Source organism: Rhinichthys klamathensis, unplaced genomic scaffold (assembly GCF_029890125.1).
Source record: "Rhinichthys klamathensis goyatoka isolate OS25496 unplaced genomic scaffold, OSU_Roscu_1.1 h1tg000040l_1, whole genome shotgun sequence".
NCBI classification, from domain to species: Eukaryota; Metazoa; Chordata; class Actinopteri; order Cypriniformes; family Leuciscidae; genus Rhinichthys; species Rhinichthys klamathensis.
In genome coordinates, this window is record NW_026606587.1 from 10567273 (window position 1) to 10689168 (window position 121896).

Below are 121896 nucleotides of genomic sequence, written 5' to 3' on the forward strand. Positions count from 1 at the left end.
AACGCTAGTATATTGGGCATAGTGTAATGACAAATAAAAATCGCTTGTTAATACCACTAACAAGGCTGAAAATAGACCCACACTAACACGGTAGCATAATGAGGGTCCCTACCTTCAAACCGAAGCATTGAGAACTTTGTAAGTGTACAGACAGTTTAATAAGAAGATATTTTAAACATACAGTCAACTTCGCGTATACAGGCAGAAGCCATCTTTGAAATACAGTCTTTACCAGTCGATCCACGAACGCCGATCCAAGTGCGCTGGTGAGATGTGAACGAGCTATAAGTTGTGATAAGGTGAGCGCGAACAGCAGGCTTGGATCGGCGTTCGTGTTCAGACCATACGAAATGTTCTGACCGCATTTGTGCTGGACAAAGCTCTGAGGACATCAGAAGTTACAGGGACTGATGGCAGCTGTACAAAGTACACCGGCTACATCGTAATTTCAATTTTAATGGAGAGCAAAACAAAGGCAGAACACCGTACAATCTGAAAGGTAGCATTATTTGATAGAACGCCAGCACCGTAACTTCATATTGACGCGCGGCTAAACAAAGGCAGAGTGCCGTAACTCAATATGAGCGTTCCAAAACAAAGCCAAAGAGCGGTAACTGGTGTTACGGTGTTCTGCCTTGGTTTCTCACGGGCTTTTGGAAGTTACTGTTAAGACAACCCATTATTTTCTCGAAAAAACGACGGAATTGACTCAAGATACTTATCCACATGATAAAGGGGGTCTTGAATGTGCCAAAAATATAAAAAACTAATTTTCGACCAAACACGAAGTTACGGTCTTTTGCCTTTGCACGGCAGAGGTGACGTCATGATCAGGAAAGGATAAAAGCACATCCGGTCTGACTGGCGTTAGCTTCGATTTAGCCGAAGCAAGTCGATCACAAGGATGCAGGAAGTATGTCAGGGCAACACAGCGTCTCGTTCCCTTCTCAGGGAACTAGGGTTACAGTCGTAACCTGAGACGTTCCCTTTCGAGGGAACTCGCACTGCTTCGATGACGCTAGTAGAATGAGCTCTGACCACCAAAGGTGACGGCTGGCCAGAGAACTTATAAGCAAGAGAAATAGCCTCGACTATCCACTTGCTGATCGTCTGCTTAGAAGCTGGAAGCTGGATCCAAAACAGGAGGGGGGCAGCTCTCCGTGGGGCAGCTCTGTGGACATAAGTATTCAGTGCTCGCACTGGACAGGGAAGATTCAGCTTTTCCTCGTCCGGAGTCGTAAAAGGAGGAGGACAGAAAGCTTGCAACACAATGGGCCTCAGTATATTGGTCGGCACTTTAATGATGTAGCCCTGTTTAGGACATATAAATGCCTTGACCATCCCTGGTACAAACTCAAGGCAGGTGGGAGAAACTGAAAGGGCCTGAAGGTCTCTGACTCTCTTAAGGGACGAAATAGCCAGAAGGAAAATGGTCTTGAAGGTCAGAAACTTTTCTGAAACCTATTCAAGGGGCTTAAAGGTAGCCACAGATAGCCGGAACCCAGGTTCGAGTTGCAGGCCTCAGCCTTTAGGGTGGATGGAGATAACCCTGCTGAAAAGCGATCTTGTAAGAACTCAAGCACTGTACCAACTCTGCAGTTAATCGGATCCCACTAATGCTGATGACACCAAGAAGTGAAAACTTTCCACTTCAGGGCGTAAAGTTTCCTCGTAGCTGGAGCTCTGAAATGTAAGATAGTCTCTACAACCTCAGTTGAGAGACCAGCATCTATGAGTTGGGCCCCCTCAGAGGCCAAACCCATAGGTTCCAAATCTCTGGGCGGGGGTGAAGGATTGTTCCCCCCGCTTGAGACAGAAGGTCTCTCTTGACCAGAGTTTCCAATGGAGAGCCATCGAGGAGATATATAAGGTCCGCAAACCAAATCCGGCTCGGCCAGCGTGGTGCTCCTAGCAGTAGACTTATTCCATCCGGCGGACTCTCTCCAGAACTCCTGGGAACAGAGCAACGGGGGGAAATGCGTAGAGACGTAGCCTCGGCCATAGCGTACCAGGGGGGCTGGATGTGAAAGGGAAAACCAAAGTGGACAGTGCGTCGTGTGCTAAGACGCAAACATATCCACTTCTGCTTGGTCGTAAAATTCCCATATACTGTATACTCCACCACCTCGGGGTGAAGTCTCCAATCCCCTGGCCTCAGCCCCTGCCTCGCCAGGATGTCTGCTCCTATATTCTGGCAACCTTGGATATACACTGCCCTTAGGGAGAGTATCTTCCCTAGGGACCACAGGAGGATCTGGTGCGCCAGTTTGCAAAGTGGATGCGACCGCAGACCCCCCTGATGATTTATATAAGAGACCACCGACAAGCACATGATAGCCCCTCAGGGCTGGGAGGAAATGTCTCAATGCATTGAAGACCGCCATCATCTCCAGGCAATTTATGTGAGATGAAAGATGATGACTCCTTCAGAGAGCCTGAGCTGAGCGCCCTTCCATTACCGCTCCCCAGCCAGTGAGGGAAGCATCTGTCGAGAGTGCAACTCGATGGCAAAAAGCTCCTAACACTGGACCCTGGGATAGGAACCAAGGTTTCCTCCAAATAACCAAGGCTTAGAGACACCTCCGCGTGATCTTGATCATACGAAGTGGGTTTCCCCTCGGAGAAAACCCTCTGGTCCTGAGCCACCACTGCATAGGTCTCAAATACAGCAGGCCAAAGAGTATCACATTGGACGCCACTGCCATGAGTCCTAACAGTCTCTCGAACTGTTTCACAGTGCGTGACTGGCCTAGCTTTAACTCTATCATGGTTGTGAGGATAGCAGCTACATGAGCGGGCGATAGGACGGCTTGATCGTGACTGAATCCCAGACCACACCAAGGAAAGTGGTTCTCTGTAGTGGAGAAAGCACACTCTTCTTGGCATTGAGTCTCAACCCCAATTTCTGCATGTGTGCGAGGATGACATCTCGATGCCGAACCGCCAACTGCTCTGATTCCACTAGAATCAGCCAGTCGTCGATATAGTTCAGAATGCTTATGCCCTGCAGCCTGAGGGGGACCAGAGCTGCATCTACGCACTTCGTGAACGTGCTAGCTAGATAGAGCTAGACTGAATAGAACCACTCGATATTGGTATTCTTTGCCCCCAAAAGAAAACCGCAGGAAATTCCTGTGCTGAGGGAGGATGGAGATATTTTGTGTCACGATTTGTGTCACAATCTGTTTGAGTTTCAGCATCTTGAACTTGAGTTTCTTGACTGTATGATTCAACTGACGAAGATCTTGTATATCCTCGCCTCTCTTGTAGCGTGGCGGACGAGAACCGAATTGGATTCTGTATCCTCTTTCTACTATCTGCAGGACCCACTGAGATATGTTTGGCAGATTCTTCCATTCTGTCCGATAATCTACCAAGGGTACCAGCCTCTCGAGACTGGCCTATGGTATAACTGGAACAGCCACTTCAGTGGCCTGAAGCATACTGGCAGGAACAGAGGGTGCTTTTGTATATTACAAATATTGTAGAACAGCCCCCTGAGGGCACAGAGGTGGAACGGGCACCGTATACTGAGGTATTCTCCACCCCGATCTGACACCAGTGGCATCAGGACCTCTTTTGAGCTGAAGCCTTCTTAGCTTGAAGAACGGTCCTCAGATCCGGCTTCTGCTTCGAAGGTTTCGGCTGAGAGTGTCGCCCCTGCCCCCATGACTTTTGATGAGGAGCACAGGACGCGACACTCTCTTTTTGCTGTGCTCTATATGAGGAGCTGGACGGCTGGGGCTGCTCACGTCCAGCAGCCCCAGGGGGTTGGGTACGTTGAGGGAGATATTTTTTAGCCTTTTGGCCACTTGAAACCTCTCGACGACCGTATTCACAGAGTCGCCGAAGAGGCCAGGAGGCGTTAACGGGGCATCTAATAAAAAGGCTTTGTCTTTGTCCTTTATTTAAGCAAGGTTTAGCCAGAGGTGCCTCTCAGTGGCCACCAGGGCTGCCACAGACCCCCCTATTGCTATAGCGGTCTCCTTGGAGGCCCTTAGAGACAGATCTGTGGCCCGACGCAGTTCAAGAACCCCCTACCCCCTCGCTCTTATTCAAATCCCCCAGCAGATCAGCCTGATATGCCTGTAATACTGCCATTGTATGTAGGCATGCTCCGGCCTGACCTGCTGCCATATACAGTATGCTTTACCCACTAAATTAGATGTAGTTTTGAGTGGCTTAGTGGGTAGCACTGGGGCCTTCAGGGACGATGCTGAACCAGGGGACAGATAGCTAGCTAGCGTCTGTTCAGCCCTGGGCCATGCCCATAGCCATATTCTTTCAGCCCCCTTATATCGGAATATACATGGATTTGGGGCTGAAAAGACGGGACGAATATGGCTTGTTCCACAATCTAGACAGCTCACTGTGTAGATCGGGAAAAAATGGAAGGCCCCGTGATTGAGGTGATCCATTTGATGACAGGAAGTGCTCGTCTAGTTTACTTTTAGGACGAGCACCCCTTTTCTCTGTCGGCCACTCAATATTTAATTTAGCCACGGTACGAGTAATCACCTCCACCAGCTCCTCATATGCTGGGGAAAGAGGTGGCGAATCCTCTTCCCCCTTCTTGTCACCTTCAACACTCAATACATCTAGTTCCTCAGAACTAGAGCATTGAAGCATTGAGCTCTCTTCCCAGGCGGAAGTAGCCGCTGGGCGGGCTTCCGACACCGGTGAGAGAGCGCTGGATCCCTCGGGTAATAATAATAATAATAATTCATTACATTTATATAGGTCTTTTCTAGGCACTCAAAGCGCTTCACATGGAAGGGGGAATCTCCTCAACCACCACCAATGTGCAGCATCCACTTGGATGATGCGACGGCAGCCATAGTGGGCCAGAACGCCCACCACACACCAGCTTATTGGTGGAGAGGAGATAGAGTGATGAAGCTAATCAGTGTATATATATATATATATGGGGATGATTAGGAGGCCATGATGGACAGAGGCCACTGGGCAAATTTGGCCAGGATGCCGGGGTTACACCCCTACTCTTTCGAAAGACATCCTGGGATTTTTAATGACCGAGTCAGGACCTCGGTTTAACGTCTCATCTGAAGGACGGTGCTCTTTTTTATAGTATAGTGTCCCCGTCACTATACTGGGGCGTTAGGACCCACACAAACCACAAGGTGAGCACCCCCTGCTGGCCTCACTAACACCTCTTCCAGCAGCAACCTGGTTTTCTCAGGAGGTCTCCCATCCAGGTACTAACCAGGCTCAGCCCTGCTTAGCTTCAGTGGGCAACCAGTCTTGGGCTACAGGGTGATATGGCTGCTGGCTGGAAAGAGGGTAAGGAAAGAGAAAGGGCGGGGACACTTTAAGAACACTTGGTCTTAACTTTCACTTTTCTGCAGATGACACTCAGATCTATATAGATTCAATCAAAACCTGATGTCAATATGCATGTGTCTTTTCTTTCTCAATGTTTTACTGAGATTAAGAAATGGTTGTCTGAAAATTTTCTCTGTCTAAACAGTGACAAGACTGAAGTGATGCTTATTGGTTCACCTCATCAGTTGCGTGAAGCAGAGTCCATAACCTTAAGTGTGGATGGCTCTGCTTTGCAATTCCAAACTAAACAAAAAAAATCTGGGGGTGATATTTGATGCCAATTTAACCTTTGACCATCATGTCTGTAACACAGTAAGCACCATTTTTTCATATCAGAAATATTGCCAAATTGCGTTCTGTTGACTTTCTCTGTGGCTGAAAAGTTAATCAATACTTTTGTTTTTTCACGTATTGATTATTGTAATGCTTTGCTGGCTGGAGTTTCTAAAGCTTCCCTACGTAAATTACATTGGTACAAAATTCAGCTGCTAGAATTCTGACTAGGACCAGTGCAAGGGAGCACATCACACCTATCCTGGAAAAATTGCACTGGCTTCCTGTTAGTTTCTGTATTGATTTTAAAATTCTTATGCTCACTTATAAGGCCTTGCATAATTTGGCCCCTCAGTATTTGTGTGAACTTTTAATCCCATACACCCCTACACATGCTCTACGCTCTTCTGAAGCTGGTCTTTTAACTGTCCAAACAACACGCCTAAAAACTATGGGTGATCGGGCTTTTTCTTCTTTGGCTCCTAAATTGTGGAATTCCCTGCCCTCTGAGATTAGGAATGGAGAATCCCTTGGTGCTTTTAAATCGTCCCTTAAAGGGGTCATATAATGGTACATGCACTTTTACAAGTTGATTGTACTGAAATGTGTGTTGGCAGTGCCTGTACACAACCATCATATAATGATAAAAATTCATCCAGTGTTTTTGTTTTAATCTCCTTATATGTTTTCCCCTGCCTCAAATTGAGCTGTTCGTTTTTGTGACGTCAATAAAACGGACGCCCCTCCCGCGATTGTTGATTGACAGCAGTGATTCAACACAGACCCGCCCTCGCTCGTCCTGTCAATCATAGTCTGCGCGGATCGGCGCGGTCATTGTTGATATGCTGGAGCACTGTCTATGAGCAGAATGGCGTCTAAGCGATTGTGGTGTTCTGTTCTTGGGTGTAATAACGAACACAGCAGTCATTTTAATGTTCCTAAATCCGAACCGCTGAAGACGCAGTGGCTGAGTTTGTTTTCGAAGGGAATATTCCCCACGAGCAACGTCAATGCTCTCATGTTTGCCAAATAATTTCTCAGTGGACTGCTTTATAAACGAGGATCAGTGTAAAGCTGGTTTTGCTGAGAAGCTGCACCTGAATAAAGGATCGGAACCTATTCGTGTTCCTGCTGAACCTTCAGAAGAACTAAAGTGAGTGTAACGTTTTATTAATCTTTATATTAATATTTATATTAATCTTTGCAAATCGCCAGCTGCACGCTTCACGATGAATGCGTCGGTTTACACTCAGTCAGGGTACATTACAGCATGTTTTCTATGTACAACGTTCTCAATATAATTCATAATCCCACGTTTATAATGAACAACGCGTTATGGTTATTGTGTTATTGAGTTACAAATGGTGTATGCACAGAACAGAGAGGCGGAGTGAGCAAAGCTCATTATCATTTAAAGTCATATGCACTGAAACGGCGTGCTGAAAACAGAGCTGTTTTTGACCAGGTAAAATAAGTGTTTTCTTACAATACTAATGAGAATTTTTAATTACAGTATATTACAAACTTTTAATTTAGACCCTAAAGAATCATATTAGCTTGTACAAAAATGGCATTATATGACCCCTTTAAAACTTACTTTTTTAGGGCAGCTTTTATGTGATCCATGTGATTATTTTGTTTGTTATTATATTGGCTTTTCATTTTTTATTGCTTGTTTAGTGTTTACTGCCTGGACTGTTATGTGTGTCTTTTAACCTTATTATTTTTATGTAAAGTGCTTTGAGATGCTACTTATAAAGGCACTATATAAAATAAAGATTATTATTATTATCCATTTGCGATCCCCAAGAATGCCTTCTCCGTGCTGAGGATCCCTGAGGATCGCGAGCCTGACCACTTTCCTCGAAAAGTGACAGGCGAGAGAGCGAAGCCTGCAAAGCGGAAGCCTCTTGCAATGCTGACAGTCAGCCCCCTCGAAGGCTGACATAGCATGCTCCGCTCCCAAACACATTACACATAGATCGTGTGTATCCCCACCCGTTAAATAGCGCGGGCAGTGAGAAGCACACAACTTGTAAAATTATTTCGCCATGATATAGATAGAAATGCTTGTGACAAGACCACAATAAATAGACAGACAGTTTCGACATAGAGCGCTTGCTGAGGCACAGAAGCTGACGCTGGTCAGACCGGATGTCCTTTTATCCTTTTTCTGGTCATGACGTCACCCGCCCGTGACGCTCACTCTCACCATTGGACTAGTTGACATGCGTGCTTCAGACGCAATCACGCAGGGGCGTTCCCAAATCGTCATCGACGCAGCGCTAGTTCCTTCGAAAAGGAACTGAATTTATTTGAAATATAAATCTTTTCCAACATTATAAATGTCCTTAATGACACTTTTGATTAATTTAATGCATCCCTGCTCAAATAAAGGTATCCATTTTGTAAAAAAAACTAAGCGTGATCACCTCAAACCTGAACGATAGCGAACATTTGTATTCTACAGGATTCTTAACTCAATCCCTTCCAAAACAAAATCCCATTAAACACAATAGATCATTTGATATTGTGGAAATAACACTATGAGTGTAATTTTCATTACTTTTAAGGTCCGTTTACATGACAATGATGCACAAAAAATTGAAAAGTTTTCCTTCGCGTTTTTCACGTACAAATGACAATGTTGTCAAAAAGATCCCGTTCACATGCACGGATCCACGAAAACGATTAAAAACGCCGTATTATGCTGCCAGACCAGAAGTTGGCGATGTCACTTTGTAAATAAACACTATGCGCCAATAGACTGAACACGAAATACGCATGCGAATGACGTCACCGTTTTCACAAATTGACGTTTTTGTAATTTACACGGAGACATTAACGGTAACGCTTTCAAAAACTTGCACTTAGTTTGAAACCTGTTTTCAAAAGCCCTCAAAACGTCATTGTTGTGTAAATGAACGGCAAATGAATAAAGGTTTTCTGTTTTTGTTTCAAAATAGTGGCAAACGGCCCCTAAGAAAAAGAATGACAATCCACCTGTGATGCATGTCCATGTTAAAAAAGTGAAAGTGTGTGTGTGTTTTAAAAGTGTGAGACCTTCTAAAAAGACAAAACACAACAAAATGACTGAAACTAACATATTTACTAGCATATTGCTGACTAAGGGTTTCTAGGTGTTTCAGGAACTGCAAGATGCAGCTATATTTAGGTATAATAAACTTTTATTTACAAATTGACTATTGCATAATGTGTAAACATTTCTTTGCACAGTGCATTCCAAATCTTAATCATGATAATAGCCAGTATTATGATCTTTATTGCAATCATATTTACAGAATTTACACAATATATCACAGAAATTAAAGAGAAATTAAACCCCAAAATGAAAATTGTCAACATTTACTCCCTTTCATGTCGTTCCAAAAAGTATGACTGTCTTTCAGTTTTTCTTGTGTATATCATTAACATCAAATTGGCACAGTGTCTTGTTGCGGCACAGGAGAAGACTTTCAGTGAATAATATCTTTAAGGGTGAGTAAATGATTACAGAACTCTAAAATTTGGATGAACTGTCCCTTTAACAGAAAGGCCGAACAGGAAACAAGAAAAGCTAAACCTGGCCATGAAACGTTTTTGTTTAAACATGATATCATTACAGCAGTGGAGACATTTAGAGAAATATATACGCTTGTCCCAGAAACTGTTGATCAATACTGTGAGAGATAAATGATTTTGGGAGCAGATTAGCCATCCAGATGGAATGAGTGATGGGTTAAGGCTATGTTCAGGGACAGGCTTAGTCTTTTGTAAATCTGCCCTCTGAGTAAAGATGACTCCACACATAGTGCCAGTGTGACATTAGTCAGAAATGAAAGCTCACAGCCTGAAAATACACAGGTTTTAAAATCAAGGGGCAAAATTCAGTGCAACTGCTGAAGGAGGATTTTCACAGATCCCTCGGGCCGTAGCTGTTTTAAACCGGAACTCAGGCTAAGGATTAGTCCATACTGAAATAAACAAGGAGTCATTTCGGATACACGGCAAGGTCACTCACATTTTCCCAGATACCCTCCAAGCTTGAGGGAATCACATGGGGGAATGAAATCTCATGAAATCGGTCACGTTTCCAGGTCATGTTTCACCCAAAAATCAAGTGAATTAATTAATAAATTACATTTTGTTTAAAAAAAAAAATTAATGTGACAAGCAGGGCGAGGCCAAGAGCTGTGGGAACGGAGCGAGTTCATGTTAAATTTATCATTAAAGTTGTTTAACGTTCGCCGTTTCCCTGCCTCTCTTCCCTTATCAACAAACCTTGATACAATGAACAGTAAAACATTGATATATATTCTAACCCTGTACTGCAATAAAAAAAGGATATTATTAAATTAAGTATTTATACATATTTTAGTATCTAATCACCTAAATTCATGCAATCACCATTGCAAAAACAATTGCAAACTCTAAAGTAATGACAAGGTAGGGAAAGAAAGTTGGAAGAATCTGTTATGAAACTAATGTCACAAGCTCCTAAATTTAGCTTCATTTTCTTCAGGTCAAAAATAGTTTCTTTTTTTGGCATTTAAACACACGCATATATAATTTTGGTGTGAAATGAGATCTAGATGGCTTATTGTGAGAAATCTATTTACCATTTTATGTCATTTTATCATATGATTGTCTTATTGTCACACAGTGTCTTTCTATAAATAAGAAGGAATACATTATTACTGTATAATATGAATACTATACTGCTGTGGGCATTAACAGTAGATACGCAAAGTATGGGACTTGGATTATTTTAGGTTTTAGTGCAACCTCATGCTTCTTCCATTTTCTCAATAAATGTGTTTTTCACAACACCATCAGATATATAATGTAAACTATTTACAAATCTTAAATATAAATAACAAATCAAGCATTCAACTTTAAGAATAAAATTTGAAATGCTTTTTAAACGCTGTCAGCTTGATAGTGTTGACAAATTAATTAATCACATATTTTGCATTACATAAAGAAGTCAATTTGTTTGATGTAGCTTATTACTAATAGGACATTCTCTAAATGAGAGATATTTCTTGAAAAAAAAGTTTTGTAATTTTTTTTTTTTTTTACAATTTATGGAAATGAACCTCTCCAGTTTGCCAGATCATGTACACATTTTTCTAATGATATATATTTAGCCTATTTTTGTTGTTATCTAATATATATGTGTGTGTGTGTTTGTTTGTGTGTGTTTCGCGCGTCCTTAGAGCCTTCCTCATTCATACATATATTAATCTGCATAGCGTTAACTATATTGAGTAATGCTCTAAGGACACAGCGTTTTTTGAGTAGTAATATAATTTAATTTTTTGATAAAATAAAGAGAAAATCAAATGAAATAGAAATTCATGAGAACATTCTATTGATCATCTCTGATTAATTTTACTTGTTCTTTTTTCAAAACTAATGGCAGATTAGAATCAGTCAGTTGTCTCGCTGTAGTATTTCATAGCTCACTGTGGTTTACTGATATGAAAACAGCAATAAATGCTGCATTGTTACAGAATGTCATGTGATATCATATTCCCACATCCAGAAATGTCTTTTAGTTCATGTAATGATCATCTGATTTTTTTTTTATTGCAGCTGCTTTAAAAATAAAAATAAAAAAAACTATACTGCATGCAAGATTTAATAATGTTTTTTTTTTGCATAACTGTTAGTGGTGTTTAACAACAATATACATAGAGTATATATATAAAAAACAGTGAATTTTGGAACTCACAGATACTTTTATAGAATGCAAAGACCATTTTATGAGGATGTTAGTACAGCGTATAGACGGTCTGCTGAAACACATGTCCTCCCCAGAGCTTTACTCCTCTAGCTGACCTTTGTCCTGCTTTTCTGCTCTTTCTTTCTCCATAGAGAAGTTGGTGTTCTGTAAAATGTTATAAAGAATCTCCTCTTCTTCTTTGTCACTGTTTCATTGAAAGATTACTGATTCACCTTCCTCTAATGTCACAAGATCTGATCAGGCAACAGCTGTGCTAGTTAAACAAAGTCAGTCACTGTTTCTTGTTATGTTGGTGATTGTGGCAAAGCCATGGTTCAACACAATGAGCTATGGAGAGATTTTCACACAAAATGTGAATGTGGATAGTAAAATGGAGTAGTTGTTTTTTTTTACAGATTTTCCAGTTCCCGTAGGCTACTTCTCTGAAAATACTCGTATGAACTTCAGAATCTACTGAATTGACCCTTCACTAAGCTCCGCCCCCTTTGTTACTGTCGCTCTATCAGACCAAAGAGGTTGAATATCTGGAGAAAGCTAATCATTAGCTTTCCCATTCATCTCAATGACAGTTGCTCAGCTGCGCAAGTATGCGATTTCAAATCAGCCAACACTGCTTATAGGCACTCAGCTGTGGGTACCTGAGCCATAAAAGCCATGTGACTAAACACTCTGGAGCAGCAGGAAGATGATATCATGATAACGCTGGTTGACTGATGACTTCACAAAATTTCATGGTAGGGCCAATGTAGGCATGATATGGGCTTGAGGTATAGTCCCAACATTGGGCTAATTCAGAGACCCGACATGAAACCCTTGGGTAAACCCAGGGCTCATACCTTAAGCCCATATCGTGCCTAAATTAGCCCCACAATGAAATGTTGGTTGGGAACGTGCACTGTCCTAAACCCTTTAAGCTGTAACATCAAAGGCAGCAGTCCTGGGAATGTTTTTTTTCCCTCTAAAAATCAATTTCAAGCTATTAGCCTTAAATAAAAAAAAATGAAAAAAATCTGGTACTGGTAAAACATTTACTATAACGCTTTTAAACATGTACAATGGTGCTTGCAAAAAATTTGTTTGGTTAGAATACATGGATACTTTTTGTCAACGGTACATGCTGTTAGTGGTTCTCGCATCAAATGAAAGTTGTGGGTACAGAACGTCACTAAAGGTGAAGTATGTAAGATTTTCTATGTAAAAATACATTCTCTGAACCCAGTTTTGTTGTTCATTGACTACTATGTTTATCTCCTTAAAAAGTGTAAATGATGGTCTCCTTGGCACCATAAAAATTTTGAGAGTGGTCTGCTCAGATTCATAATTTTCTTTCCAGCTCAACCTATAGCTAGAGTTTGGGGCGTGGCTACTGTAGTAGGCGGAGCCAAAGGTTTAGCCAGTGTGGGACCATGGTTAATGCCTTAAGCCCGGTATAGATTGCATGATTTTAGCAATCCTATAAGATCATTATAAATCACACTGTGCAACATGGATCTAACAAACTTGGGGACGACATGCATGTAGACTGTACGATGATGACACCTATTGAATCGTAGACTACAACGCAAGTTTCTATAGAAGAATAAAATGTCATAGGCATGCACTAGTGGGGAACAAAATGCAAGATGAATCACTTTTGCAGTTGTAGGTATTATGTGTACTGAAAAAAAGGAAGCGGTGGAAGAGGAAGGGAAAAGAGCTTGAGGTAAGCAGTTTTAAGTTAATGTCGCGTTGATTTCATGTTGCATTTTTATTGGCTAGTCAGTCGACGTAGGTCGTAGCAGAAACCACAATGTAAGATGATCATGCTGAATTTCTGACATTGTCAAAAAAATATCGTAGGCTAACTTTGGTCACAAGACCGTGACAAAGACCGTCTTTAAACCTCTCTCACTACATAACGTAGGATCGTTTAGGAGCCACGACCATGGAAATCGTCACGATTGTTTCACAATGGCAATCTTTAGTCTGGGACAGCCCAAAATCATGCAATGCGTCCTGGGCATTACATGGGTAAAGAATTTCAGGAGTGCAGCCCAAAATTCACTGCATTTAGATCTTAAAGGGGTGGTATAATGCCCTTTTCACAAGATGTAAAATAAATCTCTGATGTCCCCAGAGTGTGTATGTGAAGTTTTAGCTCAAAATACCCCACAGATATTTTTATATAGCATGTTAAAGTTGTCACTTTTTGAGGGTTAGCAAAAACGCACCGTTCCCTTTCAAGGGAACTTCGAGCTGCGTTTGAGACGCGGTGGGAACGCTCTGCGTGATTGCGTCATGAAGCACGTGTAAAATCAGTCCAATGGAAGCCCGATACGTCATGGGTGACGTCATAGACCAGGAAACTATAAAGCACCCTTGAAAACAGACCGCGAAAGCTTCTGTTGTCTTCAGCAAGCGCTCTCTGTGATTCTGTCCTTGTCTATTTATTGTTGTTTGTCAAGCCCAATATATATATCACTATCTATCATTATGGCGAGCAAAGCAATATTATAGACGTTGTGTTGTTCCCTGCCCTCGTTACATCACGGGTGGGGACACACATCAGCTTTTTGTTGCTGTTTGGGAGTGGAGCATGCAACAGTCATTTCTCGAGGGATCTGACTGTGCATTGCGAGAAGCTGTCCGTGAGGACGCTCCGCTCCCGCCGGGCGTTCTTCGAGGAGGACGGTACGGTTCGCGTTCCCCGAGCGGGTCTCTCTGTTGCCGAGGCTCGGAGACGGCTCGTATTTCGGGGTTCGAAAACGGATCTGACAGCGGGGGTTGGGACGGGCTCCGCCCTTTCTCAGCTTTCACATGCCAGATCTAGTGTGCTGCGATTTCCAGTTCCGAGGAATTGGTATCGTTAGTGTTTTGTTTAAAAAGAAAGAGAACAAAACAAATACAAATCTTTATAAAAAGGCAGATGTTTGAGTTTTCAATGAATACATTTTCCAGCTCATAACTCTGTTGAATAAAGAGGAGCTTTTTTAAAGAAAAAAAAAGGAGGTTTTATCTAGTGCTGTTGCCAGTTAAATATTTACTGGCCAGCTAAACATTATGAGATTGAAAATAAAGAAGAGTTTGTTAGATGAACTGTATCTTAAAACAGGAAAACTCTGTATCTCAGCCTCCTCGTCGGGGACTGTGGTTTTTCCCTATCTCCACACTGAGGTGTCGAGATCGTGGAATAAACCGGTTTGTATTTTATGTGTTTAATCCCCAGATGTCTGACTATAGTAATGTTTGGGTATTAAGTATCATAGTATGACATTGCCTCGGGTTAAAGAGACGCTTGCGAGCTTTCTCTCTCCCGAGTCGGCGTTATCGTTATTAACCCCGACGTTACCCACCAGCCATCTTAATAATGAATAGATTTTTATTAGGCAGCGCTGGTGGGTAGAGTATATAAGGACATGGATGAATGTGAGGGGCGACTCTCTGAGGAGGGTCGCAGCGCTGCCAGTTCGGTTGTTTCCTGCTGGTGGCCGCAGAGTGATATTTATGTATATATATATAAGTTTTTTCTGATATAAAGATAAAGGAAAATAAAGATATAATTATGTCTGTTCTTCTGGACGCTCCGCTTTCAAAAAAACTAAGAAATAAACCATTCAGCGGCGTTCCAGAGGTTTCTTCCTCACCAATCTAATGTTCCTGAGACGGCCTATTAAGCTCCTCTCAGCACAAAGTGCAAAACAGAGCGTCGCCATTCGGGCTCCTCCGCAATTGAGGGGTACCTGGGTGGCGGTCGCAGTCTAGCCAGTTAGAGACATGCAAGATCTGAGGACTGTTTTATCTCTAAAATAGCTTTGACAAAGAAGAAGCCCTGACGCAGAGGCGATCAGGCTTCTAAGGGTGGTCCCCTCTGGGGTAGGGACGGTTTTGAGAAATCGTTTCTCCTCAGCGCCCTTTGGGGTGCGACTCTCTGAGGAGGGTCGCAGTACTGCCAGTTCGGTTTCCCTGGCGGTTCGCCGTTTCAGGGCACCAAGGTGTCAGTGTCCCCAAACGAGCCTTCAAATAAGAAAAAAGAAGAGCAGTCAGTTCGGTTTCCCTGCCGGTTCGCCGTTTCAGGGCGCCGAAGTGCCTGCTTTTTTCAACGATCCTCCGAGGAGGGTCGTAGGAACTAAGCTAGTTAGAGGTAGGCAAGATCTGAGGACTGTCATCATCTCTATAAAGCTTAGTCAAGAAGTCCTGTCGCAAGAAAACGAGGCTATCAGGCTTCTGAGGGCTCCTCCGGGGCAGGGACGGTTTTGAGAAATCGTTTCTCCTCGGCGACCTCTGGGGTGCGACTCTCTGAGGAGGGTCGCAGCGCTGCCAGTTCGGTTGTTCCCTGCCGGTTCGCCGTTCAGGGCACCGAGGTGTCAGCGTCCCCATACGATCCTCCGAGGAGGATCGTAGAGCGGTCAGTTCGGTTGTTCCCTGCCGCTTCGCCGCTTCAGGGCACCGTAGTGACTGTTCAACCAAGGGACGGTTTTGAGAAATCGTTTTTCCTCTGGGGTGCAACTCTCTGAGGAGGGTTGCAGCGCTGCCAGTTCGGTTGTTCCCTGCCGGTTCGCCGTTCAGGGCACCGAGGTGTCAGCATCCCCATACGATCCTCCGAGGAGGGTCGTAGAATGGTCAGTTCGGTTGTTCCCTGCCCGGTTCGCCGCTTCAGGGCACCGTAGTGACTGTTCAAACAAATCCAGAGGCCAGTCTTGAGAGACTGGTTCCCCTAGTAAATTTCTGGCAGCGTGGAAACTACTGCCACATATTTCTCAGTAGGTCCTGCACACTATAGAAAAGGGTTTCAGAATTCAGTTCGGTTCTCGTTCGCCCAGATTTCTAGGGGGGGTTCCTCCTCCCAGCAGACAGCCATTACTTCATTGTTTCCGAAAGAGGATGAGGGGGGTTCCCGAGGTTTGCTTTCGGGGGCGAAGCATACCATTATCGGGTTCTTCCATTCGGCCTAGGTTTATTACCCCACACCTTTACAGTATGCGTGGATGCAGCTCTGGCTCTTCTGAGACTCCAGGGCATTCGCGTATTATACTACATCAATGATTGGTTGTTCCTAGCTCAATCTGAGTTTATGGCAGTTCGGCATCGAGATGTCGTTCTGTCTCATTAAGGATGTTGGGGTTGCCTCTCAACGCCAAGAAGAGTGTGCTCTGAGGACCACTTTTCTAGGTGTAGCAATTCTTACAGCCGTAATGGGGTATATCTAGGCCAGTCACTCACTGTGAAACAGTTTCAGACGGGTGGGTCTCATGGCAGTTGCGTCCAACGTATTACTTTTGGCCTTCTGTTCATGAGACCCCTGCAGTGGTGGCTCAGGACCAAGGGGTTTTCTCCGAGGGGAAATACGTTTTCGCATGATCAAGGTCACGCGGCTATGCCTTCGTGCTTCGGTCATGTGAAAGAACCTTGGTTCCTCGCCCAGGCCCAGTGTTGGGGGCTTCTTGTCGACGCATATTGCTATCGACGGATGCTTCCCTCACAAGTGGGGGCGATCATGAGTGGTTGCTCGGCGAATGGCGGACAACACACTGATGGTCTCGTATATCAGAGCAGATATCCTGTTGAGGCAGGGGCTGAGGCCCAGGGGATTGGAGGCTTCACCCCGAGGTGGTGGAGCTTCTTAGGGAGAACTTTGGTCTAACTAAAGTCAAGTCGACCTTTCACATCGTTTGTACAACGCATTGCTCTATATGGTTCCCCCTCACGCAGCCAGCTCTTCTCGGACTGGATGCGATGGTGCAGGTGTGGCCGAGGCTGCACCTGTAGGCATTTCCCCCGATATCTATGCTCCCGGAGGTTCTGGAGAGGATTCGCCGGGAAGGGGCTCATCTGCTACTAGTAGCCCCATACTGGCCGACTCGAGTTTGGTTCTCGGACTTTGTCTCTTCTGGACGGCTCTCCCATGGAGATTCCGTTCAGGAGGGACCTGCTGTCCCAGGCAGGGGGCACGATATTTCACCCTCGACCGGAGTTGTGGAAACTGTGGGCCTGGCCTCTGAGGGGGCCAGGCTCATAGAATCCAGTCTCTCGACTGAGGTCGTTGAGACATTCTCCATTCCAGAGCTCCTTCCACGAGAAGACTGTATGCACTGAAATGGAAATTATTCTCCACCTGGTGTGGTGAGCGTCAGTTAGATCCTGTTAACTGCCCTGTTGGTTCAGTTCTCGATTTTCTGCAAGACCGTTTCTCTGCTGGATTATCTCCTTCCACCTTAAAAGTTTATGTGGCGGCTATTTCGGCCTATCATACCCCTCTGGGGGGTACTTCTATTGGGAGAGATCCTCTGATTACTCGTTTTCTCCGTGGTACATTGAGGTTGAGACCTGCACTGCACTCTAGAGCACCGGCTTGGGATTTAGCCATTGTACTTGAGGGTCTGGCTCTGGCTCCCTTCGAGCTTATTGAAGAGGTTTCAGAAAAATTCCTCACTTTGAAAGCTTTATTTCTCCTTGCTATTTCATCTATCAAGAGAATTGGAGATTTGCATGCCCTGTCGGTTGCTCCGTCATGTCTGGAATTTGCACCTGGTATGGTGAAAGCATTTCTATACCCTAGACCGGGTTATATTCCTAAGGTCCCAGTTAATGTTGGGGGCCCAATAGTGTTGCAGGCCTTTTATCCTCCACCTTTTAATACCCCAGATCAGGAACAACTGAACCTGTTATGTCCAGTTCGGGCATTGGATGCCTACGTTCACAGAGCTGCCCTGTGGCGTAAGTCAGAGCAGTTATTTGTATGTTTTGGGTCAGTCAGAAGAGGGTGCCCTGCATCTAAACAGGTTATGAGCAAATGGATAGTCGAGGCTATATCATTGGCTTATGAAGCGGCCGGTCAGCCTTCACCTATGGCTGTACGGGCCCATTCTACAAGGAGTATGGCGGCCTCTACGGCCTTAATTTCGGGTGTTTCCCTTCTTGACATTTGTAATGCGGCAGGTTGGTCCTCTCCACATACATTTGTCAGGTTTTATGACCTTGACCTCTCCACTCCTGGGGCGAGGTTGCTTGCTTCTTAGTGTGCGCAAGGACTTCACACAGAACGGGCATTTGTCACTATGGCGTAGTGGGTATGGGGTTCCCACCGCGTCTCAAACGCAGCTCGAAGTTCCCTTGAAAGGGAACGTCTCAGGTTACGTATGTAACCCTGGTTCCCTGAGAGGGAACGAGACGCTGCGTTTGCCTGCCATACTTCCTGCATGCCCTGATCGACTTGCTTCAGACTTTTTCAGAAGCTTTCGCGGTCTGTTTTCAAGGGTGCTTTATAGTTTCCTGGTCTATGACGTCACCCATGACGTATCGGGCTTCCATTGGACTGATTTTACACGTGCTTCATGACGCAATCACGCAGAGCGTTCCCACCGCGTCTCAAACGCAGCGTCTCGTTCCCTCTCAGGGAACCAGGGTTACATACGTAACCTGAGACGTTTTGTCTGGCCCTTTAAATGCAAATGAGCTGCAGCTCCCGACACAGTGGGCGGAGCTTCAAGAGTGTGTGTGTGTTAGCAGCTCCGATTACCTCACGCACACGCTAAAATGTCAGAAACTGTTCTGCCTTTTATGTTTAAACCAGAGTCAGACAAAGATGGAGAGACTAAGAAGAAGTGACAACATGTAGAATGCAACAGGACATCTCTGAATGGTTAGTTGATGAATTTATGTTGCTGATGTGGAGTTAACTATCTTCAATTAGCAAATTCTGTCAGGATAATCTATAAATCGCTTGTATTCATGGGTTTCAGTCACTGTTGTGAGATGCACACAGAGTGACTTTCTATTGCATGTGAAAAGACCGATGCTACAGTTTGAGCTGACTCACAAATGTGCTTGACTACAACAGCTCTTCCTCTTCTCAACATGGACTGTGTGTTCCCCATAGACTGTAAAAAAGGGTGTTCCCCGGGGTTTATGTAAATTTTAGGGTTAGTGATGTCACTAACTCGGGAGGAAGCTCGTGTAGTTCCTACCAGCCGTTTGTTGTAGTCCTTAAAAATGATTTCTTTAAAAGCAAATATCTCCCTTTGCTTTGAACTTTGAGCGTTGTAACTTTGCAGATGTTGTTTATGCTCAAACAGCAACATTACACACTAACTAAAGTTAGAAAAGTGAAATCATAATCAACCACCCATTTAAAAAAAACGAAACAGGTTATGAACATGTCAAAGCTAACGGGGCATTGTAATACTACGTGCTACAAAGAACGCTTCAATACCATACAGCATCATCATGCACCTGTTCAGAAAGTCAAATGTCACGTCATGTCAAAAACAGCTCAAACAAGCATTTTAGTCAGGGACTTGGCTTAAGCATTGTCTGTGAAATCGGGGAATATTTTTATATATCATATTTAATGTATTTATTGATTTTTTATGCTGTTTGTTTTATGGAAGGCTTGTCTATAGAAGGCTAATCTGTCCAATAATAGACTATACAGGTCCTTCTCAAAAAATTAGCATATTGTGATAAAGTTCATTATTTTCCAAAATGTAATGATACAAATTAAAATTTCATATATTTTAGATTCATTGCACACCAACTGAAATATTTCAGGTCTTTTATTGTTTTAATACTGATGATTTTGGCATACAGCTCATGAAAACCCAAAATTCCTGTCTCAAAAAATTAGCATATTTCATCCGACCAATAAAAGAAGTGTTTTTAATACAAAAAAAAAAGTCAACCTTCAAATAATTATGTTCAGTTATGCACTCAATAGTCAATACTTGGTCGGGAATCCTTTTGCAGAAATGACTGCTTCAATGCGGCGTGGCATGGAGGCAATCAGCCTGTGGCACTGCTGAGGTGTTATGGAGGCCCAGGATGCTTCGATTGCGGCCTTAAGCTCATCCAGAGTGTTGGGTCTTGCGTCTCTCAACTTTCTCTTCACAATATCCCACAGATTCTCTATAGGGTTCAGGTCAGGAGAGCTGGCAGGCCAATTGAGCACAGTAATACCATGGTCAGTAAACCATTTACCAGTGGTTTTGGCACTGTGAGCAGGTGCCAGGTCGTGCTGAAAAATGAAATCTTCATCTCCATAAAGCTTTTCAGCAGATGGAAGCATGAAGTGCTCCAAAATCTCCTGATAGATAGCTGCATTGCCCCTGCCCTTGATAAAACACAGTGCACCAACACCAGCAATGAATCTAAAATATATGAAAGTTTAATTTTTATCATTTGGCAATTTTTATCATTACATTATGGAAAATAATGAACTTTATCACAATATGCAAATTTTTTTAGAAGGACCTGTATAACTCTTCCTTTTTATTATACAAATTTGTAAATTTATACAACTAATCCGAGATCAGATAAAAAAATCATATAGAAAAATTCATGTGTTCCAGAGATTGCTCCCTAGTGACAGACCATTGAAATTTCTAAACGTTTACTGAAATCATGTGACTCTGGCAGTTTGATTACAGCTCAAAATCCCCATTCTAAACAAATGATTCACAAAGGTATGAGGTTTCACGAAGCAGTGTTTCGAAATCACTTGTCCGGCATAGTCTGTTGTTTTACTGGAAGATCAAGTTAGGATATTTTAAATAAAAATTAAAGGTAAAAAAAAAAAAACGTTTAAAAAAGTGAAACGTATGAATTATTCACAATAACATGCATTTAGAATATATAAAATAAATAAATGTATTTTTATTTCATATCAACTTTAAAGTTAGACTAATAGTTTATTCAACCCCATACTTAACTTTTAAACATATTCTTATTAATTACTAGTAATTGCTATTCAGTACAGTTGATTTAACTTAAAATATAATTTTGAGTCTATCTTTCAAAAATTTGTTGGCTCAACTAACTTCAGAAGTTGAGAAAACTAAAAAATGCTTTGCAGCTGGTTACCTTTTTTAACTTATCTTTTATTTATTTATTTATTTATTTTTTACAGTGAATGAATTGCAGATTTCTGTGAACAGATATTCAGTGAAAGAGCACAAGCTAGCCTGACAAAATGGCAGACGGCAACAGCTGCTACGCTAGGATTGGTCAGTAACCTTTTCAAGGCGGGACTTCGTGTAGGGTCAATTGTTTTGCTGTTCTTATACATGACATCAGTATCTGAAGTGTTTCTTGACCACAGATTGTCTGACAAACTTATCTCTAGTGGCCAGAAGTTTCATTTTGAGGCTACCCATCCATCTTTTCCTCACATTCGTCCTCATGCTGGCATGAGGAGAGCCTGCAGGGCCTTCACAGAAGGTCAGCTTGCATCTTCTCCGGCATCTGACTCACAGTCACCTCGCTGTAGGATGTACCAATCAGCACACAGGCAGTCCTTTGAGGCGTGGTCTGTTGACATCGAGGGTCCGCCTCGGTGCAATGAAGACAAGCCCCATGGCTGTCTGCCAGGCCATTGGAGAGGCGAGTGGAGTTGCTAGCATCCTTGTTGCAGCGTAGAGATGTTTGCTGTTGAAGATCCTTTTGTCCAGGCACAGGGCTTCCCTTACATGGGCTGGAACATATTCGTCTGCGAATCTGAGCTGTGTCCCTGCTCAGAGATTTACGAAAGTTGGGCTTAAATACCAGGTACACCACGGGGTTGTAGATTGTGGAGGATTTGGCAAAGATAGCTGCCAAAGCAAAGGCTAAAGGTGGGACGTTATTTGGTTCTCCAAATGCAGCCCACATTGCCACAACAGCATAGGGGCTCCAGGCGATCAGAAAACCAATGCATACCGCCACAGAGAGCTAGAAGAGAAACAGAAATAACTCATGAGAACATTTCCACATGTTCTGGAGAAAACGTCTAAATGGGTCATTCTTACGGTGGCCGAGAGAGCTCAACGCGCTGCAACTGAAGCAAACACATGCAAATAGAAAAAAACGTGTGCAAATAGAAAAAAAAAGTTCACAACACAACCAAATACAGAAACGCGCTGCAAATAACACAGACCACAACGGAAATTTTTCCAGGGGAACCAAACAAGTGACGAACCCGGCTGGGACGTGCTTATTGCTCGTGAGCTTCCCTATGCCCTACTCCCTTCGAAGGGCAGACGGCAGAGCCCTTGAAGTGGGCCTTTGGAGTGAGCAGGGCACTAGTGTGCTGTTATGCAGCCGTGTGGAACGCACTTGATGAAGGGAGACAACGTCATTTCCTCATTATTATAACCTGGGATGTTCCCATGACAACGCAGCACGGTGTCCATCAGCTGAAGAGCTCTTCTAAGTTACGACAGAAATATAATGCTGTTAACATAACGGTTGCAAATAAATATTTATTTTTACTTTACAAAAAGCTTTTAAAATATGCGTTATATAGGACCCTACATTACCTAACATTTCTTATGAAACTTTTCTTTATGAAAATTTAAACATAACATGAAACAATTTGTACTGTGTAACTGATGTATAGATACATTTCTTTCCCTCATGTTCTTCTTCTCTATCTTTTTTATTTATTTATTTCAGTTTTCAGCTCATTGTTCTTTTCTCATTTGTATTCTGATGACATTGAACATATTGCTAATACATTTTGTATATTGTATACAAGTTGTATGTCATAAAAATGTAATCTCTGTATGTTTTGCAAAAATAAATAAATAAATAAAGTAGAATTTTAAGCTGTAGTGTAAGTCTATGAGTGTAAGCACCAGCACGTCCCAGCCGGGTTCGTCACTTATTTGGTTCCCCTGGAAACATTTCCTTTGTGGTCTGTGTTATTTGCAGTGCGTTTCTGTATTTGTGTTGTGAGCTTTTGCAGCGCGTTTCTGTATTTGGTGGTGTTGTGAGTATTTGGAGCTCACGTGTGTTGTGAAACTGATGAAGATGTTTTCTTAATTTGCGGTTGTTTTTTTATTTGCATGTGTTTTCTTCATGTTGCAGCGCGTTGAGATCTCTCGGCCACCATACATTCTTCATTTTTGGTGACAGATGGTGTCCCTTATCTTTGCCACACTAAAAATAAACTATAATTGTCAATAAAACATGAAAATGTATATTTTTAACATGTAGTGTAGTGTAATGAAAATTGATACTTTAACTAAACAGGGAAATTTATTTGAAGTACTTATTGTTTATAACTATTTGATTTCCATATGTGGTGCTTGTTTTTTGACAATGTCACTCTTTATTTGTCTGTGGTGCTTGCATATTTGAAATATTTAGATAAAAAAAAATTCTGTAGTGACACGTGAAGGCCAAGTATGGTAACCCATACTACGAATTTGTCCTCTGCATTTAACCCATCCAAGTTAGTGCACACACATTAGGAGTAGTAAGAAGTGAGCACACACACTGCAAACACACACCCAGAGCAGTGGGCAGCCATTTTTGCTGCGGCGCCAGGGAAGTGCTTTGCTCAAGGGCATCTCAGTCATTTCCTGCAGATATTGAGGATCGAACCCGCAACCTTCAGGATACCAGTCTCACTCTCTAGCCATTAGGCCACGACTGCCTAATGGTTATCATTACTAATGATATAGTAAATAATGTTACTAATTCTTGCAAAATACCCACTGACCTTGAAACTAGCACAATGGTAGCCTCCATTTTATTTACCTCGAAAGACTAACACCACAGATAAAAACATGATTTGTCAAGAGGATTTCATTAAAATTACTTGGATCTTGAATTGTCACTAAGCTTTCGTTTTAGATCTAGCATATGAAAACTATTTTAAAAAGCATATAAATATAGTATATTATTATAAAGAATGATAAACATTTTTGACTAATTTCTATCTCTCATTTGTCAATCCAAATAGAGAATGACTGAATATACACACAGATTAAAGATTTTCACTGACTCTGCATGTCATTACACCAAGTCCCTTAAGGTAGGGAACAACGCCAAAAACCTAGCACTGATGAAAGCGACTGTGGCATCCCACCTCGCCTGTGTAGGGGGCAGAAAACGTTGCGCTTGAACACACTGCACAGAGTACAGCCGACGGCCAGCTAGCACATACATTCTGCGGCTGCGTGAGAGGACATGCCTCTCCCATACCAGCAGGTGGCAGCAGTCTGTATTCGGCATTCAAAAAGGGAAACTAGAAGAGCCAGATCTGTGGATTAGAGATGCACAGATCAGCTCTAATGTCACTGGAATCCGCTGTTAACTAAGCCGACTGACGCTCAAACACCTGACGGCCGACCATCGGCTAGGTGTGTCTTGGGCTTTTAGCACTGACTCTGATGTTTTATCCTCTCACCTTCACAATGAGGATGTGTGCATTTGTTGTCTTGGTCTGTGGCGACACGTGTTGCTGTACTGCCTGCCGTGACCCTTGTACGGTGATGAGGATCAGGATGTAGGAGATTAGGATGATGGTAAGAGGCAGCGCATAGCAGAAGAGGAAGAGGCAGATAATATAGGACATGGACAGAGCGTCCTGGCTTGGTGCATACCTGAAAGTTGAATAGAGAACAGGACATAGTGATGGTAATTAGGTACACTGCTAGATATTCTGACCTCCCTGTACAGTTTATTGCCTCTGGCTGTAATCACTGATCACTGAATGCTGATCGTCTGACCAGGGCCCTTAGAATCATCCCAACATTTCTCTCCATTACAGTGCCCCTGCCCTTGTTCACATGCCCAGTTTGTTAGTGTCACTGGGCCACTTGACTGAGACTGAAATTTATTTGAGGCAAATGAATTACTGGCCCAGTAGCTTAACGAATAAGGCACTTGCCTCCTAAACCAGAGATTGTGGGTTTGAGTCCAATCTGGGGTGGGTTAAAGCAGAAAGGTTGACCTCTGTTAAGATTTTTTTACTTAGATACTAAGGTCTTATACTTGAAGCAAAGCTTCCACAGCGCTATGCTAAATTGTTTAACCAAACATTATATATAAAAAAGGAGCAGTTAATGCGGGCCTTAAGTCTGTATGGGTTCTCTTCTTAGGCAAGCAGAATGGTACACTGGGAATGTGCTAGGCCAATAACCCAGAGGTCCATGGATCAACACCAAAATCTGCTATGGGCTTGTATGGCATTGTTAACTTATAAAGATGCCCAGACCCTAAATAAGGATTGAATTCCACTGTACAGGTGTAAAACACAAAACCTCTCAGTCCTGGAACTGATGCAATACTGCATTAATGTTCTGAGAAGCTGTTGAAGTAGCCATTTATCTAGATCAACTCCAGTCGTCGGGACCCACCTTACAGAATGTTTGAGATGTTTTCCTATTTAACAAGTTGATGAGTTGAATTAGGCGTTTCAATTATTGAGTCATCTAAACCATTCTGGGGAAGAACCTGAGGACTGGAGTGAAGAAACACTGATCTAAATGACTATGTTTGTTGGCCTTATTCAAATGCCCAGTTAATTGGTGCCACTGGGCCACCTGACTAAGACTGATAATTATTGGAGACAAAATGAGCCATAGGCCCAGCAGCTTAATGGATAAGGAACTTGAGTTTGAGTCCCATCTGTGGTGAGTTTAAGTAGACTTGTGCATCAGCATGCCAGGCCCATAATGAGGTTGCTTAATCAAAACCATTCTCTACTAAGCCTTCTTTACTTACATAGATACCCAGTTCTTACTCAAAGACAAAGCTACCACAGAGCTATGCTAAATTGGTCATTGTTTTTGCCAAACCTTATCTATGAAAAACAAAAGTTAATGTGGGGCTAAACACAAACTGTTTTGAAGATCGCTGGGTATGAGATCTGGGGCCATATTCACAAAGAATTTTAAGGCTAAAAGTAGCTCCTAACTGGCGAATTTAGGAGCAACTCCTAAAAATAATGGGCGTGTCACTCCTAACTTTAGGACTCCTAATTTTTTTCACTAAGAGTGAAGCATTTTAGCCCTAAAAGTAGCACCTAAGTCTGGGACAGCTTAAAAGAAGTCGAGAGGACTCCTAAAGCCTAGTTCACACTACATGATTTTAAAACGTCGGGCTGAACTGTCCGGTTCACACTACATGACTTGCTCTCTGTGAAATCAGGAGTGTTCAAGTTGTTGAGCTGTTCACACCACACGACACAACGTGATTGATCCGCAACAGGAGGTAACGCACTACACGAGTTGACAACAACTCTGTCACCCAACCATTCTATCTTGTCTACAAACCACGTTTTGTCACAAAAAATCACGCGATAAAACCGGAAATGACGCGAAACAGCACGCGCGCCAATACCCGGCAAAGAAGACGAAGACCCATGCCTTGCTCTGATTGAAGCAACCCATGCCTTGCTCTGATTGGCTGTAGCTCATGACATCACTGAGGTTGAGTCGGGCGACAGCTCTGGATATCTAGCATGCTAGATATTTTTCTGGGCTCGGCGACGCGTCTGCGAGGCGTCAGCGAGCGTCTTTGATGCGTTGTTGGCTCTTTCATACTAACAGATTGTCGAGCGTTCATCGTCCGCTAATCCCCCGCGATTTGCACGCGATAACACCCTGACCTGTCGGCGAGCTCAACGATTTGCAAATCGGGCTTAAATCGGGCTTATAATCCTGTAGTGTGAACTAGGCTTAACTCACTAAGACCTATTCACAAAGGATTGTAGCGCATACCACCGCCTCTCGCAGTCGTCTCGGGTCCGCGACACAAGCGGGAATGCTGCATTGATCTGCAAACAAATCCTCTCCCATGTGTTTTGCTTGATATCCCAGTGCCGAATTTCCCATTTATCTTTTTTTTTTTCAGCACCAACTGAGCCAGCAGCAGTAATGGTGTGTTCACACCGAACGCAAATTTAATTATTTGCGCGAGTAGATTACATACAAAGTCAATGCAAAGACACGAATGGACGCATCATTCGCGCCGGGCATTGCGAATGACACGAATTGGGCGACGCGTTTGCCGCGAATGTCTTCCGCGCAAGTTAAAAAATTTGAACTCGAGCGAATGTTCAAGCGTCTAACTAGACGCGATAGATGCGTATTTGACGCTCTATTCGCGTTCGGTGTGAACACACCATAACTGATCCTGCGTCCAGTTGGGCTTTCTTTTCCGTTTTGGCGAGTTCATAATCCACCGTCATTCAACGTTACATTACTTCAATAGGAGCAACATTTCCTTGCTTTAAGTAGTCTATTTAGGCTAATAGGATTAATGTGTTAATGCAAAGTGTTAATGCAAGTGTCGTTTTTCATTATTAGGAAAGTGGCTGTTTTCATTAGGGTATTAGGCTACCTTGATTTGATTTAATTTAATTCACGACTTTTTTTCTCTCTCTCTGCCTTTTTAGAATTACACTTCACTGGGGCATGCATAAACATGATATGCATTTCGATGACATCACTATTATTATTTTGTGTAGGACACAGACATATTTAGATGTCGTAATTCCATGATTTGTTGCGTCTGTGTTATGTTCCGCATGATGGCCCTGTCATCTAACAACCAATCACCGTGATCATTGCGAGGAAGCTCGTGCATGAGAATTGACGTCATCCATAGCAACGAAGACTCACTCTTAGTTTAGGAGTTGTCATTTTTCCTTATTAAGAGTAGGTCTTAAAGGCGTTGTGAATAACTTTTAAGAGAAAACTCCAAGCTAAAATATTTTAGTGCGATTTAGGAGTACTCCTAGTGGTAAGATAAAATTCTTTGTGAATACGGCCCCAGGTGTAAGGTGAGCAGAGAGGCACAGAAAAAGTGTGCTAGGCCCATAGCCCAGAGGCTGATGGGTCGAATGCATCATCTGCTTTGGATCCTTTTTCTTATTAAAAAAAAGGCCCAAACCCTAAATATGGAGTGAATTCCATCCAGGCTCCAAAACCTCTTAGTGCTGGAACTTATGCAATACTGCATGAATGTTGTGAGAAGTTGTTGAAGTATATATTCATATGGATGACACTGTCTGCATCCAAAAACTTGCTGCCTCGTTGCCTTATCAGGCAATGACTTTGAAGGCAGCGTTTACGCATGAAGGTACCTCACGAAACTAATTTCGGAAAGACTTCTGAGGTAGCGTAATGATTTAATGATCTACAGCAAAATAGAGCGAGCTTTGATGATAACTAAGCAAAATTTAACTACTACAACAGTATTTTATCGCAAGAAATGACATCAAAATGGAAAACATTGGTAAAAAACTTACATTTACACACAAACTGACCACCAACAGCAACTTTCAGATGGCATTTTTATTTTTATTTAGCTCAACTGTCACAGAATGGAAAGCACAGGATTGTGGGATATCAAAGGCAACGAAGTAAACATCTATGCTGCCTTCAAAAATCGATCAGATGAAGGTATCTCAGGAGACAGGAAGTGAAGCTAGCATTGGATTCGGACGTGCCTTGTTACCTTCTACCATGGAATGCGTCCTCCGAAGGCAGCATTTATAAGCTTTCGGACGCAGTCTATATTTGTTGAATTTGTTCAGATGCCTAGGATGTTGGTAGGAAATAAGCATTAGTCTCAGTGGCCTAATGGATAAGGCACTTGCCTCCTAAACCAGGGTTTGTGGGTTCAATTCTCATCTGGGATAAGTTTAAGCAGTGTTGTGGCCTAATCTATGAAGTGAATGTGGGCTCTGAAGTTGTTTTCAAGACACATGGGAATGGGAGCTGTTCTACGCATTAATAAACTATCATTTAGTTTGAATTTCCTCAAACTAAATGATAAGAAAACCGAGATATTAGTGATTGGCTCTGTTGCCTCAGTCAAAAGGATGGACCAGTCCTTTGATATTGATGGAACTCACATTAAGCCCTCGTCATCGATTCGTAACCTTGGTGTCTTATTTGATCAAACTCTATCCTTTGGCTCTCATATTTCTTCTCTTGTGAAAAACTCTTTTTTCCATCTTCGCAGTATTGCATTGCTTACGATCTTCTCTCACCTTAGCTGATGCTGAAACCTTAATTCATGCATTAATCACATCACGCCTCGACTATTGCAATGTCTTATTTCTTGGTCTTCCTAAAAAACGTATTGCAAGATTACAGTACGTTCAAAACTCTGCAGCGAGAGTCCTCACCTCTACTAGGCGTTCTGCGCACATTACTCCTCTGCTTTATGAACTTCACTGGCTACCTGTGGCATCACGTATCCACTTTAAGGTACTGCTTCTAACGTTCAGAGCATTAAATGGTCTTGCTCCACAATGTTTGTCTGACCTACTCCACCCTTACCGTCCTACACGGTCTCTCAGATCAGCTGAACTTGGTTTACTGTCCGTCCCTCATTTCCGGTTGTCTACTGTAGGAGGAAGGTCTTTCAGTACTAATGCTCCTCAATTATGGAATTCGCTACCTCTTACACTACGCAATACCTCTTCTGTGGCTACTTTCAAGACCCAGTTAAAAACATATCTTTTTAACATGCATTTTGGATAATGTGATTATATGTATCATATGTGACTGTAATATATGGGTTTCTAAATGTATTGTATGTACAATGTAAAGCGACCTTGAGCTTCTGGAAAGGCGCTATATAAATAAAACAACTTCTTCTTCTACGGCAAGCAGAGTGGTGCAGCGAGAGCATACTGTAACTATAGACCGCTGCAGGGATTACATACATTTGTAGGCCAACCCTTAAGTTAGCATTACCCTGGTTCCCTTGACAAAAAACTAATGGGATTTTTCAGTTGGCTTTTGGATTATTGCAAAAAATAAGCTCTGTGACCCAACAAAAGTTTAAGATCCTTATAAATTTCATTAGATTATTCTTCACAAATTTTTACACAATTTTTTTTAATTTTGAAGCCTAATTACAATCACAAGAAGGCTATAAACGGGCTACACCACTTTTGCACAACTTAAGCGTCACCACCACTAACTGAGACATATCTTTTATGGAACTATTTTAGTATAATAACATTTAACGTCCCATACACCATTTTTAGTACCATTTAGCCACTTGTAAACAACCACCTTTTTCAAAACACGTAAAAGCTTAAAAAAATCATGACTGACGGCTTTAGATATCTTGGTATTTTTATCACAGCTTCACTTAATGATCTTATAAACAATAATTATACCCCTCTTATAGAAAAAAATCAAGGTCAATTTGAAAACGTGGTGTTTACTTCCGATTTCATTTCTAGGGAGAATAAATGTAATTAAAATGAATATCCTTCCCAAGCTTTTATATTTATTTCAATCTTTTCCTAGTTATTTAAAAAGTTCATTTTTTCAAAGACTTCAATAAACACCTTTCAAAGTTTATTTGGAATAATAAAATGCCTCGGATCAAAATTTCCAAACTAATGAAGCCAAAGGACAAAGGTGGAATCGCCTTGCCAAATCTTCAGTTATATTATTGGGCAGCCCAGATTAAAAATATGATTAGTTGGTGTAATGAGAGGACCAATTCTATCTGGTATAATATGGAAGCAGCAACTTGCTCTCCACAACCAATTAGATTTCTACCATTTGTTAAGAATTATACAAAGCTAAAAAATATTTCGGAACATTATACCATATCAAACACTCTTCGAGCCTGGACTGATATTAAATCATATTTTAAAATACCCGCCTCTCTTTCCTTGTCTTCTCCACTATCTTTCAACCCTGATTTCCCCTTAACATTAATATTGGGCTTTCGACATGGCTGAAACTGGGAATCTCTCAAATTTCTTGTCTATATTCAGAGGGAACTCTTTCCAACAGATTGTGGAGCACGTATAAACTATCAAAGTCAAATCTTTACAAATATCTTCAGTTGCAACATTTTTTTTACACTAAAGATAGACAAAGGAGAGTTAAGAATGGACATAACAGAGATTGAAGACATTTTATTAAATCCAATCTGTCTAAAGGGATCTATATCAAGGACATATGATATCTTGTCTAGCAATTGCACCTCTGCCTTGTTGGGACTGAAGGAAGTCTGGGAGAAGGACATTGGTCAAACCATTGAAGAGAATGACTGGACTGTTGTATGTGATAACGTGTAGCCTAAATGTACCTCCCTTGGGATCCATGAGCTCAATTTCAAATTCTTCAATAGAATATACCTTACGCCGATGCGTATTTAAGATGTTTACCAACGCTACAGGCCTGTGCTTCAAGTGCAATAAAGATAAAGGCACATTCATGCATTGCTTTTGGTACTGTGACAAAATTTTGTCATACTGGAAGAAAGTACATAGTGTAATGGAAGACCTTCTTGGACTACACTTCGATATGACCCCAGCTTTCTATTTATTGAATCTTAATCTGAATACTCTGTTTAAAAAAGATGCAACACAACTATTTGTTGTCTTGGTATACTTAGCTAAAAAATGCATTTTGTTACTTTGGTCTGCATCACAGGCTCCATCCTTAAAAATGTGGACATCACAAATCGCTACATGGTTAGCACTTGAAAAGCTCACCTACGATAAACATACAAAATCTGACAGATTCTGGCTCATATGGTCTCCCCTTTTGGAATATATAAAGGAACTCCCTTAACAGGCATACCAAACCGCTTCTAATTTCTGCAAATTTTCTTTGACTTGCTATCTAAAGGATGCTCTAAGTCAATGTGACCTTGTTTATCTGTGGCTGTAAATGTAAATTTTCTACTGTGTGAAAAAAAAAAAAAAAAAAAAAAAAAATCATGACTGCATGGGGTATTACTGATATTTTGTTGTAGAATAAAACTTAATATCTTTAGCTTGTGTTAACCACACACCTTATTTCAGGCATTTAACCAAAACCCATGAATACAAACTAGGGATGCACGATATAGGATTTTGGCCGATATTCGATATGCCGATATTTTCAAACTAATTTTGCCCGATGCCGATACCGATATCGATATATTTTTTTTTTTTTTTTTAAGTGCAAAAAAAGCTTATTAAAGCTTCTATTAATGTTCTCAGTCAAGAGCAGTGAGTGATTTCCTCTGTGTTTTGTTGTTTTATTAACATTAACGGGATAGTTCTCCCAAAAATTTAAATTGTCATCATTTACTCTCTCAAGTTTCTTTCTTCTGTTGAAATTATAAAAGTTATTTGGAAGAATGTGGCTAACCAAACAGTTGCTGTACTCCAGTGACTTCCATAGTATATTAAAGCACAGGAAAGAATTGAATCCAGGTTTGAAACAACATTAGATATACAGAATTTTTATTTCTGGGTGCAGTATCTCTTTAAAGACAAGCGGCAGAATATTATTACTGTCTCTTTAAGAACTGCACGCGAGTAACGCGACGCGTCTAATATACACGCATTTGACAAGCAGATTTTCTCTGTTTGCTTTCACTTTAGACATAACCAACTTTGTTTATGTAAACCTTGTGTGTATTTGACAGTATCAGCGCAATAAGACTCGAAAGATTAGTCCAGTATGCAGGCGCTGTGACAGGCTTTTAGTTCCTGTGAGCGTCGGGTGTACGCGCTCAGAAAAGCGGATGTTAGAACAGCGCATCAGCACGTGAATGACATGTTTACCTAGCAAGACTTTGACGCACATGCAAACAATGAACTTTTGTGAATTGCAGTGTCCCGTGAGTGTAACTCTACCTCTGCGTTTACATGTGATGTGAATGTACGTCGCGTTGTACAGTATGTTGAGATGAAGGCGCCAGAATTGAACTGATAGAATGCACAATACTATGATTTTTCTTCAAAAGCAGATCGTGGAGACATTTTAATCGTCCACGATCAAAAACCGTGAGACGCGCACCCCTAGTTGGAAGTTTAAGTTGCTGGCGCTCATGCTTCGTTCACGGTCGTCACGTGCGCATAGGAAACACGCCACCCTATCGGCAAGACTCATCGGCAGAAATATACATATCGGCCGATGCCGATGATGGTCATTTTAAGCTTTTATCGGCCGATACCGATGTTGTCCCGATATCATCGTGCATCCCTAATACAAACCCATTGGCATTGGGATGATGGAACCAGAAGTGCAAAAATGCTTTCACACTCCAGGATTTAGGATTCATTTCTGTAGCACTCCATTCAAATGTTTTGATGTAAACCCCACAAACCCCGGTTTCAAAGACAAGGCTTAAGCCTAGTCCCAGACTAAAATGCATGTTTGAACTGTTTGAACTTAAAGGAACCTCCACTGACATATCTTAATATATGTCAGTTCCACTGTTTTGTCTCAAGATGCACACCAGTAATGTTTTATTCTAAGGCATGTTTATAAAAGCCATTTAAAGGCCCTAATTGAACTGAGGCCTCATCCGGGCTTAATCTAAGCACTGTTTGTGAAACCAGGCCAAAGACTCTTAGTCCTGAAACTATAGCAATATGGAGTGAATGTTCTGAGAAGCTGTTAATGTAGTCATTCAACTAGATGTCACAGTGTTTGTTGGCCTTGTTCATACAGTGTGTCCAGCTTATTGGTTTCACTGGGCTATCTGACAGATACTGGGAATTATTGGGAGCAAGAGAGCAACAGCCCCTATGGCATAAACAGATAAGGCCTCCCAAGCCAGGGATTGTGGGTTTGAGCCCCATTTGGGGTGGGTGGAAATGTGCTGGGCCAAGAGGCTGATGCAGGACTGTCTTCTGCTAAGAATACTTATGTAGATGCCCAGATCCTGGACTGCAACCAACCTCGGCTACAACTCATCTTATAAAAGTGCCCAAACCAAAATAAACTCTGCAGGATAGTGGTTATCCAGGAGGAGGTTTGGACACCCCTGCTATAGCTACCTTTCAGTTCAGTTCAGTTCCAACACTCCTGTCTGTAATTATCAAGTGTTCCTGAACATCTTAGGCCTTGTCCACACTAATACGTTTTTGTTTAAGAACACATCTTTTTCTCTCCGTTTTGACCTTCCGTCCACACTGAGACAGCGTTTTTATTAATGAAAACAAAGCTTTTTGAAAATGCTCTCCCAAGTGGATACATTTGAAAATGCTGTTTTCGCGTTGTAGTGTGGACTGTCAAAACGGAGGTATTTAAAAACGATGATGTAAGTTTAATCATGTGACACATATTGTACCAATAGATATTCATGTCTATTCTGGTATTGTGCCAATTCAAAATCTAAAAATAAGAAGAAATAAGAATCCAATATACTTTAATAAATATGCCTTTCAGACAGAATATCAGTCTCTAGATAAGAATAGGGGTCTTTTGATTTGGGTCAGTAAGCAACCACCTAGAACACACACTACTCAGACGATAACAATGCCCTTTGCCCAGGCAATCACACTGAACACCCTAGCATTGTGGCACTAATGTTGTATAAATTGCACACATCTGGCTTGCTATGGCTGGTTTTCTGAGAATCCTTTAGAGAATCCTAAAATCCTTTTCCATTAACATCCTCCCAGCCACTCACCAGTCTATGCAGCATGCTGTCCCATAGGGTTCAGGGCCATACTGACCCCAATTTGCCAAGGGACCCATAGCAAACACCATGGCATAGCACCACACCCCCACAATCATCAGACAGGCATGAGAGTAGGAGAATTTGTTTCCTGTTAAAGGAAAGCAAACACATAAAAAGGATTAATTCAGCACAAAGTATTGATCACTTTCAAATGTTTTAATACGGTGTTGCAGAATGTTACAGTACTTTTAAACTAGAGATTATAAATAGAAATTGAAAACTGAAAATGAATGCATTTTGAAACCAAAGCCTAAAACAGTAAACTTTTAGAATCACACCACTTCCTGTTGCTCTAATTCATTTTTTCTCCCACATGGTCTTATGGTAAGACCCTTATTCTTGCAATGTTGTCAAAAGTACACAAATAAATTCTTTGAATAAAAGTTTTTATTTTTTATTTAAATGCTTACCTTTTGGAAAGGACACCATTTAACATCAAAGTCATAAACAATAGTGTTGCAGGGATGATGTATTTTTTGTAGGCCAAACCCCAGAAACAAGTTAGCATTTTAGCACATCTGGTTGCATTGTCCTGAATTCAATGTAAAAAAAAAAAAAATGTTTTCATTCATGTTTCGTCATATTTTTTAATTCAAAATAACTTCCCCTCGTTCTTGCAGCGACATCTCTTCTCTTTTCTGATGACGTGTTTACTGATGCAAGGGCGGGACAAGCTGTCACTCACATGAGATCAGCCAATAGCAAATGACAGCTAACCAACGATCCAATCAATTCCGATAGACAAAATCAAGTCCCACCCTTAGTTTTTATTGTTTGAGAAGCCGTTTCACTCGGATGTATATCATAATAAGGAATAAACGAGTATGGCAACTTCTGTTTCAAGCCGACTTTATCACTGTCTGTCACGGTGTGGGTTTTGTTTCTTATTCCTTGTTCTTGTCTGTCATGTGATTCCCTGTTTGTCATGTGTCTTGTTAATTGTCTGATCATTGTCCCCATGTGTTTCTGATTAGCCACGCCCCCTTGTTATCTTGTTTAGCTTGTTTGTCCTTGTATTTAAGCCCTGTGTTTCAGTCCAGTCCTTGTGAGTTCTTGTTGTTGTTACGTCGATTGTAGGTTATTCTGTTCCCGAGTCTTGTTCCCTTGCCTGAGTCTTTGTATAGTTTAAGTGTATTTAAATAAACGTGCTGCATTTGGATTCTGCCTCCTCCTTGCTTCAACCTCACCTTCATAACAGAAGAACTCACCACACCAAGATCCAGCAGCCGACCATCACTGAATCCAGCAGTATGGAGTTTTTCGGGTTTTCCTCAACCACTTGGGACAGAAAGCCTTTCAGGGGAACCCGTCTGGTCAAGTTTAGGGGAACTCGTGGAGGACGTAGGGGAGGAGATCCTAGAGTTCCGGTGGTCCCAGTTCCGGTGGTCCCTAGTCCGGTGGTCCCGAGTCCGGTGGTCCCGAGTCCGTGGTCCTGAGTCTGGTGGTCTTGAAACGGAGGAGGAGGAGGAGAAAGGCCTCCTCAACGACTTGTCCGGTGGCTCCTAACCCAGAGACCATCCCGGAGGTGACTGCCATACCTTGCTCTGCCCGCGCCGCCCAGGCGCCCTGCACTGCCGACCCCGCTCAAGCTGCTCGCCCTGCTGGCGCCACCCCAGCGACAGGCACGTCTGCCCAGTCAGAGACTGTTCACCTCCCGTCTGCCCAGACTGAGACTGTTCACGTCCCGTCTGCCCAGCCAGAGACTGTCCTTGAGTCTGTTCCTGAGCCGGTGTCTGTTCCTGTTCCTGAGCCGGTGTCTGTTCCTGTTCCTGAGCCGGTGTCTGTTCCTGTTCCTGAGCCAGTGTCTGTTCCTGTTCCTGAGCCGGTGTCTGTTCCCGAGCCACGGTCTGTTCCTGTTCCCGAGCCGGCGCCTGCTCCAGCCTATGACCCCGTAGCTACCCCCAAGAAAATTTTTCTGGTAGGTTTTCAAGTAGGTCACCGTCGTGGCCGCCCAAGGGGTCGTCACCGCCCTGGTCGCCTGCAGATCCTGCTCCGCCCTGGCCACCTGCGTATCCTGCTCCACCATGGTCTGCGCCTCATCCTGCTCCGCCCTGGTCGTCTGCAGTTCCTGCTCTGCCCTGGTCGCCCACGCTTCACGACCCAGGTCCGCCATTGCTATGCCCTGGTCCCGTTCCCCTGCACGGACCTGGCCCTCCATCCCTCCCCCAAGACCGCCTTTTTTGATGGGCGTCGGGAGCCGCCCATAGAGGGGGGGCTATGTCACAGTGTTGGTTTTTGTTTCTTATTCCTTGTTCTTGTCTGTCATGTGATTCCCTGTTTGCCATGTGTCTTGTTAATTGTCTAATCATTGTTCCCATGTGTTTCTGATTAGCCACGCCCCCCTTGTTATCTTGTTTAGCTTGTTTGTCCTTGTATTTAAGCCCTGTGTTTCAGTCCAGTCCTTGTGAGTTCTTGTTGTTGTTACGTCGATTGTAGGTTGTTCTGTTCCCGAGTCTTGTTCCTTTGCCTGAGTCTTTGTATAGTTTAAGTGTATTTAAATAAACTAGCTGCATTTGGATCCTGCCTCCTCCTTGCTTCAACCTCACCTTCATAACAATCACAAGCTCAAGATATTTTCATGTTTTATTCTACAACATAAAATCCATCAATACTTGTATTTAAGCATTACAGTTCATTAATGGTGTATTTGTGAAGATTATCATGATGAACAAAATGTGTAAGAATAATAATCTTTTGTTGGTCACAGATATTATTTTCTAAAATAATCCAAAGGCCAATGGAAAAATCCTAAATTTAAAAAAAAAAAAAAAAAAAAAAATTGGGCTTTTTCAAGGAAACCAGGGTGATGCCAACTTCAGGGCTGACCTACAAAAATATGTTATCACTACAGCACTATATAGTATCTGCCCTTGCCAAATGGGTCCAAGCAGGATCCCAAAGCAGTTCTGTAGGCCTACTTTTAATGGGAACCTTGTTCTGTGTTTGATTAGAAAACCCAAATATTTGATTTATAATATATGCATCTTAACTATGACCAATAACTTTAAAATATATGTATAACGAAAAATTGCAGAAGCTATAGACAGTAAAATTAAACATTAGTAATTTTTTGAGTTTCAGCATAATAGCTTTAACATATTTCTAGACTATTAGGGCAAGATTTACTAAACGGGGCAAATTAGCGTGAAAATTAGCCTCCTCCCATAAATTTTACATCTGAAAGGGAAACTCCTACAAATGCATTAGCAATAAGGTCATCTGGCAAAAATAACCCTGCCCATGCCCTTCAGCGCAAATTTTTCAATGCGTGTCAAAAGAGGGTTTGCGCTGGTGCAAGCTGTTGGTAAATTTGGCCCATGGTCTGCTAGCTTTGCCTATACTCTACACAAGCCATTTACTCTACACATATTAGCAAATCATTTGCATTGCAATCAAATGCATTTGCTCAGACATTATAGACATCTATCTTTACACCAGAGGTGGGTAGTAACAAAGTACATTTACTTTGTAACATTTAGTTTAGTGTTTTTTTTGGGGGGGAATTTGCACTTTTAAGAGTAGATTTAAATATGGGTTCTTTTTCTTTAACACAAGTACATTTCTAATGAAAAAACGGTAACACTTTACAATACGGGTGCACTAATAAGCATTAATTCATGCTTAACTAATGCACAGATAATAGTGAATTAATGTGTAACTAATTAATGATTAATTAATGATTACCACATTAGGAACTAATTAAGAGTCTGTATGGTTAATGTATTAGTTCACACATGAATTGTTATTAATTAAATATGTAATTGTGAATTAATTCCCTAATAACTCATTTTTTTAACTAATAGTGTTAATTAATATGTTAATTACCAGAATGAGCCAAAGCCTTGTATTTCAACTTCGAGATAATACAGGTACACTAATATGCATTAATACATGATTAATTACTTCATTGTTAGTGCAAATTCATGTGTAAATTACTACAATTACTAAATGACTAGTTAAAAATTATGTGCCTCAACAAGTAAAGTCATAACATAATGATACATTTGCAAATCATTAGCTAATGATTAATTAAACCAGACAACTGGAAGTTGAAGTGCATAGCTTTGACTAATTGTGGTAATTAACACATTAATTTACACTATTAGTTAATAAAATATGTTATTAAGGAATTAATACACAATGACACATTGAATTAATAGCAATTCATGTATTACTTAATCTATTAATCATATAGACTCTTTATTAGTTGCTGATGCAGTGATCATTAATTAATGGTTTAGTTCTTCATGAGTCATACATTAACTCATGATTATCTGTGCATTAGTTAAACATGAATTAATGCATATTAGTGCACCCGTATTGTAAAGTGTTACCGAAAAAACTGTACTTTTACTTCGTTACGCTGGGCGACGTTCCTCTCGTTACTTTATTTTAATGCAATACATGTTAAGAAATGCGTAGTTTATTCCAAGCACAATATTCCAAGTCTCTTTTTTTTGTGGGGCTCAAGTGATGCTCAATTCACAAATTAATCACTCTTTTGAACGAATTCTGTTGAAAGACTTGATCAAACAAGTTGGCAAAACTGTCTAAATTGGTTCGCGAATCTGTTTGAATTATTTGTTCAGTTCCCTGCACGCACTGAATCGTCTGAAGCGGTTCTTGAAGTGGCTAACTAGCTACTTGAGTAGTTTTTTCATTGGATATTTTTCTTAATCTTACTCAAGTAACAATTAGGATTATTAGTTTTACTTTTACATTTACTTTGAGTAATATTTCTATAAGTAGCCTACTTGTACTTTTACTTGAGTACAGTTTTTGGATACTCTACCCTACTCTGCTTTACATGAACCCATTTGATGGGGCAGACCCAACTATTTATGACACCGTAGCCGGTAGCCAGAATGTAAATTTGTAAAGAATGTAAAAATACTGTTTCTGGTTATGAGATCCTTCCATAAGCAAAGCAAAGAGTTCTGTGCACGCCAGCTTAGCAACTGGCATTGAGGTGAATGCTTCTGCAGCACTACTTGGTTACCCTCAACACTGCTTATAATACAAACTATAGGCTACTGTATATTACTCTCTCAGGTGCCGAGTTAAAGAACCACATCTTATCTGGCAACGTGCCCTCTAAAATCTTCAACTGCATCCCAAACGTGTTTGCTTCCCTTCCACCTACAGAATCCATCTGTTCACCTGCTGCCCTTTTTGCCATCGTTATCTCTGTTCTCAAGCTCACCCACATGCTGATAAACTATCCCGCTTGAATTTTCTCCTCCCTCCCACCCACACCTTCATCTTTTCAAGTCAATCAAAAGTTGAAACCAACAAAACTAATGAACTGAGGCCAACTGCTCCTGTCCATACATAGGAGTATTGACCAGAAGCCGAACAGACACTGGGCATCTAGACCCTGATGAAAATGAGAATATCCAATGAAAACATTGGAGAAAGCCATAAGGTAATGAATTTCCCTTTAGCGTGCATCACGGCAGGACAGAAGGGTTGCATCCGATTCTTAATTAAGATAAGGAGGAGGGCTTGGGAGGAAGATAAATGTATTGTGGTGTGAAAGGTGTCGAGGAAGAATACCATAGTTTGGGAAGCAGACTTTGAGGCAGCAGACGGATGACAGAGCGGTGAGATTTGTCAGGCTGGATAAGCCGAAGAGGACGCCACATACAGCATAGCATAAACATGTCAGCTCTCCAAACAACCACCTGAGAGAATGAGAGAGATTTACATTTACATTTATGCATTTGGCAGCCTGAGAGAGGCAAGTAAAAAAATCAAGGTACAATGACTTTTGTGTTTTCTACAAAGCCCCTATAAGAGACATGGTGATGTAAAAAAATATGAGATGGGAGGAAAAATTATGTCAATATGTCAAATGTTTTGAAACTTTACATTCGCTCGCAAAATGCTTGCATTACCCAGAGAAACTTTGTGTTCGCTCGCAGACCTTTTGAGTTCTTTGTGAGGGAACGCAAAGTTTCTCGGGGGAAAACAAACGTTTTTTTTTGCGAGGGAACGCAAAGTTTCTCGGGGGAAAACAAACGTTATTTTTGCGAGGGAACGCAAAGTTTCTCGGGGGAAAACAAACGTTATTTTTGCGAGGGAACGCAAAGTTTCTCGGGGGAAAACAAATGGTATTTTTGCGAGGGAACGCAAAGTTTCTCGGGGGAAAACAAACGTTATTTTTGCGAGGGAACGCAAAGTTTCTCGGGGGAAAACAAACGGTATTTTTGCGAGGGAACGCAAAGTTTCTCGGGGGAAAACAAACGGTATTTTTGCGAGGGAACGCAAAGTTTCTCGGGGGAAAACAAACGTTATTTTTGCGAGGGAACGCAAAGTTTCTCGGGGAGAAACAAGCGTTTTTGCGAGGGAACGCAAAGGTTTCGCAAGCGAACGCAAAGTTTTTCATGGGAACACAAGACTTTTGCAAGAGAATACAAAGCCATTGAAATATTTTTTTCCTCCGATCTAATATTTTTTTTTATCATCATGTCCCTTTAGGGGCTCTGTAGTTTTCACTATAGCCATCTCAACATTACAAATGTGGGACAGTATTTTCAATAACTGAATAATTGAATAATTAATAATTAAATAATACTATTCTTAATAATAATATTTCTCACAATCACAAATTTATTTCTAGAAATTGCTATTTTATATCTTACAATGTGATTTTGTCTTACAATTGTGACCGTCTCTCACAATTGCTACTTTATTTCTCGTAATTATGATTTTATATTTTTAATATAAAAATTACCTTTAAATTACACTTGTTTCTTGCTATTGCGATTTTATATTTTATTCATATAATTGCAACTTTATATCTTGTAATTGCTTTATTCCTTGCAATTTATATATCACAATGAGACTATTTCTTATTTTATTTCACAATTACCTGTTTTATTTTTTATTTTTAAGATGGAAAAAAGGTTTACATACATTGTTGATTCCAGTACTAGCAAAAAAAAAACAAGACGTATTCTGATTGTCATGAAAACAGCAAAGTCTAGCACTGTGTCTCAACCCTCCGCAACAATAAAATGACAAGTGTGAGTCACTGTACTGTTGGTTATTGTAGTAGGCGTTCCTACTCAACTGCAGTATCCAACTGTATAAAGTTTGTCACGTTGTGGCACAGTGTTAGGCAGTTCTGCGGCAGCTTTGGTCCTGTGTCAATGAAATGGCGCATCAGAGCTGCCTTAGACTTTGTCTCTGATACTATGGGGTGGTCATATTTTAGCACATATTTCTTGTGGTATTTTCCTACTTGTGAGCAAAGGCTGATGGAATCGCCAAGGGAAAGAGTGTAACTGTCATTCCAAGGTCACTAATAGATAAATTTATGATGAAGAATTCTGCCGGCTTCAGAGATGATCTCTTACGATACGCAACAAGGAGCAGGATGCCATTTCCCAAGAGTGACAGAATACCTAAAAAGAAAAAAGAAATGCATTAAGTGAATATTCGCTACCACAAGCAGTTTGTTTTTCCTTGTTCTAACTTCCTGCAACCCCTATTTTACTGTTTTGTTATTGCTCTGACAGCTCGGCAAGAAGTAAAACTGCAATGATTTATTCTGGCACTTTACAATTTGAAGCCGCAATTTGAATTGCCGTATGTCCTCTTACTCCGTTTGCCAGTGACCTCTGAAGTTCTGATCTAACATCTCTTGATAATTTATTTTTCACAATACAGTATAGCTGTAGCTCAAAAATGCATCGCTTTAGCAACACCAAGGTTGTGGATTTGAAATGCAATGAATAAAAAAAATTATATGTTGAAAGTAGTGTATGTTGCTTTGGATAAAAACGCATACCAAATGCATAGACATAAATATTACACACCAGAATTGTGTGTCATTAAGAAATTAATGTTTTTTTTTTTTAAGTTTTAAATGTTTTTAATATTCGGATACAATTTATTTAAATAATCCACTTTAGACATTCTACTAACTATAAGTCATTTTGCAACTATATGTCAACTAACTCTCATTACAGTTGTCACGGAAGGCTGAAGATAATGATGAAGGGAGGACCTAAAAGTCGAAAAGAAAAGAGCATAAACCAACAAGATAATCCAAATAAGCGGAAAGATAACATAACAGCGTGTAAAAAAAAAAACCCCACAAACATTACCAGACAAAGTGTGACTGAACTGAAGGCATTAAATACACAAAGGACTAATGAGGAAATGAGGAACAGGTGCATGTGAATCAATGAAACAATGAATAACCATAGCAATGGAAGAAAACAAAGGAAATTACGATAAACAAGCTAAGGGTTAGATTTACTAACAGCTTGCGCCAGTGCAAACCCTCTTTTGCCGTAAAAAAAGTACTGTCAGGATTTATTAAAGACATGCAGTGGAAAATTTGCACTAAAAGACATGGACAGGGTTATTTTTGCAGATGACCTTATTGTATATACATTTGTAGAAGTTTCCCTTTCAGGCGCAAAATTTATGGGAGGAGAGAATTTAAATGAATCATGCAAGGTGATTTACTAAGGTTTGCGCTAGTCAATTTACTAGTATGTCTGCCATTATTTGCCGCTCCAAAAAAAGCACGTCTTAAACCAGACGCTAATTCGTGCTGCTCTTTGTAGATTGCGTTGGTCATTATGGAAGTGATCTGGCTGCGTTGATGTTCTTTAATTTGTGATCAGTAGATCACCTGCAGATCTTCCTACTCCCACCGGTACTTTTTTCATTTGGCCTGTTTATCAAATTGATCAAATCAAAGAGTCCTTAAAAAATAAAACCGAAAGCATGACAGGTTGTGAGATGACATGACACACTTCTTCCACTAAGACTTTCACTTTGCTGGTCCAGTTTAGGGGTCAGGAGCAGCTTTCCACAGGGGTTGTCACTTTTTGTCGAGTCCAGTTTCATTTTCATGGACTTTAAGTTTGCTGTGCATTATTTCCTGTTTCCTTTGTTGCCGTTTCCCCTCTTATCAATGGTTGTCATGGTTATTCATTTATTCATTGATTATCTCACACCTATTTCGCATGTATTGCCCTCAGTTCTTTCAGTTATTTGTCTAGTGTTGGTTGTGTTTTACACACACTGTTTTGTTTGTTTTTGTATTAGATTTCATTCTTTTGTCTAATTTAATTCATGTTTATGCTACTAAAGACCTGCTACGCCTCACCTTGTCATCTTCATTATCATAATGTGACGAGTATTAGTAGAATGTTAGGTTAGGGTCAAAGTTTGGGTTAGTAGAATAAGTTGGCGTACTTACAAAGTTACTTTTAGTCAGTAGAACGTCTGTTGGGGAGCATCAAAATAAAGTGTTAGCAGATATTAAGCAGACACTATTAATACTCTAATGATGCTAGTTGACATTTAGTTGCAAATTGACTTAAAGTTAGTAGAATGTATAAAGTGGACAATCAAAATAAAGTGTTACCTAAAATTGTAGTTTAATTAGCAAGCAGAATTGTACTTTAAAGTTGATTTTAAGGAAGTGGAATTAAACAACTGTTTAGTTGTGACGTCAATTTGTAGGCCACTGTCAAAGGCAAATTTGCCATGGTTTCCCTCAGAAATTCCATGTGGGTTTTGGTTTTATTATTTGGATTTATCAGTGTTCAGTTCATCAGGCATGTAACCTCACATCCTTGTGGTAGCTGTAATGCTTATTTAGCTATGCTGTAATGTGAATAAACCTCTATCAATACCTATGGATGTTTCGTGTAATGATTTAGACAATTCAAGGTCATCCCCAAGTGCAAACCACAGCTAACCATTCAAGGAATTAGCAGTTTAGTAGAAATATGAAGGACCACTAGAGCAAGGATATACTTTCAAAGCTGAGTACTCTTTTTCTAACATGAAGTACATTTTGCTTTCTGCGTCAATGGCATTTTTTGTCGTATCTATTAATTCATACAATAAAAATGTAATTCATACTGTAAATACAATAACTTGAATACACCTCTTTTGTGATGAGAATGTTTCTGATTTAAAAACTGTCTTGGTATCATAATTAGACATAATACTCATTAAAAGGATACAATTCTTGAAAAGAAAACGTCTGAGGTTACGAATATAACCCTAGTTCCGAGTAGGGAACGAGACGATGCGTCGATGACGCTTTGGGAACACCCGTCGTAACCTGAGATGTTCCCTTTCGAGGGAATTCGGGAACGAGAATACCCAAATCACCAAACTTACGAATGCCTGAGTGTCAGCCTGTTGTCAGATCTAACACTAAGCACTAAGCACAGACCTAGGGCAGCGTCCAGGTCCAGGCTATAAAACCTCACGAAAGTGAGCGGCGAGGACCAACCCACCGCATCGCTAATGTCTTGGAGAGAAACCCCATATAATAAGGCTTTAGAGGCCGCCATACTCCTAGTGGAATGAGCTCTGACCACCAAAGGGCACAGCTGGTCAGAGGACTCATAAGCAAGAGAAATAGCCTCAACTATCCAGTTGCTAACTGTCTGCTTAGAGGCTGGAAGACCTTTCTTGGGTGATCCAAAGCAGACAAATAACTGATCGGAATTTCTCCACGGAGAAGTCCGATGAACATAAGTGTCCAGTGCTCGCACTGGACACAAGAGGTTCAGCTTTTCCTGGTCCGAAGAGGTAAACGGAGGAGGACAGAAAGCCTGGAGCACAATAGGCCTCGGAATAATGGTCGGCACCTTAGGGACGTATCCCTGTTTAGGGTATAAGAAAGCCTTGACCATCCTGGGCGGAAACTCAAGGCAGGTGGGAGAAACCGAAAGGGCCTGAAGGTCTCCGACTCTTTTGAGGGACGAAATAGCTAGCAGAAAGATGGTCTTAAATATATGAAATTTCTCTGAAACTGAATCTAAGGGCTCAAATGGAGCCCCAGACAGGCCTTCTCAAACTATTGAAAGGTCCCAAGCCTGCACCCTAGTGCGAGTTGCAGGCCTTAGCCTCATGGTGCGACAAAGGAAACGTGTGATCAGAGGGTCTCGACCCAACGATGCACTACCCACCGGGGCGTGGAAAGCCGCAATGGTCGCCACATAGACCTTTAGGGTGGATGGACATAAACCTGACGCAAAGCGATCTTGCAGAAACTCAAGTACTGTACTAACTGGACAGTTAACCGGATCCCACTGACCCTGGTGACACCAAGAAGTGAAAACTCTCTATTTCAGTGAATATAGTTTCCTCGTAGCGGGAGCTCTGGAGCTTATAATGGTCTTAACAACCTCGGTTGAGAGACCATTCTCTATGAGTTGGGCCCCCTCAGAAGCCAAACCCATAGTTTCCAAATATCTGGCCGAGGGTGAAATATTGAGACAAAAGGTCTCTCCTGATCAGGATCTCCAAGGGAGGGCCGCCGAGGAGATGAATTAGGTCCGCAAAACAAATTCGACTTGGCCAGCGTGGTACTACTAGCAGTAGGCTTATTCCATCCTGGCGCACCATCTCCAGAACTCCTGGGAGCAGAGCAACAGGGGGAAATGCGTACAGACATAGCCTCGGCCAAGTCTGCACCATAGCATCCAGCCCCGGGGGGCTGGGTGAGTGAGGGAGAACCAAAGTGGACAGTGCGTCGTGTACTGAGACGCAAACAGATCCACTTCTGCTAGGCCGTAAAATTCCCATATTTGCTCCACCACCTCGGGGTGGAGTCTCCAATCCCCTGGCCTCAGGCCCTGCCTCGACAGGGTGTCTGCTCCTATATTCTGGCCCCCTGGAATATACACTGCCCTCAGAGAGAGTTTTTTCCCTAGGGACCACAGGAGGATCTGGTGCGCCAGTTTGCAGAGTGGACCTGAACCGGACCCCCTGACGATTTATGTAAGAAACCACCGATGTGTTGTCTGTCCGGACAAGCACATGATGGCCTCTCAGGTCTAGGAGGAAATGTCTCAACGCATTGAAGACGGCCATTATCTCCAGGCAATTTATGTGCCAAGAGAGATGATGACTCCTCCACAGACCCTGAGCTGAGTGGACCTTCCATTACCGCTCCCCAGCCAGTGAGGGAAGCATCTGTCGAGATCGCAAGTCTGGCCTAACAGTCTCTCGAACTGTTTCACAATGCGTGACTGGCCTAGCTTTAGCTCTTTCGTGGCTGTAAGGATAGCAGCTACACGAGCGGGCGATAGGACGGCTCGCATCGTGACCGAATCCCAGACCACACCAAGAAAAGTGGTCTACTATCCGCAGGACCCATTGAGATATGTTTGGCAGATTCTTCCATTCTGTCCGAAAATCTACTAAGGGAACCAGCCTCTCGAGGCTGGCCTCTGGTGTAATTGAGACAGCCAGTTCAAGGACCTGAAGCATACTGGCAGGAAACACCCGAACTGACTGTTTTTGAACCCCCCCCTCAGAGGGTGCGAGTCTGACGCAATGTCGAGTACAATGTTGACACTGCGTCAGAAGCATATGCTGGAGGCTGCTGCGCCCCGAGGCACCAAGGGTGGCGGGGGTTGACAAAACGGCCCCCTGAGGGCACCGAGATGGAACGGGCACCATTTACTGAGGTGTACACCGCTCCACCCCAGTCGGGGCTGCGCTCACTGGTCTGACGCCAGTGGCGTCAGGACCTCTTTTGAGGCGAAGCCTTCTTAGCCTGAAGAACGGTCCTCAGATCCGGCTTCTGCTTCGAAGACTTCGGCTGAGAGTGTTGGGTCTGCTTCCAATATTTTTGCAGAGGGGCACGAGACGCAACACTCTTTTTTGTTGTGCTCGGTATGAGGAGCTAGACGGCTGGGGCTGCTCACGCCCAGCTAGGAAGATTTTTTTTAAAAGCCTCTGCCTGCTTCTTAGCCTCCTGGAACCTCTCAATGACTGAATTAACAGCGTCGCCGAAGAGGCCAGAAGGATTAAAAGGAGCGTCTAACAGGAAAGCTCTATCTTTCTCTTTAATCTCTGCTAGATTGAGCCAGAGGTGTGGCTGCCATAGTCCACCCAATTGCTCTGGCGGTCTCCTTAGTAGCCCTGAGAAATAAATCTGTGGCCCAATGAAGTTCTCGAACCTCATCGGGCTCCACTCCCTCACTGCTGTCCAGATCCCCCAGCAGATCCGCCTGATATGCTTGAAGCACTGCCATAGTGTGAAGGCAGGCTCCGGCTTGACCTGCTGCCGTATATGCTTTGCCCACTAGATTAGATGTAGTTTTTAATGGCTTAGTGGGCAAAGCCGAAGCCTTCAGGGACGATGCTGAACTGGGAGACAGATAGCCCGCAAGCATCTGTTCTGCCCGGGGCATCGCCCCATAGCCATACTCTTTCAACCCCCTTATATCTGAATATACGTGAACTCGGGGGCTGAAAAGACGGGACGAGTCTGGCTTATTCCACGATCTACTAGACAATTCACTGTGCAGATCGGGAAAAAATGGAAGGCCCCGTGATGGAGGTGAAACATTAGATGTAAGGAAGCCCCTTTTCTCGGCTGGCCATTCAATATGTAACTTATCTACAGCACGAGTAATCACCTCCACCAGCTCCTCATACGCTTGGGAAAGAGTTGGCGAATCCTCTTCCCCCCTGTTTGTGTCACTTTCAATGCTTAGTACATCCACCTCTTCGGAGCTGGAGTACTGAAGCACTGGGCTCTCTTTCGACACCTGAGAGAGAGCACTGGATCCCTCAGGTAAGGGAGGAGATAAGACCCTCGGACCCGTCTCCAACCCCGATGAGAGATCCATTTGCGATCCCCAGGAATGTGTTCTCCGTGCTGCCTCAGCAGCAGTGGGTCCTTCACCCTGAGGATCGCGAGCCTGGACACTTTCATCAAAAAGTGACAGGCGGGAGCGGAGCATGCGAAGCGGAAGCTTCTCACAATGCTGGCAATCAGCCCCCTCAAAGGCTGATACTGCATGCTCCACTCCCAAACACATCACACAAAGCTCGTGTGTATCCCCACCCATTAAATAGCGCGGACAGGGCGAAGCACAGAGTTTGTACAATTGTTTCGCCATAGTGTTTCTTAGATAGAACGTGACAGACAACAGCAAATATAACAGACAGTTTTGACACAGATCGCTTGCTGAGGCAACAGAAGCTAATGCCGGTTGTACCGGATCCGTTTCTATCTCTTCCTGGTCATGACGTCACCCGTTCATTCTTTCCATTGGACTAGTTGACATAGATGCTTTAGACGCAATCATGCTGGGGGCGTTCCCAGAGCGTCATCGATGCATCGTGAGTTCCCTCGAAAGGGAACCTTCTTAGTTTGTATTAGTATTTGTAGTTTGGCATCATTTTTGTAATGTGGTGCCACCAACAAAGTCATGTGTTTCAACCAACATACAGATGGGAAAAAAAAATCTAATGGTGTTAATAATAAAAATTCATTATTTTTGTAAAAAAAAAAATGTTATATATATTTTTTTTAAAGATTACTTTATTTTTAAAATGAAAAACGTTTATACCATTTTCAATAAAGGATTACATTTAATGACTCTAAATGGTGTAGCCATAAAGTAAAAAGTACATGTTTTTCCTTACACTTTAAATACACCTTGAACCATCCAAAAATATTATTTTTACATCTTTTATATCTTATATCTTATATCTAATCTTATAATCTTATAAAATGGTATACAAGTTTTTCAAAAACATATGAAACTAACATGAAGAAATCCTCATCCCATTTCTCCTCTCTACATCAACTTTTCTGTCTCCTGACTGCTCAATAAATAAAGGCTAAAAATTCAATAAATAAAATATAAACAGTATCACTTGTAAGTAAGTGGACTCACAGAAGGTTGTGTATATGGAACCCATGAAGACATCTTGTTCCTTTGGGATTCTGGAAACAAAAAGGGTAGTTTCCGAGGTATTTCCCATCTGCAGAGAAGATGAAAGACAAGACACGAAGTTTAGATGAATATTGGAAAAAGGATGAAGCTGAAACCGTGGTAAAACAAGAACAAGTATAAAGCATTCATGAGCGAGCTGATGGTTTTCAGGGCTGGATCAGGGGACTTTGTGGTTCAATGAGCTCTTTGGTGAGACCATTACAATTGAGATTAGCAGCTCATCTCTCTATGAAAAGATCCAGATTCCCGTTCACAGCTAATGCCAACACAAGAATGTCCAGTCCTTTTGTTTTATGGAGCATGTAAAGGAAGGAAAGGATATATATATGTATATATATATATATATATATATATATATATATATATATATATTAGGTTATGGCCATTTTTAGCTCTGATGACTTTAAGAAAATAAACTCTCCTAAGACTCTCACTAGTTTAATTTGTCCAGTAAAAAGAATATTTTTTGTAATTTGTTTCTGAAATATCATTCTAATTTAACCAACGAATATAATTTCCACCACATTATGTATTGTTTAACATAATTAACATAACATAATTTTACTTTCAAAATGGAAATATACGGTACTGCGTTGACGATAGATGCGAGAACCAATGAGCTTTGTGTAACGTCTTAATTTACTGCACTGCGCTTACGTATAAAGAATAAAAACTGGGGTAGGTCAAGATTTTAAGTGAATACCTTTCAAATTACAGTCTGTTTTTCTTTTAATAAAGCATTCAGAAGGCTTGCAATAATGCACACGAAACATATGGACTATATTTATGGTACTTTTATGTGCTTTTCGGAGCTTGAGTTACAATTACCATCCTCTCATCGTTCAGCTTCATGGATGAAAAAGTCATATATGTTTGGAGAGACATTAGGGTGAGTAGATTTTTATTTTGGGGCAGTTATGGGCAAAAAAATTATAATTTGACAACCACTGCCTTGCAAAAGGTACACATTTGAAAGTAGCATGCATATATTATGAAGGTATGGTAAAAAGTTGGCAAGACAGTTTATTATATAAAAGTCACTTTGTGACTTTCCTGTAACAAAAAGAAAAAAACAATTATAAGTTAATATTTAATCTGTTAGTTCTTCAACAGATTAAAAATCATCCCCTGAGACATAAATACCAGTAGATAAATACTGAAATGGGAAAAGCATGAAACTAAAATCTGCAATAGGAAACTGTTTGCCTGGGGAAATAGTTAATACCGATTAGTGGTTATTAAACCAAACATTTGACCACAGAATGCCACGACTGTCCAATCAGAATCAAGTATCCTAGAGAGCTGCCTTTTGCTTCTCAGAAGATAACATTGTTCTACTGTTTTTTTTCCCACTAGACGCTCTCAAACACTTTCTTTGTTTCCTGTTCTTAAATTCTCCTGAAAACACACACATACAGATCATGTGTGTGTGAATAGTTTATTGTTCGTACATTGATTTCCCTGTAAAGCCTATTACGATCTATACACAACTGGAGGAGTCAATGACCAAATTGTACAAATGGCCTACTTTCTGGAGGCTGATAGATGTCAACTCAGCGGTAATGCAATAGAGGAGTGATGCTTCAGCCTCTGCCTGAGGTTTAGGAACACAGCTTGTCTCTCTGTCTGTATGAGTCAAGCAGATACAAATAACAAGCACTGTTTAATCAGCATGAAAGATTACTACATATTGTTTTATTACACAGCTCTCTTCAATACTTTCTGATAGGTGCATGACTAACGTGCTCACAGCCAAATCCAGCAAAAACTCACATTATTAACACCATGTTTCGGTTCATGTTGGCGCAATCTGTTCTCCATTCATTCTGAAATCACTGCATCCAGCCACAGATTGTTTTTCTATTTAGTTTTTTTATTAATTTGATTTGATTTTAAGGTTGGCTGCACAAGGGTACATGTATTCTGACTTCAAAGTTCAAATATGAAGTTCTGGCATGAAACTCTAGATGGCGCAGGCTAAAGGTCCTTTAACTCACCTGTTCATAATCACATCGTTATCTATAGGGCACTGATTGGTTCCTGCTGTATCAGCAGCCAATGAGCTCGCTGCTCAACCTTCAAATACTTGGGTAGCATTTGCTATAGCAGTGCAGCACGCTTCAGAAACCCTCCACCTTCCCCAGCTCCACTTGTACAGAGTTGCTACAGGTAATTAATGTATGCTATATTATGCAGCAGCAGCATGCCTTAGTTGCTCACAGCAGCGTGTCGTGTATGTATTGGCAGTAGCAAGTCCCGTACTTGCTCTGCAGTCGCAGCAATAACAGCAGCAGAAGCAGATCTATTCCACCAAGACCAAACATACAACATTGTCATACCCATTACCATGCCAATCACTCCGAGAGTTGTCATGACAGAAATATTTTTTTTTATGTGAATGGCCTCTTTGATAATATTCAGATATTTCATGGACTTTGCTGGGAATGTTCCTATTAGAAGATAACGAGACCCATATTTCAGTACAAAATATCAAAGCTAAGAATTTCTAAATTCCAACTGGCATCTTACAGAATAAAAGTTGAAAGAGGGAAGAACTACGGAAAGGAAATTAAGTTTTTAAAAAAAGGCAACATGATGCATTGAGGTTTTAGTCTTAAAGGTACACTATGTAACGTTTATTTTTGTTAAAAAAATATTTGACATAAAATATTTACTTGAAATACTCCTAAGCCTGTGGGTACATATTTGCTGAATGATATTGCATTTATTGTATAATGTTTCAGAATGTTTATTGCATTGGTTGTAATACTTATCATCAGAATTGAAATGCACTGTGAATGGCGCTAAAAGGTTAATGCTCTAATGCATTTGAAATTTTCGTACCACTTGCACTTAACTTTGCTTTAAACCTAACCAATAGTGTTAACAAAAGCTGATCTAAGATAAAAACACATTTGCTGAACCAACCATGCCAATTCAGCTTGCTTCTACTACAAGTCTTCAAGCTCTTTCATGGAGTGTCGTGACTCGTATTTCACTATACTCATATCCGAGCTCTCCATTTCACAACTGTACCAGGTGAGCTTCAAGCAAGTTTACTATGTCAGAAAAGCCATACATATGGAGCTAGTTATGTGATGTAAACGTCAAAATGTTTTAGTTTACAAATCATGCAAATTTAGTGTTTTAAGGTCATAGCATAGCATTGTGCAAGGAACTACGCAAAAATAACTCTTTATTCATCGATAATTTGTGTGAAAAGTAATAGAAATTGTTACATTTTACTGCTTCTAGTGTACATTTCAAATGGAAACTATAGTGAAATGTAGGGGAGCGCGGGGCACAACGTAACGCGGGGCTAGCTGTAATACTTGTTTTAAATACTTCCACACATGCCAGCGTGACGAAACTTAGTGTATTTACTAGTTGTCATTTCAACACTATATAGAGAATTTTTTTTACCAAAATTCAGAAATCTTTGTAAGATATCACTGAACATTTATTTAACCATAGCAAAAGTACATTTCTTACTTAAAGGGACACTCCACCCATTTGCATTAAGCTTTCCATTGTTAGAAACCCAGTCATACTATTGAATGGTCGTGCAACACTCTCTCATTTTCCCCTGAGAGGAGAGAAATCCGCTATTTACCTTTTTCACTTCCTCCTACAATGACGCAAAAATCGTCATTTTACGTCATTGTAGGAGGAAGTGTAAGGGGGGGGGGTATTTCTGTAAATACTACAAGCACTAGTTCTCCCACCCTTTCAAACCCGCCCATAGAGGGTTGGACCTAATGCGCTAACAGAGCTATCACAGATCAGTGGGTGGGACTTACCTTGTAGATACTGAAATCAATATCAGCCATCTTGTTTATAAGCTAAGCTAACAAGCGCTGTGGAGATAGGAAGTTATGACAATGACGGAAGAAACTAAACATGATTTGGAAGAATCTAAACATGATATGGAAGTAGAGGATTTTGAAATTCTGCTGCTCGAATCCGCTGTTTGTGGCTATCTTTACGAGCCGCAATTTAGTGAAGAGCAGCTGAGCCTGATGGAGGAACAGGAGGCGGACGAGGAGCCCAGACTGGGCGGACTGCTGGTGCCTGTGCTCTCGCTGTGCGCTACGGACACAGAGTCCGTCTGCTGCAGAGAATTTCAACGATAGCAATTTCTCCTGGACGAAATCTCTGAATCAGTCGAGCACACGGACGTTTGTGTTGTGATGTGAACCATCCTAGTGTCGCACCGCATATGTTCTGACTGAACATCCAGGTATCATGCAATAATTCACCATATAGAAAGAAATACAAACGAGGAGTAATTCGCTAATGAGTTTGCCAATGTAACGGGGTTCGTTGTTGTGGGAAGGAGGAGGCGGGAACCGGCGAACATTTAAACATTTTAATAGTAAAATAAACAAATTCAAAACAAAAGTATAAGCCAGCTGGCCACACACAACAGAAACAAAACATAAAATCAGGCCTGTTCCTTTTGTGCTTCCGCTCCTCCGTGAGAGATATGAGACCGCTGCGTCTCACAGGTGTCATTCATTATCACTCGCGCCGTCCTCTCACGTCCCTCGTCCTGCTCGCCACAGCCAACTAACTAGACATTTTGTGTGAAATGAATTTCAAACTCTTTTGGCAGCAAGTCTTGTAGACGGAAGAGTGATTTCTCTGTTTGCGCTGTTCTGGATTAGTGGGAGTGGCTTGCGGAGCTGTGCAATGTGGTGCATTGTGGGAGTTGTTGTCTTACATACAAATGCGCCCTAAAGTTATTTTCTGTCTTTTCTCGGTCAAGAGGGCACCAAATTCAAAATTTCTTTTACATTTCGACTACATATATAACCCACTTTCAATAAAGATTAATGTTGAAATGGGTGGAGTGACCCTTTAAGTAAATTTTTCATCTCTATTTTTTGTGTTTATTTAAAATTAGACAAATTTGATATTATTTTAATCTCCAATCTGTTGTTTAACAGTTGATATGGTTCTTTAATGCTTCGCTAACTAGCAGAAGACACTAGCAGGGTTTAAACCCCAGTTGTGCAGTTGGGGCATGTTGTAACACTGCGTTACAATGTGCCCCTATTAGAAATATGCTATTATATTCAATACTTTTATGAATTCTATTGAGAAAACATGAGGAACATGTAAATAAAGACTGGGAGTCAATGTTCAGAAATTATTAATTATTATTATTTTGTTTTGAACTATGCTGTATAGCGGTGTTTTCCGGTGTGTTTGTTGTCAAACTCAAAAATTAGTTTATTTTTAATTATTAAAAAATGCCATTATTTTATATGAAAAAGTTAATAATTGTATTTTATTAAGAAACTATTTTGGTTTGACTTGTATATTTTTTTTTATCAGATCAGATAGCATTTTAAGCTGTCATATGGTGATGTTACAATGTACCCCACCTATGGGGCATGTCGTCACATTTCACTTCCATTCTTTCGGGGTAAATCAAGAAAAAAGTATACACTGTATTAATAAAACAAAACCACATAAGTGTACTAGACATGTGGGAAATTAATGTGGGAAAAAATAAATACTCTAAACCCATTTACACAAACTGAGAAAGTCAAAAAGCGTTATGTTGTGCCCCGCTCTCCCCTATGTACATTTTTTGCAGTTTTGTCACGTATTTCCAATGAGCCTGGGTTGCAAAAAACCCTGTATGCTGGATAAAATGTAGTGATGCCTTATCCATATGGTCTGTCAAGGAACACTGACCGTCACACCGTTGTTTGCTTTATGAAATGAAATGACAAAATAAGTAAAACTTCAGCATGCTCATCTCATATGATTCCCCTTCTGTGGCAGTGAGAAGACTCATTACCAGCTCACACCAAGCATGTCTCTCCAACTGTATTCAATTCCTGAGTAATTCCATCAAAAAGCTGTCATAATGCCCAAAACAGTTTCCTGCTCAAAAAACGGATGAGCCCTGGCACGAGTCCACACAGATCGGTTAGAAAGAACACAACTATAGGCATTAGAACTATTCGGAAAGATGTTTTGATATTTTGCTAGAGAAACATGAATATATATGAAACAAACATCTGATTATTTAATTAGCATCTCAACATCTGTAGTCTAGATAGGGCATGCGTACTTACATCAATATGAAATTATTAAAGCAAAAAAAAAAAGAAAAGGAAAATGTGACTTTTTTAAACACTTGAGATGGACTGACCCAGCTACTGTTTTCCATGCAGTGAAAGAGGCTGAAAAAGTCAGCTTGAAATGAAAATTAACTCTGTCTATTTTGTAAATGCATGTTATAGATCTTATTGTAAACAATTCATGTTAGGGGTGTAACGGTACACAGAAGTTTTGGTACGTACTCCGTTTTGGGGTCACTGGTCGACACGAGTTCGGTACAACAGGAAAAAGCTACAAATCTCCAATGCTAGGTTACTTTTCACTTATTTTGAACAGACAGTAGTGCAAATTATAGTTTGTTCCACCTATCAGCATTTAGTCCCACCTGTTGTTATGCTACAATAGAGCCTCCTTTAGTGTATTAAGCACTTAGCAGTAAACAGATTGCATTCTTATATATATATTTTTTGTAGGGCTGATAAAAAACACAAGTTATTTGTGTTGTAAAAGTACAAAATATATAGAATAATGAAAAATAAAACTTTTTGCACTCCGGTAGTCTTTTTCTGCCTAGCTCCGGTGATTGGCACATCTGGATGATGTCTGCTACTAGCTCTTGCGTGCATCTGAACTCTTGTTTTGGGTTGGTTCCATAGACAGTAAAAGAAATGGACAGAGCGACCCCATTGATTTCAACGGAGAAGACTTGAAGCCCGATTATTGCACTTCCTGTCTGATGTCTGAGCGACTGCGCAGGCTCAAACTGAGCGTGACGACAGTCTGGCAGTTGAAAATCTTCTAGTAGCTGTGCCAAGATAAATCTGAATCACCTAATTCCTCAAAAACGTTGTTGAAATATTTTGTCCCATTGCTTTTATAGACTCTCTATTTATGGGCTTCTACCTTGACTTTGTGCCTCCATGTCCTCCTGATTGCCTCATAGACAGTTAAAGATTGCCTGCGAGCTTCTCCTCCTGTCTATACGGTAATGTCTCCATTGTGCGACAGAAAGTCCCGTGGTTATGACGCAATCTTTAGCCTATTTTTAAAAAAACGGCTTCTACGGGGCTATAACGTAAGATACAAAGTAATGGAACATTTTATACATTGTCGTGTTTCTTTAGAAATTAATAATGGACAAATGAAGTCTTTGGACGCCTCAGATGTAGAGTTATTCGCTGTCAAAGTGACGCCAAAATGAATGGGAGTCAATGGGATGCTAACAGCAGGTGAAGTTCTGCTACAATGGCGGCTCCCGCGCGGCTTCAACTTCCGGCTGATGGATTACCCCCTTGGTTGGTTCATAGATCGTCTCTTCTTCTGCTCTTTTTCTTGTTGTGGTGGTTAGCAAACAGCGTTGCATTACCACGCGCGCCCCCTTCTGGATTGGAGTGTGGATCGCCTGTGACTGACTGTATTCGTCGTCTGACGTTATGCACCGAACCAAGACGTCTGTCTAACTCTGCGAAGCATGAAACGCGCTGATGATGAATGATGTTTGCGAGAGCAAGGTGCAATAGAAATACACACATGTATTAATGCATTTAGATTTGGTAACACTTTATTTTAAGGTGCTTGTAATAAGCAGTAATTAACAGTTAATAAGACACTTATAAGACCTTATAAGATGCATATAAGCATTAACTAATTATAATAAATAAATTAAATTAAAAAATAAATGTCTCAAGTATCAATACATTGCACTTTTAGAACAGCCGGACAAACGTAAATGGTAACACAAACTCCCAGTCCCTTAAAAATTGACCTTCCCAAGAGGGAGTAGTTTCCCTGATCTCTTCAGGGCCTGGACCTTTAATTAACCCTTATAGGAAGTAGTTAATGCTTATGTGCATCTTATATGCATCTTATATGCATCTTATAAGGTCTTATAAGTGTCGTATTAACTGTTAATTACTGCTTATTACAAGCACCTTAAAATAAAGTGTTACCTTAGATTTAACTTAGTTATTGCTATCAGGATGTGAAGAGACTTTCAACCAGCATAACAAAAAAAAATGTCTGGAACAAATCACCTAGATTTTAAGAAAATGATTTCACATTTCTACACACTGGCTAGTATTGCTGTTAATATGCAAGTGAACATAACATGGGTGTCCTTGAACTGTGCTTTGAGTGTTTGTGGCATTTGCCATGTCTTTTGTTCTTTTGGTCCATTTCCATGTTGAAATGATTAATGTAGTCTCTTGGGCCATTTACATGAGCTCTCAGGAGAGTTATTATCTCTAATGAAATGCTAGAGCTGGACAATTATGTTAAGGACATTTTGGTCATTGTAATATTTCATCCAGCTATGGCTGACTAATCGGCGGAGACATAAAAACAGATGCTAAGGCAGGCATCACTACTATTATTTCTGATAGGATTAGGGATTTGAACAAACCTCTATCCCTAAGTATTAATCTTCGGCACATAACTCGTCCCATGTTGTTTTTGCTGAAGCCATGAATGATTCCTCAACTCATGCAGCTTGTTGAGTAGAAGTGTGCTATAATATCTAAGTGATTTATGACGGGTGATGAAATGATGTAAGAATCCTGTAGATTTACAACGAGGGATCCGAGTTATGTCTAGAGACCAACATATTATAGAGACTTGTGGCACTCTGAAAAGCAATGCACTAAAAAACACTCAACATGCCCGCCATCCACAACATTTTAAACTTTTGTCATTGACTTTTGCGTGGGAGAGCAGCACTCAAAGTTTCTTCCGAAAATGTAGACATTTAGTTTAAAATATAAACCAACACCAAATGTTTAGTCACACTAACTCACTTTTAATCATGATGATTTTTCAAAACTATGAACTAACATTACAATGGACATTTATTGAAGGGCGAAAAACCACCAAAATGTCATTTGTTTCTGTCATGAAAAAAAAAGCGGTAATTGCGACTTTTTTCTCATAACTGCGAGTTTACATCTCACAATTCAACTCGCAACTGTGAGTTATAAAGTCAGAATTGCGTGATATAAACCTGCAATTGCAAGAAAAAACAGGATTTTGAGCTGAAGTTTTAAGAATGGCGATTTTATGTCTTGCAGTTCGGACTTTATATGTCTCAATTTGAGCAAAAAAAGTCTGAATTGCAAGGTAAACTCGCAATTGCAAGAAAAAAGTCATAATTGGGAGATTAAATTCTCACAATTCTGACTTTATAACTCACAATTGCGAGATTACCCAGACAAACGTTTACAATATTTATCACAAGTACATTTAAATAATCTTTTATATACAACTATTGAATATACAACTTTTTTTCTAAGTGTATTTATTGAATTCTTTGTTGAATGTTGAATCTGTATCTGCTATGGAATCGCATGTGAAGCTGATATGGCAATAAATTCAAGTACAACCAACCAAGCATGAAATAACACAAAAGTGACATGAGTATTCATGAGATGCATCCTAGGTTTCTTTTTAAATAATACTGAAGGTATTGAAGTATTGACCAGCCAAAAGGCTATTTTCTTTCTCTAAATGCATCTCAAAAACCTCCCAAAACACAAATAATCTTGTTTATTTTACAAGTGCAGAGAATGTAGCATCTTGAACCTCATCAGATAGATGGTTGCCATGAAAATGCGGGACAAGAAGAGTGGACAAACTGTCCAAAAGCTCAACTCGACATTCATTGCTCATCCGATTAGTGGTCTTTTATGCGGGTCCGGAGTGTGTCAAAGCGGGCAGCTATAGCATAGCCCAGCCTGGCTTCATTTCAGCCAAAGGGCGGCCGCTCCGCCTGTCCTTCACTAATCCGCTGGCTAAGGCATCAGAAGGACAACATGTTAATAGTTGCGATAACATCAGGAAGGCTATACTCAACCGCCTTATTACCGGATGGCAACGTGTTTGTTTTGATCTGAGGATGGGATTTGAAGTGTCATGTATTATTGTGGATGTTTAGCGTCTGTGCCCTATGGGAGGAATTGTTGATGCATGACATGGAAGTCATTGCATAAGAGTCCAGAACATTTCATACTCAAAGGTCCCACTTCTGTTGTCATCACTGCACATTGCAGCTGTTTCAGTAGTACAGGCAATTTTATGTATCAGAGGTTGATCTTTTTAAAATAAAAGTAGCATGAGGTCATTGTGGCTTATTGGTCATCAATTGCTTTTTATGTAGAAATACATTTTATTGCTTAAAATATGAAATATGACACTTTCAACTATGAATATGAAAACACAGAGAGAAATAAATATTAATACACTAAAATTGTATATTTATTGTGTGAATACACTATTAATATCTTTTTTTTTGTTGCACAAATCAGATGTGGCAATTTCCACTACAACCTATAATTTGTATACAAATTTGTTCTTTGTTACAGAGCAGACAACATTGTCAATGAAGAGCATGTTTGAGATGAATATATAAGACATGATGTGTAAAAAACTAAACAAACAAACAAGGTAAAATATCACTTGTGAGCAGCATAATTTCAACAAAGCTGCAATTATGCAAAAAACTGTGAAAATGCTAGCTTTGAAAGCCATGTTCCACCCCTACTTCGTTATTATTATTTGCCTGTTGATTTTAGCCAAAACCTACTGCCACTGGAATCTACGTTTCTAAGAAGTCTTGTGTAACTGCTAGGGTTGCCACCTATGTCTGATAAAAAACCGGGACATATTACCCGCCCAACTGGGGGGGGGGGGGGGGGGGGGGTGTTTGAAGACCAAAAATGAACGGTTGAACACCAAAATTTAAATTTTAACTGTAGGCCCGCCTATACACCAAATGCTGCGCAAAAATATATCCTATATTCGCGTATTTTCAGATTTTTGTTCATGATTTTTTTTTTGCCCCTTTAATAAGCATTTAAAATATTCACAAATTATATGGATAAAATGGTTTTCTAAGGCCAAACACTATATTTCTAAGGCTATAGATGATTTATAGGCTATTATAAATGTTTCTGAAAAAGTAACGAGGCATTTTAATTGTTTATTAATAAACTAGTATTTTCTAAATCGGCTGCAACATATCTCCATCTCCGCTGTAAAGCAGATGCGCCTTTAGAGAAGAAATTCATATGGATTACATAATCAGACTGTATTTTCTTTTGATTCGAATTTGTTCGTTTAAAAGTGGACATTTCAAGCTTTAGCCTATGGGCTTGTTTATTTTGAGACGCGATCCAGTTCACGGAGACCATAAAAGAGCGCGACTGATTGTTTTATTTTATTTTACAAAAGCACAACGTTTTCTTGTTATTGTGAGTTTACACAAATAAAAGTAGTTGCGAATGATGTATTGTTGCGAATGATGTTTATTTTCTATGACCAGAAATGATAGAGTAGTAGGCCTATTTTAAGTTGTTTCCACTGTTGATAGAAAAACGGAAGTGCTCGCGCCCGCGCCTCGTGCAGCAAGCGCGCTCCACACTCAGATTACATGCGCTTCTTATGCGCTTCTTGAGGCAGACTCGACTCACACTAGCACACACACGCAAGGTCTCTCGCTCTCTGCCGTTGCGCGCGCTACACAGTTTGAACATACATATTCACGTAGCCTTTCGAAAACCGGGACATTCAGTGTCCCGGGAGAGTGCGTAAATTTCCCGGGACAGGTTATTAAAAAGAAGGACAATCCCGGTAAAACCGGGACAGGTGGCAACCCTAGTAACTGCAGTGACATGCACTGTGTTTGTGCCACATCTAGCATGACACATGTACCATACAGTGTGTGATATTTCACAGACCACTGGCCAATCAGCAGGCTGGAGGGATGGATATTCAGGCTCGGTTGGCCATGCCATGACTTACTCAAGTGTGAAGTCATGGCCATTGAACATTGTAGATGTAGATGGAGCTGTGCAGTTGTTTGTGTGCAAGTATTGTTTTTTTCATATCTGTGGAGAGGTTCAAATTTACAATACGCTATGTTACTAAATATGTTTCAAATACGAACTGTCCAATTATCTGAGCTGTTTTACTTTTGTAGTAAATTGTAGTAGAAACACCTGAGTCAAAGTTAACCCTATAAAGCATACTGTATTATATTTGACATATGCCATCGAATGACTCTAAATTATGAACATGGTCGCTGTCGCACACAATCTAAGCCTTCCATCGTCTGATTGATGGTTTATACTTTTCCAATATTTGTAAAAACGTCCCACTTCAGGTCGTGGTTCACGTATCATTTTGCTGTGAAATCTTTACAGATTTTTGTAAAATAATCATTAGACTAATTTTTAATGTTAGCAATATTTTAAGATGAACATTTACTGGACTGAAGCAACTTAGATTTACTTGACTATTCATACATAATTTCTTAGAAAAATCTCAAATATGATACATTTGTTCATCTCTCAATCACCATTGTTATTGCATTTTATGTTTTGCCCTCACAATAAAAACTACAGAGCTTTGACCATAAAACTAAGCATTTAAACATCATCTTACCAAGACATATTAATGGAAGAAATGGAATGACAGCTGATATTTATATGCATTCTAAGCAAGTATCTGCTAAACTGTTATAAAGATCTCACTGCCGCAGGTCAAAACACCGCTCTTCCGTTCCGATAGCAACATTAAACAGTTAAACAGTTATTATTCAGCAGTTATTAAACAGTTATTATTCACGTTGGCACTAATGTTCGACTTAATTAACGTTAAAGAGGTGTGTGAACTCTCAAGTACGATGTCAGCCACTGTAATTTGCTCTGGCCCCCTTCCTGTTCGCTCGAGTGATGAGATACTGTGCTCACTCAATGGCTGACTGTCTAAGAGGTGTCCGCAAAATAATATAGAATTCATAGACAATTGGAAAAGTTTTGCGGGCATACCTGACCTGTTGAAAAGAGATGGTATTCATTCCTCCTGGGATGGCGCTGCTCTTCTCTCTAGTAATATGGCACATAGTCTTAGAGCTCAAACATGAATTCGGGCTCAGGTCAGGAATCAGACAGACTGGCTAAACCGACCGTCTGTCTTACGTCACTGAGGTCAGATAAATCCCATCACATAGAGACTCTTTCACCTAGATATCATCATATAGTCTGTTTAAACCCATTTTTATGGTGAAAATTTAATTGATGTTCAACAAATAAAAGGCAGATATAATACGGATGAACAAATGATAAAGCTCGGGTTGCTGAATATTCGATCCCTCACTTCAAATGCACTTTATTGTTAATGAGAGTGTTTGACAAAAACCTGGCTAAAACCAGACGATTACATTACTTTAAATGAGTCCACCCCGCAAGAACACTTGACAATACGGGTGCACTAATACGCATTAATTCATGTTTAACTAATGCACAGATAATCATGAGTTAATGTATGACCATTAATTAATTATTACTGCATCAGCAACTAATAAAGAGTCTATATGATTAAGTAATGCATGAATTGCTATTAATTCAATGTGTCATTGTGTATTAATTCCTTAACATATTTTATTAACTAATAGTGTAAATGAATGTGTTAATTACCACAATTAGTCAAAGCTATGCACATCAACTTCCAGTTGTCTGCTTTAATTAATCATTTGCAAATGATTTGCAAAGGTTTCATTATGTTATGACTTTACTTGTTGAGGCACATGACTGTTAACTAATTGTTAAGAAATTTGTAGCCTAATTTTGGTTTTGACATCCACACTATGGATTTCAATTTCCCGCATTCTACAACCGGGATTCCACTGTGCCAGATGAACCGCCGCATCCAACAGTTCATGGCACAGGAGTGTGTCAGGTTAAGCTTGAGCTCTAGGATTTAAAGGAAGAACACTGAGAATATGTGGCCGGGCTCTGCTATTACATAACACTGTGTCTAGACCGGACAAAGAAACCAATTATAATCGGTGATACAACACTGGATGCGAGTCATGCGACACAATGCTACACGACACAATAAAAACCCCGACAGTAAACTGATGCCTTACTCTATTTCTGACGTACTCCGAGCTCTTGCGCTACTTCTGTTATGAAGGACAAATGGACTTGCAATGGTCTGTCATGTACAGTGTAGACAGCTGTAATGGTCTCGTCCAGTTTAAACACAGTGTAACAGTGTCAGTATTTCAGATTCTGGTGTGCTGATATTTGTGCGGCCCAACTTACCCATCCTTCAAACACTCTCTGACATTACACTCACTGCATGTGCAACTGCCCCACAGACCTTTAGTGGGGATGACAAAACCCATAACCATAATGACATATTACTTAACAATTAGTTAATAGTCATGTGCCTCAACAAGTAAAGTCATAACATAATGATACTGTAGTGGCAATTTTAATGATATTCATTGATCTTTAGTAAAATATAGATGATTCAAAGAATGTCACATGTGTGTCTCTCACTTGTAGTGAGAGAAGATTCTGTTTATGTACCTGGGGAGGCAGAAGAGGGAGACACTCCAGAGAACAGACGAACAAGGACCTCTGACCTAGATGTCAGAAGGCCACTTAGTGCAGGGGGGCTTATTGGGCCAACTAGTGACGTCTATGGAAAACTACTGGGAGGAAGGCTCTGGGGGGAAGAAGGCCTTGAAACTAAGATAAAAGCTAGTTCAGTCTGTCTGGGGGGGTGTCACTCTTCTGCACAGGGTAACAACTGTGTATTAGACTGCTCCTATTCTTGCAAGAATAAATACTTCTATTTTATATAATTTGACTCTGACTGTCTCTTACGCAGTGATGTTTGTTTGAGATGAATTTTTGCCACAACAGTTTTGGTGTCAGAAGTGATATTCCTTGGACGTGCCTCCTGGACCTGAGATCGGACGGTGTTTGGCCACCTGGACTAAGTAAGTTCCAGCTCTACCTCGTAAACTTGAGAGAGAGGGGCCGACCGATATCAGGGCCGGGAGAATCGACCACTGGAATCTAAAGAACCCGCAGGTGGCAACAGAAGCATCTCTGGTAAGAGACAGTTAAATTTATTTTCTTTTGGGTAAGTTAATTAAATTCAGTTTAATTGGGGAGAAGAGTGAAATTGAACCATATTGGCTGAAGGCTGTTTCTGTGGTACGTAATCTGAGATTAATTGAGATCTATATAGATCAAGAAATTTCAAACAGATACGAGGGAAAATGATCTGAGATTAATTGAGGTCTGTAACAGAACAAGAAATTTCAAGCAGATAAATAATCTGGGATTAAGTGAGAACTGTAACAGATCAAGAGATTTCAAACAGATAGGTACCCTGAAAATTAGTTGTTCCACGACGGAGCAAATTGTTTTTAGGTACTGAGGCTAATTAGGGGGAACCAGAATTTTTTGGTAAACCATAATTAGGAGGGCACTAATAGTGCAACCCGACCGATTTGGGTTAAAAGAAAAGAATCGGATTTGTTTAGGGACGCCTAACAGATTAAAGAAAACGCGCGTTGAAGAGAAATCCACAGAGAACCGAAAACAGCCAGTATGGGGATGTCTCAAAAGCAAGCTTGCGAAATTTGATACACCGGTGTTCTGTAGAACTAGGAAAGTATGGGGGGAAATGTATATTTTAGATATTGGGGAAAAAAAAAACTGAGAAAATACCATGATTTTCCCAGGGAGGGAACACTGAGCACAAATAGACTAAGAGTGTGCGAGAATCAGTGGAACAGGGCAGCGGGACAAAAGGTTGTTGTGGCTGCGTTCAACATGTGTGTAAAAAATGTGAACAGATAATGAAGGAACTGGCATGTTTGAGAAAAGAAAGGAGAGGATAATGAAGGAACTGGCATGTAGGGAAAAGAAAGGAGGAATATAGTAGAAAACTATATGTGATGAAAATAGACATGGTCTGATAGAATTTATGGAAGTCAAATGTAAAATGTTTAAATGATATGAAAAGTTTTAGAATAAAATAAGGCATTGTATGATTGACAGGGATTAACATGATATGAAGAATGTTTTAAGCAGAATGGGGAACAATTCTAGATTTTGATAAAGTAATGATTGAAATGATGATATATCTGCTTTATTTTATTAATGTTAAGAAAATAAGGGTATTGAAGCAAGTAGCTATAATGGTTGTCTGTGTAATTTACGGACTGAGTAATATAATCTGTTTTGGAGAAACAGTAGAGATAAGACTGAGACAATAATGTGATGGAAGAAAAAGGCTTCAAACCAGTTGTAATGAAAATAATGATGTACAAATTGTTACACTTTATGAAGAGTAACGGAACAGTCCGGGAAAATAAATAAGTAAATAAATAGTGAGACAGAAGAGAGCAAATGCTGTAAACAGCTCTGCTCTGAAGATCTCACTTTGAAGAGATTTGCAGATGATGTTTTGTAAAAGATAAGCTGGGATAACAGCAACAGTGCTTGCTTATTCGCCCAGCTTCCGGATGTTAGACATGTACTTGTAATAAGTGTTGTTGATGATAATACCAAATTAGTACGGTAAAGACAGAAAACAAATTCGAATATTTTGAGCATTTTCTGTGCTGCTCATGAAATTATGTTCTGCCAATAATAATGATGAAGAGTATGATTTGGCTATTGTGATTGAATCCGCCATTGGTGGATGGTCAAAGGAATACAGAGAACTGCTAATCAGTGGGTCTGTTTACATTCCTGAATTGGACACACTGCTTCAAGGGCGTGTTAAGTTGAAGCCCTTTGGAAGCTCACAGTGATCAAACTGCAAGGTGTCTGATGCTGTAGTTGAGGCTGACACACGAACCAACCAGATGACAGAGATTGTCTTGACTGTGGTCAGTAGGTCCATTTAACACGTGACACACGTCTGATAATAATGTGGGGTTGAAAATAGATCAGTGTTTAAATGACGACAGTGACAATTTTTGGTCTGAGAAATAAGAGATAAAAAACAAGGTCAAAGATTGAAGTCTTAAAGTGAATCCTTTTGTGACTCCAACAAATGTGAGTTGCAAAATATGTAAAGGTAATATAGAGAGACAGATCTCAAAGATGATTTATAATAACTGCAAAAGATGCAGAGTAGCCTTGTCAAAGTTAGTGTGAATCCTAATTGGAGATTGATAAACTCCTAGAAGAGAAAACTTTGAAGTCAGAGATTAAACTATGGTAATTGAGATTGAGAAATGTGAAACGTTATTGAGAACTAGAATAATTACCATTATGTAAGAACAAATAAGCAGAAGCAGTAGGCTACTGAATTAACAGTTGCTAAATGTAAAATGTGTTGAAAGGCATCTGATTAAACAAACAGCTTGAAAAGTTGACCATGAAAGAACTAGAAGCTGATGTTTTGCTTTCAAAAGATAAGTTTGTTATGGGCTGTATTGAAACAGTTCGCTTATCTAAAATCTGATGTGTGCTGTGCCTGAAACTGCCAGTGCGACAGAGACTCAATCTGAGTGGAAATTCGTAATGTCTAAATTCCCTGAGATGGGCAAAAGACAAATATAAATAATATGTTTATTTGAAACCGTATGTAATTTCTGGCAAAGATGACTTAAGCTGGGATAGAGTTAAAAGATAATAGATAAAAGTTTGATGTTAGAAGTATATGAGAGAGCAGTGTACCATCCAATAGAGTCTCAGAGTCTCTCTCATTCAATGAGTCAGCTAAAAGCTGGTATCTGTGATAATGTGTAAAGCACAGTGTTTCAGTTGAAGGATCATAGACACAGAGATGTTTTAAAAATAAAACTGAATGACTTTAAAGAAGTATTTAAAATAATAATACAGATAGAGATGACATTTTGATTAGGTTATTTTAGGACCAGTAACTTCTTTGTCTGATCTTAGTCCCCACCATGAAACGGGGGAGGGGCCGACGGAAATGTACACTGAATGTACGGTTGTGATCTAAATTCACTGGGTATAATCCAAGTAGCTAGGTTGCTGCTTTTAAGATAGTTAATGGATTTAAGTGATTAAATACTGTTGTTATTGACCTGTCTCCCTATGTGAACACTATTAGGCAATCCGAATGGCTCTGGTGACTCTTGAACGTGCCTTTCCTAAGCTCTAGAAAACGGCTGAGTTCTGTTGAAGCAAACAGCCTGTGATGGGAAAGAGCGGTCACCAGTGTGTACAGTGGCTACTCAATGACAGGTTTGATCTTCCTGGCCAGGGGACAGCCTAACGCAGGGGGTCACGAACATTGGGCACCTCCGGGATGGAGGTGTTATATGTGAGAAAGGTATGAGAGTTGAGCGCTGATTACTGGAGGCCACCGGGGTCAGCAGAGCATTGAGAGGTGAGATGCGCTGTGAGGAACAGTCACGGCGGTCTGACCCAGAAAATGTGAGTTTCCTCTACATACCACTCGCCAGAAGAAACCGCATTCATTGTATGGCTTGTTTTTTTATTGTGACAAGCGTCTGCAAATATGCCAGGGGAAAACACCCTGATGGAGATTATAGATAAAGGGCTAACAGGAGTGGGCGAGCAGGAGCCAGCTGAGGCCATTGAGTGATTCCCATTAGTTGTTGTGGAGACAGTAGCAAAACTTTTTATGTACTGGTTGCCTTACGGGCAAGGAAAATCATAGTGTTGATTTTGAACTAATATGTTATAATTAGTTTGTTTTAACTCTTGAAGGTCGTTAGACATGGTGGTGGCTAAAGGTGAAGACAGCTTTTGTAGATTTGAGAAAAGTCTGGATAACAAGGTGAATGGTCAAAGGTTATTGTAATTAATTTAATATTACATTATGTCTAAGTTACAGCCTTAGAAGGCTGTTGAAAAAGATTATTTATTTATAGTGAGAGAGACTGCCTGAGTTGGAGGAAGGGATGGTAACTGTGTCTGTCTTTCCATTATTGGCCTGCTAGAGCAAGCTGAAGCAAAATAATGATAATGAAACAAAACAACCCAGCTGACCTTGTTAAATTCTAATGAATAATGAACAAGACATGCTTTGAAACTGGTTGGGAGACCATGTAAAATTAGGTAGAAGCTACCGGAAAATGGGAAGTTTAAAATCTTATTTAAAATTTAAATATTTTAGCAATAATATAAAGAAAAATGAATATTGAAAATGAACAGTTAACATATGTGTGTCTAGTATGAGTGCGTGTGATGGTGACAGCACTTTATGTCTTGTATGTATTAGTTTGGGGCACTAATATTCCGCCTGAATGGTGTGTATATTGCGTCATTAACCTCTGGAATGAGTTTATCATTACAGATGGGTTAAGGCAAATGACAACTTTTAAAGAAGCTGATAATTCTGATGAAAAGACAATACAGAACATGGGACAAGCTTTAAGTTGATTGGCCATCAAGCTCTGTCTGGTAGTAATAATTTTGTCATACATAATGTAGATTTGAAGATCAGTTTAAGTAAATTGGAATTGTGTAGTTGTAGATCACCATCTGGCATGGGCTGAGATAAATGAAAATGTTGTAGATTTGAGGGAAACAACAAAGTGACATATTGGCTAAGTCAACATGAAATTATCAAGAGAGCCTCTCACATTTATGATTATTGTGAAAAAGGGGGAGAAATGATTGACTGACATTGACCAAGTCTGTACAGCACGACTTGACCTGATAGGGAAAATTGATGACTTTGGAAATGTTTGTAGATGACTGACTTGAGAGACCAAACAACAGGCCTGAAAAGCAAGATTCGATGTGAGACTGAGGGCCGTTGCCTTTCAAATACTTCGAGAAGAAGATGAGATTGTGGCTTTAAGTGAAGAATGTAATATTTTTGTTTCAGAGGCAGAGAAATTTGTCTGAAGGACAACGTTTGGATTAGTGTTGATGGCAAACTTTATAAAAACACTATGTTAAATGTTATGTTAAATTGATGCTCGAGTTGCAGGGGCGGACTGGCCATCTGTGTGATCTGGAGTATCACAGAACGGCCGGTTCTCCAGGACGGCCGGCGGGCCGGCCCACCACCCGCCACACACGCAGTCATAACCTGTTTTTTCCCCCCACTAATCTGTTTCACACTCCAGTACACACAGGTGTACTGGATCACACAGGTGGCAGCAATGCACCTTTAAGTTGGATGCCAGCGCGGAGCATTATCAGCTCGGCCCAAAAAAACGGCCGAATCGCGGCCGAAGCAGCTGTGCGGACTGATCTCGATCACGCGAACATTATTACACAGAGTTGCGCGATCCACTGAGAAGCATTTCAATTCAGCGCAGAATTCTCTATCTCTATTATAAACCCACAGATGGCTGTGATTTAAGCTAGTTAAAAGCCAGATTAAACAGCGCTGATATTCTCAACATCTTGACGCAAAAAAACAGGTGAAACATTGTTCCAAGAACAAACCAGTTAGAAGACATTTCACTCCACAACTTATGAATTAACTGTAACTTAGTAAAACAAACTTTTTTGGCAGAAATGTGCCTGTATTCATATTAAAAATGCTGTTATATTAATAGTCATGTAGGCCTATAAATGTAGGCTATTAAATGTAATGCAGTAATGTTTTTGTTTAGAAGTTATGGCAGTTTATTTATTTATTTTGCATTAAATATTTATACTAAATGTTTATGCTACAATAGGTTTTTAGAGAATAATATTACAATTTTTCACCAATTGTTGAACCAGAATATCAAGATATTTTATTATTTCGCATATGATGGTGAAAAATAAAAAAGTTAAAGTTAAAAGTAAAGGTAAGGTAAAGGTAAGGTAAAAAAAACACCACCATGTTATATGTATAATAAATATTTTTGAGTATAGACCTTCTAGATTATTTTATCCCTTGAGGTAGCCCTCACACACAAAAAGGTTGGAGACCCCTGGTATATAGTAACTAAATGTTTTATAATTACAAGTTTGTGTAATTAGGGTTTCTGTAGCCAGTGACATTTCATTATTTGTATTTTATTTTCAATGCAGATGTAATGGCATTGTACATTTTTTGTTTTTATTTGAAGACTGAGGCTTCATTAATAAACAAAACCCCAATTGTCATCATTGTTTTTGAGATATTACTTGCTGTGAATACCTTGTCTGATATAGGTTACAGTATTGTGGCATAGTATCAGGACATCCTAGTGGCTAGGGGCAAATGGCTGGATGATGGGCCTATTTGGGAGAAAGTCCAGGGCTGTTTTTTAGCCCCAGTCCGTCCCTGTCGAGTTGTGTCGTGCATCAAGAGGGAGATGGTATAACAATTGCCAAATATGGTTTATTAAGGGGTTCACAGTTGCTGAATAAATGTTGGGAGAACACTAGGGGTAATTTGATAAAAGCCCTGAAAGAAGCCATTTTTTCTGCCTAACAAAATTGATGTCTGTGAGTGTGCACACACCAATAACAAAGATTGTTTCAACAGGAAACGCCAGGGCATCGAAGGACACGGGAGAACAGTAGACAAAAGAAACTGCGTACTTTACTATCTGACAATAACCTCGAAATTTGTTTCTCTTTACAGAGAGCATGCAGGATTGGGAGACAGGGCAAAATGTGCCCAATAAAATAATAGTTATGGATGAATTTGGCTAACTGTCCTGGCCTGGGTTATTATTGTGGCAGAAAGGTGCTACACCTGCGCAGCGCATAACTTAAAATTTTCCTTTTACAGAATGTCAGGATGGATTGGATCAAACAGAACTAATTCTGTTCCAAATGTATAAATATTGTGTTTTTCAGGGTAAAAGGACCCCGAGTGCTATTAAGTGAGCAAGAAATTATCCGGAGATAATGTTTCAGGTTGTTGATTCCAGAGGTCACACCAAAGGGGACGAGCTGCTAGCTAGACAAGCGGTCACTAACAAAATACTTAAGGTCTCCATTCACAGGTGACAGTTCACTCCAGTGGGGGTGCGGTCGTGATATAAGGGAAAACCTTATAAGGATCAGAAAATGGTTGGAGAGTGTGACACCTGGGTCCAAGCCTCTCACCTTAGACAACACCGACAGGCCACAACCATCCCATAGTCCATGGGGCGAACGAGATGATCAACACGCCTGGAGGAGGATGTGAACCAACTAAGGGTTTAAGAATGTGGTTTTGTGATTATTTTGAGGATTTGATTTGATTAAATCAAAATAGGGCTTAGTATTGATATACAGTAGATCAAAAGATTTGATTGGTTACTTATTCATTAGGAAATATTTAAGGAAAATGTTTTTGGGAAGAGAAGATCTATTAATTAATGTAAATGGTAGGGATAATTGTTGAAGCTTATTAAGTAGAACCACAGCATGTTTTGGATTAAAAGTTAAAGGTAAAAGAACACAGAACGTCCGTGGGGCGAACGAGATGATCAACACAACTGATGGTTTAAGTTTAACAGAAGAATCTGGTTTTGTGATGATTTGGTTTGATTGAATCAAACTAGGTATTGATTTGATTGTAAATGTAGAAAATATATTGATTGTGTCTGTAATGGAAATATTAGAGTTAATATTGAACAACTGCATTGGTTAGAAGAATGGATAAAATTATAAGACTTCTCTGGTTAGATTTAGTTAAATATGGCATTAAATAGAGCTTACTAAATTGAATTAGAAGTGAACAAAATATGGTTAGGAAAACCGAGGTGAAATATGGAGATGGGCGTAGAATAATGGAAAAGGCTTAATGATAGGAGTTAGGATTGTTATTCTAATAATTTTGTTATTCATGGGTGAATATGATTACAGTGACAGGTGAAACATGCTGTCTGTTCAATTGGTGAAAATGACAGTCTATCCCAAGGATGAACAAAATTATGTGACGATACATGTAGCGGAAGCTACAGTGAGATATGTGTTAAATGTATGTTCTGTTTGTTTTTCTTCTATTTGTTTATTTTCTGAGAAAGATTAAGGGCAAAGGATTTAAAGAAGGTTACAAGCAGCGGTCATCCATGTTACGAGATGGCGTACAAAGATAGGGTTTGAAACTGAGTGATTTTTATTATACTTTTATCTGTTTGTTTCCTTACTATGTTATAACTACCTTTTTCCTTACTGGCGTGACTGAGGGTCTGTTTACAGGAGCGCAGGAACAGTGATTTCTCGCTTAGCCCGGCGTCGTAAAAATGTTTACTTGCTAGCTAAAATATTACGGGGCCTTTCCCCCACAAAAACAGCCTTATGCTTCTTCATTCTAAACTTTTCTTCACAGGTTCAAGGAGAGTGATCATTTATGCAAAAATCAGAGATAAAGAGTATAAGTGTGATGATATGACTTAAAATTTGTTTTATTGTTTATTATTGTGATTATGGGTAATCAGAATGATAAAAAGTGAGGAGTTGTAGTGGCAATTTTAATGATATTCATTGATCTTTAGTAAAATATAGATGATTCAAAGAATGTCACATGTGTGTCTCTCACTTGTAGTGAGAGAAGATTCTGTTTATGTACCTGGGGAGGCAGAAGAGGGAGACACTCCAGAGAACAGACGAACAAGGACCTCTGACCTAGATGTCAGAAGGCCACTTAGTGCAGGGGGGCTTATTGGGCCAACTAGTGACGTCTATGGAAAACTACTGGGAGGAAGGCTCTGGGGGGAAGAAGGCCTTGAAACTAAGATAAAAGCTAGTTCAGTCTGTCTGGGGGGGTGTCACTCTTCTGCACAGGGTAACAACTGTGTATTAGACTGCTCCTATTCTTGCAAGAATAAATACTTCTATTTTATATAATTTGACTCTGACTGTCTCTTACGCAGTGATGTTTGTTTGAGATGAATTTTTGCCACAACAATACCATTGCAAATCATTAGCTAATGATTCATTAAAGCAGACAACTGGAAGTTGAAGTGCATAGCGTTGACTAATTGTGGTAATTAACACATTAATTTACACTATTAGTTAATAAAATATGTTATTAAGGAATTAATAGGCTACACGACGACACTTTAATTAATAACAATTCATTTATTACTTAATCTATTAATCATATAGACTCTTTATTAGTTGCTGATGCAGTGATCATTAATTAATGGTTTAGTTCTTCATGAGTCATTCATTAACTCATGATTATCTGTGCATTAGTTAAGTATGAATTAATGCATAGTGGACCCATATTGTAAAGTGTTACCGATTATTGTTATAAACATGAGCCTCGTCTGAAAGGCAAAGGGGGAGGTGTTGCTGTAATTTATAGTAATATTTTCAAAATTACTGAAGTCTAGTTTTAAAGGGGTCATATAATGGTGCATGCACTTTTACTAGTTGATTGTACTGAAATGTGTGTTGGCAGTGCCTGTACACAACCATCATATAATGATAAAAATCCATCCAGTGTTTTTTTTTTAAAATCTCCTTATGTTTTCCCCTGTCTCAAATCGAGCCGTCTGACAGTGTGACGTCACACGCTCGGAAGCCCCTCCCACGATTGTTGATTGACAGCAGCGTTTCAACAGACCCGCCCTGAGCGATCTGTCATCATAGTCCGTCATTGTTGATGGACCAGAATGGCGTCTAAGCGATTGTGGTGTTCTGTTCTTGGGTGTAATAACGAACACAGCAGTCATTTGGATGTTCCTAAATCCGAACCGCTGAAGTGGCTGAGTTTTGTTTTCGAAGGGAATATTCCCCACGATCAACATCAATGCTTTCATGTTTGCGCGAATCATTTCTCACCAGACTGCTTTATAAACGAGGGTCAGTATAAAGCTGGTTTTACCAAGAAGCTGCTCCTGGAAAAAAAATCGGTACCAACTATTCGTGTTCCTGCTGCACCTCCAGAAGAAGTGTGTAAAGTTTTATTAACCTTTATATTAATCTTTGCAAATTGCGGAAAAAAAAGTTTTTCATGACCATTAGCTGTAACATCAATCTGTCAATGAACTAACGTATACATCAGTAAACGAATAGCGTTCGTATCTCACTACTCTACCCTGCCAGTACATACAAAGATAGATCAAAGTGGCATTACGTTAACCAACCATTCAGAAACCTCCTGTTCGAGCCTTAATTGTCGAACTTCTTCGGGGCCGTCATCTTGTTTCCGGGTGCGACTCCGGTTCAAACTGATACGGTTGCACAGATGTGTTCTCAGAGACTCCCGCTGCCATTCTTTCTCCAAAATATACCGTCAACTGTTGTCAAGGCAACACTCCACGTGTGTTGTGTCAAAACGCCCCACAGAACAGAGGGGCGGGGTTTGAAAAGCTCATTATCATTAAAAGGCATATGCACTGAAACGGCGTGCTGAAAACAGAGCTGTTTTTGACCAGGTAAAATTTGTGTTTTCTTACAATACTAATGAGAATTTTTAATTAAAGTAAATTACAAAGTTTTTATTTAGACCCTAAAGAATCATATTAAAATGGCATTATATCACCCCTTTAAATATAATAATTTTGAAGTGTTGGTGCTTAATGTAACACCATCTAGAGTAAATGATAAATCACTTTGGAGTTTTGTGCTGGCTACTGTATAAAGGCAACCAGGGCACCATACAGACTTTATCTGAAGCCAGTACTAACTCTGATAGAAAATCAGCAAATTCTTTGATAAAGTCCTAATTGTTGGTGATTTGAATATACATGTAGATAACTAAAAAGATGCATTGGGACTGGCATTTAAAGACATTCTGAACTCTATTGGAGTTAGACAACACGTGTCAGGACCTACTCATTGTCGTAATCATACTCTAGATCTAATATTATCACATGGAATCAATGTTGATTCTATTGAAATTCTGCAGCAGAGCGATGACATCTCAGATCATTATCTAGTCTTGTGTATACTTCATTTAGCCAAGGCTGCAAAGTCGACTCCGTGTTACAAATATGTTAGACCTATCACTTCTGCCACTAAAGATCACTTTATTAATAATATTCCTGATCAGTTTTATCTCCTCAGCATCCCAGATAGCGTAGAATAACTCAATGTTGCAACTTTTGACTCTCTCTTTTCCAGGACTTTAGACACAGTTGCTCCTTTGTGCTTAAAGAAGATTAAAGAAAATGGAACAACGAGCAGACTCAGGCCCTTAAGAGAGCAGCCAGAAAAATGGAGCACAACTGGAAGAAAACAAAACTAGAGTTTTTTTCCCGCATTTTATGGAAAGAGAGCACGATTGGGTACAGAGAGGCCTTAAAAGCTCCTAGATCTGCTTACATTTCAACCCTCTTAGAAGAAAATAAAAAAAAACCTAGGTATTTATTTGAAACAGTGGCTAAATTAAGGAAAAATAAAACTTCAACCCCAGACATTTCCAAGCAGCACAGCAGTAATGACTTTATGAACTTCTTTACTTACAAGATCGATAATATTAGGGAGAAAGTTATAACTATGCAACCATCTGTATCGCATCTGACAGTGCATTTTAAATCATCTAAATTGACAACATGTATGTTAGACCCTATACCGACTAAGCTATTGAAAGAGATCCTTCCAGAGGTCATAAATCCTTTCTTAATATCATTAATTCATCTTTGTCATTAGGATACGTACCAAAAACGTTTAGGCTGCCTATGATTAAACCGCTTGTTAAAAAAACACAACTTAATCCGACTTAGGCCGATCTTGAATCTACCTTTTCTGCCAAAGATACTAGAAAAGGCAGTATCCTCACAACTATGTTCCTTTTTAGAAAGAAATGGTATCTGCGAGGATTTTCAGTCAGTCAGGATTTAGACCGTACTATAGTACTGAGACAGTTCTCATCAGAGTCACAAATGATTTGCTCTTATCATCCGATCGTGGTTGTATCTATCTATTAGTGTTACTCGATCTTATTTGAGACCATTGACCACAACATTCGGCAACACTTTACAATACGGGTGCACTAATATGCATTAATTCATGTTTAGCTAATGCACAGATAATCATGAGTTAATGTATGACTCATGAAGAACTAAACCATTAATTAATTATTACTGCATCAGCAACTAATAAAGAGTCGATATGATTAATAGATTAAGTAATACATGATCTGCTATTAATTCAATGTGTCATTGTGTATTAATTCCTTAATAACATTTTATTAACTAATAGTGTAAATTAATGTGTTAATTACCACAATTAGTCAAAGCTATGCACTTCAACTTCCAGTTGTCTGCTTTAATTAATCATTAGCTAATGATTTGCAAAGGTATCATTATGTTATGACTTTACTTGTTGAGGCACATCATTATTAACTAGTCATTTAGTAATTGTAGTAATTTACACATGAATTTGCACTAACAATGAAGTAATTACTCATGTATTAATGCATATTAGTGTACCTGTATTATCTGGAAGTTGAAATACAAGGCTTTGGCTCATTCTGGTAATTAACATATTAATCAACACTATTAGTTAAAAAAAATGAGTTATTAGGGAATTAATTCACAATTAAATATTTAATTAATAACAATTCATGTATGAACTAATACATTAACCATACAGACTCTTAATTAGTTCCTAATGTGGTAATCATTAATGAATAGCTTAGATAATAATTAGTTACACATTAATTCAGTATTATTTGTGCATTAGTTAAGCATGAATTAATGCTTATTAGTGCACCCGTATTGTAAAGTGTTACCCAACATTCTTTTAAATAGACTTGGAAATTATGTTGGCATTAGTGGAAATGCATTAGCATGGTTTAAATCATACTTATCTGACCGTTATCAGTTTGTAGCAATAAATGAAGATATGTCTTATCAATCACAAGTTCAGTATGGAGTACCACAAGGCTCAGTACTAGGACCGTTGCTGTTCACTCTGTAGATGCTACCCTTAGGAGATATCATTAGGAAGCATGGCATTAGTTTTCACTGTTATGCTGATGACACTCAGCTCTATATTTCTTCACGCCCTGACGAAACTTACCAATTCACAAAATTAATGGAATGCATAGCTGATATAAAAAACTGGATGACTAGTAATTTCCTACTACTTAATTCTGAAAAAACAGAGATTCTAATTATTGGATAAAAAACGTCCTCACATACTAACCTAGAATGATCGTTGCGACGGAAGTGAATCAATCAAAAGTAATAGGGATGGCCCGATACCATTTTTTTTCAAACCGATACGAGTACGAGTATTTACATTTGTGTACTTGCCGATACCGAGTACCGAACCGATATTTCTACCGCAAAAGTAATAGGCTCCCAGAAAAGAAGACGACTATTTTAGAACACAGGTTAGAAGACTGTTTTTATTTTCTTCTCTGCTTGTTTTAACAAGTCTAAAAAATAAATAAAAATTAGTAAAATAATAAATGTATTAACACACAAACCACTGTTAATTTAACATAAAAGCAAGCAGGCTACTGCGTGCATGGTCTGGCATGACTGAATGCGCGCAAAGTGCGCTCCCTTAAAGGCAGACCCGGCGCCAGACACAAATTCACAGACGGGCATTCATTTTTTTCAGGGGGGCACAAATGAAAACAACCTCATTGCATCATAACAGAATCGATTATGATATGCAATGATCGATAGAGCATAATAATTATATAATAGGCTACTGACGCTAAAGGTACGTTTACACACTGCCTCCGCAAATTTCGATTTAATTTTTTAAGTAGGTTTGAGAGGTGTTTTCAGGTCATCAGTGGGTGCTGTGAATTATTATTGAAAAAAAACTGGGCATGTTGTGTGGACCTCTGTCCCTAGTGGGGTTCGGGGGCATTCTCCCCCGCAAGAAAATGTTGTACATTTTAAGTTTAAATGCATCAATCTGGTGCACATTGAGAGCTCAAAATTAAGAGCTTCAACCTTCTTCGACCCATGAACTGTGCACACTGAACAAAGAAAAAGCATTGACTTGTACCTAAAGAGGGCTCAAACATCTTGTTAATTATAGTCTCAGTCTACATTACATCGTATTTTATATTAAGCTATAGAATAGGAAAATTACACTACTTTTGTCCTAATTTCTTCACTTGTAAGAAATAAACCTTTGAGCTTTTATTTAGGAGAAAACATAAGATCACCATGCTGATCGTGTGAGCAAGAGCGCACTTTTCTTTAAATCACGCAGCACAAACAGAATGGCTAACGTTAGCCTACTTAAAGTATTGTGCTGTTTAGCCAAAAAAACGAAATATAATACCGAAAAAACTCGACATGTCAACAAAACATAAACATCTTCCCAAACACATATCAAGCTTATTTAAAAACCTCGAAAGCATAAACACTCATTCAAAGTAATACAACGTATTACGTATTCAGAATACAAATTATGAGTAGGCTAACAGTAGTCTCCACTGAGCATAAAATATTCATTTCATTTTATTTTTCGTGTTCGCATTTATGAGGAAAAAACATTGTTAGGACGTGAGCGCTCTGAAAGCGGCACTAAAAGATGCTTTAAAACTTTCACAGAGACATCAAAAACAGAAAGCAAAACCTTTCTTTAAAGTGAATTTCGTTTTGTATTAATTGTATCTTAATTTTAATCAATATTTCATCAACCAATTGCCTGGATGGATTTAATAAATAAGAAGTAAATATAGCAGACGATAATGACAAACCGGAGGCGCCAGCGCGTGAACTGGAGCTCGTCGCAATTGAACCGAAACTCAGTGTAGGCGTATAAGGTAGCCCGCCTCACAGACATGTCTACTTTTAAACAGAACAGTTCAAAACGAAAGAAAACAGACTACAGACTGCTCCCTGCTCATGTAATCCGTATGAAATGTGCATTTCTCTATGGCGTTTGAACGAAACGTTTGAATGAATGACTCGCTTAATAAGACCGCTATCACATGCATTTCCGCGCTCTCTATCGACAAACCAATCAATCCGTTTACAATTAGAAAAAAATCAGACCAAACACATTTTTATTTTTATTCAGGAGTTATGTAGGCTATATTCAAATGGATAACTTTTGATAACAGTAGCCAATTGATAAAAAAGATATTGTGCAAACAAGCTAGGACTGGTGGGACTTGAAGTGGAGTTGGTGAAGGGAGAGACTGGCTCAGGGCGGGCACTAGTGACTCACAGGGCGGGCCAGGCCCCCCAATGCCCGCCCATGGCGCCGGGACTACTTAAAGGGGTCATATAATGCCATTTTTGTACAAGCTAATATGATTCTTTAGGGTCTAAATTAAAAGTTTGTAATATACTTTAATTAAAAATTCTCATTAGTATTGTAAGAAAACACTTATTTTACCTGGTCAAAAACAGCTCTGTTTTCAGCACGCCGTTTCAGTGCATATGACTTTAAATGATCATGAGCTTTGCTGACTCCGCCTCTCTGTTCTGTGTACACCAGAGCTCTGGCGTACACCATTTGTAACTCAATAACCATAACGCGTTGTTCAGTATAAACGTGGGATTATGAATTATATTGAGAACGTCATACATAGAAAACATGCCGTAATGTACCCTGAGTGTAAACCTTAGACGCATTCATTGTGAAGCGTGCAGCTAGCGATTTGCAAAGATTAATATATTAATATAAAGTTTAATAAAACCTTACACTCACTTCCGTTCTTCTGGAGATTCAGCAGGAACACGAATATCTGGTAGCAGCTACCGATCCATTTTTCATGAGCAGCAGCTTAGCAAATCCAGCTTTATACTGATCCTCGTCTATAAAGCAGTCTGGTGAGAAATGATTCGCGCAAACATGAACGCATTGACGTTGCTCGTGGGGAATATTCCCTTCGAAAACAAACACAGCCACTGCGTCTTCAGCGGTTCGGATTTAGGAACATTAAAATGACTGCTGTGTTCGTTATTACACCCAAGAACAGAACACCACAATCGCTTAGACGCCATTCTGCTCATAGACAGTGCTTCAGCATATCAACAATCGAGCCGTTCGACCGTGTGACGTCACATGCTCGGAAGCCCCTCCCACGATTGTTGATTGACAGCTCGCTCACGAGCGAGGGCGGGTCTGTGTTGAGACGCTCCTGTCAATCAACAATCGTGGGAGGGGCTTCCGAGCATGTGACGTCACACGGTCGAACGGCTCGATTTGAGGCAGGGGAAAACATATAAGGAGATTAAAACAAAACCACTGGATGGATTTTTATCATTATATGATGGTTGTGTACAGACACTGCCAACACACATTTCAGTACAATCAACTTGTAAAAGTGCATGCACCATTATATGAACCCTTTAATAAATCCTAAAAGCTGACAGTTCATCGCGATCTCACACATCTCTGTTATTATCAATGAAGCTGACTGCACAATCAATCTTTCATAATATCCACACTTTGTTTGTTATAATTAGAGGATTTGCCAGCATACAGAATTCAGCACTGAACAAAAAAGTCCGTTTTGAGCGGTGAGGGGAGTCTATCTTAAATGCTTCTGATTGGCCATTGCATTCAAGAAATCAACACATATGTCTGTGATTGGCTACATCGCTCAACGCTGTAACCATGTTATGAATAGAAACTCTGTCCTGTAAATCGTTTCTATTTTGTTGTAGTTGTTCTTGTTGCTTTTCTGCAAGAGATTAATAAAAATCTTTTAGTTTTTATGTTTTATTCATAGATATTTCTAGTTTGCGGGAGTCCCGCGAATCGTTTTATACTCCCGTAACCCGCACACACAGAGTGAGTGCATTACCGCCCGCGCGCGCGCTCGGCCATCAGATCTATGATGCGTCTTCAGATGTTTAATTAGATTGCTGGTGTTAAACGATGTACTTTCTTTCCCTCCTCTCGACACCTTAGCTGAACATAACTCACAGTCTGCCTTGCTGTTGTCATCATCCCTTATCTTGAAATGAGCCCAAACCGCCGACATTAGCCTATACTTTCCTATGCCTCAGTTCACCTCGACAAAGCACTCGCGGCGGCCAGTTTCGTTTTGCAAAATGTACGTGGTATCGGTGCATGGTATCGGCGAATTTTTATGAGTACAAGTACGAGTATATTAGGACAGTATCGGCCCGATCCCCGATGCCAGTATCGGTATCGGGCCATCCCTAAAAAGTAACTTTAGCTGGACAATAACTTTATTCTAGAGCTGCTGTAAAGCCAAACCAAACTCTGTTACTTTAATTTCCTATTATGGGAAATTAAATGAGGGTGACTTGATTTGACTGATTTACATAATCGATCACAATTTCATCTTACTTTTGGGGCATATAAATATCAGCAACTGCTCAATTGCATATTTGTGCTCAGTTTGGGCCTCTGAAAAAAAATTAGGTGTTTTTTTTTTTTCCTGCTCGCGTGTGAGCTCCATATTCTTACTAATATATTAGCCATAGAAGCCTGATTTATCAAAAATGATACAGCAAAATCCCCAGTGTTAAATGAACACTCCTGGTGTACATATAGGTCCAACACTGGGGATTTTGCTGTAATCACATGTGCAGTCGTTTTTAGATACCTAAAAGTTCAATAAACTGGTCCATTACATTTTTTTTAACTAAAATTTCAAATGACAGGGTTAATACTTTTAAGTATTTATAAAAAAGTGTGTTTGCTCCTTCCAAAACTGTTGAGTTTATATAGTGTGGTGTCTAGGTGGTTGTTAAATGGCCCAAGTCTCATATAGATATAGCTTGAGTCTCTTCATAAGGTTTATTGGATTTTCATCACCTTCCAGACAAAAATCATAACAACGGACAGTTGCTTAAAAGCATAGCACACCAAATCACATAAGTATGAACAATAAAAATAGTGAAATAATACATACAAACACTAATAATTAATCCCAACTGAGAACTCTGTGAAAGAACAACTGATTTGTGAAAGAGCCATGGAGCAATACAATATTCCTCAGGGGTTTATAAAAAGTGTACTGTTCAATTCGATAACAGCTTGTTGAAACCTATAGAACTGTTAAAAGCAGCAGTGCCATTTGAGATTTAAAAGGAGAGACAGAATAAATTGGAGTATATTAGTCAGCAATGCTCTGAGACAGCAGAAGACGTGTATCGAGGAGGATTGGGACGCAGTAAAGGAGAGAGGAGGCAGATGTCTGGACAGGTGCTGATGTTAGGAGGTGGGCTGTAAATGAGGAACTGTGCCCGTCTGTAAACACACTGTGCAGTGCAGGTGATCCTGACCGTTCACTGTCAGCACAGATAACCCAATGGGGTTGTCTTTCATTTGTACTGTTAATACAGTATCTTGTTTAGACCTTTTTGTCCGATTTCTTGGCTGATTTGAAATGTTATTCAAATGTGACACTGACAAAACAGTTTTTCTTTCACCGTTCAAGTACATAGGAGCTGTCCTTGCATGACTGGAAAGAGCTGTCCTGACAATGCTTACTGGCCCATTTGTGAAATTGCATGCTATACTTTTCAATGGCAGTCAATGGAAAAAAGTGTTCTTTGTTGTCAGATGGTGTGGTTACGGCATCAACCGGCTTGCGCTGACTGGACCATGTTAACCTTGAAGGCTTGATATATCACAATAAAAGCTCAGACATTCTCGCCAAATCAAATGCAGTTGCTAACTTGCTACAGAAATTTGCGGAAAATATAATAATCTGAAATAAAAGTGTTCATAGAGTTTGTAATAATGTCAAATTAAAATCTTGCCATTTTAAATAATTGTTTTATAAATCTTTTGTCATGCTTTAAAGTACACTTCTTTTGATGTGTTGACTGACAAACTAAAGTGCAGCATGTAAAGTTCTTAATAAATGTAACTATAATGTGTGATTCAATATTACATTTAAAGTTAAAGTCCCCCTGTAGTCAATCATTTTATCCCTTAAAACACACCTTTGATCACCAAAATGACATTTAAACATTTTTTCCTTAAACAAATTCTTCATGCCTTAAAATAGCTTGAATGTAACTCTACACCCTGGCCTCATTTAGTATACAGTTCTTTGAATATGCAAATGAGCCCCGCCTCCACTCACTCACACCAGCTCAGAGATCAACTCTTTGACGATCCCACGTTGACCTGATTGGTTGCAAGGTAGTTTGTGACGTCAGAAACACCAGCGATTTCAAACCGCGTTTTTGAGACGGTCTTTGGTTCACTGCAGTTTTAAAGAGAAAATACTCAGCAATGGTGTTGACTTATGAATGATAAAGCATATCAAAAACACCACCATAGACATATAAGCAACATTTAAAAGCTTGATTTTCACCACAAGAGGACTTTAAGTAAGGGATAATGTGCATCCAGCCGGTTGTTATCTGAGAATAAACCCCCCACAGGGTGATGACGACCCCGACGCGAAGCGGGATTTTACTATCCCGCTTATTACACGGCTACTTGCCACATAAGTAAATAATAAGACACAACATATTGATCTGAGTCTAAATATTTTATTAGCTCTTTAAACCCAAAGCTTCCGCGGAGAGAGCAGTTGCAGCACGGCAAGTTCAAACTAGACCGACATTTAAGAGATACGGTATAAAGTCATACCACTTATAACACAGAATTTCACCACATAAATAATCATGGAGATAAGAGATATTGATTTCAGATTAAACTGTTGGATTATAGGATAACAAACGGGTGTGATTTTAAAACAGTGTACAAAACAATAGTCACAAAATGGCAGCAGCTGCGTTAGTATGAAACGAGAGAGCGAGCCCACGATACTGGATGGCATGATTAAATAACTCTACACAAAATATAGATTCGACTGAGTTTTAATATTTTATTAACTTCCCAAAAGCAAAACTTCCACGAAGAAAAAAAGTTTCTAGCAAGCGTATAGCACTGCTGACTTCAGTAACCCGGATGAGCCTGTGTTATCTGTTTTCAGAGGTCGTTATCTGGGAATAACATACCACTGGATGACGCTATTGACCAATCAGAATCAGGTATTCCACAGAGCTGTGTAATAATATATTTTAAATGTACTAAATTGCTAGCCTGGGTTTCCCCATACTGCCTTTGCGCAGCGCGATTTTATTCACGCTGCTAGGCAGTCTGGACACCATGGACCAAATTTTCGCCTCAGCGAGGGGACCAATCACAGAACGGGGAGGGAGCAGCAAGACGATGACGACGTCTATGCGACACACTGAAGCAGTTTGTTTATACCTATGGATCAAACATGGCAGCAGACGCGAAGTTACCTCTCGATGCAGCCTTGGATATTGTTCTAAGTAGTTTAGAACGCAAATAAATCTCTGACCCATCGTCTTCTTCCTCGTCTTCTTTCGCTCTACATACGTCATCTGGTATAATTGAAACGATTGGCTATGAGCTACGTACAGGCGCATTTGATAGACATTCGTAGCACCCAATAAACGGCTCTGGGCATTCGTAAACCACGCCTCAAATACGAGAAAATGAACATGTGGTTCCCAGACCACGTCTCAATGTCAATGAGACGTGGTCTGACGTTAGCCAGGCTAAATTGCAACTTCATCATTACAAATGTGTAATTACATGTATATTTGAATACATGACATACTGTCACGGTTATGAAGTTTTATATTCAGTTTTTTTTTTTTTTTTTTTTTTTTTTTTTAGTTTCTATGACTATGTATAATTATCACATGTAGTCATTATGTTCATCTTGTATATAAACTCCGTTTTGTTCAGTCCCTCGTCGGTTCTTCTTTCAGTTTATACGGTTTGCATTTTCTCCTACGTTTCCTAAGATAGTGTTTGTTTTTCTAAATAAAGACTTTGTTTGTGAACTCTACCATTGTCTTACTGCAGGCCATTTTTTACACATACAAGTTTCAATAGAAATGACAATAAAGTTTATTTTGGTTTACCAAAAATACTTGTCAGTACATTAGGCAATACACTGTAACCATATTTCAAAGACAATAGAAGTGTTAAATTACATTTAAATATTTACTTAAGTCTTACTTAAGTAAAAAAAACCTTGAATTTAACTGAATTTCATTTAATATAAATTAATACATTTTCATTTAATTGCAAATAGGTTTAGTTAAGACGACATGAGCTTTTGATAATGGTGCAATAATATTTTCAAAATGCATTTGCAAAATTGCACTGTTAAATGTGAGGGAAAAAAAAGATTACATTTAATAATTTTAAAAGTATGATAATGGTTAAAATTTGGCTAGCTTTCGTGCAAGCTATAGATTCAATTCGTTGTTTTTAATGATGATAAATATATAAACCTGGTTATTTTGCATTTAAAACTCATTCAGTTTATTAGTACTAATACATAAATCTCATTCTTTCATTTATATATGACTGACAAATATGCATCACATTAATTTTATGCATTTGTTTGTTAAAACGGTAACCCAAATGGATGGAATTTTTATCAAATTAAATTATATAAACATTAAATTGATATAAATATATGCATATTTTTGTGTTTAGTTTTCACATTTCTTTCTTGCAGTTTTTCCTTCATGCACTTCTCTCCTTGCACTTCTCCATTTGATATGCTCAATCAGCATGGTTATATAATTTCAAATCCAACATCTTTGCAGCTTGATTAAATTTACTTAACCCTACCACCCCTTTCCAGTCTGAATGCTAAAAGAAACCACAATGGTACATAGTAAACTGCTATTATATATCCCATGTTTAAACATTAAAGACACGTTTTTTGTTCCCCCCTCTTTCCTTTGCACTTTAATCTAAATTTTCCACTATAATCGGCTTTTGAGCCATTAGCATTTGAACTTAACGGTCAACAGCCTCAACGTTGCAAAACGCATATTGAATGAATGGGATGCTTTGATGTGCTCTTATCCGCAGAGGGAAGCGAAGGCAAATTATTCTTAAAAAAGAAAAGTGTCTGTGGTACTCTTGAGCTGCTTTGCAAGCATGGCGAATATGTGCTGTAATGAATGCTGCTACGTAAACCTCTCAAACGAACTGATATGATCCATTGACTCTGCCAAACACACAAGTCAGCATCTTAACACCACTCTAAAATGAACTGAGGTCAAGAGGTTCATCAATTCGTTTTTAAAATGAGTTTTGTACTGTTTTGCACCTATACCAAGTACACAAATTGAGACACAAATGAGATATTCCTATTGCTACTTCAGTGAGGCTTGAGGTTTCGCAAGTTCAAACTAAGACTGTGGCTTTAAAATTCCCCAAAATCTTTAAAAAAAGTCAAACTTCTCACTCTATTGCATAACACTGATTAAGGAAAATCTTTAATACTCTTTATATGCGTTCTTTGGTTTTCTTTGATTCTAAAGTGGGCCGCAAAATATTCTTAAGCTGTATCATTCTCTTGTATTTCAGTAGAAATAACTAAACATCCTTATTGCATGTTAACATTATCACATCACTGGGCAATGAGAACTATTGGAAACATGATATGTTTGCCAATGTAATTTTCATGAGGAGAGGCAGGATATTTACTTAAATTATTCTACATGGAATGAAACCCAAAGTTTTGTGCTGTTTTGCACCTATACCAAGTACAAGTACAAGACGCAAATGACATATTCCCACTGAGGCTTGAGGCTTCACTAGTTCAAACTAAGATTGTGGCTTTAAAATTGACCAAAATCTTAAAGGCAAACTTTTCATTCTATTGCATAGATTAAGGACATTCTTTTATAGTCTTTTTATGCTTTCTTTGATATTTGATAAATATCAAACATGATATTTTGTAAATGTAATTATCACAAGGAGAGGAATGACATTTACTTCAAAATAATTCTACATGAAATGAAACCATAGGGTTCTTGACTAAATTTTAAAGAGCACTTATGCCAAAAAGGTTCTATATAAGGGGAAACGTCTTAAATGATTGCATAATACTTTAATGTTTAATGGATTATTAAAAAAAATCTTGTGATAAAGTATATGTTTACAAGCTTTTTAGTTCATAACATTGTTCAAAATTAATGAAAATTAAATTCACTAAATGATACCATGAGCACCCTTTATAGTTAAATTTATAACCTTTTCTGGCATAGACAAGACGATGCTGATTAAGAACATTATCATACAATTTGTAAGATTAAAACCTTAACTCGTTTAATTCCTTAGTGGCTTTGAATTGCATATATACACCTGCTTGCCATAAAAACAGAAGAAATTATAAATATATAAATATAATTATAAATTTATAAATATAATTATAATAATGACTTTTTTAATCTGTTCTCTCACACAAATTACATGACTTATAATATATCACACATTTATGGTGTTAATGTAAGGAAAGGAGTGTGTCAACATTTTATACAGTATATATGTTCATCGTTTATGATCCACAGAAAATAACATTATACTTTGTCAGCGTAACTTTTCCAACTCCACAGAACATTGCTATTTCTCTGAAACGTATTGTGCATTTGCTGTACTTCACAATTGCTCAGAGTTCCCCATGCTTATTTTGATAAGATATTCATGAATGTCAAAGTGAATGCAATCATTCAACCCCACGCAGACGGAGTCCCCCTGCCGAATTTGAAACTGAATATTGTAATGTGTCTTCCAATTATTGTCAGCATAGTTGAGTTTGGACATGCCCAGACTCTTTGTTCCATTTGAAGTGAACTTCTACACTGCGTCAGCTGCTGACGCTATGGGGACGCACCCTTGTGGAACCTGGTGTCTGAGGCACGTATAAATACGCCATCTAATGGCCGACTCAGTGCAATGATGTCGCAAGATACTCCCCAGCGTATAAGAAGGGCATCTGAGAACACATCATTAGCTTCTTTGTCTTCAGGAAGCCGCTACACTGTAAAACCTAACAGTAATATCTACTAAATAGAATTGAGTTCACTGCACTCAAAAATGACTGAAACAGAACACAAACTGAATGAGTTATAGAACATTTCTAGATCCCAGAATGATAATGGAAAAATAATGGTATAATTAAGTGATGATTGAGCATTAGTGATGAACACCTGCTGTTAACAAGCAGAATCACTGAAGAAAAGAGAAAAACAAGAACTATAACTGATTTTCTGTCAGGACCACTATCCTCAAATACGACTGACAATAAGCATATAGTTTGGATTGGCGTTATGGTTCCGTTCTGGGCGAGAACAGCAGTAATAGGGTAAACAGAACAGAACCAACTTGAATGTATTGCAGATATCATTAATTCATTTTAATGACAACATAATTAGAGAATTTTAGTCTGATTCAGGGGTAATCAGAATGCCAAATCCTGACTGATGAGAGAAGGAGCTGAGGATGGAGGAGGGTAATTATCTCCTGAGAAACGCGATAGCAGCTGAAAATACTGAAGGAGCTTATATATGTACACGGTGATAGGCGTCAGTGATGCGCGGGTCAATGTATAAACAACCCGCACCCGACCGAAGTTTTCAACTAACCCGCCCGCAACTCGCACCGCAAAAAAAAGAAAGAAAATATTGTACCCGACCTGCATTTTTTAAAAGTAGTAAATGCTCATCGTAGCGTCATTGGGCCATTAGACGTGTAACACAAATGTGTAAATAGCATCGCAAGAAGTAGGCTAATTGTTTATTAATAAACATGAAGTTGACGTTGCTGACTCGCGATCTTCGCAGTAGTGAATGCGCCAGAGAGAAATGCACATTTCATACAGATAAGCAGAGAGCAGTCCGTTTTCTTTCGTTTTGAATTGTTCTGTTTACAAGTAGACATTTCAATATAGATATATTTTTCAGGTCTGTGAAGTAGGCTACCTTATACGCTGAGTTTCGGTTAATTTATGAGACGCGCTCCAGTTCACGCGCCGGCGCCTCCGTGACGTGATTATCTTGTCTGCTATATTTACTTCTTATTTATTAAATCCAGGCAATTGGTTGATGAAACATTGATTAAAAATAAGATACAGTTAGTACAAATCGAAATTCACTTTAAAGAAAGGCTTTGAATCTTCTGTTTGAGGTCTCTGTGAAAGTTTTAGAACAGTCTTTTAGTGCCGCTTCAGAGCGGTCACGTCCTTACATTGTTTTTTCCTCATAAATGCGAACACGAAAAATAAAATAAAATAAATATTTTATGTTCTGTGGAGAGCCAACCCTTCTTCATCCGGTGGGTAGTATTACTTTTGATTTGCGCAGTGTAATTCACAGAATTACAAAAAAAATATTTTGCCTCCTAAAAGTTAAATATTTGTTTTGTCACGCATGAATGCGTGTGTAGCCTATTTCCCTCATATAAATATAAAACGCATGTGTAGACTGATATGTTTCTAATGTCTGGACTCCTTTAAGGGGGTATGGTTAAACAGACATTTCAATATATTGGTAGCCTATTAAATGCATTTTCTGAGATTTTATAGGCCTATTTCAAGTTTTGACTGCAAATGTCACGTCAATAACGCTGGAATTCCCCAATTTTAAATAATCTATCCTCAACTAGTTTTGTTGTGTTGGTCTACGTATTTTATAATGTTAACTTCAAAATTCAAATAATAGGCCTACTAATATAATTTAAAGATGTGGTAGCATTGGATCTGGACGGGAAGGATAACTCTTGGAGTTGGAAGGGGTGTGTCGCGATTCTTTAGGTTCGTGGATCTGAGTGTCGTGATTTCGGTTTCGATTTCGTTACAGCTACATATCTTTCCTCTCTCCGCCTCCATCTCTACCTGCAGACTGAGCTCGTGCGTCATCTTCGTGCCAGTTATTCAGCCAATAAAGTGTAGGCCTATGTATTTCATAGAAAATTGTGTCTAGTAGCTACTATATAAATTACAAAGGTTTAATTGACATCTATATTTCAAACAACCCGACCGACCGCGACCCGAATATCATTAAAAGTATTCTTGGATGACTCGTAACCGCGGGTAAATGCGGTTACATTTTGGATCAACCCGCGCATCACTGATAGGCGTCAAATTCCTATAGGTAGACGTGGATCAGCTGAGGGTCAGCTGATGCAAGCTTGCCTAGCGTGACCTGCCAGAACTAACGCTACGCTTGATTTCAGCCACAGCCTTAGAGGAAATCAACTGAAGATAAAATGTTAAATCTCTGAAGATCTCAGCAGAGAAGGATTAAACAACTCCACAAAAAGCATTACCAGCTTCACTTATCATTAACCAGTTTGATTTTACTACTGCCATTCATCTACAGAAGTTCTTATAAGAATTAACAGAGGTTTAGAAGTTGATGATTTGAGTTTCGTTTAAGGTCACCATGATGGAGATCAGCGTTTGCTTTAGTTTAGTTAAGTCCCTTGTCTTTTGCATACAAGTTTTTCTTTGGCTGCTGTAACTGTGTTTATAAAAAAAAATATGTTATGGCACAAAAGTCAAGGAAAAGTATGAATGGGTGTTGATGTTAAAGATTCATGATGACAATCATCATTTAGTGACTTGATTCACTGATCTCATTCAGAGACTAATCTCTGATTAAAAGAGCAATATTACATTTGTTTTATTCAAAACTGTGATTCTACAAGTAAGTGTCAGCACTGTTGTGACCATCAGATATTATGAAAGACTTTACAAACAGTTTGTGCAGAAAAAGTTTCACAGAAAATGTATTGAATTACCAAGACTCACACAGACATCAAGAATCAGCATATGAATCTCAACAATGGTGACCATTAAAAATGACTCATGCTGCAATGCATGCTGGGTACTAGCATTATAGAAAACTTATCCATGGCTCCCAGCATGAATATTTTTTTAATGGTCACCATTGTTGAGATTCATATGATTCTTGATGTCTGTACGTCAGCATGATACCATAGAGATTTTTAAAATCTGATTGTCACAAGAATGGACCTTACAGTAGAATCACAATTCTATTATAATGTATAATACAAGTAATACATCACCTGTTTATTCAGAGATTAGGCTCTGAACAGATCAGAGAATCAAGTCACTAATTGAAGATTTTCATCATCAAAACACAACCATCGACACATGATCATATTTCCTTTTGGTTTTTGTGCTATAACAAATGTGTTTTATAAACACTCAGTTTCAGCAGCCAGAGAAAATCTGGTGTTATAAAGTCAAGGTGTCTTTAAATGAAACAATACATCATCATCATCGTCTAAGCCTCTGTTCATTCTCAATAACAACTTCTGTAGATGTCTGACAGAAATAAAGTAAATCTGGTCAGTAATAAGTGAAGCTGGTAATGCTGTTTGTGGAGCTGTTTAATCCTCCTCTGCTGAGATCTTCAGAGATTTAATGTTGTCTTTCATCTTCATTTGATTTCATCTAAGACTGTGTCTGAAGACAGTTGTAGTTCTTGTGTTTCTCTTTCCTTCTGTGATTCTGCTTGTTAACAGCAGGTGTTCATCACTAATGCTCAATAATCACTTAATTAATCACTTAATTCTTGACTGCAAATGTATATCTACTTTTAGTGAACTCAACTGAAATAATTTCAGAGTACTCATAACTATTGGTTTCTAAAATTAAAATAAGGCAATCAGTGTCCTCAAATGTAATGAGTTATCTTAACTTATTGTATTTGACTTTGTGTGTGATATTGTGAGCTAGCAGTAACTGCAAGTGCTCCGAGTTCATTTAAAGTTTGCCATTTCACTGTTTTTACTCAATATAGTGAAGTTTCAGCTATATAAAGTATTTAAATGCAGTGTAAAGTTTAATTGTCTATTAAGAAATATCATTATTTTACTGGACTCGATTAAAATAAGTTCAGAATAGTTATGAGTACTGTTTTTATAAACTTATTTCATTTGAGGAAACCGATTGCCTCAATTCAATTGAGTTAGCTTAAAGGTCCAGTGTGTGATTTTTAGCGACATCTAGTGGTTCGGTTGCGAGTTTACACTAAGGGCTCAGCCCACCGCTCACCCCTCCCTTTCGAAGAAGCTACGGTGGCTAAAACGGGACAAACATCGTCGTCTGAGACAGCAGAGAATAGCCAGCGTAAACCAAGTTTCTGTACCACAGACCATTATAAACCACATCATGGATAAAGTTTCAGGTGAGGATCAAGGGTCTTAATACATAATATAATAATAGTAATCAGCTGATTGTCTCACGAACGTAACCAGCACATTCTCCCCACATAGCAAACCCATAATACAGAGAGGGAGAAGAACCACATGAAACTATGCAACTATATATTTTTTATAACAGGGTAGTAAAAGTTTAGCTGGCTAATATGTGGCTGAGCTGGTTAAAACGTAAAGTCTTGTTTAAACTCGACGCGTCCGCATGAGTGCAAAGGTGCGTGCGGCAAAAATGACGTGATTGTAACAGCGCGCGCGCCTCCGCATCCCCTAGACACACTTACTACACACACAATAGGCATTTTTCTCTTATTTTGTTAACTCGATCGACTTAAAATGCTTCCAAGATCGACGGGATGGTGATTCCTGTAACTGTTTTACGGTCAATGACAAGAGTAGCCTACTAATCAGCTGTCTCACGAACTTAAACAGCACATTTATCCCCACATAGCAAAGCCATAACACAGCGAGGTAGAAGAATTAAGTTACATGAAACAATCCAAGTACATATTTACACCACTGACAAGGGAAAAGTCACTACTCACAGTGTTTATGACTAGCTTCTTCTAGCTTCCTGCGGGTTCTCTTTCAAGGTAGTGACGAAACGCGCTCTGTAGCGCTGTTTGTTCGCGTTCGGCTACTGTAGAAACATGACGTCACAATATGGCGACCTTCATAGAAGGGGATTCCCGCGCCTATCTAGATATAAATGCCTCATTCTAAGGTAATAAAAACATTACGGTTTATTAAGTAAGTTCTTTATACACCACTGAACACATAGTTATGGATGTAATATTGCATTTCTGTTAATAGATACTCAAAAATGTTACACACTGCACCTTTAACTTATTGGGTTTTACAGTGTAGCTTGAGTGCTGTGTGAAGATAGCAGTGTGTGAAAAAAGGATAGAAGGCAAGAAGAACGTTCAGTCCTCGAGGTAGAAGGGCTGAGCGAGCAGGGTTATGGGTGGATGCCTCGGTGGAAAGGAATTTAGGGAATTACCTTTTCACTGGGGACATCCTCATTCTGAAGGCTCCCGTTTTGCCCTTTAAACCATGGTTCACACAACATCAAGGATGGTGGGCAGAGCAAATGCGGCGGCTGGACAGACTGGTGGAGCTCTGCACACTATGGCAGCACTGCAAACTTACCAAGCAGATCTGGTCAAAGACCTTGATCAGGGGAAGGGTTTATCTCCTGAGGCTCTGAACTAAGCGTGCCACACAAGTCCTGAAAAGTGAAGCGAAAGTGAAGCGAAAGTGTCTCGATCGCCCCCAGGTGGTTGGTCCCCCCAGTATAGGTCATAAACCTGTTTATTTCACACTGACATAATGAGTTGTTCTGCAGTAAACTGTACTAAATGTCTCTGCGAGAGTGTGTGCGGGGCCTTGATAACATGGCTCCACTTCATGCTCACTGCTGAGCAGAATCAGGACCCAAATTAGCAAGATGTCAGCACCATATTGGGACATTGGTGGCTTCACTTTTCCACACTGGAAGAGAGTGAAAGTGCGTCGTCCATCTTTTTTTACACTCTATGGTATGGCCTAGCTCTTCGTGCCACCAAAAATGCAGCCCGCTCTATTGGCCGGTCCATGGCTACTATGGTGGCAACAGAGAGCTAGATCTCTGGCATAATTTGTCAGGGATTAAGGAGTCAGATACAACTGTCCTCCTTGATGCCCCTGTCTCGCCTTTGGGACTGTTTGGCACTGTTATTGAGATGGTTCTGGACAGGTTTAGAGAGGTGAGAACGCAGTCGGTTGCCTTCGGGAAGTAAATCCCTCGCTGGGTTCAGGCCCCCCTAAGTCGTCTACACCCTTTCCAGGAAAGAGTTCCTGGGGAGAAGATCAAAAGACGAGTGCGGCTACCAGGCCTTCCCCTCCGACTCCAAGGAGTGGGGGGCAAAGTCAGCGCAATAGGAAAAAGCCGTACACAGATTGGGGAGCTGTGGTTATGACAAAGAAAGAGGAGAATGGAATGGTTGAGCAGGGCTGAGGCCCAAGCTCTCGCCCCCCTTTTACATTCCCTTCAGTTCCTCATAAATCTTCTGTGGAACAAGTTCCTTGGGAGAAGAGCAAAAGGTAAGTGTGGTCAAACAAAACTGTATAAAACACACACACACACCAACATGACATCATGACTTTGCGTAAACATACACGCCACTTTCAATTCAAGTGGCGTGTTATCTATACGCATTTTGAAATATCCGCGTGTATGTCCACGCCGAAATCTTTTGCGTGTATGTCTACGCCATTAAATGTCCGAGTGATTCCGCGTGTATGTCTACGCCGTTAAATGTCCGAGCGAAACGAAGCAAAATCTATATCTACATCTGTGGAGCGATATTTCTTTTCCTAGGATGGTAGGAGAAGACTCATAAATGGTATTAACCCCAGTGACGGGTAGGTTTAGGGACGGGGTTGGGGTAGGTCATATATTTATATATGCATAATACAGTAATATAACGTTAAGTCAAAGGCGTTGATAAACACGCTGAAAAGCGATTATGCGTGTTGATAGCACGCCAAAAATGGAAATACGAATTGGCGTGTCATACATACGCCATTTCATGAGATCAGTCTGCACACACACACACAGGGTGCTTTGTATAAAAAAAAAGAAAAAAAAAGGGAGTTATCGCTGCTTAGGCTCTCGCCCCCTTTTTCATTCCTTTCTGCTCCTAGATCATCTGTGCCCTTTCCAGGAACGAGTTCCTGGGGAGAAAAGCAAAAGGCGAGTGTGGCTAAAGCTAGCTCTCCTTCTGAGGAACCGAGGGTGAAGCGAATCAAGTTTCACACATCAGGATGCTGAAAAATAGAAGAGAGTGATTGAGTAGGGACACGTCTTATCTGCCCCCTTTTTCATGCTTTTCTTTCTTCTTCCTTTTGTCTATTCTCCCCCTCTCTTCCCCTTTCTCCCTCATTGGGGTACAAGAATTTTTTTTAGAGGGAATTTAAAGTATGGGTTGGGAGCCTTGCTATTGTGGCTATTAGGAAAACCTCAGTCTTGTGGCTGAACTGAGGTTGGGCCCACTCCTCACCCAAAAAAAAAAGAGCTATAATGCTTTCTAGCCCGAGAAGCAGGCTCGCTAATGGCTTGGGGATGATGCATCTGAGCTTTAGTGCTTAGAATGTTAGTTTGAGAACAACAAGCAGGCATTGGTCAGCATGGTGTTGTTGACCATTGATGTTTTCTCTTTGAAGAAAATAAAAGTGCCTGCACTGCTGGAGGTGGAAGCTTGGAAAAATAAGCATCGGCATGTTTATGATTTGCATGTAGATTTTTGCTCTTAGAGGGGGCAGTTGTTTGAACGTCAGTAGATTTAATCTCCAACTGGTTCCCTGTGCAATATCAGAATCACATATGCAATCAACAGCCTGTGGATGTGCACGCCACTACAGCAGCAAATACCACAGATGAAAGCTTGATTCAATTTATTGTAGGTTGTTTTTAGTACACTGGTCCCAAAAGTATTTTGGATACTTTCATTAAGACGTTTCATAAAATGAGTTGTAAAATAAAATCACTTCAACGCACAAAGAATGACTACATTAACAACACTGGCTACAGTAATAATCAAAGGTGAAATTTATTGATAAGCATGAAAAATATAAAAGCAAAAGTAAAAACATTGTTGAATTAATATTGAATAACTTATGTTTAAGACCAATTAATTTTTTCTTTCCCCAATGAAAATAGTTCCACTACGGCCAAAGCCCAAGGCTTTGAGTGCCACCAAGAAACACATGGACTCAAAGCCTGTGATAAACACTGAAAGTCGGGAATAAACAGTGTATTATAGTGAATCAACAAGTGTTTTTAATCACTCCTCTCAAGTGCCATTCTGATTTTTTTTCTGTTCCTGCTAATCAGTCAGCGCTCGATTTTGTTGTGAGAAACACAAAAACAGTTACAAAAGAATGTTCCTCGCTGCAGTCAGTTTCAAAGTTCTCTCTCTGCTTTGATTAGTTCTTGTATTTTCCACACGTACAGCGAAAACATGGCTAGGCAACAGGTATCGGCACTTAGAGAATGATTTGAACTGTTTGATGTGCCTGCCTCTTTTACATCTCAAACCCAGCACTGTTGGGTTACTGATTACAAACAATTATCAACCCAAAGTGGGTCAAATCAACACAGCTTCCATACCTAACAGTCTCAACCCAGCGTTTAGGTTGAAAAAATAACCCAGCATTTTTAAAGCTGCAGTCGGCAAGTCTGGCAGATTGAGTGGATTTAGGAAAATTTTGAATGTTTACAACTCTCATGCCCCTCCCCCACTATCAACGGATACCCTCCCATCGACTGCTCGTCAGTGCGTGTGCACCAGATTTTCAGTGAACGCACCCATCTCATCAGCATCTATCAACACCATGGAGTATTTGGAGGTATGCTGCCCTGGCTAATCAATAGATTGCAATTGCTAACGTCATTTATACTCTAAATGAGCTTACTTGATTTTCCACCATCACTCTTCGTTACTGCGCGAACTTCCGCGAACTTCAGGCGTGTGCATGTGATTGTAACGTGCGCGAGGGATGGCGTGTGCCCGATCTGTGATTGACAGTCAGATCTCACACCCCCCTGCGCTGATTGGACCCGATGATCCGGGAGCTGTGGATTTTTGCAAAACAAATAACACGCTCCAGGTGGAGTTAGAAGCTCGGGTTTTTTCTAAAACCACTTTATTTATGTTGTTCTGTCAGATTATAGTGTCGATTTCACTGAATATGATCAAAAAAATGTTGCCGACGGCAGCTTTAAGTGTACAGTTATTTCATTTTAATTACAAGTCACGTGATTTCCTTGGTAACATTAAATCCTTGTCAATTTGTAACGGCTACCCAGGAAAATAGTAATGCTGGTCCTTTTTTGCCTCTAATTATTTATTATATTTATATGAATTATTATTTATATGGGCCTATATTATTTATATGAATTGTTATTTATATTATATCCCTATTTTATATATGTATATTATATACATGTAAGCAATTATATTTTAACAATTAATATAAACTGTTTAAATTTAAATTAAATATAGAAATAAATAAAAACTTTAGAATATATATCTAGTTCAGTCCGCTGATTGGTCCTTTACATGCAATCTGCACGCAATCAAATCACTACCGCATGGCGCAAGCTGATTGGCCTCTGCTGATCCTGCAGCCAATGAGATTGCTTGCTCAACATTCAAATTGCCTGGTTTAGTGTTTGCTGTAGGCTAGTCCAGGGTCTATACCATGATGGTGGTTGAACAATCTACTATTACAAGTTTCAAAATAGCAACCGAGTTTATTAACAGAAGCAAAAAACTCGAGACAGAGTGCATAGCAAACACCAACAACACCGGACAAAGACCGAAAGGAAATAAGGAACTTAAAGGGATAGTTCACCGAAAAATGAAAAAGCTGTCGTCATTTACTCACCCTCGAGTTGTTTCAAACCTGTATTACTTTGCTCTGCTGAACACAAAAGAAGATATTTTTAAGAAATTCAGTAACCAAACAGTTGATGGACCCCGTTGACTTCCATAGTATTTGTCCATCAACTGTTTGGTTACCGACATTGTGTTGCCATTAAGGCAAAATGTTAGGGACTTTTATTTTGATATGATGTAGACCTGGAGTTTGGGGTTAGAGGTTATTTCCTGTACAGAAGTAAGGAAGCTGACAGAATGTGAGCACATGTAATCCATTTGTTGTTAGCACTAGAGGCAATGTCGTAAGTACAAAATTCATTTTTATGTTAATAAGTTAATGTTACAATACTGTTTAAAAAGAAAAGACTACACATAGTTACAATATTTATTTACATGTATATACAGGTATTTTTATTGTAACTAGATTTATGTTAAAACAGTCAAACTTTATTTCTTTGTTACAGTTTTCACTCTGTCATGTAAGATGATGTTGAAGCCACAGTAAACAGCAAGAAATCGCTCACTACGACTTGTCGTCATTTTGCATCAGAGTTAGCTGGTTGTATAGCTACAGTTGCTACACTGCAGTGAGGACAACATAGTGAAAAGACAGAGAAAGGTTAGTGTTGAACATTCGTGGCAAGATGGAAGGAAAACGTGCTAAGTCTTCCGTAGCAAGTGGAAGTTCTCACTCATCTGCGTCATCAAGGAGTGCAGTGATCCGTGCACGGGCTAAAGCAGCAGCTGCTAAAGTACGTGCTGAATATGCAGAAAAAGAGGCTAAAGCTAAAATAGAAAAGGCAGCTAAAGAAGCTGAATCACAGTTGGAGAAGGTGAAAAGAGAGACTGAGCTTGAAACACTCGCCATGTGTCGTGAAGCAGCAGCTGCTGAAGCTGAAGCAGCCGTTTGGGAATCGGCTGACTCAATTGCAAAGTGTATTCTGTTGGATGAAACAGGCTCGTCAGGAGAAGATAAAATGGAGCGGACGAGCGAATACGTCCAAACTCATTTTGGCCCAACTAGCTCCCCAAAGCGAGAAGCTATGAACGCTTGCTCTCAGGCTTTTCAGCCTGCTACAGATGGCACTCTCCTTTTCAGTCCGAACAATCCCTTCTCTTCATACCAGCAGGTTCCTGTTTCTTCACATGAGCCACGACAGGCTAATAACATAGGAAATGGGAATTTATCAGAGGATGGTCTAGACGATGTTTATGTTCCACCGGCAGCCAAACTGTCATATGGTCAGACTTTAGTTGACAGAGAGGATGCTCAAGTCGATTCAAAGAAGTTTCATACTGACTTGAATATTTCTGCTCCATGCTATTACCCCCAGCTAAAAACTGATCAGAGCGTGTCTGCAACTGAACATCTTGCGCAATATTTAGCGCGACGTGACCTGGTGAGTGCAAGCTTGTATGAGTTTGATGATAAACCAGAAAATTATCGTGCTTGGCAGTCTTCATATAAAAATGCGACACAAGGGCTGGGTCTCACTGCTACTGAAGAGCTAGACTTAATGACTCGATGGCTTGGCAAAGAATCCAGCAACCAAGTGAAACGCCTGCGTTCAGTGCACGTAGCAAGTCCAGACACAGCACTCAGAAAAGCCTGGGAACGTCTACAGGAATGTTATGCAGCGCCAGAGGTAGTTGAAAAGGCCCTCTTCACTCGACTTGACAAGTTCCCCAAGGTTTTGGCGAAAGAAAATCTGAAGCTAAGGGAGTTAGCAGATCTGCTGATGGAAGTGCAGTGTGCTAAGGAAGACGGCTACTTTCCAGGTTTGTCCTACCTGGATACTGCACGAGGCATTGAACCTATAGTAGCCAAGCTGCCTTATGGACTTCAGGAAAAATGGATTTCTGCGGGTTCAAAGTATAAAGAAGAAAATGGAGGACGGTTTCCACCATTTGAATTCTTTACAAGATTCATGTGCTATGAGGCAAAGAAAAGGAATGATCCCAGTTTTGCCCTTTTAAATGCTAGCGGATCTGCTGTAAAGGCTGAAAGTCCCCAATTTAAAAGCATCAAGAACCCCATTGCAGTTCATAAGACCAATGTCTCCCCAGCAGAGCCGAGCACTTCCAGTGATCCAAATAAGAGCTGCCCAATATATGCAAAGCCGCATCCACTGAAGAAGTGCAAAGCCTTTAGAGCCAAGGATCTACAAGACAGGAAAGCCTTTCTGAAGGAGAGAGGATTCTGCTTTAAATGTTGTGGCTCAAATAGTCATGTGGCGAAGGACTGCACTGCAGTAGTGAAATGTTCTGAGTGTGACAGCACCAAGCATGTCTCAGCTATGCATCCGGCCCCTCCTCCAAAGATCACTGCTCCTGATACCTCGCCACAGAATGGCGGGGAGGGAGAAGAGGGTAACGACAGCAGGGAAGTCGTCAGCTCAAGCTGCACTGAAGTATGTGGTGCAGGTCAAGTTGGGATGTCATGTTCCAAGATATGCCTAGCAAAGGTGTATCACAAGGGCTGTCCAGATAAAGCCATCAAGGCATATATCGTTTTAGATGACCAAAGCAACCGGTCATTGGCGAGGTCCAGTTTCTTTGACTTTTTCAACATTCAGAGTAAGCCATATCCTTACTTACTGAGAACGTGCTCCGGCACAGAGGAAACATTTGGCAGAAGGGCTGAAGATTTCATGGTCAAAGCACTTGATGGGAAAGTGACAATCCCTCTTCCCCCGCTTATTGAATGTAACGACTTACCTGACAACCGAGCTGAAATTCCCACGCCTAACGCCGCTCTTCATCAACCTCACCTCGTCAAGATAGCAGAACACATTCCCGAGTTGGACCCTACTGCGGAGATCCTCCTGCTACTTGGTAGAGATATAATTAGAGTGCACAAGGTAAGGGAACAAGTAAATGGCCCTCCCAATGCCCCTTTTGCTCAACGTCTTGACCTAGGTTGGGTGATGGTTGGAGAGGTCTGCCTAGGGAATGCGCACAAGCCAAGTGTCAGCATTTACAGGACAACAGTGCTTGATTGTCAACGGCCCTCGCTCCTCCAACCGTGCACAAGTGTTATGCATGTCAGGGAGAAGCTTCATGGCAAAGAGCCCAGGAAGAGTGTCTTAGGGCCCAGCAGGGCTAAAGAAGACAGGCTGGGTAAAAATGTATTCGATCGCACCGAACAGGACAACAAGCTGGCACCATCAATTGAGGATGAGACTTTCTTGAACATAATGGACAAAGAAGTCTACAGAAATGATTAACACAGTTGGGTCGCTCCACTACCGTTCAGACAGCTTAGAGAACGTTTGCCTAATAACCGCAGCCAAGCACTCAAACGTTTTGAATCACTTCGACGCAACTTGAGGAGAAAGCCAGAGATGGAACAGCAATATGTGACATTCATGGGCAAACTGCTGGAAAATGATCATGCTGAGGTGGCACCAGAACTAAGGGAAGATGAAGAGTGTTGGTACTTACCAAGCTTTGCAGTGTTTCACCCACAAAAACCAGGTCAAATCAGGGTGGTGTTTGATTCGAGCGCCCAACACTCCGGAATCTCCTTAAATAATGTGCTTTTGACTGGCCCTGATCTTAACAACTCCCTTATGGGAGTACTCATGCGGTTCCGAAAGGAAAAGGTGGCTGTTATGGCAGACATACAGCAGATGTTTTACTGCTTCCTCGTAGAAGAAAAACATAGGAACTATTTGAGATTCTTATGGTTCAAGAACAATGATATGGCAAGTGAAGTTGTAGACTACAGGATGAAGGTCCATGTGTTTGGGAACAGCCCGTCTCCAGCAGTGGCAATTTATGGCCTTAGAAGAGCTGTCAGAAAGGGTGCGCAAAGATATGGACAAGACACCATCAACTTTGTCGAGCGCCACTTTTATGTTGATGACGGCCTTTGTTCTGTCCCTACTGATGCTGAAGCCATTGACTTGCTGCGTAGGACTCAGGCTTCATTGGCTGAGTCCAACCTCAGGCTCCACAAGTTTGCATCGAATAGTCCGGCTGTCTTGGCAGCCTTTCCAAGTGAGGACTGTGTGGCAGCTGGAAAAGAGGTAGACCTCTGTGGGAAGGAGTCGCACATCCAACGCAGCTTAGGCCTCCTGTGGGAGGTAGCTAGGGACACATTCACCTTCTCTGTGTCAACTGACGCAAAACCGTTTACCCGCCGAGGAGTTCTCTCAATGGTGAACAGTGTTTTTGATCCCTTGGGTTTTTTGGCTCCGGTCGTAATCCAAGGAAGAGCCTTTCTCAGAGAGCTGAATTATGAGGCTTCAGAGTGGGACACTCCATTACCTGAAGATAAACTAGGCAAGTGGGAGGGTTGGCGAAACTCACTTCAAGAGTTGAAGCACTTCCATATATCAAGGATGTACACAGGCATCTCTCTAACCAAGGCCGAACAGATGGAACTCTGTGTGTTCTGTGATGCTTCTACAATGGCCATTGGGGCTGTAGCCTATTTGAAGACCATCCAAGAAGGCATTGTTGACATTGGATTTGTCATGGGGAAGTCTAAACTTGCTCCTCAATCAGAGCCAACCATACCGAGACTTGAGCTGTGTGCTGCGGTTTTGGCTGTGGAAATGGCCGAACTGATTCAGGAAGAACTGGACTTGAAGTTAGATTCCATTAAATTCTACACGGATAGCAGAGTGGTCCTTGGATACATTCATAACCAATCCAGACGGTTTTATGTATATGTCCACAATCGAGTTCAGCGTATTCGCCAGACCACAAATCCTGAACAGTGGCACTACGTACGCACAGACGACAATCCAGCTGATATTGCGTCAAGGTCTGTTCCAGCATCACGTCGCGCACAAACAATGTGGTTCAGCGGACCTACCTTTTTGCGTAAGCCTTCCATTCAACCAGTGCCTATTCAGTCATTCAGCTTAGTCTCACCAGAATTGGATGCTGAGATTCGTCCAGATGTGAAGAGTTATGCCACCCAGCTGCACGAGAAAGGTCTCAGCATAGAGCGTTTTGAGAGGTTCTCCACCTTTGACATACTCCAGCGAGTTGTGGCACTCTTAATTCACATTGCAAGATCTTTCAAGTCCCCTAACATCATGGACAAGTGTAGGGGATGGCATACATGTGAGCTGCCTCGCTCTCCGGATGAGCTTTCCCAGGCCAGAGAAGTCATCATTAGAGCCGTTCAGAGGAAAGCATTTGGAAAGGAATTTGAAGCTCTAGAAAGAGACAAGCCAATTCCTCTAAACAGTTGTCTACGTCGTCTCAACCCTATCTTGCAGAATGACCTCATCTGCATTGGTGGCCGTCTGAAAAACGCAGACGTAGAGATTAAGCAAAAGAACCCTGTAATTCTCCCAAAAGACAACCATGTTTCCTTACTGTTCATCAGACACCATCATACACAAGTAAAACATCAGGGTCGCCATTTAACAGAAGGCGCTGTGAGAGCTGCAGGACTTTGGATCTTGGGAGGTAAAAGACTCATTAACTCAACTCTTCACAAATGCGTGACCTGTCGTAGACTCAGAGGTCGGATGCAGGAGCAACTAATGGCGGATTTACCACCTGAGCGTCTCAAGGCCTGCCCTCCCTTCACATATGTAGGGCTAGATGTCTTCGGACCATGGCACATCACTACCAGACGTACAAGAGGAGTTCAGCCTGAGAGCAAACGGTGGGCCATATTATTCTGTTGTATGAGCTCCAGGGCGGTTCACATTGAGGTGATTGCCTCAATGGACACCTCAAGCTGTGTCAATGCCTTAAGGCGTTTCTTTGCCATAAGAGGATCAGCCAAACAACTGAGGTCAGATTGTGGCACAAATTTCATTGGGGCCTGCAGAGAACTCGGGATGAGCGCAGAACAACCAAACACCACTGTGCAGAGGTACCTAAACCAACAAGGATGCTCTTGGGTGTTTAACCCACCTCATGCTTCGCACATGGGTGGTGCATGGGAACGCCTCATTGGAGTGGCTCGAAGGATCCTGGAGTCAATGCTTCTTGAACATGGCACTCGCCTGACTCATGAAGTCTTGTGCACTCTAATGGCAGAGGTGGCAGCAATTATGAATGCAAGGCCTCTGGTTCCAGTTTCAAATGATCCAGAAGATCCATTCATTCTCACACCATCTATGCTGTTAACTCAGAAAGTCGGCACTCCACCTCCTCCAGGAGACTTTACGGACAGAGACCTCCTAACCAAGCAGTGGAGACAAGTACAAGCCTTGTCCAACATGTTCTGGCACCGTTGGAGACAAGTGTACTTGTCAACCTTACAAGGCCGGAAGAAATGGACCAAATCTCACCAAAATCTGCAAGAAGGAGATGTCGTCCTCCTCAAGGACAACCAAGTTGTCCGCAACAGCTGGCCTATGGCAATAGTCACAAAGGCTATTCCTGGAAAAGACGGGAAAGTCCGTAAGGTGGAATTGAAGACCACAGATCAAGGACATTCAAAAAAGTACCTTAGACCAGTGACAGAACTTGTTTTGCTTCTGAGTAGAGAGTGATGTTCATCTGTTTAGTTAATACATAACTTGTTTGTGTAGTGACCTCCCAGATGTCAGGCGGGGAGTGTGTTGCCATTAAGGCAAAATGTTAGGGACTTTTATTTTGATATGATGTAGACCTGGAGTTTGGGGTTAGAGGTTATTTCCTGTACAGAAGTAAGGAAGCTGACAGAATGTGAGCACATGAAATCCATTTGTTGTTAGCACTAGAGGCAATGTCGTAAGTACAAAATTCATTTTTATGTTAATAAGTTAATGTTACAATACTGTTTAAAAAGAAAAGACTACACATAGTTACAATATTTATTTACATGTATATACAGGTATTTTTATTGTAACTAGATTTATGTTAAAACAGTCAAACTTTATTTCTTTGTTACAGTTTTCACTCTGTCATGTAAGATGATGTTGAAGCCACAGTAAACAGCAAGAAATCGCTCACTACGACTTGTCGTCATTTTGCATCAGAGTTAGCTGGTTGTATAGCTACAGTTGCTACACTGCAGTGAGGACAACATAGACATTCTTCAAAATATCATCTTTTGTGTTCAACAGAGGAAAGAAATTCATACAGGTTTGGAACAACTTGAGGGTGCGTGCCGTAAACGATGACAGAATTTTAATTTTTGGGTGAACTATCCCTTTAAAAACTCAATGATAACGAACCCAATAATAATCAGCTGCGATAATTAAATGAATATCCATGGTAACAGATGACTGGCTGGAAAACTAAAAGCAAACAGACGATAAACAAACTAAAAGTCAATGAAAGTGAAACTAACTGAACATAATCGTGACACAAAAATTCAAAGATTCAAATTGTGTAGTTCCAGTGGGACCTGCCCCCGGTTTAAAGTTTAAAGACTGCAATATGCAAATCTGATTATTGACAGTGACTGTCTGTTTATGTCTGCTTGCGCACTGTTAAATTTCCTTTGAGCTTGAGTAATTGAGGTTGTTTTCTGTTGTGATGAGTAATTAGCTTTTTTTTGCGTGTGGATTAGAAAATTATCAATATGGTGTCACCATATTTTTCTCTGAGAGCTGATCCATAAACTCTCAGGAGTGTGATTATTATAACCATCTCTGCATCTTTGTCTCGGTTCCGTTGGCTCCCATGAAGGCTGTTTGGGGGGCTTCTTGCAATCACTGCCTCCCTGGGAATGATCATTTGGTTTTCTAGCTGTTATAGTGGCACTGTAATTTCCAGTAATTGCCTTCGTTGCATCTTGCTAAGGGCAAATGTATAAATGCTGCTGTGCAAAGCTCTACGGTGTTTTAGAGTGCATTTATATCAGCTCTAATGCCTACTGGGTTAGACTTAAGTACCAGCCTGACGGAGGAGGATTGTATTGCTTAGAGGATGCACCTTCACAACTTAAAAAAACGTAAAGATCTTTACTTTATTAAATAGATCTTAATTTGTCTCAGAGGTAAGGTAAAAACAAACGATACAGTTGTCATTTACTGTAAGAGTGTTGAACTGTAAGGAATATGGAAAGCAGTTTAGTTCATTTGCAATATGCTTCAGTTCTTATTAAAGGAATAGTTCACTTAAAAAGTCAAATTCTGTCATTTATTCAGCCTAAAGTTGTTTCAAACCTATGAATTTCTCTTAGTCAATGGGGTACATCAAATTCATACAGGTTTGAAACAACTTGAAGGTGAGTAAACAAAGACAGAATTTTCATTTTTAAGTAAACTATTCCTTTAAGATCTCTGACATTCCATTGCAAACTTTGTATCTCAGCAAATCTGAGCACAGTTTGAGACATTGTTGAGATATTTTCTGAAACTGGAGAAGCATGTTATTCTGGAAAGCAGAAGTCACTTCCCACAACTTGGTGACAATTACAGTATGAATTTAAAATGACTGTTTTCTATTTTAATATATTTTAGGATGTAATTTATTCCTGTGATCAAAGCTCAATTTTCAGCATCATTACTCCAGTCTTCAGTGTCACCTGATCCTTCAGAAACCATTCTAATATGTGGATTTGATGCTCAAATAACATTAATTATTATTATGAATGTTGAAAACGGCTGTGTACAATTTATTTCCAGGATTCTTTGATGAATAGAAAGTTCAAAAGAACAGCATTTATTTGAAATAATACATTTGACTGGCTGTAATTTGCGAGTGAGTTTATCCATCTTCAGTCTAGCTCGCTAATGAACAATAATTATACGTGTCATCAAAAAAACTAATCAGACAGATAGCAGTTAATAAGGCACTAGCAATATTAGCAAATTGTATTTGTGTAGAGAAATCAGGGCGACAAACTTAGCGGAGCTTCCCAATCTTCAGACACAGACGACACACCCAAATGTCCCACAGCAACAGAAGAATAAAATAAGAAAACACAGGCAGAGGACAATGTCTCTGTAGACACAAACTTCTATTGGATCATGAGTAATGATTGAGTGGGAGTCTATATTTTATTTTAGTGCCCCTTTATATGGCAGTTTTAGGCCTGTCTCAATGGACCTTCTTTTTTACCTTTATTTATATAATGCTTTATACAATACAGATTGTTTCAAAGCATGTTTACAGGGATAAACATGAGTTCAATTCTACTGTAAAACAGCTTTAAAAAAAAACAAAATAAGTGTTGATTCACTTAACTGCGTAAAGACCATTAAATGTTTTTTGATGCATTCGATGTTTTGTATTGATTATCTTGAATTGATCATGTAATTGGCATGATATATTTACCTGACATAATAAATTGTTACATTTGGATTTATTCCGAAATTATTAACTTTAGTAGATTAAGTTGTATCGTTACCGCAAAGCTGCATCCAGGGTTAAGTACATATCTCAGGTTAGATGGAGCATGGGACACATCTGGTGAGATTCTAGATTCCTGACTAACTTTATCTTAATTATCTTTAAGATAATTAAAGATATTATCTTAATCTACTAGCCATTACCTCTGGTTATATTTGTTGTTATATAGGCGACTGTAGGGGGCTACATGTGTACCTTTTCACAATAGCAAGCTTATTGATCAGACTGGCGGGTTTGTGATCGTGTGCCCGCATTAAAGGGCCGGTACGAGGACCCTGTGCTACTCTGGCACCCGAGTGAACGAGGATAATAAGAGTAAAATGTTTAATAGAATAATCAAATGTGCTGCTGAACTATTATATAAATGACCAATAACCAATTGGCATTCCAACCTAAATTCGAGGTCGTGATAAAATGGAGTCAGATAAATGTTTAATTGGAATTAAATTACTTTGTCACGCAGAAAAGACAGTAACACGCAGTAAACCTTCACCCGCTTATCGGAAACTGTCGTTGGATCGATTGGGCGGGCCTTACACAGCTGAAATGAGTTCACTAGATGCAGTAAAACTTAAAGGGCAAATTATCAGTAAATAAAGAAGTATTTTAAGTAGGGCTGTCAAACGATTAATCGCGATTAATCGCATCCAAAATAAAAGTTTGTGTTTACATAATATATGTGTGTGTACTGTGTATAATTATTTTTAATACATAAATACCCTCACATGCATGTGTATTTAAGAAATATTTGCATGTATATACTGTATATAGACTGAATGTAGCCTATATATAATGTATATTTTATAAAAATATAAACATTTTATATATAAATTAACATTTTTCTTAAATATATACATGTGTGCATTTATATACAAAATAATTATACACAGTACACACACATATATTATGTAAACACAAACTTTTATTTTGGATGCGATTAATCGTGATTAATCGTTTGACAGCCCTAATTTTAAGCAATTTCTTCCACAATACTATGCTATGACACATTTACTATAGTGCATGATTTATAAACTAATACATTTTGACGTTTGCATCACATAACCAGCTCCATATTCAAAATAAGCTGAAAGTTAACCAGGTCTGTTCCCTGACACTTTGTTAAATGAGAGAAAAAAAATATTCAGTTTAAAGTCCTATTTTGTATCCTTCCCACATAGTCTTAATCTCATTGCTGTCTAGAGGAAACGTAAGACACGTTGTGTAACCCCTGGAAGTACATAAATATATACTTTAAATATCTTAATTCATCTTTCTTCCCTTCTTTCTGTATCCCTCTTGTTTTTCCACTACCCGTTTTTTAAATATCTCTTCATGTGTATTTAATAATCTTTCATGTCATTGTCTGTCTGCATGTCATTTAATCTTTTGAAAGGTCATCATTGTCTTTATATGAAGGTCGTTTGTTTTAAATTATGAGCTACTTTCAAATGGACACGTGATTTGTTTCAAGAGTTCCAGAGATAATATCCTTCGACCTTTCTCTCTAATCCTTCCTAACTCAGTTAATCTCTATAGAATCTCTTCATTATTCCCATATAAACTCTCAGGGAACATATTATGGTGCTTATAAACAGCAGTATCTTGCACTGATTTCCAGAACTCTCCGCAGCCTCACATGGTCAGGGAGAAGGGAGTCGATAGGAAGACATTAAAGAAGGGAAGTCATTAATTATGAAATCATGACTTTATCAAGGTTGGCCTGTAATTGCTTAAGATGGCCATATCAACATTGCTAATTGCTGTTAGGATTTGACCATTATTAGGGCAAGTATGATAACATTTAATCCCAATGTTCCACGCAATCAAAATTGATCAGAATGTATTCAGATTTATGGAAATGTACGGGCGGTCTCGTAAAGTTTATGTCTTGGTGCACAGATTTCTGGGCATTGCTCAGATTAAGGGGCTGTTTACACGACTAGCGCAGACCGAAGCGCCCGCACCCTCAGATCACTTGGACGTGGCTGTGTTTACAAGAGGTAAAAACGATATAAATACTGTTCGTTTTCTCACACAAACCGCTCGTTTCGTGTCTTAGGCCATCAATGTGTACTTACATTTACGAGTCATTAAATCATGTTTAATTTGGACTTCTCTGTGCATGCTCTTTGAGGTGGTGACCATAGACCTGCATTATATGACTGACAGACAAGAACGGTTTGACCTAAAAATATCAAAATTGAAACTACTGCGGAAACAAAGGCACCTACATCTTGGATGCCCTTGAGGTAAGCTAAAACATACCAAAAATGTATTTCAAAGTGAACTATCCCTTTAATACTTCACAATTTATATCTGTACTGATTTTGTTACATTTTGTTCACCATTAAGTCATAAGGAAAAAAATCTTCATCTTGCATGTATGAAGCTCTCTCTTGGAAATACACTTGACATTTAGCTGCAATGGCAGATGCTGTCAACTAACACTAACACAACTGTCATAACACCAAAGCACAACATGCTAATTCAAAACAATAGAATAAGCAAATTAGCCAAAGTATACTCTGTCAAATCTAAACTCTCCAATTCTGACAAATTAGCCATCAAGTTCATTTACTAAATCAGGTAATTGTCATTGCTGTGTGTTGTGCATCAAAGTGCTCATTGGATTATAACCAGTTACAGAAGACATGAGTCACATTTATGTTATTGTGGGAGGTGCACCACACAGACAGCTATTGCAAAGAAAGGATGCATTTGAAAAAGAATATCACAAATGATAGAAACGAGGATTTCAATATTCCCAGACATCCTCTCCAGATAACAGGCCCTTCTGTTTGATTTCTAAGCCTTTGAATCTTTGGTATGGACGTTCTCTTTTGCTCTCAAAGCACCATAGGCTTCTCAATGAGACACTCTTGAGTTACATAACCGTGCAATTATTAGCACCAACGCCGCATGAAACATCAGAATCATGTCAGCCTCCTCTACACTTCTGAAAATGAACTTTACTAAAGCCGATCAAGCACAGAAACTTGATGACTCGTGAAAAAAAAACCTGAATCCTGACACTCGGTGACTGTCATGGTCAAGATTAAGAGGGACTAACAGATTTAATTTGTTTTCAAAATGGTCTCCGGTTAATCCCAGGCAGACCCAGAGTGAAATTATGGGAAGGTATTGACAAATATATATATATTTTTTTTTTTATCTTTTCCTGGTGTCATATTTGTGCCTGACAGTGTTAAAGGTATTGTAGGTAGGAATTTTATAAAAAAAACTTTTTTCCAAATTTGTTTAAACTTTCTGTATGGATCAATGCATAATTAAAATGTAAGTACTCTGAAAAAGAAAGTATAAAATTCGAGTGTCTGTAGACCTCTCACGACTGTTTTAAAGACAGCTCATTATTTCCATTCACTCCACCCCCTCCCTTCTGAGCTCCTTCCAAAGCCACGCCCCAAAAACACATGAATGCGTGACTCCGACCGCGTTAATACCTTTAACGTTGAGAAGGTCAAATTTGAGGTTGGCATTCAAGCAGAGTTATGACTAGTGTGTGTGTGTGTGTGTGTGTGTGTGTGTGTGTGTGTGTGTGTGTGTGTGTGTAGGGCTGGGCGATAAAACGATAACGATAATTATCGCGATATAATTTTTCTCGATAAAACGATATCAAGAGGTCGATAAATGTTCGATAATGTTTATGCGCCAAAAGCGGAACGAAACTCATTTGAACCGCGCGCGCCTCACGGACTGTTTATCCACTCGGCTCAAAGTCCAAACGGCAGCGCGCGCTCACTAGAGCCATGACTAGAGCAGACGCGTTTACTCTGATCGTCTCGCTCACGAGATCCAGTGAGAAGCGCTTGAGTTCAGCGAAGAACCCAAATGTTTAAAGGCAGATGAAACAGCGCTGAGAAACAGGAGAAACACTGCGCGCAACGATACAGTCAGAATCTGAATACTGAATCCATTTAGCCTACCATAGCCTAGTAATATTAACTGCACCATGAAATGTGGGATATACATATTGAATTGTATAATATGATTAATGTAGACAATGTATTAAATGACTAATGGAATATAATTATAGTATTTAATAATGTATTTAACTGTTAGGCTACTGTTTTTCATTCAAATACCATAGAAACCATTACATTTTGCCATGATAGTGAGGTGCAATAAGTTAGGCTATGCCTGGTTTTATCTGTGGTTATCATGATCTAAATGCATGATACTGGATGACCAATGGTTAATTTCAATAAAACTCAAACAGTCAGAATATTACATTTTACCAAATAAAAATGTGGTCCTTACATTTTTTTTTAAAAACAGATGTTACTGTTTTTTTTAATGAACATAAATTTAACAGAGTAGTATTAGCTTGAGTTAGGATGCAGATTTACTGTCAACTCACTGTCAAATATGCATTTCGAGATAAAACATGTAATTTGAATATTGCGGGCTGCACTTGCAAACTATGCTGAAGAAATATTTTTCTATTCAGATATTAATTTTTGTTAAGGAAAAATGACAAATGTTTGAAAGTTCTACCTCAGATTTGTGAAATGTTCACCTGTTTGGCAAGTGTTTGTCATGATATGTTCTGACAATAAAGAGTTAAAACCACAATTAACGCTCTGGTTTCTACAACTTTCACTTAGGAGCAAAAACCTGCCTTTAAACTTGAAAGAAATAAAGATTTGACATTTATCGTGATAATTATCGATATCGACTGATATAAAAAAAAATATCGTGATAATTTTTTTGGGCCATATCGCCCAGCCCTATGTGTGTGTGTGTTCAAAATCCCTGTAAATAATCCCAAAAGGCCACTGGCTGACCAAACAGACAGAATCTAAATAATAATAAGATAAAAAAAAAAAACTCCTGATGTAGACTGTGGAAAGAGGAAATATCTGTTTATATACACAATTATTATAAAAATTACATTTTTAAACCGGTTTTATTTGATTAAAGAATAAAAATCAACATATAGGCAGGCAGTATTCATGAAATATTTTATATGACTGTAGTTTTGTATAACTAAGCACGTATTCACTCTCTCTCTCTATCGCTCGCTCGCACACACACTCCCTGTGTGCCAAATTACCTAAATGATGCCTTCAGAGGGAGTGTCTTCACTGTTTATAGTCTAATCATTGTCAACAGATTTTGTGAAAAAATAAAAGTAACTCTATAAATGTGTCCTAGATGACAATTCTTTCTGAGCCCCACATTTTTCAGGGCTCCAAAGTTCTTCTAAAAAATGAAGAAACTCCAAGAAACTCCATCAAAAATGCTGCTTTCGAGCTAAATGCATAGACAAATAAACACACATAGCAATCAACTCACTTTGGCTATCTGTTAATGACGAAAACATGCTTGACTGTGCGCAGCGCATTACAATATTGAGTTCTGATGGGTCGATTGCTGTCATTTATAGTTTATTAGAAAATTTTTATGTTTCATTTGCATGACAAGTTTTACATTATAGATACTCAATACTATTAATCTATAATGGGGATGGTGGATTTACAGAGGGGATTCTTTTAGTCTTTTTTTTTTTAAACAAGGGGTGGGGCATCCCCGCATCCCCCCCTCACATCAAGCCCTGTGGATCTCTACAGGTCTCTGAGCCCTACTATCTCCTGATCTAACCAAATCAAGCCTGAAGGCGTCATAAAGATGAGCACACTCAAGCAGAACTGTTTAGCCAGGGGGGCCTTCCCAGTGAATACTATCTTTGTTCATTGTCTTTTTTAATCTTTATTGGAGTTTCTGAAGGGAACATGCATTAGGTTGCAGTGAATCATAATCATATGACATTAACAGTAGTTAAAATCAGGATACGGTATAATTTAAGGTGTTAGGCCTCATGGAGCCGTATTTTCAGAGTTCATACGCAGAAACTCCATAGCTGTTAGACTCAAAGGCTATATTTTCGGAATAGCACACACTATTTTTGCTGTATGCAGAGTGTTTTTTGTAAATTTGTGAAAAATATTTTTAGACCATGTTTCATCACAAAGCATCTCAAGTTCCTCTGGTCACTGTGACATGCCGGAGCTAAAGCCTGTCCCAGAACTGTCTGACTCCGTCACTTCAGACATAAAGCACCCACTGACATTTGCAAGCAAACAAGAAGTTAGTCAGAGTGTTTTGTTTTGCAATCTACACCTGTAATTTATCACATTTAATAAAAGCATCTTCCGGTTCTATATTTTAATTTAGCTCATATTCCCTGTTCTCTTGAACACATGGGATGGAAACCCTGCTTTATATAATTTGTTTTTGCAATTTTCTGATATTTTGAATGATTTAAATTAGCAACTTTGATGGAAACATAGCTACATTATACACTCACCGGCCACTTTATTAGGTACACCTGTCCAACTGCTCGTTAACACTTAATTTCTAAGCAGCCAATCACATGGCGGCAACTCGGTGCATTTAGGCATGTAGACATGGTCAAGACAATCTCCTGCAGTTCAAACCGAGCATCAGTATGGGGAAGAAAGGTGATTTGAGTGACTTTGAACGTGGCATGATTGTTGGTGCCAGAAGGGCTGGTCTGAGTATTTCAGAAACTGCTAATCTACTGGGATTTTCACGCACAACCATCTCTAGGGTTTACAGAGAATGGTCCGAATAAAGAAAAAACATCCAGTGAGCGGCAGTTCTGTGGGCGGAAATGCCTTGTTGATGCCAGAGGTCAGAGGAGAATGGCCAGACTGGTTCGAGCTGATAGAAGGGCAACAGTGACTGAAATAACCACTCGTTACAACCGAGGTATGCAGCAAAGCATTTGTGAAGCCACAACACGCACAACCTTGAGGCGGATGGGCTACAACAGCAGAAGACTCCACCGGGTACCACTCATCTCCACTACAAATAGGAAAAAGAGGCTACAATTTGCAAGAGCTCACCAAAATTGAACAGTTGAAGACTGGAAAAATGTTGCCTGGTCTGATGAGTCTCGATTTCTGTTGAGACATTCAGATGTTAGAGTTAGAATTTGGCGTAAACAGAATGAGAACATGGAACCATCATGCCTTGTTACCACTGTGCAGGCTGGTGGTGGTGGTGTAATGGTGTGGGGGATGTTTTCCTGGCACACTTTAGGCCCCTTAGTGCCAATTGGGCATCGTTTAAATGCCACGGCCTACCTGAGCATTGTTTCTGACCATGTCCATCCCTTTATGGCCACCATGTACCCATCCTCTGATGGCTACTTCCACCATGTCACAAAGCTCTAATCATTTCAAATTGGTTTCTTGAACATGACAATGAGTTCACTATACTAAAATGGCCTCCACAGTCACCAGATCTCAACCCAATAGAGCATCTTTGGGATGTGGTGGAACGGGAGATTCGCATCATGGATGTGCAGCCGACAAAACTGCGGCAACTGTGTGATGCCATCATGTCAATATGGACCAAACTCCCTGAGGAATGCTTCCAGCACCTTGTTGAATCTATGCCACGAAGAATTGAGGCAGTTCTGAAGGCAAAAGGGGATCCAACCCGTTACTAGCATGGGGTACCTAATAAAGTGGCCGGTGAGTGTATAATATGATTTGAAATGTTAATTGTAGCATATTGGGCTCTGCTTCACTAAAAAACCTATAGGGAGTATACTGTTTATACTGTGCAGTATGCAGTAGGCATTATAGTATCCCATTCAAAACATAGCCAAACCCTTAGTAAGTTCTACCCAGAAGCCCACAATTGTTTTAAATCAGTAACATCAATGTAGCCTAATGTATATAATCAGCAGCACTTACTGCAACTGAAAGCCCATTACAACAAATATTTATCCCACACACTGCCTGTAAGAACAGATACTATTTCATCCATAAATACCCAGAGGTACCCCAGCACGTGTTTGTGTGTTTGTCAGTGGACAGTGAGTTCTCCTTGTCTCCACACCACTGAACCGAAACTGTCATTTGGCTGGTTGGAGATCTATTCAGGTTTTTTTTCTACCATGCCCTCCGTCTTTTAAAAAAAAATATGATCTCTAACTAAAAGTGTTGTTTCTTATTATTTAAAATCCTACACTGTAATTTAGCTGTATATTTTGGTTTCAGTGCAGAAAATAGACTTAAAACGTGAATTTCTGTTTGCATTGGTGTTGTTCAGTCAGTGATTTTCCATAAATAACATACATTTCAGTTCACAGAAAGTGTTCATTGGTTCAAATCGAAGTGGAAGCTACATCACCTATAGACATTGCCTAAAGAGGTTGTCCTTCAGACTTTGACACTACCAAGAGGAAGTCTTCTGAGAGAAACCACAGAGAGACTGACAATCACTTTAAAGAAGCAACACTTTTAAAAATAAAGGTTCTTTACTGGCATGCGAAGAACCTTTAACATCCATCGATCCTTTCCATGGCATAAGGTTCTTTAGATAATTAAAATGTCCTAGAAAATAGTTATTTTAAGAACTCTTTAATGAATGTTTTTTTTGTGGAAACTTCAAATGGATCTTCTGTTGAATCAGTTTTGCATTGCATAACTCACTTTTTGGAGCCTTTATTTTTTTTAAAAAGTGCACAGCGTTCAGTAGCAGAGAACAAAATAAAGACGAACCAGTAGTCAGAGAGGATTGCACAATGGACATAATCATGTAAAAACACATCTGGTGTTTGCCAAATAGCACAATAATTACCTATTTAGGAAAGGACTGTGTGGTTAATGAGACAAAGTGGTTTTCAACACAAATTTAAAGCAATGTGTGGTGAAAATCTACATCCGGTTATCATCAACTGTGGACAGTGGTCCAGGCTAAATTAACCCTGATCCCACTAATTGGGGTATCTAATGGGGTGGTGTGTTGCAGTGGTTAATGCTCAGGGCTGGAAACTGGAAGATTTCTGGATCGATGCCCCCAAGAGGTGAGCCATAAGTCAACACCATTGTGCCCTTGAGCAGGGCACTCAAACCCCGGTTATTCCAGGGGGCCTGTCCTTGTAATAAGCTCATGGCATCATTCTGTGGTGACATTACATGAAACAGCCGAAACAACAGCAGCCCTGGTCATGTGGAAATACATTTTATTACAAAAGTGTACATTTAATTTATATATTTAAGAGTTTGGGGTCAGTAAGTAAAAATTAAAATAAATTAATACTTTTAATCAGCAAGGATGCATTCAATTGATCTAAAGTGACAGTAAGGACACTATAATATTATGAAAGACTTCTATTTTTAAATGTTCTTTTGAAATTACTGTTTTGAAAAATATTCCTGAAAAAAATATGTATCATGGTTTCCACAAAAAAATATAAAGCAGGAAAACGTCTCGGTTACTATTGTAACTCCCTGATGGAGGGAATGAGACGTGGTGTCTAATTCTGAAACTGAGGGTCGCACTTGGTAGCCTCAAACACCTCTGATACTTAAAAAAAAAAAAAAAAAAACGATAATTGGTGAGTGGAATTTGCATGCGCCACTCCTCCAGACATACAGGTATAAAAGAAGCTAGCGTGCATCCACTCATTCAGGTTTGTGCTGGAGCCGAGAGTGTGTCCTGGCCATCCAGCGGGTAGTTCAGCGTTGTGGCAGGAGGGACACCACATCTCATTCCCTCCATCAAGGAATGGAGGTTACAATAGTAAACGAGACATTCCCTATCTGTCAGCCACTTTGGTGTTCAATGCTGACATCAGGGGTTCCTATGGAAAACGGCACAACTGTTGAACTGAGTTACGAAGTTCTGGCGATGCATATGTTGGCGAACCACTGTGTGCCGAGTAACGAGTGCACATCATAACCTAACCAGCGCCCTGTAAGCCGTGTAGTCCTTTGTACCATTCGGGGACTGAAGGACAGTACTTACAATGGCAATGGGTTTTAGCCGAACTTCCTTGACCCTTTCTGTTCTTCTTTTTTTTGGGGGGGATCTACAGCTGATGCAGACCATAGCGTTGAGGAAGCGTTCTCCCTCCCAGATGGGGAGGTTAGTATGTGGAGAATACATCACATGGACTTACACCCAGGAAGCACCACACAAAAAAGTCTCCGCAATAGGCCCTACATGAAAGGGGGGAACTACTACGAACGACTGGTGGCAGAGACGGAGCTCTGCCTTGGGGAAGTCACAGGTTTACCATCAGGGAAACCGTATCATGGACAATCCATCATATGGGATTACCATCTGGGTATCACTACATATGGGAACCTAGATCCAGTATACAGGCTGACCGAAAGGGCATGCATTACGAGTACTGGGCCTGGCGTCAAATTCCGAAGCCGAATTTGACTGCCGCAGGGAGCTGACTAGGGTACTTAATGGAGAATAAAGGTGCTGTGTGCAAGTAGAAGACCTGGAGATTGTAAAAACTCGCAGAGGCATTGGGTGTCACCCAGCCCGTCACTCTGTAGATGTCTGTTAGAGAGGCGCCATTGGCTAGCGCCCAGGAGAATGTGCTCGGACTCCAAAGGGGCAGGACGTTTCCCTGTGCCTGATATGCCAAGGCAATAGCATCCACGATCCATGTTTGAAGACATCCTGCCCCTTTGTTGTCCCCCAAAACAGACAAAGAGCTGCTCAGAGTCTCTAAAGCTCTGCGTACGGTCCAAGTAAATATGCAGGGTGCATACTGGACACAGAAACGACACCTAAAGTGGATAGTGGGAACTTTGGGCACGTAGCCTGGTCAGGGTCTCAGGATTACGAGTATGCCAGACCTAACTCAAGACACATTTCGCTGAAAGAGAATGCCTGCAGGTCCCCCACCCTCTTGATGGAAGTTAGCGCAGTCAGGAGCGTCGTCTTCGTCCCATAGCTCGCCTAAGGGGGCTCTAGCCTGATTGATGGTGTCTATCACTGCTGGTGATTTCCCACTCAAGTCTTCCAAGTCCCATCTAGGGGCCAGATGTGGAGGTTCTAGAGGTCTGGGAGCTGGTGCCAAATTGTGCCCCGTACTTGAGAAAGGAGGTCCTTCCTCAGAGGGATCCACCAGCGAGGGGCTGTCATCGGGAGCATAAGCTCTGAGAACCAACACGGCGCAACCTCTTTGTCCTCTCTGACAAAACTTTTGTGCAAACAGGCTCACTGGGGGAAACACATATTTAATCACATAACCAGGACCAGCTGTGTTCCAGTGCGTCCACAGCGAGGGGCCTTGGTCAGGGAATACCACAGAGGGCAATGGGAGGATTCCTGGGATGCGAACATATCTACCTGTGCTTTGCTGAATTGACTCCAGATCAGCTGGACTGCCTGGGGGTAGAGTCTCCACTCTCCTTGGAGTGTCACTTGCTGTGACAGCTTGTCCACTGCATGATTGAGCTCGCATGGTGTGTCAAGTTCAAGGATTTGAACCTGGTCATATCCCAAGTAATGCCGGCATTCGTCATTACGTTGTGCGTCAAGTTCAAGTGTTACTCTTTTGCCGTAAAACGATGCGTATGGCCGTCTACCGGAAGCTAGTTATTTTAGTCGATAAAGTTTTAAATCTGGATATTTTTCTTACACGAACGCATCGCTTCAGTTCAGAAGGCCTTTATTGAACCCCGCGTGGAGCACTTTAATCATGAATAGACGCACTTTGATGAACTTCCAAAGACAGACACCCATTCACTCCATTTATAAAGCCTTGAAAAGCCAGGGCATTTTTTAAATATAACTCCGATTGTATTTGTCTGAAAGAAGAATGTCATATACACCTAGGATGGCTTCAGGGTGAGTAAATCATGGGCTAATTTTCATTTTTGGGTGAATTATCCCTTTAAGAGAGAGAAAAGCTGAATATACTACGAAAAGTTTGATAAAAGTAAAACATGGTGCTAGGTTTAAAGGCTAGTTTTTTTTTTTTTTTGTTAATGTTTTAACAGGCTTGCAATCCAAATGAGCCATGCAGCTACACCACAGTATAATATGTAATGTGACTAACCTTTGTGGATGCGATGTCTCATAAAATTTGAAGCTGCTGTTACGGTGTCTTTAATGGTTTTCCCATTCTTTGCATCTAGCCGATTGACATGTTAATAAACCCAAATGAAAGAACATATGGTATGCTTGCCCCCGTCATGTTTCATTGGACTTTTATTATGACATTTCGGAGTTTACGGGCAAAATACGGACATGCCTAATAAAATTCTATGACAAGGGTCCGAACTACCGTGACACGTAGGGAAATATATGTGACGCAGATATTATAAAACCATTTCTTCACACAAAATTCTTTCTTTAAGACTTGAGTCGTTTTTTAAATATTCACGAGTCTTTTTGCCGAGTACGAGTCAAGTCTGAAGTCTATTAAAATGTGACTCGAGTCCTAACTCGAGTCCTAAGTCTCTAACTTGAGTGCCCATCTCTGTCTCACAGTTACAACATGAACCATCCACAAAAGCTTTATCAGCGTGTGAACGACCCAGACACACGAGGCAGCGCTTGTGGCTGCCGAGGCTTACAGGTATCAACCCCAACCAGAAACACACAGGTGGAAAGATATCTTTAAAAAGACGCTCTTAGTCTGTGTTTTGCTCTTTCAGAGGAAACTGCACTGTTTTTTTGCTGAAGCACTCAGGGGAACTCTCTGCAATTATCTGTGTCAGTGGGAGAGACCGCTGTGATGCAACGTATAGACAGACGAATCAGCTTCCTCGCAGAGGTGAAATGGCAGAGCAATTGCTTTAACACCACTCGGCTCCGAAGAACAAATCTGAATAATTGTGCGCAAGCTCCTTTTAGTGCCGCCTGCAATTCCACTCGGCAATTTTCATTGGCCTTTTCTGAAGTATCAGAGGTGTTTGGTGCTCCCAAGTGCGACCCCTAGTGTCAGAATTCGACACCACATCAGATTGGGAACTATAATATATATATTCTATATTCAGCATTGATAATAAAAAATGTTTCTTGAGCAACAAATCAGCATATGATTTCTGCTGAAAATGTAACTTTGTCATTACAAGAATAACATTTTTACATTACAAATACATTTTAACAAATATTAAAATAAACAAAAACTTGTTATTTAAATTGTAATACATCACATTACTGTTTTTACTGTATTTTTGATCAAATAAATGCAGCCTTTGTGACCATAAGAGATTTTCAAAAACATCTTCCTGACCATAAACTTTAGAACGTTAGTGTATAATATTTTCGTTTTTTTTTTTTTTTTTTTTAAATGTCACACCACAGAACTATTCGAGTCACTATAGCACCTAAAATACATGAATTTTCATACACATTTTAACAGTCTTGATGCTGAAAAGCATTTTCTGTTAATGTCTATTTTACTTATCAGTTACCCACAAATGTATCCCAAAAGTAAACAGCATATTTACATAATTAATGTAAAAATAATTGCTTTTATTTTTCCAAACTGCACATTTATACATTTTTTAAATAGTTGTTAAGAATATTTTGTAACAAAATATCATATTACAGTAATTAATTTGGCGATTAAGTGCTTAAAATAAATTCAATCTATAACAGATCACATTTTAAATGTAGTATATGTATTAGTAAAATTTGATTATTTGAAAGCCTATATTACTTGTATACTCGTATGAACATTCACATGTTGCTTGTATTTCAAAACAAGTCTATTGAATGGAAGACATTCGATTCTAGAAGAGCTAATTACTCTCTTCTGTCTTATGACAAGAGAGATTTGCTTTGCCTATAACCACACTCATAAACATAATTTAGATCAGGATACAAGTAGGGTTTTGTGCTCTGAACAACTGTTGGCTAAATATAAATCCCAAAGTATATTGGGATAGGAGATGGTGACGCACACACGTCAGCAGTCAGGGAGCAGTTTGCCATCATTGTCACAACGTCCAGGCTAGATGCCAAAATGTCCATTCATCTGAAGGAGCATGTCATGTGGAAGTCATTGCACACAAAAATAAATAAATAATTAAATAAATAGATTTGCGAGACAAGCTGCAACAGGAATTGTCTCGGAAATTAACCACAACCTAAATGTTTTGTGATGCCTTTTTATCGACAACTTTCCACACTGAAATAATTTTTCTGTGGATTTTTAAAGGTCCGAACAAGGCCAAAATGATTAGGCTTCACACAGTAGCAATTAATTTAGAATCATTCATGCATGTTATAAATCACTTGCACACACTGTATACATACATTTATACTACTCCATACAATAGCAATGAAGACACTGAAAATTCAGCCTTGGAATAAATGGCATTTTAACATTTTTAAATACATTTTTCTTATTTTAAATTGTAATATTACTGGGGTTTTTTTTTAAGTGTATTTTCAATGCAATAATTCAAGCTCTTAAATTTGGGGTTATTTTTGCTTTGCACATAAAACAAATAAAGCAGACAAATTGCATCAGGGAAACCCTGAAAGGTCGTTGAAGTGTCCAGCCCTCCAATGCATCCCAAAATTGGTCCCAGAGGAACTTTGAGTGGAAAAGCCTCTGATTTCAATGATAAAACATTCTCACATGCAAGCTCTTCTGACACTCCAGGTTTGGCTTACCTTCCAGGGAGAGGCTGGATTTCCTCAGTTGCACTCATGGAGGCCAAAGGTGATCCAGGGCAAAGCAGCAGCGAGAGGGGAGAGGATGTGTCGGTCCTCAGACTGAGGCAGAAAGAGCGCAAGACGAGCTCGGAGAGACTGCGCAGAGCAAGCCAGCGTCTGACACGCATACAGACACACCGATGGAGAAACGTGGGTCCATACTCACTCACACACACACATCCAAACAGGAGTAAGGACAGTTCGGACAGACGATTGCAGAGGTGTGATGTGCATTGGGCTTGACTCACTCATTCAGGCTGCACACACACAGACACTCTCTCTCTCCAATGTTTTTCCCGTATGAAGAGTGGCTCAGTCCAGAACGCTGACAGTCCAAGCATGGAAAGAAAGACACTGAGGCTTGTTGTTTACCTAAACAGCATGGTCTCTCTCACTTTCAATCTTACTCTCTCGCTCACTGTTTTCCCTCCCCCTCTGTATCTTTTCATCCTAGATATATCATACATGTCTCTCCACCGGGTCCACCCCTTTTTTCTACCGTTCTGCTTTTATATGTCTTTCCTTTGCCTCCTGTCTCTCTGATTCGCTCGCTTTCTACTGGGTTTAGAGACACTTTCCCTGAACTTAGCACAAATCTTTTTTGACAATCTTTGCTGCCACATTATGTTTAACATGAGTATGGGATATATACATATGAACATATTCCATATATAAACATGTTGTTGATGTATAAATTAAATCCTTATACAAATTCTTTGGTGCCAAGAGCAGTTAAATTATTAAATAGACAATTGCCAAAACTATTTGGATTGTTG

General features: G+C 40.0%; 1 protein-coding gene and 1 pseudogene across 2 annotated transcripts; both read right to left on the reverse strand.

Moving 5' to 3' along the window:
* Window positions 1-5174: 5174 nt before the first annotated feature.
* Window positions 5175-5291, reverse strand: LOC130082172 (5S ribosomal RNA; annotated as a pseudogene).
* Window positions 5292-21530: 16239 nt separating this feature from the next.
* Window positions 21531-121630, reverse strand: opn7d (opsin 7, group member d). 2 transcript variants are annotated; one of them, XM_056246834.1, is made up of 8 exons: window positions 121369-121630; window positions 121079-121237; window positions 49243-49330; window positions 41802-41964; window positions 40112-40239; window positions 34505-34643; window positions 24510-24705; window positions 21531-22045 (listed from the first exon to the last, which is right to left on the reverse strand). In XM_056246834.1, the coding sequence occupies exons 3-8, from the start codon at window positions 49328-49330 to the stop codon at window positions 21548-21550; spliced, it is 1212 nt and encodes a 403-aa protein (XP_056102809.1). In that variant the 5' UTR covers window positions 121079-121237; window positions 121369-121630; the 3' UTR covers window positions 21531-21547. The 2 variants fall into 2 exon arrangements, with proteins under 2 accessions (XP_056102809.1, XP_056102810.1); XM_056246835.1 differs by lacking the exon at window positions 121369-121630 and having other exon boundaries at window positions 121079-121276.
* Window positions 121631-121896: the final 266 nt, after the last annotated feature.

Excerpts from the sequence above, each read along its gene's own strand:
- opn7d (XM_056246834.1), bottom strand. The coding sequence starts at position 49,330 with ATGGGAAATACCTCGGAAACTACCCTTTTTGTTTCCAGAATCCCAAAG. Across the intron at positions 41,965-49,242 it reads TTCCATATACACAACCTTCT|GTATTCTGTCACTCTTGGGA; the intron begins GTGAGTCCACTT and ends TTTTCTTTTTAG. Across the intron at positions 40,240-41,801 it reads CCATCAGCCTTTGCTCACAA|GTGGTTGTTTGGAGAGCTGA; the intron begins GTAGGAAAATAC and ends TCATTCTCTCAG.